At 42.8% G+C, this 144,179-nt stretch overlaps 2 protein-coding genes and 2 long non-coding RNA genes across 6 annotated transcripts; 1 reads left to right on the top strand and 3 right to left on the bottom strand.

Annotated features, from left to right (window-relative positions):
• Positions 1-70,229: 70,229 nt before the first annotated feature.
• Positions 70,230-74,726, bottom strand: LOC123374571. Its single transcript, XR_006581133.1, has 3 exons — positions 74,612-74,726; positions 73,850-73,944; positions 70,230-70,354 (listed from the first exon to the last, which is right to left on the bottom strand). It is a non-coding gene; the product is annotated as an uncharacterized LOC123374571 (long non-coding RNA).
• Positions 73,769-85,658, top strand: LOC123374570. The gene is made up of 3 exons (XR_006581132.1): positions 73,769-73,893; positions 75,745-75,845; positions 85,063-85,658. It is a non-coding gene; the product is annotated as an uncharacterized LOC123374570 (long non-coding RNA).
• On the bottom strand, positions 80,222-120,581 carry BMS1 (BMS1 ribosome biogenesis factor). Of its 3 annotated transcripts, none has more exons than XM_045024646.1 (23): positions 120,565-120,581; positions 117,044-117,287; positions 116,446-116,636; positions 113,354-113,433; positions 110,055-110,243; positions 109,050-109,192; positions 107,241-107,362; positions 106,398-106,594; positions 105,576-105,715; positions 100,902-101,713; positions 100,034-100,135; positions 98,487-98,641; positions 97,183-97,264; positions 96,005-96,081; positions 92,847-93,029; positions 89,261-89,449; positions 88,148-88,328; positions 87,493-87,551; positions 85,154-85,276; positions 83,838-83,985; positions 82,665-82,840; positions 81,618-81,779; positions 80,222-80,763 (listed from the first exon to the last, which is right to left on the bottom strand). In XM_045024646.1, exons 2-23 carry the CDS (start codon positions 117,217-117,219, stop codon positions 80,533-80,535), a joined length of 3,918 nt encoding a protein of 1,305 aa, XP_044880581.1. In that variant the 5' UTR covers positions 117,220-117,287; positions 120,565-120,581; the 3' UTR covers positions 80,222-80,532. The 3 variants fall into 3 exon arrangements, with proteins under 3 accessions (XP_044880581.1, XP_044880583.1, XP_044880582.1); XM_045024648.1 differs by having other exon boundaries at positions 100,902-101,710; positions 120,565-120,580; XM_045024647.1 differs by lacking the exon at positions 120,565-120,581 and adding an exon at positions 119,126-119,240.
• Positions 120,582-125,576: 4,995 nt separating this feature from the next.
• On the bottom strand, positions 125,577-131,605 carry LOC123373729. The gene is made up of 3 exons (XM_045022828.1): positions 131,449-131,605; positions 130,819-131,003; positions 125,577-128,132 (listed from the first exon to the last, which is right to left on the bottom strand). The coding sequence occupies exons 1-3, from the start codon at positions 131,480-131,482 to the stop codon at positions 127,134-127,136; spliced, it is 1,218 nt and encodes a 405-aa protein (XP_044878763.1). The 5' UTR covers positions 131,483-131,605; the 3' UTR covers positions 125,577-127,133.
• Positions 131,606-144,179: the final 12,574 nt, after the last annotated feature.

Genomic DNA, 144,179 nt, shown 5'->3' with positions numbered 1-144,179 from the left:
ATGGACAAAGAAGTGTAAGTGTGTCCTGCAAAAGATCAGTGGCCTGGATTTAATTTCACACACATACTTTCAGCTCCCATGCCCTCGCACTGATTTATACTATCTGATTTATACTATACTACCATCGAATTTATTCCTAAGGGCTTCATATTCAGTTCTGCAAGTTTAGACCCAGCTCTCCTGAACTCCTTCATCCTTTAGATTTGCTTCCCATAGGATCTTACCTCCCAGCATTCTGAGTTTGTTAAAGTCTGATTTTTTTAAATCCATTGTCCTTATACTGGTGCTTTTGCTTGTGTAGAGCTTAAAATCTGCATGTGCATATTGTTATCTCCATAATTAAAGAAACGGAGGGGCCAAAATCATTTTAAGATCAGGAGTTGTCTTTAATGTAGTTACTCCTAATTTACACTGGTATAAATGAGAGTAGAATCAGGCCTCATTGTCTATTGCGCCATTATCACTAAAGCCACGTAGAACGCCTCAACACCCAGGTTCCTGACTTTGCTGTGAGAATTAATGACACACATATCAAGTCATAAACTAACACCCATAGCATCTCTAACTGATATTCCATTAAGTGAAGTGTAACATAACTGCTAATTTTCACCTTCTCATTCGTCCAAACCGAAGCTCGTGGTGGGCAGAGGCCACTGGGAAAAGTTAATTTTAATGACCAACCCTTGTGAAAGAGCATTCTCCCTCACTCTCTTTGGTGATTTAGAGGAGAGCAGGGGGACTTAAATTCAGCAAAACATTGATTTTAACCATTATACCTTAATCCTGGTGCCAATTTAATGCACCTTACACACAGAGACTCTCTTAGGCACTGAATAAGTACAAACATTTGCCCTTTTCATGTTCCTCTCAGTAGCACATCAGACACTGAAAGAAAAAGAAAATCAATAACCACCTCTAAGTGACTTTTGAGACCCTCCTGACCACTCTTGCTGAATAAAAGTGACCTCTGAGTACATGCCTGGCTCGATTAAACTGAAGCTTTTCTTATGATCAAAGTATCAGGTCTAGTCTTTCATGTACACACACACTGACATATTCACCCACATGGGGCAGTTGGATCTTCCTAGCAGACACTATAGGGCATCACTATAGCTGGGCCAAAACCTCAGTCTCCCTGTACAAAGCCTCCATTTTATACCTATTCCTATGCCGGGTGAAACAAAGTAATGTATTTTGTGGTTAAGGCTGTGTCTTAATACAGCTTATTGAGGCTCCTTCAGCTTTTCTAGATTCCAATCCTCCCAGCCTTTTTAAAGAATTTCTCATGGCTGCTCTAATATGATTTCTGTGCTGTTGGATGCACCCAGTCATCAGCATCACTGAAAGTGAACTTCCCCAGCATCTGTATTTGGCCTCGCTATTCATCCAGCCATTTTTCCATTTGTAAAATGTACAAGAGCTCTTTCGAAATAACATATGGATTTGCTATAGAAATTCAGTTAAACACACTGTATGTGTCCGAAAGAGAGGGCTGCGATGTTGGCAGAGCAGGTTCCAGCTCATGCCAAGGCCTCACTGAACACTTACAAAGGCACAGCTGGACATCAGTCTTGCTTACCTGTGTGTTAGCATCATCAAAATAGACATTAGATGTTAAGTTGATAAAAGTGTATTTAGTGTTTAGACTTTATAAAAATGCTTGCGGGATGCTGAATGTACTGATCTTAGTTATCTCTGTAGCCCCGGAATAAAGTTATATTGAGTGTTTGAATTATAAACCTCTGTAATTGTGTAACTCACCAAACAGGAAAGGTAGTATTAATTGAGGTAAAGTGCTCCAGATGGCCCATTGAAGGCAAATAAGGTATTGTATAGCATCAAAGGAGAGAGGCCCTGTTGATTTCATTCCAAACTGCCTCCAGCAAGGAGAGACCTATGCATGAATTCATCCCATTAGTTTGGATTCTGGAGTGGAGAGGGATAAAAATCCCTGACAAGAAGAAACAACTCTTTCATGCTGTTTGGACTCTAAGGGCTAAGATTCCTAAACATAAGTAAAGAGATCCTCATGCTACTTGGCATGGTTCGGCCCTGAAAGACATTTTGAATTGGCAGATTCCTACATGTGTCACCTTTTGAATCACAAACATTTGTGTGTGTATACGTTGCTTGCTTTAACCTGTTAATAACTCTCTTATTCCTTTTTCCTAGTTAATATACCTTTAATTAGCTACCAGCATTGTCTTTGGTGAGACATCTAAGGTACAAATTGATCTGAGGTAAGTCTCTTGGGACTGGAAGCAACCTGACTATTTTATGATTTTTGGTATAAATGACCATTTATCACATAGTCCAGCTTGCCTGGGTGGCAAGACAGACCTGAGTGTCCAAGGGGACAGTCTATGACTCCATTATAAGACTACTGTAGTACTTTGGGAGTTCACATTTGTTACTGGGTTAGTGAAATCTAATTAAGAATACCATCAGTTTGGGGTGTCTGCCACTCCAGACAGCGTGACAAGGGCAATCACTGAACTCAAAAAAATCCTTCACAGGCCAAGTCCCACCAATGGAATGAGGATTACGCCTTCTACCAAGATGTGGCTATTTACATGGTTCAGGTATGCAACACACACCTTGGCTAAGAAGCATCTTATGGCACAAACAAGGCCGTAACATGTGTCGTAAGACTCCTGTTTGATAAATGGATTTGGCCACGTATGTGATTACGCTTTACCATCGTTGCTTCATTCGGGCTATGCAAGCACACAGCCACACTTTGCAAAGGAGTTTGTTTTGTTCTCAGCCAGCACATCTGGTCAATATCTAATTTACAGGAGCAGACAAAGCACAGTGGACTGATTACCAGCCGGGTGGTAATAGGCAAATTGCACAGAGGAGCATCGTACAAGAGCAGCAGGATAAAAAAATGTAACTCAAAGATCATCTATTTGAAAAACAGATTACTGTTATTTGCTGGTTTGGTTGGACTACTAACAAAATCCATTTACGTAAGACCAAAGACCAAACCATGACTTCTCACCAATACTCAACAGATACAATTCCATTCATATTGTGGTTTATACTGCAGCTCATTTAAAGTGATGGCCTCAAAGATATTGTCGTAATTTATGAAAATATTGTCTTAACTTTATTTAAGGCACCCAGAGACTGCTGTGGATTGGGGACCATATAGGTTATCATTTGTTTATAAAAATATCACAGGGCCTATTGACTGTGTAGATTAAGAGATGGATTCAAACTAAGGAAGTTCAGATCTGAGTTTTCGCAGAATTCAAGGTAGTTTCTGGACTGGTGTTCAGCATAGGTCTAAAGTCTAAGGTGAATGGTGCTCTGTTAGGTGCAAAGCAGAAAATACCAGTCAAAGTGATATTTTTAAGCATACATTCACCACAGGCCAAAATGGATTCAAGCTGGGCTTTGACATATGCCAGAAACGACCTTTGAAAAGATGGTTGAAACCAAGGTAATTTCTGCTTTTCCTATTCTCCTCCATACATGTTATCAATCTTTCATCTCTAATCTTCCTCTCTCCCCAACCACTTTTCACACCATCCATTTTGCATCCTTCTCTCCACTCATCTTCTCTGCCCCTCACCAGTCCCTGTCCTGAGGGACACAAAAGTCAGTCTATAATAAAATCTAATGCTGACCTGTGACTCCAGTTTCTGATCAATAGATTTCAGCCACTATAAAAAGCTTTTTAAGAGACCCAGCCAATTACTAAGAGAGAGAATGTACAGACTCACTATGAGGCTAGTCCTCTGAAAATTGTCCATATATTGTGGGACAACATAAAAATTAAAGCAATCCAAATTTTAAGGTATCTGCAATTTCCTAATGTCCATTGTTATACATTTTGCATACAAAATGTGTAGGGCTTTTTTTTATTCTTGCAAGACAATTTCAGTTGCCTGTGCACTTTGTCTCCCATTCATCAATACCTTCAGTGTGAACCTCATGGCATCAGTAAGACATTTCCATCCCCTGCATTCGCAATCTTGGAGTCTCTTGAGCCAACAAACTGTCAAATTAGTGCCAGCTTGTGACAGCTTTATGATATGTAATCTTGTTCACAAGCAAATGGTGTGAGACCCCCAGTTTGCTACTGCTGTCAAACTGGAAATGCTTTTTTGTGACTCCCTGATAAGCTTACATCTTGAAAGCAGATCCCAGCAGAAAAAGGAGCAAATCTGCCAACACAAAAAAAAAAACCCACACCCTAATGTAGTGACATTTAACTGTTTCCTCCTTTTACCTACGTAATAGTTCTATTCTAAATTTCTGTTTAGGGATGATTGAATTGGTTTAGATTAATCAAAAAAAAACAAAACAATCACCCATCACCTCTTTGCATCAAACAGAACCACACCAGAACCATATATTCAGCTAACCATTATTAAACCCTCAGGCCTTCCATCGTTAATCAGTTAGTGACACTGTGCTAAAAATTACTTGCCTTGGTCTATGCAAACCATAAAGATGTAGTTAGCATCATGTCATCCAACTTGATTCTTCACAACTGAGCAAAGTGGTGTAGTGAAGGTAAACCCAGTTTAGCCAAACTTGTTTGAACAGAAGAAAAGGTTAGTAGACAAAGAAACATTATTAATCTTCAGAGAGAACAAACAATGGAACACAAAACAAAAGGTGATTACATTAGGAAAAAATATTTCTTTAAACTCCAAGCTCTTAGGAACTGGGAATGGGTCTTTCCTATATGTCTGTACAGTGCCCTGTGCAACTACTTTGCTAGTGTCATATAAATAATAAAAAATACATTGACTGTTTATAAGTTATTAATGTCCTGAAATAATCACCTTTACATCCCCCTCCAAGTAAAATTATTTGATCTGCTATTAGCTGCTTTAGTTTACTTCCCAATAGGTGGTAGGATTAATATCAGGAAGCAACAACAAGGATTGGAAAACACGAGCGGGGGCAAATCCTTAAAAATAAGATTGCTATTTTCAATGCACTTCATTGATTATTCAACAAGATACAGATGAATTAAGGGCTCGATTTTGCAAGCTCCCCACAAAGTACTCCAGCTGAAGTCAATGGAAGTATGGCAAATAAGGACAGCAGTAAAAATTAGAGTCAACGACCACCGAAATAGATCGCTGCTGATGCATATGTTCCCTGCTCCTCTTCCTACAATCAAATCCCCAAACACTGGGGTATAGCATCATTATGAAAATTGTGTTTATGGTCACTATTTTTTTCCTATTGTGTGTTCGACTACTGTATAATATACTAAAAGTATTATTAGTGAGAGAAATTAAATTTCACTTTAGGAAAACTGTTGGAGTGAATTTACTGTTCACACATGGTGCCAGATTAAGCCTGTAGGTTTACATTCTCAAATTAGTCATGACAGAAAGCGAAGACAGAAGTCACAGACAAAAGCAGTGTAAGATTCCTGTCTGCCCCATCAATGTGCTTCCACCAGGCTCTGCAGAGACCATGTCTCCATGTAAAAAGGGAAGAAAGGAGTGGGTTAGTCTCCAAACCCACAGATCCTTAGCTTCGTAGCTAAGGATGCCAACAAGAGTAGCAGTTAATGGTAGCGGTGATTTTGGTGATTTGGCCCTGGTCCAGAGGAGATCATCTCACAACCACCACCCAGACCAGCAAAAAGCCATCCGCTGGTGGTAACATTCAATCACAATAGAGCTCAGTTGCATTGAAACTACCCTTCTAGAATACGATGGGTTGAAAGGTGCCAGCCTGACAGCCTTGGAGACTTAAATCTTTTGGTTTGTTTATAGGTATAACTCCACATGATCCCCCCTATATTAGGCTGACCTGCCCTTGCACAATTAAACTGTCATCTGGACCAGATTATGCTGGGAGTGCTGCAGAGTTGTTGGGTTTTGTTTTTTGGGGGAGGGGAGGGAAATGAGAGGGTTCAGATGTGTTGTTTCTTTGGGGGAAGCATCCCTACCTGTGAAAATTTCTGATCATATCCCTGAAAGAGCTTCCAGAAGCAATATTTTTTTTTACTGGAGATGAGCAAAAACTGGAACAGGTTATCTGAACCACACGCACTTTGAGTGCTTGAGATTTCATGAATTAAACCAGGGATGTTCTTGATTGTTATATAAAAGATAGGATCCAGCTCCTAACTATGGCTGGCATTAAAATACCAAGAACATCCCTAGTTTTGTCCATTTTTGGCAAAAGATAAGATACAAGTTCATTTCTTTGGCTAGTCCAACCTTTTGTTGAAATGCTTTAATTCATGAAACCTCAAGCACTCATTCACTGCAATCTCATTTTGAAAATCCATTTTTAAAATGATACACAAGATACACTAAGAAGCTAATTCAGAATCATGGGTATCTGGAATCCCCCAGCTATTGAATTTTGCCTCTGGTCAAAGTGACCTTGTTGGAAATCGAGCATAGTTTATTTCCCCTACCAAATCTCCACCCACCCATGCTGCTCTTTGTCTTAGTGGATTACTCATCACTAAGGAGAACCAAGCGAACATCAGGAGACAGGTGCTTTTCTCAGCTTTAAAATATTTTCTCATTTGACAAGTAGTATTGTTTACAGAGGTGTCTGGTGGCCCCTGCTGGTACACATATGCATTAGTAAGTCACATCAGTAGCTAAGCAGGAAAGGTGCTGCTCTGATATATGGGTTACCTACGGTACAATCTTATCGGACAACTCCAAGGAAGAGGGACTGAGTATATTAAATAATATACTTTCCAATTCTGAAGATTCCAGAGTTTTTAAAAAGAATCATTACTTTGGATCTGCTGTGATTATTTTAATCAAAAGATTGAAAAATATATTCTTGTTTCAAAAGTATTGTCTAACATAGCTGACATGAAAGGCCCAATAAACATGGAGGTGAAGCATCTGAGACTCATTTCATCTCAGGCCTAGCCTTCATGAAAAACTTGCTTAATATTTTCACCTTCCTCTACTAAGTGCTGTTGAAATGTGGTGGGCTTCGGAGCCCTAGAGAAAAAATTCTGTAGGTGTCCACAGAAATCTTACAACACGAGCAGCCAGAAGGACTGCACCTGCCGCACAATGCCTGCAGGAAGGGTACCAGGGTGGGAGGGAGTAGATCAAGCCACACTCTTGTTCAGTCCTTGCTCTTTCTGGTGATATTGCAAATAAAGGTGTCAATTAGTACAAATTGTGGTAGCTTTTGTAATTTGTCCACTAGAGTTAGACTGGGAGCTGTTTTCACATAGGTCACCAAAACAACTGCCAGACATTGGGAGTGATTTACAATGAGGGGCTAGATACAAAGGGCTACGGATGGCATTATCAATCTTGAGCTACTTAGCCCCTCTATTTAGTATTTTCTGTCTGCAATTATGAATCTAAACTGCGTGCAGAACAGCTTTAGTTTTTCTAGTGGTGCTCACTGAATTCTTACCCTTTGATTTTAAAGAATGAAAGTAAGCATGAATTCAAGTTCAAGGGTGAAATCTCTGCCCCACTGAAGTCAATGGACTTTTTGGCATTGACTTCAGGGGAGCTAGGATTTCATCCAAAATTACGTAAAGCTGCAGTTACTTGATGTGATATTTAAAGTTAAATCCAGACAATCTAGCAAACAGCCCTACGCATGCTTAACAGCCACAACATACCAACTGTTTCCCTTTTTCCTGTCATGGTCAGACAGTTGAGTTTTGCTGTTTATCCATTAGCAGGTCACAAGTACAGCTTCACTCAAAAGCTAACAAGTCAGGATTGTCTACTGATTTGAGTACCTGGGCTGTGGGGGAGACATTCATAATAAGACCTGAATAAACCACTTAACTTCTCTGTGTCTAACTTTAGACTTTTTAATTATTGTTCTTTGTATTACAATAGTGCCTATAGGACCCGGTCCTCATTGTGCTAGGCACTGTACAAACATGTAGGTAGAGACAGCCTCTTCCCCAAAAAGTTTACAATCTCAATAAACAAAGGGTAAGAGGAGGAACAGAGAGATTAAGTGACTTGCCTAAATCATACAGGAGTTTATTGACAGAGACAGGAAAAGAATCCAGGTCTTGAGTCCAAGTCCAGCATGTATTTACCAGACCACACTACTTCTCTAATCCAGATGTGAAATGAGGATAATCTTAATCTCATAGGGGTTTTATTGTCTTAGGCCTTGTCTACACTACAAGACTATTTCAAATCAACTTAGTTCGAATTTGTGGATTCGACCTTATGAAGTCGAATTTGTGTATCCATACTAAATACACTAATTCGAATTTCTGAGTCCACATTCACGGGGCCAGCGTCGACTTTGGAAGCGGTGCACTGTGGGAAGCTATCCCACAGTTCCCGCAGTCCCCGCTGCCCATTGGAATGCTGGGTAGAGCCCCCAATGCCTGTTGGGGGGAGAAATGTGTCGAGGGTGGTTTTGGGTAAGTGTCGTCATTGAACCGTCAATCACAACCTCCCTCCCTCCCTCCTTGAAAGCGCCTGCGGGCAATCTGTTCGTGCACTTTTCTGGTCAGTGACAGCGCGGACGCCACAGCACTGCAAGCAAGGAGCCCGCTGCGATCATCGCCGTTTTCTCCTCCTCACACTTTATCGTCCACCTCTTCCACAGTCAGCTGATGAGAAATTGGGCTACTTTTCAATGGTGCTGCAAGCACTGGGGGACCATAGGGGACGTTTTACAAACATCAACGTCGGGTGGCCGGGCAAGGTTCATGATGCATGTGTTTTCAGGAACTGTGGGCTGCTCAGACGCCTGCAGGAAGGTAGTTTCTTCCCGGACCACGAAATAACTGTTGTGGATGTGCAGATGCCTATAGTCATCCTCGGGGACCCAGCCTGCCCGCTAATGCACTTGCTCATGAAGCCCTATACAGGCGCCTGGGACAGCGACAAGGAACTCTTCAAATACCAGCGAGCAGCGTGACCTGTGACTGTTCAGTTTCTTTACAGAGAAGCTGAACCTGCCCCTGTTTCTTTACCCACTGACTGTTGACTCTCCTCTTCGGTTACATACCCCGTTCACCCCATTACCCCCACTTCCAGCACATGTGTAAAAATATGTCCCATTATTACTTAACAAAGGTTTCTTTATTCATGACTTTTCGTGAAAGGGTTGAAACTGGGACGCAGACTGTGCTGGGTAGGGTGTGCGGTGATGTAAAGACCGCCTCTAAACTCAAGGAATGACAGGCTCCTGCTCCTAGAGCGGTCCGCAGTGCCGGAATGCTTCTTTCAACGGAGCCTGCCATCCCTCTTTATGGAATTCTGTGTGCGGGCGGATATGTGACCTTGTGGTGGAGGAGGACGGATACAGATTCCTCAGCTGCGTGACTCAGCGGTCCAGGACAAGGACCGCTGTATAAGATCTGTAACCGCCCTCCCCCGCTGCAAAGTCACATCTCCCCCGCCCACACAGATCCTGGAAAACACCTCCCATACCGACCAGGGTGCCTACTGACTGCACCGTGTGTGTGACCCGCTGCTGATCCTGCCCCCGTGTCTGTACCCTGGGAAAGGTGACTGTCCTATGCAATTAACCACCCCCTTCCCCACGCCCCCCATTCAAACACAGTCTTCTTTGAAAAAACATAATGGAAACAGTAATTAACAGCAAAGCATTTTTATTAATTAAGTAGACAGTTAGGGGATGGGACTGGGATTGGGACTACTGTGAGTCTGGAAGTGAAGGACTTCGGCAAATGTACGGTATGAGAGCTTTTGGGTACTTGTAGCACTGTGCTGTGGTGCAGTGACAGTATTCACGTCCCCGGCCGCCCCTCCTCCTGATTATTTTCGGGGAGGGGGGTATGGGACTTTGTGGCGGGGGAGTGCGGTTGCATACACACTGCAGGGTGTCTCTGTCCTCCTGCGGTCCTGCAGAACATCCACAAGGCGCCTGAGCGTGTCCGTTTGCTCCCTCACTAGTCCAAGCAGCGTTTCAGTCGCCTGCTTCTCTTCCTCACGCCACCTCTCCTCCCGTTTGCTGTGTGAGCGCTGCCACAGAGAGACGGTCTCCCTCCACTGGCTCTGCTGGTCCGCCTCTGCTAGGTAGCAGCCCATACGTTCCTCGAACATCTTGTCCCTTGTCTTTTTCTTTCGCCGCCTAATCTTTGCCAGCCTCTGCGAGGGGGATGCTGTGTCAGGTCTGGAGACAGTGGAAGCTGTGAGATGGGAAACAGGGAGTGAATTCCTTGCAAAGATACATTTTTGCGAACAATTAAGTGAGTCTAGGCTGTCTCTGTGAATTCTGGGTTGAGACCCCTGTGCCTGCTGGGGCAGAAATCATTTTCGCGGTGGATTCTGGGTAAATGTCGCCAGTCATTCCTTCCTCCGGGAAAGCAACGGCAGACAATCATTTCAAGCCCGTTTTCCCAGAATTGCCCTGGCATACGCCATAGCGTGGCAACCATGGACACTGTTTTGCCTTTTGTGTATGTCACCGTATGTGTACTAGATGCCGCTGACAGAGGCGGGCCAGCAGCGCTACACAGCAGCATGCTTTTGCTTTTGCATGACAGCTGAGATGGTTACCAGCCATATTGTACCATCTACCATACCATAAATTGGTAATAAGATGGTAATAAGATGGGCATGGTTACCTGTCCTTTTGCACTGCACCATTTGGTGCTGTCATAAGTGCCCCTGGCCGAGCAGCCAGGGGCGCAAAAGCAAAACTTGGGAATGACTCCCTGAGTCAATCCCTCCTTTTTGGTATCTAAAAATAGAATCAGTCCTGCCTAGATTATGGGCAAGTGTACTAGAGAACCACTGTATCATAGAACCAGAGAGCACAGCTGCTCTGTGTCCGATCCTGCATAAATTTGGAGCTGTATGCTATTCACAAGGGGGTGCTCCTGCAACAACACCACCTGTTCATTCCCGCCTTCCCACAGCCTTCCTGAGCTACCATACCATTGTCCCCCCACTTGTGTGATGAAGTAATAAAGAATGCAGGAATAAGACACAGTGACTTGTTTGTGAGAAATGAGTGGAAGGAAGCCTCCAGCTGCAATGATAGTCCAGGCAGGACATTAATTACTGTGGATGAAGGAGCCCATCATCCTTCTGCTAGTCCAGGGGCAATTCAATCTTTTCTTTACACAGGAAGGGTGGGGGCTGATGGAGCTCAGCCCCCTGTTGCAATGATGAGGACGGTTAACAGCCATACTGCACCATCTACCATGAAAAATTAGCAACAGGCGCCCTTGATCAACCTCACAGATGCTAGTACGCATGGTTACCAGTCCTTTTGCACTGCCCATTGTGCCAATAGGCTGATGTTGAGGACGGATACCCATCTTTTTGTACCATCAGCCATCCATAGCATGGGGGGAGCAAGGATGTTGGTGTTGAGTGCTGCACCATCGCGTCTATCTGCAGCATTCAGTAAAGATAGGGTGACATGTAAAAGAGTCAACAGAGGATTGTTTTCACTTCTGGTGGTGGGTGGGGTGTGTGCACAAATTGCCGAACTATGCCCTGACCCACCGCAGACACTGTGTTTGACCCTAGAAGCATTTGGAGCTCATCCAAGAATGCAAATACTTTTCGGAGACAGCAGGAACTGTGGGATACCTTGCGTCCTCATTCCCCCCTCCCTCCATGAGCGTCCATTATATTCTTTGGCTTTCCGTTACGCTCGTCACGCAGCTGCGTGCTGAGTCTGTGCTATGCCGTCTGTCCGTAGATTTTTTAAAAATACTTTGGACCAGGCGTAAAATTACAGTAATTACCCTAATTAGATGCAGGAGTCTCCAAGCAAGATCACCCTGAGGAGGGTCACTGAAGGAGATAGAGAGCGCATGCTGCGTGAAAGCTAGCATGAACCAGGGCCCGATGCAGCCATGCTCGGGGAGGCAGTGCTCCCTGAGTACCCCATGAAAGCCTTGCACGGAAAACTGTGCTACCACGGAGCACCCAATAAGGCAGCTCTCCCCAGGAACCTCCTGCTGATGCTTTTCGATTAACGCAAGGAGAGCTTCGTGGAGATCTCCAAGGATGATTTCTGTTCTATCCCCATATCTAGACAGGCCTCCTTTTCACACAGTTAAGATTCCTGTTATATTAAGAATAAAAGTTAACATGGTTAAAGCACTTACCGACTGCTCCTTCCCCTGATTCAGGGTCCGGGTTAATGGCCGGGGAGGGTTGTTGGGGGATCTCCGTGACGGTGATGAATAGATCCTGGCTGTCGGGGAAACCAGCGTTGTAAGCGCTCTCGCCTGCCTCGTCCTCCACAAACCCTTCCTCATCTTCCCCGTCCGCGAACATCACCGAGGAACTGGCCGTCGACACTGTCCCATCGTCAGAGTCCACGGTCACTGGTGGGGCAGTGGTGGCAGGCTCCGTAGCGTCCGTTTGCCGCTTTGATTTTTTGGTAGCCCTGTCTGGGGTCCTTGATTTTCACGCGGCGCTGCGTTGCATCCTGCCTGTATCCTCTGTCTCTCATGGCTTTGGAGACCTTCTCGTAGGTCTTCGCATTCCGTGTTTTGGAGCGCAGCTCCAAAAGCACAGACTCCTCGCCCCACACACCGATCAGATCGAAGAGTTCCCAGTCAGTCTATGCTGGGTCCCTCTCTCTATTCACAGATAACATGAACTCCTCTGCTGGAGAGCTCTGCATCGTTGCAGGTGCTGCGGAGCTCGCCCCGATGTCCAGCCAGGACGTCAGATTCAAAGTGCCCAGACAGGAAAATGAATTCAAATTTTCCCGGGTCATTTCCTGTGTGGCTGGTCAGAGAATCCAAGCTCCGACTGCTGCCCAGAGCGTCAACAGAGTGGTGCACTGTGGGATAGCTCCCGGAGCTACTAAGTTCGATTTGCATCCACACCTAGCCTAATTCGAGCTAGCCATGTCGAATTTAGCATTACTCCACCTGTCGGGGTGGAGTACCGAATTCGAACTAAAGAGCCCTCTAGTTCGAATTAAATGGCTTCCTGGTGTGGACGGTCGAGAGGTTAGTTCGAATTACCGCTGCTAAATTTGAATTAAAGTCCTAGTGTAGACCAGGCCTTAATATTTGAAAAGTGTTTTGAGATCCTTTTATGAAAGTTGCTGTTATATTCATGAAAAGTGTTATCTTGACACAGTCTCTGGCTCAGCTCAAATTACTCGAACCCTGATCCAGGTCCCACTAAAGTCAGAGGAAAGACTTCCATTTACTTTAGTGGGAAACAAAGCAAGCCCTTGATGTTCGTCCCTTTTACAAAGAGTGCGGCAGGCAATCACATTTAATGTGTCAGCAACAGCACAGTTACTGTCAGCCTTCAAATGAGGTAATAATGGAAAAGCAGAAGGCTGCTATTGTAAACTTGGAAAGAGAGCAGTGAGCACTTTATAAATGCTTCAAACTCCAGTGCTCAAAGAGTTACCAAGAAATGTCAATAACAAAAGGGGAAAAAAAAACTAAGACTGGATTATTGGATCACTTGTAGTTTAGTACCAGCTGAGAAAAACTTTTGGAAACCACTTTCATTTATCATGGTTGCTAGGCTCAATGAAACTTAAGCGCACATACGCACACCCCCTTCAATTCCTGAGAGGAGGTGGATTTCTCTCCTGGATAACTTTGTTCTGTGTGGAAACTAGATCAGTAAATCCCTAGGAATGTGTCACAGTTGACTGCAGCAGCTCATGTTCCATAATAGAATGTTAACCTCACCTGCCTTTCCTCCACTGCCTCTTCACCTGGCAGAGTATGAAATGTATAGTCAAGACTCCTGAAGAGCTCATACATCACTCTATGTGTCACTGACAAGCTAGTCTCACTTTTGGAAGTTCAGCAATAAAAAAGTGTGATAGGGTGTACAAACCCACATGCATCAGGAAAAGGGTTAATGGGCTGCCAGGGGCCCCATCAGTGCCACCTCAATCAGGTGAAAGTCTTCAAGGAAGGAACTGTAAAGGGAGAGTGCAACTCAGTTGTGACCTAGACAGCGAGCTAAGTCACCTCAGCGCTGGAAGCTGGACGGAGCTGTGGAAGACCAAGAGGGAAACAGACAGCCCTGCTACACTATGCCACTCCGTACAGGGATGCCCAGAGAAGGTGCACAGCCATACCATGATTCTAAGTATCTGTTTACCAGCTAGGATTGGGGTTAAGTTTGGCAAAGCTCAGGTAGAACAAGACATGAAAACAGTACCTCTACATCAATGAAAAGAACAACATGAATCTCATTCATCCTCTCTTCATGGAAAGGCATTAAAATTCATTCTCGCATCCATATTAATGCTTCACATTCATTTTCAAAAAGCACTCTTCAGTATTAATAACAGATGCTCCTTACAACTAATCCCTCACACATCCTGTCATTTGTTTTGGCTTTCAAACTTGCTGCTTTTAATGGATTCTTTTTCCAAATAATGTGCATCATCTTAGATGCCGAATCACTGTAACAGATGGAGTGCCTCTCCACCCAAAAAAAAAAAAACTTACTTTCTGATGCACCTTTCCAAACCTGTTGTTTAACTAGGAAATAAAAACTACATTAGAGAATATGTACAATGTGGCAAAGAGCTGCTAGGAGAACGCTGAATTGTTTCAGAGAATAAGGAAGGAACATGGACTGGCACTAGAAGATTACAATGTTAGAATGAGACTCAGGAAACCTGGGCTCAATTCCTGAAGTCAGACTTCCTGTGTGATCTTGGGCAAGCCACCTAATCTCCGTATCTCATGTTCCTCACTCATAAAATTGGAATAATCATACTCCTGTCTGTTTAACCAATTCAATTTTAACCTCTAATAGGAGTACATCTGTAACCCTTCTGCCGGGCCGAAACGATAGCAGCAAGGACCGGGTTCAATACATAGGGGTCCCTTCCCCTCAACATAATGCAAAACCAGCTCGAGCCCCCACCCAGTGACCTGGGAAAATCTTACACACACCCCTGGGCGCCTCGAGGAGGCAATACTTCCCCTCTCGCAAGCACAGAGTCTTGGTGTAGCAGAAAAGGTTTAATTACATGATAAACAACAAGCATTAAATTGGGAAAATACCTCAGCTAGAGTTCAGAGGTCAAACCGTGAGCAAAGACCCACCCACGGCAAATTGGGCCGTGTCCTTCTCTCTGGGCCCTTGAGTCCAGCAACCCCCAAATCACCCACAGTCCCAAAAGTCCCACAAACCCAAGTCTCTGTCCCGGGTCAGTGCAGTCCCAGAGTTCAAGAGTCTCTCTGCAGAGGTCCCGGTCCCCCTTCCCAGCCTGGGTAGAAAGGGGCACCTTACGTGGTTTCAGGGCCAACTGCCCTGCCTCTTCGTGGGGTTCTGCTTCCACTAGTCATCCCTGCAAACAGCTCAGCTCCGCTTGCTCTGTGGGCTGCTCCACTCTGCCAGCTGCTCTGGTCCACCAGCTGTCCTGTGATCCACTCCAGCCATCCTCGCGAGCTGCTTGGCGCCACTCACCCAGTGGCTGCACCAACTGCTCCACTCCGCTCTGCCAGCTGCTCTGCTCCGTGGTACTCAGTGCTCAGTGCTCTCAGCTCAGCAAGTCCAGCTCTTCAGTGATTTCAGCTCTTAGTGATTCCAGCTCATAGTAGGGGAGCCCCAGTGCCAGTGAGTTCAGCTCAGTAACCTATATCTAGATTCTTAAGGGAATCAAAAATTAACTCTGACATTCCACAGTGGAGAGAGGCATAGGTGGAACTGGTGCTTCTGGCTCACACAAGGAGCCTGCACCACCAAGTACAGATATCTGTCCCCAGCCTCTCTCTCCTGACTGGGTTTTGGAACCCATGTCCCTTGTCTAGCAAGTGCTATTTAGTTGACAATGAAACCCTCTATCATAAGACAGTTTAGTAGTTCCTCATTTACTTAATTGGGGTGACAACATTTTATTGCTCCTGCCCCAATAACAACAAAATTGGGGCTCCCATAGCTGTGAAAATAACAATCCCAGGCTGCTGTGCAGTATGCTAAGTGGGGTGGGAGTGCCAATGCAAATAACTGAAATGCTAATACGAATACTTGAAACTTCTTTCTGCACTCCCCATAATCTACCACCAGATGTCAGGGTAGAGCTCATCCTGACTCTGCTTACACATCTATACTTGAGCAGGAAGTATGCTTCCCAGCACTGGTAGACTGGAGCTCGAAAACTAAATATAGCACTGTAGCTAGGGGTAGCATGGGCATAGGCTCGGGTTAACTGCTCAAATATTTACCCAGCAGGTCTGGGCAGGTTAGTACTAGGGCATCTCACCTGAGTACTGACCATGCTAGCCCTGGCTATACTGCTAGTTTTAGTGCACTAGCTCAAGTGGAGCTAGTGCACACGTGACTCAGTATGGGCATATGCTAGGTGTATGCATAGCATATTGGCACTGGGAACCCATCACAGTTGGAGCCTCTAGGTACTCCTGTAATAAAACTAAAGAAGGATCAGTACTTTCAAAAGCAGAAAACATAATCTGCAAGTTACTCTGTCTCTGTTTCATAATTTAGTTGTATTTATAAGTGTGACGGTGCGGGACTCACCCCTGCGGCGCCTCCTGATGGTCTCTCAGGGACTTAGCTCATCCAGCCTCTGCAGGCCGGTGTCCCGCCGCCACTGGCCCCCATGTCCCTCCCAGGACTCCGGTGGTCCTTGTCTTTGGGGTGCTACCCCTTGGCAATACCCCTGCAGTCTCAGGGCCTCCCCACCCTGGGGAACCCCAACCCTCTATCCCCACCTTGCCTCAGTCGTGGACTACTGCCAGTCACCATCTAGCCCCCGCTCACTGGGGCAGACTGCAGTGTAAAAGCCCCTCATCATAGGCAAGGGGGGGTTGGACCTGCTGCCCCCTGCAACCTCAGTACCTAATTGGCCTTCTACTAGGCCACAGCCTGGGCCGTTTCAAGGCCAGAGCTCCCCAGCTCCCTTGGCCTTCCCCCAGCCCCATTCTACTCCAGGTACCTTCTCTCAGCTCCTTGCAGCCAGGTCCCTCCCTCTCAAAGCTAAAGAGTCTGTCTATCCTTCTGGCCCACTGCCCTCTTATAAGGGCCAGCTGGGCTCGGATTGCACTGGCTACAGCTGTAGCTGCTTTCCCCATCAGCCCAGCTTTTCTCTGCCACAGCCCTCTCCAGGGCTGCTTTTAACTCCTTCAGGGCAGGAGCGGGGTAACCACCCTGCTACATTAGGTAACCAAACTGAGCTTTCACTCACTGAGACCTTATCATCGGGTACCTTACAGAAAACAAGCACCTCAACACAAATGGGTTTCCATGATCAAACACCCCAGGTTGGCTGGCACAGTTTCTACTGTGTAACTTAATGAATGGGGATCATTTCATCTGCTACCTCACACTGACAAGGGCTGGGTTACCTTCCACAACAAGACCATTTTACCCTAATCAGTTGCAAACTGGTCATCACAAAAACTACAGACATAGCAACAGCTTGGTACCATACATGGAGTCTATTTTTAAAGTGAAGGCATAGCCAGGGAACCAGAACACTGTGCTGGTGAACTGTTTGTGTGTGATTAAGATACTACTCTGTTTCCTGTGATAGGCAAAAATAGTGCATCAATAGAGAGCTCACTGCAAGAATCCTTTATAAAATCCAGGATAAAAGCCTTGTATAAAAGTCAAGAGCTGGAATGTCTATTCACTTGCTATTCTCTCTTGCTCCATCTGATCCTACATACTTATAAGAAATTAAATTAGAGCTGATGAAAATGCCAGATTGATAGCACTAGAAAAAGAAGTCCTCTATCTATCATCAGAACAGTTATAGAATATGCGGTGGAGTGCAAGCTTCCTCAAACACATTCCCTTTTTACCACAACACTTATCTATGTTTTGGAATTACATCCTCTGGGAAAGAAAGAGTATAATCTTTCAGTATTTAGCTTTCTCTATGGAAACTGCCAGTGAGGATGTCAATTTGATGATTTTATGGTGCACAGCCACCAGGAATTAGACTGACATCACTCTCCTCTCTGGCCTTGATTCAGCCAAACACTTAAGCATAAAGAAAGTTTAAAAAAAAGAAATGGAGACAAAAAGATAACTAAAAGTATGGGAACTTCAACAAAGCTTGATCTAATTACAAGTGAAGGTTCAGACCATGGGAAGCAATAAATGTGGTGACAAGCAGCATTTAAATGTATCCAAGTAGAATCACCCATCCTTAATGAAAACACCAGATATAATTTTGCAAAGAGAAAAAAGGGAGCAAATGGGAGCATTAGCAGATGTACAAATAGCATCATATGAATCATGGACTCTGTTTCATCAGTAATTAAGTTGCCTCAATGGTAGTACATGTACCTGGTGCATTTGAATTTCTGAATGATGCACTACATTGTTATCTTAGATGAGCTCTAGTACGATTGCTTAACCTACCAGTCTATTCTCTTTCTATTCCCAGTAAGAGTCAGTCGCTTCAAAGACAGACTCACTAGACAAGACATGAACATCAGCATCAGGCATGTGTCACGGTCTATGTGTTTTACAATGCCTGACTTTAATCACACCTGACAGAGTTAGGCCTTGCTGCTTTGATAACTAGCCAGCATCTGCTCCTTCCCACCTCTAGAGAAAGCAGCTTCATGTGATCTAGTGGGGAACTGTTTTTAAAAAGGAAAGAATGAGTGAAACCATTTTCACTCCTATAAAGCAATCACAGCTGAATGCAGGGTGATGGATTTCCACAGCACCCCAAGATCCTAGGTTCCAAGAATCTCTCTTCCCTTCCCTCCAGAACCCTTAGCTAGGTGAGAATAAAAGGTAAGAGGTGCAGTGCACTAATAAAGAAAGGCATCTGGGGCTGCCAAGTTTCCTGTTCGCCAGAGTGCTGGCATTGCTCCTGGAAAGAAGTGGAAGAACAGTCTGTGAAGGTGCTTTTGTCTCAAATGGCTGAAACAGCTGCTGGGGTAATGAGGGGCTTTATTTCTCTCCTTCTTGGCCATGCTCAACAAAGTGATAGGCTGTGCAGTGTCCACATGCATGTCATAGTGCAGTACTGTACTGCAGCTCTAAGGCATGAAGCTGGGCAGAAAGGCAGAAATACTTTAGGTTGGTTTGTTTATTTTTTATCCAAAATATGGCAATTTTCCTCAACTTTTGAAAGTGTCAGATCAAGGAAGTGTAAATGAACTGAGGATCCACAAAGGCTTATTTAAAATGACTGGCCATTTCTTGTTATTGAAATAAAAGCTCTGGAGTGGCCCACAGAATGTAAAATCCTGAATCATGTGTCCAAAAGGGTCCAGGATTAAGCTGAATATTTAAGTATCTCACAGTGATACTCATGTCTTGCTATGCATAACTGAGAATACCACCCAGGAAACTTGTTTGATAGTTGGTGTAACAATTATTTTACAAAGGAATTTTAAACAATTCTCATATATGTCTTCTTCCAGGAATGTTGGAGGATTTAACCTTTATTAATGACTATGTATTTTGGGTCCTAGACAAGTTAACAGTGTTCCTTTAAAATCAGTAGTTTAAATGGGCACAGGAAAAGGAAGTAGATTCTGAAACTGGAACAATTCCCTCATTTCCATAGTTTCAGGTTCCTGAATTGATGCATTACCATGAGATTTATGTCATAAGCCTAGTGGAAATTGCCTCAGACGTATCCTGGATGTTATGTTCTGAATGTGATGCATGTATAATAGAGTATGTTTAGTCTCGTCTGAATTTGCAAACATTTTGCATTTCTGGGCCATCATGAATACACTTCTGAGGTGTAACAAAGGTAATTAACAATTGGAACAGCTTACCACGTGATGCAGTAAAATATCCATAAATAAAGACTGGCCATCTTTCTAAGAGACAGGATTTCGTTGAACCACGGATTATTGGGTGAAATTATAATTAGTAATTAATCATAAAATAATAATAACTACTACTTCCAATTATTTATTTTAATTATTCTGTCCTCTAGACACTGCCAAAAGACAAATAATAAAATAATAAATAGTAGGCTCCATCATGAGACATGCTTAGCCTTGACAAGCCAGTCAGTTGATCCGTCAAATAGTAGCAATTGACTATTACTTGACCACGGTCAAACATTGTCAAATATTCCAGAAAGACTGCCCTGATATAGGTGGCTGCCTACCTTTTTGGTTGCATTCTAGTTTCCTTGTGTTAGCAAGCCTGCTCAAATGTCTTGTTCACTCACTTGACTACATGCTAATGGCACCTGTTAGAAAAAGCTGAATTAACTGAAGGTTAAGAACCTTGATTGGCCAGAATCTTCTAGAACAAACATTTTATGTATGTATGTATGTATATATTTGTCTACCAGGACATCAATGTATATGGCAGCTTTCAAAACACATTAAACAAGTTAAAAGAGACGGTCCCTGCCCTGAAGAGCTTACAACTGAAACAGACTAGACAAACATAGAGAAGCTAACTCAGAAGGGAGTTAGAGAGGGAGAGGCAGGGTTCACTTTCATTAAACCTCCTCTCCCAACATGAAGAGAAAAGATGCACAGCCATTAAACCTCAACAAACAGAAGTATCGCAGCTATTAACTCCTTCCTGACCCTCAAACAACCCATATTAAATGCCCATGTAAATAAATCCCCCACTCCTCCCTTCTCAATAAAAAACCCCTTCGTACCCATCACCACATATCCCCAGCCAAATCTTGCTGATAATATGAGAAATTCTACGCTATGAGGGTGTGATATATCATATGTCTGTACAGGCCCCTTCCTTAATGCTCTGTGTTCCTCCTGTTAAGATTATGAGTCCGTTTTGTTTACTAATGGGAAAAGGGACCGCTGGACCCGTCCATGTCATCTGGGAGTCTGTAAGGTTCCTGAGAGGCAGCATGCCCAGAAACATTTTAATTTGCTGGTATCTTCTGGAAGAGCAGCAATTTGAAACTGGTTGATTGAAATACAATAGATACCTCATAAACAAATACCCCAGAAGTAGTGAGGCTTTAACAACAGTGACATAATAAATTAGGCAGAGTTGGGGAAAGCCCAAATCATTTGTATAGAATTCTTTTACTAGACATGAACATGGAAATACCGTTAAAGCTAAGTGCAAGTTCTGTTTTTCTTTGTAGGTGACACATGTAGGTGGAAAGGAGAAACACTTGGTGAACTCTTGTGGTGTGTTTCCAGATACTGTCAAAGATAGATTATTGCAGTCAAACAGCAAGAGAGGAAAAACACATCTGCATCAAATTTTTCTTCTGTGCATTCTCCTTCTACTTCTCTTTGGCAGCAACTCATGAAGCACAGAGTCTTTTGATGAAGATAAAGATATGAGTGACAATGAAAGTGAAACTAATTCCATTTCTTCACCTTCTAATAAGAATTTTGCTTCATCATCTTCTTCGGCATCAAAAACTCCTATTCCTGGAAAGTCTTCAAATGTTCAACAAAGTGGTATTAAGAGGTTTTTGAAAAGAATGTCCCATGACCAGACAACAAACTTAACCACACACTTGATAGAGGTATTGATGCCAGCAATCTATCATTTTAGGTAGTAAAAAATCCTGATGCTAGAATTTTTCCATCAATTGTGTCCAGTTTACAAACTACCAAGAAGGAGACAGCTTGCAAGAAGTCTTCTGAATGCAGAAGCACATGAAGTGAGAGAGAGAGAGAGAGAGAGAGAGAGTTGGCATCCTTATTGCACATACTCCTCACGTGTCTCACCTGTCTGATGGATGAAGCAATATTCCCAAGAAGGGTGCGATCAACTTCATGATAATTCCACAACCAGTGCTTTACTCATTCCAATGCACAACTGAGCATCAACACACAGCTTAATATATTGCTGATCGATATAAAAACAATTAATTGGGCCCACAAACCATTATTTCGGTTGTGCTGGCTAATATGAAAGCTGCTTGGGTGTTGTTGATAAATAAATATCCATACCTTCTGTGTTATGGATGTGCTGCCCCTCGGATGCAGTTTTTTATAGGTGATGTTGAAAATCTGACAGTTTTCTCATCATGTGTCAGAAGAGAAAAGCATTATCAAGTTTTTCAAAAACAAACAAGTGCCAGCAGTCATTTTTCAGTGTCATTTAGTGCAGCACTAAATTTCATGGTGGAAAGTGTTGTGTCCTCCTTGCATTCTAACTACATGGGAAGAAATTCCTCTAACTATTCCTTATGCAGAACAAAACTGTTTGATTTGATGACTCATCCATTCAAAAACCAGAAATAGACTGAAAATCCACCTCTGGGAAGCGGGTGACCCTGTATCACAATTTAAGATTAGAGAAGAAAGTGGCATATGTACTGTTGACTCATCATTCATCGAGTGAAGAGAAAGGAGATATTGATAGATTTGATAATGGGAACAGATATATAGATGAAGCGATTATGGCTGATAAAGAAAAAGATAATGAAAAGCAAGATAGTTGAAGAATTGGCCTCCTGACTTCCTAGCATAAGTACACTTAAAAATGACTTATTTTCTTATAGTTGCTATGTGTTTGTTTTATTTCTGTTTAATGTCATTTTTCTTTTGCAACTTTCACATTTAAACACTGACCTCACATAGCAAAAAAGATAATTATTCTTTCATGTTTTAGAACTTCATTTCACTGTGTTTCACATTTTTCTGAGTTAAAATAGCTCAGTTAACAGAACTTGGTTTTGTAATTAGACTAAGTATGCAAGGCTAAAAGACCACAAAAAGTCTTACTCTTTTTTGTTGCTGTTCTAATAAATTTGCACTTTGAAACATCTGATTTTTTTTTACATTATCTGACAATATTTAACCAATGTTTGACCAATCAATTGACCGACGATTTTTGGACAGGTCAAATGACTAGCCCTGCATCTGCCTCAACTCTGACCATTAAAAAGGTACTCCACATCTCCCTCACCAAACACAAACAGATAAATTAAAAGTAACACAATATATCTAGCAGATAGTACTATGAAAATATATGGGAAAATGACATTATTAAACACAGACATGTGCCAAAAAAAGTAATCATAAGAAATCATATCTTTTGTCTTGACTCCGCAAGTCTGATTAACAGAGACCTACCAAAATATAACAAAGGATTTATTAGTCATAATATTGAATGTATTTGAGTTAAGAGGTTAAACACGGCAGATTCAATACAAACTGGTCACAAATTGCCTCCAGAAGAAACATGAGGTGTGTTAAGATTTTTTGGGGCATAATGGGAGTCCATCAATCACTTTACTCTAGTTATAAAATAGAACATAGATCCCCAAAGCCTCATAAACCATAGAAAGACAATCAGCATCCTCTTTCTTTCTGGTTTCTCATTCTTTCCCCAGCTGGTATTAACCCTGACAACCCGTCTCTTTGTGTTAGCCTCAAGCTGCCTCTCTATTCTCAGTTCACTCTGGGTAGAAGAGACTTCGGTTTGTGTGTCTTACATATTGCCAAGTAACATTGCTCGATAAATGTCAAGACTTTCTATAGGTCAGCTCAATACTGGATACATCTTGGCTTCATTCACAGGTGAAGTTAATAGTACAAGAAAAAAACTTTTTGCTTTATCAGTTTTAAAGCATTTGTTATGGGGAAATGTTTCTGTTGAGTACTCTTCATCAGACAGAGGGAGGCAGCATAATTCTAAGGTTCAGTGAGAATGAGTTTAGTTTTTCATGTTTACTTTCTTGCTCTTAAGATTGTCTCTAGTAGCGACGTTTCTCTGTTTAAAATACCGGTAAGTGCTGTGAGATGTCATTTCAGAACTCCCCTAAGTGCAACAAAAGGCGAAGCCAACTTCCAGCTTCCTCTTGAAGTTGCTGTGATTGGGGTGGGAGACATAGGGGCATGTGCAATGATGCCTGTCCCAGCAAGCTCCACGGAGTAAAGAGTTTGTTCCTTTTCTTTCCTTTTGCCATCTCTCGCTCCCCTCTAGATGTGTTTATATCACCAAAGAATTTCAAATTGGAGTCTAATAGAATAAAGCCCTCCCACAGGAGGGGTTATGCTAATTAAGTAAAACCAGGGTATATATAATCTCTGGTGTGTAATGTAATTCTAACATTTGAAACAGACAGGCAAAAATATTTAGGATAAGGGCTGGACAAAGGTAATAGAAGAAAAATATCTGGATAAGGCAGGGAAATGAACCAAGAGAGAAATAAACCTCAATTCAAGTTCATCCCCATGAAATCCTTATGAATCCACTTCTCTGCACATGGGGCCAACCTGAAGTATTGCATCAACCCAGGTGTCCACCACAGTTTTCTTATGCGTGGTATCAGATTTTCTTTCCCACACTGTAAAGCGCAAAAAAAAAAGGAACTTAATTACCCACCAGCTTGCTGAGAATGCAAGGGGAAACTGTATTGTTACATCAGGACAACATATAGGTATGCTGCATGTTTGAATTTTATGTGAAATGGCTTCAGACACAGAGACACAACAACTCATTAGCAGGATTTGAATCCAGGGTGGACAGCCTCAAGAGCACAGGCTACTGATAGTTAAGTGCAGAGGCAGACGACACTGCTTTCGGACTGCCAGTTCAGCAATGCACTTAAGTACATACTTAAATCCTATTGAAGTACATGGTCTGAAACATATGCTTAGGTGCTTTGCTGAATCAGGGCATTGGTGCTGACAGTCCTGGATTTAATGCCTGCTGACTATCTGTGGTGTCTGTATGCAGACAAGGTTCATTACATTTAGATCAGGGTAGGGGAGGAGGGGAGTGTTCAGGTCCATCTTTAACTTAAGGCTCCTAGCACACCTTTTCACAGTATAAATAAATAAATACTAATAATAAACCAGGAAAACTATATGCTATCTTATCTCTGCATCCTAAATTCAAAATGTACACAGTTATGTATGGAATAGTTCTGAAATATGATAAATCCCCTATGTACAAGCCAACATTTTGCTAGCAATTATTGCAATGACACATTCTAAGTATAGCTGAAAAACAGGGTGAAACAAAAACAAAAACCATAACTTAAAGGTTTAGTTATCCAACACAAATAAACCAACAAAGCAACCTTCAATTATTTATATCAGAAGCTTAGCCAGTCAAAGTAATATTTCTCAATAAGATGATATGAAGATGAGCTGGTGAACTGAAAGTCTAAAACCAAGCAAAATATATTATCTATAGGAAAGCACCAGTCTCCCAGGAATTGGTAAGTTCACTCCTTATAGCCAAATCCTAGTTTTGTCTTTAATAGGACAGCATACATTCTCATCAACATCCACCGATGCATATATGAACTCCTTTCAATACCAGAGGCATTATGGTCACCTGGGTAGGATGCAGGACAGTGAGTCAAGAAACTTTTGATCTTTTCAGAGGTCTACCATCACTTTCTGTGTGACCCTGATGAAGCCCCTTTACATATCTGTCCATCAATTTCTCCACCTCTATAATGAAGGTAATACCTTTATAATAAGCTTTGATGTCAACATTTGACAAGTGTTCTATAAACACTGCATATTTTTAGATCAGCTATTATCACCTAGACAAATTGAATCCATCAGAAACACACAAATATTCACTTATCAACAATGTTGTTCCTGGGTATATTTAAACCCAGTTAAACTATCTAACCACTGAGTTAATCAAAGTCTCACGTCTAGAGTCCAGTGTGAAATACATCATATATATCAAATACAAACATATACACCATCATTCTATTGCATCATAATATTTATATGGCTGCTAAAAAACAACTAGAGCTAAGGGAGTGGTTTTCTCCTCATTAAAATATGCACAGGAAATATATTCCCTTTTCTGGGAAGAAATAAAATGGTATTGGGGCTCTTAGAGTCTGAACAATTTCAATGATTTCTTGTGGGAACACTTTCAAAATGATTTGTGCCTTTCCTGGCATTCTGCCCATAAATTTTTCATCTCTGGTCCAACAAATGAACTTTGGCTTTTCTAACAAACTTGTAAATTTTCCCTGTTCTTCTCTCCAGAAATGATCCTGAGTAAAATATAAGCAGTGAGTGAATTAAAGGTGATGCAATTCCACCCCTCCATAATGACAGGCATTTGTGAAGATGAAAGGGCATATAGCCCAGGGGAATCTTAAATGCTACTTGCCTGCAGCAATAATAGTTATGGGAATATTCAAATATGGTTTCTCCAGTAAAGTTATAACACCTCAAACGGAGAAGATCAAATTTGAAGTTCCTTTCTGAAGTTTGAGAGTGCCATCAATCTGTGCATGGTACCAGGGCCGCCCGGGGTGGGGAGGGGGCAAGTGGGGCAATTTGCCCCAGGCCTTGGACCCCAAAGGGGCCCACACGAGAATATGGTATTCTATAGTATTGCAACTTTTTTTTATGGAAGGGGCCCCCGAAATTGCTTTGCCCCAGGCCCCCTGAATCCTCTGGGCGGCCCCGCATGGCACTACGATGAAACAAATGGGAATGAGGCGTGCAGGGCAATAGCAGGATTGAGCTGCTAAATGTTCTGAAGCTGAACCCTTCCTGCCCTATTGCACATTGCTTAGGATACAAAGAAGGCTCCGCCATCCCTATGTACCCTTGACCATTCTTTGCCTGCCCTCTGTTGTTCAGTCCCATAACTTTTCCCTCTCCCGTAGGGGTCCCAGGCCAGTATATTATGTTAACTGGAGGATGTTTCCTGTTTATGAGCTATTAACCATAAACAGGGCTGAATAAACTCCAAGTTAGGTGTTTATAACAAACTCAGAGGTCAACAGCCAAGGAGTTTACTAGTCCAAGGTTTTGGTAATAGTAAAGCTGGCTGGAAAATAGGAGGGGAAACAAATTCTATCATTTCCCTTTCTGTTTTTGTCCTTCACTCCATCTTATTCCCCTGCTCCAGCTTTTCTCTTCTGCCCAGAAGAGCTGCAATATACCTGTTCACATTTTGTTTCAAAGCCACACTCAGGCAGCAGGAGAATCCCAATATAAACAATGTATGTGCAAATCCAGAACAGTTATTACAAAGGCTAGAGACCCGCTGACTGGTAAGGATGGAAGATGAGTCTGAGAACTAGCCCAGCTGTTGCTACTGAAGTAATTTTTTTACTTGTATTGTGGTAGTGACTACAGACCCTTACCAGAGATACACTCTACTATGCACTGGGGACACACACACACACACACACACACACACAAAAAAAAGCCTCAAAGAGTTTATAAACTAAGTCATAGGCATAATATCCTTTGACTTCAAAGGGAGAAGGGAGTGGGCCTGAATGAAAAAAATGCATCCTTTTCCCTTGCCATGGTTTCCATCTATTTCTTTGTTTCCTCCTCTAGCATTTTTAGCTTGTTTTCAGACTGAGAAGCAGAGGCAAGGGGCTTTGCTGTTGGCAAGCAACTTGAATATTCTAAATAGAGAAACCAGCCAGAGTAGAGGGATTACAATATCCAAATCAGAGCACAGAGTCAGAGCTGATTCGTTGAAAAGTAACTGAACATTGATTATACATATCAAGTATCCACAAACTCAATGCTAAATGCACAACTCTATTACAGGAGGTAATACTGATGCCAAAAAAATTAAAAGCATATAATGTATTCCTATAACATTAGATTATTACAAACCTGCCTTACCCTTCACCAAGTTTTAGGAGATACTTACAATTGCTTTTCATACGCACATTTGAAGAATATAACTCACATATTTACATTTTTGTTACTTTTCTAACTGCATAAAATATTAAAGCAGCCTCTTGTGCCAGGATGATATGTTTCAGGGGTTCTTCTCCTCTAGTACCCCCTGTCATCTATTGTTTTGGTTCTGCAGCAATCTGCTGCTTCTGTGGCACGGCCTTTCAGTTCAGCCCCCTTCTGGGGTAGCAGAAGAAGTACAAACAGAATAAACCCAAATTCTAGTGGTCTTTATATGCCAGGCCTTCAGCCCCCAACTAGGACCCATCTGTCTTTGCTTGTAACTTCCCCTCTTGTTGGGGGAGCAGCAGGAGAACCCAGGCCCATCCTCTCCTCTAGGATCAAGCCCAGAGACCCATGGTAGGCAGCAAAGGACCACACCTTCCAATCCCTTGCTGCCTCCCTTGGCTGCTCCTATCTTTTCCCCGTCAGTCAGCATCCCTCACAAGCTGCAGTCTCCAATATTCCCGCTACAGAGTTCTATCTCCTTGTGTGGTTACTTCCCAACCAACTACTCAAGGCCAGCTTCCTCATGGCCACTGCCAGCCTCTCTGGCAGTGGCTAGGTCATATTTCAGAGACAAGCTCTCACTCTCCTTAAGACAGGAGCCTCCTCCTGGAGCTCAGGCTGTAATTCAGACCGTCATTCCATCCCTAACACAGGAGTCCTCCCAGCTCTCCTCCTTAGAGCTGGGGGCAGGGGCGGCTCTAGGATTTGCGGTGCCCCAAGCAGGGCGGCACGCCGTGGGGGGGCACTCTGGCAGTCGCAGGTCCCGCGTCTCTGGTGGACCTCCCACAGACGTGCCTGCTGGAGGTCCACCAGAGCCGCCTGCCGCCCTCCCGCGGGACGCCGCCCCAAGCGCGTGCTTGGCGCGCTGGGGTGTGGAGCCAGCCTTGGCTGGGGGTGTAATTTAGGCAAGCTGTAAGGCCTTAACCAGCTTCTCCTTCAGCTGGCCCCTTTTCCCCCAAATTAGTCCTCAGGTTGGAAGTTCAGCAGGTCTATCTTCTCTTGCTACTGTCTGCCCTGCTATGAGAGAGGAGAAGTATATATGCTGGTCCCCTTTTCCCAGCTCATCTGCAGTTGATTGGGAGAGAGAGGAGCCTGGCCCCCTACAAGGCTCCTGTCCCAGGCCCTTAAAGAGACAGTAATGGATTTTCTTCCCAAACACTATTTATCCCTGGGACCTCCTCTCTTCCAGTGCCTCCCATTTCCTAGGTCTTTGCACACCTCAGACCTTCACGACGACCACACAAGAGGTGAGCTGACTCCCAGGGCCCACCATCCTTAAAAGGACAGATAACTTGGTCACACACCCAAAGTGACAAGGAAGATAACAACAGATTTATTACTCCAAGTAGATTTACACAGACTCCAGAATGCAGCTTTATAATGTCTATTTTGCTTCAATATTCTATACTATTTTCTTCTACACTATGTTTTGAAAGGTGTATATAAATGTTATTGTGATTTGTGTTTTGTTTAGAATACGTGATAGAAGTCTTTAATTGCAACTTGTAAGATATCAAGTAAAAGAACATAAGGATGCTTCAAAGAGGAGTGCTGCCTAAGGCCTTGTCTACACTACAGGACTATTTCGAATCTACTTAATTCGAATTTGTGGATTCGACCTTATGAAGTCGAATTTGTGTATCCATACTAAATACACTAATTCGAACTTCTGAGTCCACATTAACGGGGCCGGCGTCGACTTTCGAAGCGGTGCACTGTGGGAAGCTATCCCACAGTTCCCGCAGTCCCCGCTGCCCATTGGAATGCTGGGTAGAGCCCCCAATGCCTGCTGGGGGAAAAAATGTGTCGAGGGTGGTTTTGGGTAACTGTCGTCATTGAACCGTCAATCACGCCCTCACTCCCTCCCTCCCTGAAAGCGCCTGCGGGCAATCTGTTCGTGCACTTTTCTGGTCAGTGACAGCGTGGACGCCACAGCACTGCAAGCATGGAGCCCGCTGCGATCCTCGCCGTTTTCTCCTCCTCGCACTTTATCGTCCACCTCTTCCACATTCAGCTGCTGAGAAATTGGGCTACTTTTCAATGGTTCTGCAAGCACTGGGGGACCATAGGGGACGTTTTACCAACATGAACGTCGTAAGGCCGGGCAAGGTTCCTGATGCGTGTGTTCTCAGGAACTGTGGGCTGCTCAGACGCCTGCTGGAAGGTAGTTTCTTCCCGTACCACGAAATAACTGTTGTGGATGTGCATTTGCCTATAGTGATCCTCGGTGACCCAGCCTGCCCGCTAATGCACTTGCTCATGAAGCCCTATACAGGCGCCTGGGACAGCGACAAGGAACTCTTTAAATACCAGCGAGCAGCGTGACCTGTGACTGTTCAGTTTCTTTACAGAGAAGCTGAACCTGCCCCTGTTTCTTTACCCAGTTACTGTTGACTCTCCTCTTCGGTTAAATACCCCGTTCTCCCCGTTTCCTCCACTTCCAAGACACGTGTAAAAATAAAATACATGTCACACTGTTACTGAGGAGAGGTTTCTTTATTCATGACTTTTCGTTAAAGGGTCGAAACTGGAACGCAGACTGCGGTGGGTAGGGTGTGCGCTGATGTAAAGACCGCCTCTAAACTCAAGGAATGACAGGCTCCTGCTCCTACAGCGGTCCGCATTGCCGGACTGCTTGTTTCAACGGAGCCTGCCATCCCTCCTTTTTGGGATTCTGTGTGCGGGGGGCTATGTGGCCTTGTGGCGGAGGAGGACGGATACAGATTCCTCTGCTGCGTGACTCAGCGGTCCACGACAAGGACCGCTGTATAAGATCTGTACCTGCCCTCCCCCGCTAAAAAGTCACATCCCCACCGCCCACACAGAACCTGGAAACCACCTCCCATACCGACCACGGTGCCTGCTGACTGCACTGTGTGTGTTACCCGCTGCTGATCCGGCCCCCGTGTCTGTACCCTGCGAAAGGTGCCTGTCCTATGCAATTAGCAACGCACTTCCCCACGCACCCCATTCAAACACAGTCTTCAGTGAAGAAACATGACGGAAACAGTACTTAACAGCAAAGTATTTTTATTACTTAAGTACACAGTTATGGGATGGGACTGGGATTGGGACTTGTTTGAGTCCGGAAGGGAAGGACTTATGCAAACGTAGGGTAGGAGAGCTTTTGGTTACTTGAGCACTCTGCTGGGGTGCAGTGACAGTATTCACGGCCCAGGGCGGGCATCCTCCTGGTTATTTGAGGTGAGGGGGGAATGTGACTTTGTGGCGGGGGAGGGCAGTTGCAGAGATACTGCCGGGGGCTCTGTCCTGCAGCGGTCCTGCAGAACATACACAAGTCGCCGGAGCGTGTCCGTTTGCTCCCTCAGTAGTACAAGCATTGCTTGAGTCGCCTGCTTGTGTTCCTCACGCCACCTCTCCTCCCATTCGCTGTGTGAGCGCTGGTACAGAGAGACTTTCTCCCTCCACTGCCTCTGCTGGTCCGCCTCGGCTAGGTAGCAGCCCACACATTCATCGAAAATCGTGTCCCTTGTCTTTTTCTTTCGCCGCCTAATCTTCGCCAGCCTCTGCGAGGTGGATGCTGTGGCAGGTCTGGAGACAGTGGAAGCTGTGAGATGGGAAACAGTTAGTTAATTCCTTGCAATGATACTTTTTTGCGAACAATTAACTGAGTCTAGGCTGTCTCTGTGAATTTTTTGTTGAGACCCCTGTGCCTGCTGTTGCACAAATCATTTGCGCGGTGGATTCTGGGTAAATGTCGCCAGTCATTCCTTCCTCCGGGAAAGCAATGGCAGACAATCATTTCGAGCACATTTTCCATGAAATGCCCTGGCACACGCCATAGCGTGGCAACAATGGACCCTATTTTGCCTTTTGTGTATGTCACCGTATGTGTACTGGATGCCGCTGACAGAGGCGGAGCAGCAGCGCTACACAGCAGCATGCTTATGCTTTTGCATGACAGCAGCGATGGTTACCAGGCATACTGCACCGTCTACCATACCATGAACTGGTAAGAAGACGGTAATAAGATGGTCATGGTTACCTGTCCTTTTGCACTGCGCCATTTGGTGCTGTCATAAGTGCCCCTGGTCGATCAGCCAGGGGCGCAAAAGCAAAATTTGGGAATGACTCCCCGAGTCAATCCCTCCTTTTTGGGTATCTAAAAATAGAATCAGTCCTGCCTAGATTATGGGCAAGTGTACTAGAGAACCACTGTATCATACAACCAGAGACCACAGCTGCTCTCTGTCCAATCCTGCATAAATTTTGAGCTGAACGCTATTCACAGGGTGTGCTCCTGAAACAACCCCACCTGTTCATTCCATTCTTCCCCCAGCCTTCCTGGGTTCCAATACCATTGTCCCCCCACTTGTGTGATGAAGTAATATAGAATGCATGAATAAGACACAGGTAGTCGTTTGTGAGAAATGAGTGGAAGGAAGCCTCCAGCTGCAATGATAGTCCAGAGATGACATTAAGGGGTGTGGAGGAGGGAGCCACTCATTCCTCTGCTAGTCCAGGGGCAATTGAATCTTTTCTTTACAATGAAGGGTGGGGGCTGATGGAGCTCAGCCCCCTGTTGCAATGATGAGGACGGTTACCAGCCATACTGCACCATCTACCATGAAAAATTAGCAACAGGCGGCCTTGACCGACCTGTTCCAAGCAAGTTGGTACGGTCGTTATGGTTACCAGTCCTTTTGCACTGCCCCATGTGCCAATAGGCTGATGATGAGGATGGATTTCCATCTTATTGTACCATCAGCCATCCATAGCGTGGGAGGAGCAAGGATGTTGTTGTTGAGTGCTGCACCATCGTGTCTATCTGCAGCATTCAGTACAGATACGGTGACATGTAAAAGAGTCAACAGAGGATTGTTTTCCCTTTAACTTCTGGGGGTCGGGGGGCTGCGTAAATTGCCGAGCTATGCCCCGACCCACCGCGGACACTGTGTTTGACCCTAGAAGCATTTGGAGATCAGCCAAGAATGCAAATGCTTTTCGGAGACAGCAGGAACTGTGGGATACCTTGCGTCCTCGTTCCCCCCTCCCTCCATGAGCGTCCATTTGATTCTTTGGCTTTCCGTTACGCTCGTCACGCAGCTGCGTGCTGAGTCTGTGCTATGCCGTCTGTCCGTTTATTTATTAAAAATACTTTGGACCAGGCGTAACGTAACATTTCTTCCCCTACTTAGATGCAGGAGTCTCCGAGCGAGATCACCGTGAGGACGGGCACTGAAGGAGATAGAGAGCGCATGCTGCGTGAAATCTAGCACGAACCACGGACCTATGCAGCCGTGCTCTGGGAGGCAGTGCTCCCTGAATACCGCATGAAAGCCTCGCGCGGAAAAGTGTGCTACCACGGAGCACCCAATAAGGCAGCTCTCCCCAGGAACCTCCTGCTGATGCTTATCGATTAACGGCAGGAGAGCTTCGTGGCATTCTCCCAGGAGGATTTCTGTTCTATCACCATATATACAGAGACCTCCTTTTCACACACTTCAGATTCCTGTTATATTAAGAATAAAAGTTAACATGGTTAAAGCACTTACCGACAGATCCTACCCCTGATTCAGGATCCGGGTTCCTGGCCGGGGAGGGTTGGTAGGGGATCTCCGTGACGGTGATGAATAGATCCTGGCTGTCGGGGAAACCAGCGTTGTAAGCGCTATCGCCTGCCTCGTCCTCCACAAACCCTTCCTCATCTTCCCCGTCCGTGAACATCGTCGAGGAACTGTCCGTCGACACTGTCCCATCATCAGAGTCCATGGTCACTGGTGGGGCAGTGGTGGCAGGCTCCGTAGCGTCCGTTGGCCGCTTTGATTTTTTGGTAGGCTTGTCTGGGGTCCTTGATTTTCACGCGGCGCTGCGTTGCATGACGGCTGTATCCTCTGTCTGGATCATGGCTTTGGAGACCTTCTCGTAGGTCTTTGCATTCCGTTCGTTGGAGCGCAGCTCCGAAAGCACAGACTCCTCGCCCCACACACCGATCAGATCGAAGAGTTCCCGGTCAGTCTATGCCGGGTCCCTCTTTCTATTCATAGATTACATGAACTCCTCTGCTGGAGAGCTCTGCATTGCTGCCGGTGCTGCGGAGCTCGCCCCGATGTGCAACCAGAACGTCAGATTCAAACCGCCCAGACAGGAAAATGAATTCAAATTTTCGCGGGTCATTTCCTGTGTGGCTGGGCAGAGAATCCAAGCTCGGGCTGCTGTCCAGAGCGTCAACAGAGTGGTGCAGTGTGGGATAGCTCCCGGAGCTACTAAGTTCGATTTCCATCCACACCTAGCCTAATTCGAACTAGCCATGTCGAATTTAGCGTTACTCCACCTGCCGGGGTGGAGTACCAAATTCGAACTAAAGAGCCCTCTAGTTCGAATTAAATGGCTTCCTGGTGTGGACGGTTGAGCGGTTAGTTCGAATTAACGCTGCTAAATTCGAATTAAAGTCCTAGTGTAGACCAGGCCTAAGAGATGGTGGCAGAGCCATAAACTAAATGATAAAAAGGACTTTTCTTTTACCTCCTTTTGCAAGAAAATTAAATCCTTCAGTTTCAAACCACACAAAGTCTACACATGTCCATATGAAAAATAATTTATTTTATAAACGCTTGAAAGTCTTCATTCTTAAAACTCTAAAGCAAAATATTTATTTTTGGGAAATGTTTTGTAGACAATTTGTGTTACTTGAAATTAATGTTTCCCAAAACTTTGACTATCTCTGAAACATTTAAGAGGACATATGCCTCTTTTGAGATGCTCGATTGCAGTGTAGCTGTAGCCATGGTGGTCCCAAGATATTAGGCAAACCAGGACCCACCAATCCAAAGCAGCACCAGACCCTGCCAGAACAACAGATGCAAAACTCGCAGACATCTCTCCACTGCTACAATGATCAATACCCACCACAGCACACCTTTCAAGATCCATGAGTCCTATACATGCTTAGCACAACATGTGGTGTACCTCATCCAGTGCACTAAATAATCCAACAACTACTTGAATGAAACCAAACAATCACTATGTTCTCAAATGAATCCAAGCAGGAAAAAGATACAAGACAAAAACATTATCATCACTTGTGGGTGAACACTTTTCACAAAACAATGACTCCAACAATCACCTCTCAGTCCTCGTCCTGAAAGTAAACCTGCACACCTTGAAAAGATGAGCCTGGGGTCTTAAATTCATAACTTTGCTAGATACTAAAAATCATGGTTTTAATAAAGATTCTGGATCTATGGCTTATCACAACAATCTATAACCCACTAACCCTTTTTGTTCTATGCTTGCAGGGTGTCAATGGGCCACTTCACCTTGAACGGTCCCTTAGAATATATGTTAAACTATTGTGGAAGCAGGGAAAGCTTCAATAAGGATTTGAAGCGGATTTTAATGCGTGTCAGTCAGTTAGCAAGAGTCAGGCCATACTGTAACCCTAATGACATGAGACTTGTAGGAGCAAAGATGGTGCGAGGCGACAGGACAAGAACTGTGTACAAAGTTATTACGACCTTGCAATCACTAACCAAAATGCAGGGCTGCTTTTCTTAAGAGAGAGACAAATAAGATAAGCCTTTCTGCTATGTATAAACAAAATGTATTTGTTGCTTTTTACTGTCTCCATGATTGCTAGAAATTGTCTGTAACAAAGGTATAAAGGCTTGATGTAATTGTTTACCAGTTGAGAGACCTGTCCAGGACTGGGGCGACCCTGTGTCCTATGGCACTCTCTCCCTCCATTGTAATTACTGGAGAAATAATAAAGTATTTGATTTTGCTGCACCCAAACAAAAAGCGAGAACTGAGTTTTTCTTCGACAATTTGGGGGCTCGTCCGGGATGGCAACGCCCACGGACCCACAGACGGCTACTACGGATCATTCCCCTTCGAACCCCATGGCACCACATGAGAGGTATGAGACCTTTTGAAATCTCTATTGGGGTATCGGAGGAGGACTTTCCGTGAGGACGTCTGTCTCTGTTGGGCTCACGCCATCTGAACTTATTGACTGTGCAGCAGGATCAGATGCAAAGTGGTATTGGGGAGAGGCCCCAATAAGGTTAGTTTATAGCAGTACTGGGAACTGCTGAGTTGGCCAAGGAAATGCATAAGGTAATGCATAGGTAAATGCATTAGAATGCACCGGTGCTGAGGGGTTTTTACCGCCTCAAGAGGGGTTGTCATACCGCCTCATGGTATTGGTCCGGACCAGGTAAAGATGCATCGTGGTTAAAAAAAAAAAAATTAAAAAGAGATAAAAAGGTTAAAAAAGGGTTAAAAAGGAAGAAAAGAGGCCTTGGTGTGTGTGTGTGTGTACACCAGTGTGAGTGATCGTTATCGGAAGACGCCCAGAGTACCCTGTGAAGCGGAAGCTAATGATCAGGACTGCTCTAACGCAAGCCCGGTAACTAGTGGATCTTTAGGAGATCCGACCCACGGTGGGCTGACTCAGCCTGGCATAGTCCGGCGAGGAAGCTGCCTGGGTCTAGGAGTGTGTGAACCCATCTTCCCTCCCCTTTCCCTTCTGTGTGGGCTACTGACAATCTGTTTGTCTCACTGGATGCAATTAGAGTACGCGGCGCCGTCTCCCAGAGACTAGCAGACGCTCTTTGCTGAAGGGAGGTGTAGGAGAGTCGTAGTCTTCCTTGTGAGTCTCTCCTGTGTGAGTGCCCTGTAGGGAAAGATCCTTAGTTTCTGAGCCGCTAGCGCGGACAGGGCACCCTCTCTCTGTGTGTAAGGGGAAAATGGGTAAGGGACTGTCTAAACATTCCACCTTACCCCCTAAGGGTACCCCAGCATATTACATGTACGTACATTATGGTCCTAAAACCTGCAGGTATTTAGCGAATTGGAATCTTCACACGCGTGAAAATTCATTTAAACAATGCCCATTAGAAGGTACCTTCAATCTAGATAAGATCATATATCTCAGAGGAGCTTTTAATCACCAGAGAAAAGCCTCTGACACAGTGTGAGCAATTTGTCTAGGAACGGGTTAATTTGAAATTCGGCTTCGCCCAGAGATAGGAGAAGTTGTTTTGTGTTCAAGGTCAAGAATCAGTGCGGACTATGCTAAATGCAAAGAAAAACTGCTTTCAGCCCCAGCTGCTTGTGGAAAATAGAGACAGAGGCAAACCAAAGGCAGTACAAGTTACAGAATTGGAATTATATTTGTAAAGCTTAACTTTCCAGTGGGACATGTGTGAGTATTAAAGTGGCTTAAGGCTTGGGGCATTCATATTTTTCCTGTGTGAGGTGGGAGCATTCCCAACACTCTCCATTGTTGTTTTATTATTTTTAATGAAGCTTTAAAATTTGATTATATGCAGTGTCAGTCTGATCACCTGACATGAGGGATAAATTAGTAACAGGAATTTGTCACAGTTTGGTGAGCAATTATGTCTGGGGGAGCCCTGCAGAATTTACACCATCTATCTCTTTTACCCTTGTTATTTTATGTTTGTTTTGTTTGGTGCTGTTGGTGTTATTTGTTAAGAATAGCATGATTAAAGGTGAGCCCTAATAAAATAAGGAAACACTATCTGGTTTTGTTCTGTTTTGTTTTACCGGTTACTGTTGTTTTTCTGCTCTGTTCATTTGGGCGTTGGGTGTGTGGGCGGAACTGAACTTCTCGTTCGTAATTCCTCAGGGTGGAAGCCATGTGTGCGATGAAGCTCTGAGGTTGTATTGAGATCTTTCTGTCCCGCCCCCTGTAACGGACAATGTAATAGGAGTAGAAAAATCTGGCTTAGACTGTAATTCTCTCTGCTTTCTGTGTAATTTTCTTTTCTGTTTAAGTGTCAGCAGACAAATGGGTGGGTCTCTGGGTAGACCCCCTAAAGGGGTTTGGATTGTGTGTTGAGTAAATGGCCTTTACGCAATGGCCATGTATTTTTGCCCAGGTGGCAAGCCTTACTAGGGAGGACTCAGGTAGTCTTGTAAGTAAAAATGTTTTGGGGAAAAGACCAGTAGGGTGGGGCTAGTTGAGAAGCTCACCATCCTAGCTAAGCTGGTAGTGGAGCAAATTGGTGCCAAATGGAAGGGACGGCTCAGCGAGAAAAAAGGATCGGGCCCAGGCGGGCAGGCAACAGACAAAGAGAACAGTTTTTGGTGTCTTTGAAATGTTTGTAAATAAATTCAGGCAAAGAAATTATTAGATTGCAATCATTTGGCTATGAACAATTTTGTTAAATCAGTTGAAGAATGTATACAGTGCTATGTAATGAAAATTTTATTAGGCTCTACAGGCACTATAAGTGGTGATGTTTTCTTTCAGTGTTTAAAAGCAGGAGTTAAAAGTAAAAAAAGCAAGCCAGAAAGCATCTGTGTTAATGCAAGTTAACTAACTGATAAGGTAGAGGCCGCTGAACCAGGGCTGTCTAAGAAACACATACAAGAAAATATGGGGTAATTCCTCTGTTTTGCCTAGAATCAACAAGAGTATTTGTATATTTTAAGTGTTTAACTGCCCAGAAGGGGTGGACCTCTGTTTTTGTCTTTCAGATAATCAAAGAAAACTAATGCCAGCTGCACAACATTCAACGTACCTTGATTTACTGGCACAGTAAAAAATTATGTTGTGTGTTCTATGTTCTGTCTTGTGGTGTTTGTCTCGTGGCCAGAATTGTTGTTTAATATTTTCATGGGATGGTCTGATTTGAACTCAAGCGGAAGTATTGGCTTGAAATGCAGATACTTGTTTTGTTCAACTTAGAATACAAAGTGTTTGGTTACATCAGAAAAATGTGATATACTAAAGTCTAATACATTTTCTTCAGTAAGAGAAAGAAACTACATTGGCCGAATCTTTTAATTAAGAATTGTTGTTAAAATTTGCATACCAACAGTCTTTGGAAGCAAGGACATGAAAAGTTAACCCACTCCCCATATTGTACAAGGGATCCTTCTGGCTACCTCAGACTTTTAGCCAGAGGGCTGGGGCTGGTGGAAAGCTATTGGACTAGAGGTTATATTGAGTGAATTTCTCACAGTGGGTGTGCTTGTCCTGGCTTGTTGTTCCAAAGTTCTGTAATAAGGTTATTTTAGTGAAAGGGTATATGTGGCATACATTGAATAATAAGACTAATGTACTGTATAACAGTAATGTTTATGTGTTCATGGTATAAAAGAAGGTGTATAAGTAAAGAGTAAAAGTTTCCTTTGTATGTTAACGGAAAAAAAAAAGCCAAGAAGGGAGGAAAAAGAGAATAGCTAACATGCTCAGTCTAGGAAAGGGGGGATGGTTGCTGCAGTTAAACGAGGTTGGTGTGCAGCGGGCAGCCCACCCTCCTCCTTGGGGACCTTTTGTAAATATTCAGATTGATTTTATTTCAATGTCTAAATGTTGTGGTTATGGATATGTATTAGTTTTAGTTGATGTATTTACCAATTGGGTTGAAGCTTTTCCCTGCAGGAAAGCAGATGTCAGGACTGTTGTGAAATTTTGCTTAAAGATTTTGTGCCACGTTTTGGCATCCCTGTGAGTATCAACAGTGATCGTGGAACTCATTTTACTGGACAGATTGTAAAGGAGTTATGTGCAGCTCACTGCCCTCACCACCCACAGTCTGCTGGGACAGTGGAACGCCAGAACGGGATTTTAAAAAATAAACTGGCCAAGATTTGTGCTGAAACAAACTTAAAGTGGCCAGATGCCCTTCCTTTGGCACTGATGAGTATGAGAGCCATTCCCAATCGAAAGACTGGACTCAGCCCTCATGCAATTTTGACAGGACGCCCAATGTGACTATCAGCTGCACCCCCACTAACCCCAGCTCAGATGGACATTCATTTGATGGATAACATAATGCTTAAGTATTGTCAGGCACTAATGAAATGTGTTAAGTCTTTTTATACACAGGTGAAGGAAGCACTACTGAAGGATCCTGTGCAACCTTGCCACCCCTTGAAACCAGGAGACTGGCTCTACATAAAGATCCATCAACGAAAGACTGCCTTGGCTCCACGCTGGAATGGCCCTTTCCAAGTCCTGCTGTCTACCAACACCGCTGTGAAGTGCCAAGGACTGACTGCCTGGACCCAGGATTCTCACTGCAAAAAGACCCCTCCACATCAGAAGAATTTTCCTACTGATGATTAGCCTATTCTTCTTCTAGCTCTACTGTGCTTCTGGACAGCAGGGAAAAAGGACAAGGTGACATACTGGCAACCTCTCCCTTGTCCACTGACAGACCAACTGTGCCTTTAGACTTTTCAAGAAGAAGCAAAGCCATTACAGGGTGATATGTGCTGGCAACCTCTCCCCTGTAGGATGCTAAACCACAATTGTTTTGGGAAAGAAGAAGAAACACTCACTCCACTGACATTGCCAAAGTCCAGGAATTCCTGACTAAAAAGGACATTGAGAACTGACCCTGGTGAAGAAACAAAGAATTGTACACTGGCAGGAAGAAATTTATGGGACCCATGCTTGGGGATGTGGTATTAATTGGATTTTGGGGTTTGATCTACAGGCTGCGCCCTGTGTTTTGGATAAATCCTTCAGGATGTATTGCCCTCCCTAATTGGATTTTAAATGACATTGCCCTTATCAGGTTTTCAAATCACTTCTACATACCCAGATTGCTCACAAGGGGCTGCCATTAGATTAGCACGACAGAGGGCCTGGGTTATTTCCTCTGGAAAGAAAGAGAATTGAGCAGCTCCCTGTGGGCTAGGGCCAATATCTTAAAAGCCAAGAACATGATAAGAAATTGGGCCAACTGGAAAAGGCTACTAGCCTTATTCTTGAAACTCAGCTATCTTAAGTACAGGCTGGAGTTGGTGAGTTACATGTCATTTCCACCCTTAGTTCTATGACCCGGAAGTTACTGACAGAGATGGTATTGAATATCACTGAGGCTGGGAAGGCATTGCAGTGGGATCTAGACCGGACTTGGCCCACTGCCCTTACAGACGCTTCAGGAGTACCATCTGATCTGTGGTCATGGAGACATACTTGGACACTTTCTGAATGGAAGTGTGGACATTCACAGTGCTCCTTCCAAGCATATGGACCGGTTAGGGTGGGTGTGGGCTCCCACATACCGTATCCTGCTGGGTCCATGGGGAGGATGCCTGTGGGACTGTAATTGTTTACCGAGACATCTGGGAAATTAGACCACCTGGTATATCCAACTGATTTCTAGACAGTACCCCTAGAATAACACCTGACATTTTGGATAAGAATAGAGAGTCAATGGACATTTTGGCCGTTAGAACCACCACAGCTCAGTGTATCTATAAACTGAAGCCAGGGGAAGTTGTCACTGTTTATGACAATATTTGTTGAGAGGGTGGAGGTCAAGGAACTACCCTGACGGGACACCCACTTTTTCAAGCTAATGATAGCTGTGTGTACGTTAATGCCACCACTTTACAAGATATACATATTAATCTTACCACTGCCGCAGGCAATCATATCATTTCCTGGCCTGCAGATAGAATGTTGCAAGTAGCTCTCAGATTTCAGGTATATTTTAATTGGACTAGAGTAGTGCCTGATCGGTTTCAAAATTTGCTTTCATTATTACCAGAGGTTCGAAGAATCTCTGAATTGCAAGGGCAAATTCATATGCTTCGGAATATATATATCATGCTGAACAGAATGCCTTTTATACAGCTTATAGAGTGTCTACTTTATGTATTAAGTATGATGTATTGTGCTTTGTGACCAAAACTGTACAACAACCCCATTATTTTATTCCTATGGGAATGTTATTGTTTGTAGTGTTGTTAGTTAGTTTAGGATTATGTTGTTGTTGTAAAAGACGTAATGATAGTAATAATACCTTTCATGTTCATGCTAATCATGCATTGTCATTACATCCCATGAAAACCCCTAAGGTTGACATATCTGCTGTAGAATCTGAAATCCATGGATTAATGCAAATGGAGATTTGAAAATATTTGTTGTACTAGAAGTACAAAAGGGGGGAGTGTGGAAGCAGGGAAAGCTTCAATAAGGATTTGAAGCGGATTTTAATGCGTGTCAGTCAGTTAGCAAGAGTCAGGCCATACTGTAACCCTAATGACGTGAGACTTGTAGGAGCAAAGATAGTGCGAGGCGACAGGACAAGAACTGTGTACAAAGTTATTACGACCTTGCAATCACTAACCAAAATGCAGGGTTGCTTTTCTTAAGAGAGAGACAAATAAGATAAGCCTTTCTGCTATGTATAAACAAAATGTATTTGTTGCTTTTTACTGTCTCCATGATTGCTAGAAATTGTCTGTAACAAAGGTATAAAGGCTTGATGTAATTGTTTACCAGTTGAGAGACCTGTCCAGGACTGGGGCGACCCTGTGTCCTATGGCACTCTCTCCCTCCATTGTAATTACTGGAGAAATAATAAAGTATTTGATTTTGCTGCACCCAAACAAAAAGCGAGAACTGAGTTTTTCTTCGACACTATTTATGCTTAACAATCTGTTCCACATTGTATTTAGCAATGATGCTCGGAGTACCTTTCCCAGACCTGAAGAAAAGCTCTGTGTAGCTTGAACACTTGTCTTTTTCACCAACAGAAGTTGGTGCAATAAAACTTAAAGATATTACCTTACCCATTTTGTCTTTTGAGATGTAGATTTGCCAATATTTTGAAACTAAATTCAAACCTTCATCTAATAACTGCCCAATGCCATCGCCATATAAATAGTAAGATGCTTTATGTACAAATATAGCAAGATAATTTGATGCTAATGTAAGAAGTCATCTGAGTATAAAATTATCAATATTAAGTGGACATTAGTTATTTTACAATGCTTAAGCAATTTCTTGCCAAACTGAGAACGACAAGAATCATCTCTCAAAGACTGGTAAGCAGAACAGTGACTATTTATGTGTAAAGACAAATATTAAATATGTTAAAGACAAAGTGGAGAGCTAAAAGACCTTTCTTTATATAGGCAAAAACAAAATTCCAATTCCTATTAAGCCTTGGTGGAACTAAAGTGATATCTCAGAAAATGAATGGAAAAGAAGAAAAAGTTAACATTCTATACTTTAATGGTCCACTGAGAAATTTCCCACAACAAGGATAAAGGCAATTCATGCCCTGCTACGTATACATTATCAGCTTACATAGTCAGGAGCTGAAAATACCAACAAGACAATCCCATGAAGGTGATGAGCCAATGAATGGATGACAGCAGCTGATATTTAAATCTAGCCAATCCCCTGAAAGAGGTGTGCTTTCCTCCTGCAGTGAAATTATGAAAAGAGCTACATATAAATCTCTGTGCGATTTAATTTTAATGACAATTAGGAATCTTAAATTCATTTGTCTGTCTCAGGACCACTCCTGGAATACCTTCTTTTAAGTAACTCCTGAACTGTGTAGTTAAGCTGACCTAACCTCTAATGTAGACAGTGCTAGGTCAAAAGAAGAACTCCTCCCATTGGCATAGGTAGTGTCTTCACTGAAGTGCTACAGCAGTGCAGCTGTGCCATTGTAGCACTTCAAGTGTAGACAAACCCTCAAATACCTTAAGACAGGACTCACTGCTGAGATGAGGAACAACATACTTCGGTTGTAGCAAAGGGCAGGCCTACACTTAAAACGCTGTACCGCTGTAGCGCTCAAGTGAAGATGCTTAAACCACCTTCCTGAGAAGTGGTAGCTATGGCAACAGGACAAACTCTCCTGTCAACAGTGCTGTCTACACAGGGGGTTAGGTCAGTATTATTATGTCACTAGGAGGTGTGGATTTTTCACACCCTTGTGCAGCTTAGTTATACCAATATAGGTCTGTAGTGTAGACCTGGCCTAAGAAAACAGCATTCCCTCCAAGGATAGACCCATTCTCAAAGGCACGATCTCTGCTGAAAACTCTTCTCAGACAAACAGAAGAGGACGTAACTGAAGTAATCATTGCTTATGGCTCGTTTGGGTTTTATTTTTATTTTCTTACTTCTCTTTAATAATAAAATAGTAATGATTATTGTGATAATTTTTAGTGATTATTTTTCTTGTTTTTCATTGTGGTGTCCTCTAAGGCATAGAAACAATCCCAACAACCTCCTCATCTTCCCCCTTGTATTCTAATTTGGGAAATAATCAAGGGATTCAGACTGCTGCACTGAAAAGTCACCAAGACTGTTGTAGCAGCTGTGAAGTGCTGTAAAGTGTCTACCTCTCAATAGCTGTCTCTCTCTTTTCTTGTATTGTAAGAATTCAGCAAGGAAGAGATGCACAAGCTACCGCTTGTTCCACAATATCCAAGAATTGCTCAGGGTGGCATTTCAGCACTGATACAGTGTTCCTCTTGCAGAGGTCTCTTGACAGATTAGTACCCAAGCGATACTGATAAGAATGACTGTAACAGAGGTGACCTAGCGTGTCCTGCTACTACCACCACATTTGGCTGATGAACCAGAAGAGCCAGCAGAGCCTGAGAGAAAGGGACCCTCTTAAGGAGTTGTCGTTTTCTGCCCAGAGTTATTTCTCTTTTTCATTCAGTTTGACATTCATGAGGCTGAGCTTTGTTACAGCCTATCAGCCTGTGGGGCAGAGGGCTGAGGAAATGAAGCTGTGGCGATAATATGCACACAAATAAAACAGCAGAAACAAATGAAAAACGTGTAAAGTTGCAATGACAAGATGGTTGAGAGTGTGAAGTGAAATGAACACTCAGACACTTAGCCAAACACACAACATACTGTATTATATATGCCCAGAGGAATTTCACACACAAGCCATATTAAAAGAAATTGAAATCCATTTGTTCACATAGTAACATTGACCTGTATCAGCACAAGCCTTCCGTTTAAATTAAACTACCAACATAATGTCAACAACTTACGGATGTGACTGTTCACAGGGGCTTTGTCCACAATGACAGTACAGGAGACCCCAGTAATATTCTGTTCAGCAGGGACAGATTGACCAAATATCAAATACCATCCATGATCTCTATATAATTTCCTTCATCTAAGTGAATATATAAAACAATATAATCAGATACCATGAACCTGGGTGCAGTAATAAGGACACACAAGTATTAGAAAAAGCTATATGTTTTAGCAAAGAATTAAATCTTTGCCAACGCCTTCCCCATTCCTCTCACTCCCACGAATGAGTTTATACAAGTATTGTTCAGGCAAACATTGCAAACCATTCCACAAGAAGCTGACACATTCAATACTCTAATGAAGGACAAAGGTTGAGTTCAATATCCTCCATTCTTGTCCTGCTGATGAGCGAAGGCTTGGCTACACTGGAGAGTTGCAGCGCTGGTGGAGGCTTTACAGTGCTGCAACTTAGTAACTGTCCACACCTGCAAGGCACATCCAGCGCTGCAACTCCCTGGCTGCAGCGCTGGCTGTACACCTGGTCTGCTTGAGGTATAATGAGTGCAGCGCTGGTGATGCAGCGCTGCTCGTCAAGTGTGGCCACACACCAGCGCTGTTATTGGCCTCCAGGGTATTAGGAGATATCCCAGAATGCTTTTAACTAAATTACTCTCTTTGTTTTGTTATGATGCCTCTCTTTGTTTTGTTGTGAACTCGGGGCTCCGGGAGCTGTTTATCTAAAAAACAAACACAGCTCGTTTGCTGTGATCAATCTGTAACTGACTGTGAACAATCAATTGAGATAACCCACTACCTTGCTGTGAATGAGGCAGGCTAGGGGGATGAGTGTTTGCTTGAGGAGAGAAACAGCGGGGGGGAGGGAGAGAAAGGGAGTCCATTGGAGTAGCTGCTTATCTGGTCTGCAGGCTGTTTGCAGTTAAGAGTAAATGAGGGGTCGGGGAAATTTTCAGATTTTGCAAGGCAGGGAGTTGATACACAGTGTCAGCTCCAAAAATCCACTCACTCTCTCTCCCCCGCTCCCTGTCACACTCCACCCCACCCCCCTCTTTTGAAAAGCACGTTGCTGCCACTTGAACGCTGGGATAGGTGCCCATAATGCACCTCTCCCAACAGTGCTGCAAATGCGGCCACACTGCAGCGCTGGTAGCTGTGAGTGTGGCCACACACCAGCGCTTTCCCTACACAGCTGTACGAAGACAGCTGTAACTCCCAGCGCTGCATACCTGCAAGTGTAGCCATACCCCGAGACACATTTTTGCAATTAGAGGTATCAAATTGGGAAGGGAGGAGTTGGATGAATTTAACTGGCAACAATTTTAACAAATAAATTATTCAGTGAACATTATCAGCAGGGTAATACTTAGCTCTAATAGCCCTCAAACTGCATTATAGTCATTAATTAGTCCTCAAAACACCCCTTGGAAGCATTTTCTCTGTTTTACTGAGGGGGAACAGAAGCAGAGAGATCATGTGAAATTGCCTCAAAGGAACTCTGCCATAACTGGGATTAGGGACTCAGGAGCACCTGACTAGCCATATTGTGGCCAGGCCGTAAAGCTCATACCTGTTCAGCCTGAGGATTCAGAAAAAAGGACATTTTATATATATCCTGCATATCAGATGAATATTCATTACCTTTGTTAAATAAGTAGTGATAAATGTGCTGATTATCCAAACTTAACACTGACCCAGGCTGTGACATTATCTGATTATAATATGACCATGCAAATCATTGTTGCTACCACTGTTATATAATTGCAACAAATCTTATACAAAGTGTGTCAAGTAAGTTGTCAATAGAAAGGGTATGATTTGCTAGTTATGATTATGCTATGTGTATGCATGTATGATTTTGGTATTTTAAGTTATGACTGTTGGCTCTATACCTGTATTTCAAAATGTTTGCTCCTGGGTAGCGCCCACAAGGTAGTTAGCCAGCACATCTCAGAGGGACTATTCAAATTGTGGGCCCATCAAAAGAACATTTAACTCACAATGGAAGATGCCCTGACTGGACTTTCCTGGGAACGTGCTGTTTGAGGTATAGGTAATGGCTTCTACTGTGACTGAGTGGAATCATGCATGGAAATATGACTTTCACATGTGACTCCAAACCCCATCTTGTCACCTGTGAATTTCCACTACCTGTGCCAAGGGCTTTGTTTGAAACAATGGGTTTCTCTCCATATGGCAGAAGCTATAAAAGGTGCTGGAAACCTCTCTATTTTGCCTCTTTCCTGCTCAAACCTCTGAACTATGGACTTATACTAATGGGAGCATTCGAACCAAGGGACTGAGGACCTTCCAGTGATTTGGAAGCAACCAGGAATTTAGAGAGCCAGCAGTTTATTCCGTCACTGCTACAAGCCTGAACCAGGAACTTTGAAATTGTTGTATGTATTTGATTCCTTTAACCAATTTTAACTCTCACCTTTCTTTCTTTTTATAAATAAACCATTAGATTTTAGATACTAAAGGATTGGCACAGCAATGATTATTGGGTAAGATCCGAGTGATATATTGACCTGGCTGTGTGGCTGGTGCTTTGGGATCAGAAGAACCCTTTGTTTGATTAAACTAGTTTTAAGGAACCATTCATCCATAAGTCTAGATTTTTGGTGCTGATACAAGGACTGGAATACCTAAGGAAACTGCTTTTCTGACTTCTTGTTAGCCAGCGTGGTGAAACAGAAATTTACTTTTGTTGCTGGTTTTGTATATCTTACGGGGGATTAACCACCAGTTTTGGTGTGTATCTGCCCTATTTCTCAGCAGTTTGTCCTGAATTTGGCACTCTCAGTTGTGACCCACGGAGGCACAGTGACACAGGCTCCAGCATGGAATGAGCTTTGGGAACATAAGAACTGCTATGCTCCCAGCTGGCTCTGGAATTGCTCTGGTCTGGTCGGCCTCCAGACAGAAGTGGCTTCCTGAGCCTCTGGGTTTTGTTGCTCCTTCTCGTGGACCAGGAGGAGGGCTGGGGCTAGGTTGCTAGATCCTGGTACTGGCCGCTGCTTACCCTGGGGTGGGACTGGAATCAAGCTGCTAACTATCATCAACCGAGGATTCTCTGACCAGGCTTCTGGACCCTAGCTCAGGAGTCTGGCTCTTGCTGCTAATTTTCACTTGTTTGGCTAGGAGGGCCTGGCTCTTGCCCTGGCCTTACTGATCCCTGGCTAGGGGGCACTCTATCTGTGGTCCTGCCTGCCACTGTGGCCAGAGAGCTATGGTTGAAGCATTGCCAGCATGGCTCTAGGCTACATATCTATGGTTAAAGTCCTCAGGCTGAAAGACTCCAGCCTACTAAGGCCCTAATACCAAGAAATAGTTTAGAGCGTCTCCTCAGATCTCCAAATCTGGAGGTTTAAGATCCAAGGCAGGGGCTGCACAGAATGCAGCTGGAAGTGGGATACTCCCAGCCACAAAAGGAGACCTTGCAGGTTTGTACCCTTCTCTCAGTTGCACAGCTGCATTCATCAGAATCATGGGTGAAGAGCATTCACTGATAAACTACCCCTCTAGGGAATGGGCTCTCTACGTGCATGTGTTAAATGCCTTACAGCAGTGAGTCTCACAGGTAAATCCCAATTCTAGGTTCTCTTTTCACCCTGCCCAGATTCTATCTGTACAAGAGGAGCTGGTGACAGAGCTTGCAAGGTTTGGGGGCGGGGGGTTATCAAAACAACAAGCTCTTTAAAATTAATAATAGAACAACAGAAATCAAATTACTTCACATGCTTCTTTACAGAACGTGTAGCACCAGATGCAATCAGGAGACTGCCCTGTGATCTCCCAGCCTTTTGCCACTTATAGCCAAACTAAACAAGCACCCAGGACTTCACTATTTATTGTTCCCAGAGCTTTGCTCAAAGGGTGAACAACTGAACACCAGATTTCTGAAGACAGGGGTCGGCACATGCGCATACGCGCACAAACACAGACACACACACACACACACACAAACAGTTCCCTACATCTTAATCAGAAAGTTGAAGGGAAAACATTTAAGGGCTGCAGGGATTCACACATTTGGTGCTAAAAATGAAAGCTTTCAAGTAAAGTACTAGATTAAAAAGTACATTAGCATCACCATATTGTCAAGGTGAAGACAACAAAAGTCACTTTGCAGGGATGATGCAAACTCAGACATATAAATATAAAGCAGAATGGGCTAAATACCTCACTCAAGATATGCTTACACTACAGCAGCACAGCCATGCTGCAGCTGTGCTACTGAGGCATAGACACTTCCTAAATTGATGGAAATTTTTTCCATCTACATAGTTAATCCACTTCTCAGAGAGATGATAGCTAAGTTGACAGAAGGGTCCTCCCTCGACCTAGCTGCGTCACACCCAGGGTTAGGTCAACCTAACTACAGTGCAGAGTGAAATTTTTCACAGCCCTGAGCGCAGGGCGGATGCAAGGATGTTTCATGCCCTAGGCGAAACTTCCACCTTGCGCCCCCCCCACAAGCCCTGTGGCAGCTCTCTGCACCCCCCTCTGCCATGAGGCGCCCCCCTGTGGCAGCTCCCCCCCTCCACTCTGAGGTGCCCTCCCGCCCCACCTCCCATGGCAGTTCCCCCGGCCCAGAGAGCCATACGGCAGCTCCCCATCCCAGCTCACCTCTGCTCCGCCTCCTCCCTGAGCACGCCGTCGCCGCTCCATTTCTCCCGCCTCCCAGGCTTGCAACGCCAATCAGCTGTTTGGCGCCGCAAGCCTGGGAGGGAAAGAAGCAGAGTGGGGCGGTGTGCTCAGGGGAGGAGGCGGAGCAGAGGTGAGCTGGGACAGGGAGCAGTTCCCCTGCGTGCTGCCCCCCCCTTACTTGCTTCAGGCAGCCCTCCCCATGCCCGCCTGCCCCAGGTCCCTCCGCCTAAATGCCGACAACCAGGGCCACCGAAGGACCCCAAATGCTGCCCCCCAAATGCTAGCGTCCTAGGCGACCGCCTAGGTCACCTAATGGGTTGCACTGGCCCTGCCTGAGCGACAGCTAAATCAACATACATTTTAGGTTTAGACCAGGCCTTACACTATTTTATAGCTCTCCCCACTAGGACCGAAGACCACAGAGCCACCTTGATCTGAAACAACTGCCATGCACATTTGTCAGGCCAAGTACTGAACATCAAACCATCACAAGTAAAAAGAATAGCCTTTTCAACGCTAGATATGCAGGCTGATGGTATGAATCTCTAGGGCCAGATATCTCTTTGAAAAGTCTATTTCCCCAGTGACAGCATATAATGACATATATTGACCTGTCCTCCACCTCAGATTTATTACACTCTGGAGGACATAAATCTTAATATATGAGCAAAATCGATGCAAGCTTATTACAACACATACATATTGACTTTGTTTTCAGTAGTTGGCCAAAGTTTCTTCAGAACAGTCCCATGATCTAGTTAACAGAAAAATTACGAGGCAGATGGTTATCCCTAGCTTAACCAAATTAATTGAAAAAAAGTGTTTCTCTCACCCCTGCCCTAAGGATGTTAGACAACAATACACAGTGTAGGGTAAGCACACATACTGCTACTACATATGGAGACAAACAAATGGCAAGCATAGATTAACTGGGTCTTAAGTTACAGTACTTCTGTGCAGATTCACATGTGTGTGCCGTTAGCTGTAAGTACAGTTTGGGTTATTGACGGCCAGATCATCAGCTGGTGCAAATCAGCACAGGCCTTGTGAAATTAATGCAACTACGTCAATTTCCACCAGCTAAATATCTGGCCCTGAGAGTTCCCCCGACTCAGAGACTGAGCATTAAATTATTTATATACGTATAACAGAACCTAGTGGTGAATCTAAGCCTATTGTCTTTACACCACCAAATACTGGGGAATTTTATGCCATGCATTAGCCTGTTCCATGGAGCATTCTGCCTGCAAAGACAGCCTCCCACTCTGCTCTGTACTGTATCCTTACATGGTCGACGACAGTAAGCTCTTTAAGGCTGGGATTCCTAATTGTCAAGGCTAATTTTACGCAGTGGACAGCATTATTTAAACCCATGTCATTTTTGTGTTTTCATGCAAACACAATCATACAAAAAGTTACATTAATTACATTACAGTAATCTGCCCTAATGAAGGACAAATTTAAAGGTAAAATGCAGAACTCCTGCTCTTTATTTCACTATTTTGTTGTAGCAAAATATTCTGTAAATTGACCCTAATTGCCAGGACATTGTGCATACACATTAAGTATGAAGAAGGAAATATGCTTCTTATAAGCTGATGGTGCACTTTTATTCATATTTTCCTGGTACAACTCAGTATATTGCAATACGATTGTTCTGTTCATTCAGGTAGCAATCTCAGACACTTTCTGTAGCTGATTTTACATCAGTTAATTCCCACAGCATATGAAACGCAGATTGTGCCACATGGACAAAATATTCACCTTGTATTGCAAAAGTAATGAGTTCAAATCCTGAAGGAGATGCAATTTTATTAAAAATGCATCCCATCTTTCTTTGCCTCTCAAAATAAAGCACATCAACTAGGCTATAACATTGAACGTATCTATACGATCGAAAAGTGCTCTGTATTTAGGGCCACATTTTACCCACAAAACTACATCGTTAAGAGCATCTTAGAAACAGAAATGAGAGTTTTAAAATACATATAATTGCATGTGCAAAATTCCAGTTACAGTTTGATTGAATACTTCTGACAACCTGACTCTTAGCATTTACAAATGCTAGACTCTGTTGCTCCGTGACTTTAAAAAAACCCCAAAAAAACCAATGGATTTTCAATGACAAATCTGCGGATGCAAAACCCTGACAAAAATATGTTAATGGACTAAAGTTACAGGACAGCAGTAGCCAAATTCCTCCAAAGCAAAACTGCCATCAGTTGAAAAACTAAAACAAATTAACAAGGAGGAGGTAACCACAGATTCCAAACCGAACAGAAAATCAGTGAAAATCCTTTCCAGCACAAAAGTGAATGTAAAAACAAACAGATCAAACAAAATCAGCTGCATGTAAACTTGATAACTGAAGGCAAACATGAGGATTAGAATCATATACATACTTATCTGGCACAGAGATAGTTAAGTGGATAAGGAGATAATTTGGATGGACATGAAAAATTGAAAGACAGACAAATTCGGAACTGATGTCAGGAAACACATTTTAATTGCGGAACTGTCTGCCAGATGTTAACACAGCACTGCGGTCATTCAGAGACCGAACAAAGGGCATCCTGGGGGCATAGGGTATTAGGATGGCAACAAGTTTCCATAGGGCGAGTTACCAGTTTCCACCACTGCTGTCCTGTTCTAAAACAGCCTGTGTAAACTGTGTTATGCCAGAAATAAAAGACAAGTCCTATCGCTTGGGGTTTCCGACATAAGCAGGATAAACTAGAGGCATTCAAAGTAAACTGTATCTGTAGAGCCCAAGGTCACCTTGTCAGTATCAATCTTCTCATTCTGATGCACATTAGGAGCTACTGCACTGCCCTCTTTATATCCTATGACTGGGAACTGACCTCTGACATTAGTGAATACAATATGGTCATTTAAGGATGTGGTAATTATTGGTAACTGCACTAACCAAGTTAGTAGCCAGCATATAGGGCTCTGATGCTCTAGTTTGCATTGCCAACTGGTCTTTATTCTGAAAGACTAATTCTTATTTCTTAACCGTGTCCCTTGTTCAAGATTATGTTCATATCTGTTCCTTATTTTTCACTATACTGGACATCTTCTATACAATTCTTTTCAATAAAGCCCTGTAAATACTCATGTATTACAGGTGGACACACACTTCTTCAGCTCAGTTTCCTCACAAGATCACAAAAGCAAGTCTCCTTCCCAGTCCCTAAATCATAGACATTCTATCCATCAACATTGTTCAAATGCTAAGGGAAAAGACGCCCTAACAGCTTTCTCCTCTTCCAAGTGGAAGGTAGTGCTGGTAGGGAGAGAAGGTATAAACATGTAACCAAGTGTTAAGTGTATGTTATATATGCTCCTTTGTGCCAGCTGCAAGCTAGGGTATCTAGGGCCAGATTTTCAAAGGCATTAGTCACCTAAAGATGCAAACAGGTGCCTAGTAGTATTTTCAAAAGCAAATTTAAAATCCATTGGCTTTAGGCACATACATGCTTTGAAAATCCCACTTGACCCCCATTGGCATCTTTAAGCACCTAAATACCTTTGAAAATCTAACTCATAGTCCTTTAGCTTAAGCTGAAGAAGCTCATATACTAGGTCTGGAGATCCCAGGTTGAACCCCCCCTAGAAACATCCAAGATGCTGGTCTTTATATACCAGGGGTTCTCAAACTGGGGGTCGCAAGGTTATTACATGAGGGGTCCCAAGCTGTCAACCTCCACCCCAAACCCCACTTGCCTCCAGCATTTAAAATGGTGCTAAATATATTTTAAAAGTGTGTCTAATTTATTGGGGGGGGTCGCACTCAGAGGCTTGCGATGTGAAAGGGTTTGCCAGTAAAAAAAGTTTGAGACCCACTGTTATATACATACACCCTGCTTAACATAAGAGACGTGGGGCTTGTCTACAGGGGAGCTTGCATTAGTTTAATTAAACTGGTTTCGTTAAATCAGTGCAAACCCCTGTATGGAGGACTCACTTATATTGGTTTAAAACTAGTAATTTATGGGCCGGCCTGTTAGGATTTGTTTTTTTACTGGTAAAGGTCAGTAAATGTAAATTTCCCAGTACACACACAAACCCATGGAAAAAAATATTTCCATCGATAACAGAAATTTGCAGATAGGCAAAATGAGAAAAATGCTGCTTGAGAACAGAGACTGATGTGAGGGTATTTACTTTGTATATTTTGACATTCAACGTTGATAATTTATGTTTTAACAGTTATAAAGCTTTAACTTTTTGAATCTCAATGTCTGCTGTCATTGTCATAATTATTGTCTGACCGCCCCCTCCACACACTTTGCTTAAATTTTTATGAGGCTGTCACACAAACAAATAAAAATGCATAAAACTCAATTTTGTGCAACCATGAACATTTAAATTGATAAAAATAGAAAAATGCTGAAAAATAAACACTCATATTATCCATCAAAATTATTCAAACATAAAAATTGAATTCTGCCTAGCCTATTTATAGGAGAATGCTAAATTTATAATCCAGATTTAAATCAATTTAAAAGCATCCACACACAGTTACACTGATGTAACTAAATTGGTTTAAATTACCCCTTTAGTAAAAGCAGTGCAACTTTGTATGTAGATCTAAGTTCATTTCTTGCTTCAGGAATGTCAAAAAAAGATATGCTGTGTTGTTCTAGCCATGTTGGTCCCAGGATATTAAAGAGACAAGATGGGTGAGCTAATATATTTTATTGGACCGATTTCTGGCACCAGACCTTGCCAGAACAATGGATGCAAAATCTGTGGAAGTATCTCCACTGGTACAATGATCAACACTCCCACACAGCACACCTTCCAAGACCCCTGGGTCGTACACATGCCTGTCACAACATGTGGTATACCTCATACAGTGCACTTAAATGCCTAACAACAACTACAAAACAAGACAGTCACTACACTCTTGAATGAATTCACACAGAAAAATGATAAAACACAAAAACACCATATTACCTGTGGCTGAACACTCTTCAACAAGCGATCACTCTATATCTGATCTCTCAATCCTCATCCTCCAAGGAAGCCTGCACAACATCTTCAAAAGACGAGCCTGGGAGCTGAAATTCATAACTTTGCTGGACACTCAAAAAATCATAGACTAAACAGAGAAACAGGATTTATGGTTTATTACAACAATCTATCACCCACTAACCCTACACACTAGTTTTCCCTCTCCCCTGACTGAAAGGTGCTAACGGGCCACTTCACCTTGAGACATCACTTGAAATGTGTGTTTACTTGTGCTAAACAATCTGTTCCACTTTGTATGTAGCTGTGATACTTTGAATACATTTGCCAGACCTGAAGAAGATCTCTGTGTAAGCTTGAGAGCTTGTCTCTCTCACCAATAAAAGTTGGTTCACTGAAAGATATTACCTGCACCCACCTTGTCTCTCTAAGGATTTGTCTACACTGGCACTTTGTCAGCAAAACTTTTGTCGTTCAGGGGGTGTTAACCCCCTCCCACCCAATGACAAAAGTTTTACCAACGAAAAGCACCGGTGGGAACAGCGCTTTGTCGGCAGGAGCGCTCTCCTGCCAACAAAGCCACTGCCACTCGTGGGGGATGGAAGTTTTTTGCTAGCAGAAGAGGTCTCTCCTGCAGACAAACAGCCGCCGTGTCACTAAAAGCCTTGCAGTGTAGCCATAAAACAAAAGACAGTGAAGTGAGCAGAAAGAAAAAGGATGTCCCATCCTCTGGTAGTTCTTTACAAGCGGCTCCTTACCACCACACCTCCACCCACCCACACACACCCCTTAAATATAACAGTACAAAATGTGAAAACACAAACAATACCAGCAAGATGTTGTGTTTTTCAATATTCACCTAGAAACAGTCATTTTCTGACACTTTATGTGGCAAGTAAACAGGGCTCACGTTAAAACCAAGAGACCTTATAGTAAAGCACATTCTTCTCTGGTCAAAAAAGCAACCAAGCCACTGAAATGGAAAAACAATTCAGAATAACATAAGAATGGCCCTACGGGGTCAGAACAATGGTCATCTAGCCCAGTATTCTGCCTTCCAACAGTGGCCAGTGCCAGATGCTTGTGCGGGAATGAACAGAACAGAGCAATTTATCAAGTGATCCGTCCTCTGTTGTCCAGTCCCGGCTTCTGGTAGTCAGGGGTTTAGGGACACCCAGAGCATGGGGTTGTGTCCTTGACCATCTTGGCTAATAGCCATTATGGATCTATCATCCATGAATATATCTAATTCTTTTTTTGAACCCCATTATACTTTTAGCCATTACTATATCACCTAGCAACAAGTTCCACAGGTTGACTGTGCACTATGTGAAAAAGCACTTCCTTATGTTTGTTTTCAACTATTAATTTCATTGGGTGACCCCTGGTTCTTGTATTTTGTGAAGGGCTAAATAATACTTCCTTATTCACTTTCTCCACATCATTCATGATTTTATAGACCTGGATCATATACCCACCCTTACAGTGAATTCACTATTACTGTACTCTGGATTATATGGTCCTATTGACTGTGAATGGCCTTCCCAGGAAAGAGTGCTCAGAATGTATTATATCCTTCAGTAAGACACCAGAATACATTGTGTCATGCCACATTTGCTCCTGACATCAGTGCACATACAAATGAATGAATACATGAATCTGAAAGACCTGTCACTGATAGGACTAGAAAGAGAACTGCTGATGCACTTATTTCCTATCCTTGTCACTATGCAAGATGTCATGTCAGTCCAATCAAGTATGCTGTCAGCTTTCCCAGTGAATGGGTTCTCAGGAAATGCACTCGATACCTGCTTATGTGCTGTAAATAAGGCCCTACATAGGGCTTCACATGCCCAGGCTGATATTGCATGCTCTGTGTGTTCTCTGTTAAAAACATATGCCACCTCACTCCCTTCAAGTATGTCCAGCTGTTCACAAGAAAAAGCATTTAATTCATAGCACATTTTCTTTAACTCCTCAAAATGTTTCACTGATGAGGTGTATAGTATCGATCAGGCCTTCTGACAGCAAGGAACACTAGAAGATTAGAATATGAATATGCATTCCGGTTGTACACCCATTATAAGGAATACAAAAAACTTTGTAAGAACAGAAACAGCGTTAGCTGACTGAGTCTTAGCCCTGAAATGCCACCTGCTGATCCGTTTTGGAACTGCCAGATGTCTTCACCAGTCACAGAAAAGCCAGGGTGCTCATACTTCCTGGTACAGTAGTTTCTCCTGATCTGAATTCAGCCCTGTTGATTTACTAGGCAAGATATATAACACAATCAGTTTAGAGACGAGTTTTTGTAAAAAGAAAAAAAATCAATAGCAGCTTGGGCTATAAAGGGATCTTGGAATTGATTTGAAGATATGTTGGGCCTAAGCCCAAAGCAAAGAGCCCAGTCAAGTGAAATCTAATGCTTTTAGAGTTCATTTAAAGATGACCCTGAATGAAATTTTCAATCATGAAGGTCTAATCCACTCCATATTATTTATAAATACTCCTAGGGAAAGAACCTCGAAACAAAAATCCTCCTGGGGTTTTGGAGATCAGCCTCAAATTTTTAATCGGTCCTTGTATTTTTCTCCATGCTCAGTTTTTTTTTGTTGTTTTTTTTTTTTTAAAACACCTTAGCTTGTCATTTTCTATTAACTCAGAGAGAATCAATAAGTGATGAAAGGTTCCTTGGCACCTCACAAATGCTTTCCTTTTCTTGACACTGTCTAATTCATTGAGATTTCGGCCCCAACACCCCAATATTTCCAGTATAATTCCTGATCCATTTTTTTAAACGACTTTTGACCTTCACCCAATGCAGATGTGAAATAGTGTTGCAAGTTCAAGGGCACAAACTCCCGCCTTTAGATTAGACTCCTAAGACATAGCGCTGTGTTTCCAAGGTGTACTGAACAAAGGGAAAACACTCTGTGTAGGTTAGATAATGCTATATGTGAATTCACAGTTCATAAGCATTGAGCTGCAGCTTTCTAAAACCAGATTCTATTCCTTCTGCCCATAATGTGAGAGAAGCACACAGGTGAAAGATGAGGGATAGGAGAAGAATAGTGGCCCTCAGTGCAGGACTGGCCATAAGTATATAGATTCTCAGAGCAAAGACAAAAAAAGGTGCATCCTGCATCCTTCTTCCCATCTTGCTCTGCAGCCCACTCAGTAACCTTCTAGAGCAGGCCTGCACAACATGCAGGGGCCGCATGCTGCCCGCGTGGGCTCACTGTGCAGCCCGCGGTGGGTGAGTAGGCGAGCTGGGGTGTGGGGGGCTGAGGAGGAGAGTGGGTGGGCAGTGGCGCAGGAGGCGGCTGAGGCAAGCGGGCAGGCAGTGGCGGGGGGATGAGTAGGTGAGTGGGCGGGCAGTGGCGGGAGGGGGGGGCAGGTGAGCCGAGGAGGCAAGCTGCGAGTTGGTGGCTGACCTGTTCTACTGATCTGGTCTGGCTCCCATCCCCTCTCCAAGGGTTGCAGCTGTCTGGAGGTGCCTGCCTTCCACGCCTTCCTCAGTCACACCTGATTTGTTCAACAGGGCAATTGATTACAAAGTGCGGGGAAGATCTTATTCTACTTCTAGCAAAAAGACATTTTTCTTTTACCTTAATTATACTACCTTAGGGGCCCGCTATAACATATTAGCGAGGTTCAACACCACTGTTTCGGTGGGGCGGCACTGGGGAAGGAGGATTTCCGTGGGGCAGGCGGCGCTGGAGGGGGTTGTTTGGGGGGCTGGGAGGGTATTTCAGCGGCGCTGGGGGGATTGTTTCCGTGGGGCCGGAACTGTTGTGTTTTGGAGGGAGCTGGGCGGCGCGGGGGGGGGGGGGGGGGGGGGGGGGGGGGGGGGGGGGGGGGGGGGGGGGGGGGGGGGGGGGGGGGGGGGGGGGGGGGGGGGGGGGGGGGAGGCCTGTTCTAAAGGATGCCTCAGTTTCTGTTCAGTTTGCAGGAGCTCCACAGTGGAGAACAGCAGTTCAGGACTGGTTTATTGATGACAGATCACAATGGATCAAGTGCTAACTGAGGTGCCACCTGTTATGTAAAGGCCTAAGCAGCAAACCATTTAGCCTATGCTATGCCTAAGAGCAGGACGGCTGGATGAAAGTCTTTTCCTGCTGACTGGCTAAATTCAAAATCTTGTCCAGGATGAGCAATTTATTTGTTAAAATAGTCTGAGCCCATCTGAAAACCCATGTTGGAGCTGGGTCGGGCTGTGCAGACTTGGTATTACAACAGCCATGTAACTAGGACATTTACATGGGGGGAAGGGGTTGAATGCATGACAAGAGTGGCAGTTGTCCTGGCCTGACACTTAGTGAAAAATGCAATCTCAGTCAGCAGCTTTTTTTTTAAACTTTGTTTTTATGCAATAAGAAAAAATGATATTTATGTGATTGTTCAATATAACATTGAAAGTACTCAAGCATTCCAAAAATTCAAAGATTCAAAAACAGAAAAAGTAGGGATTTTAACACAAGTGCTATGTAACAAAGACTGTCATGAAACCAAAGTTGTAGTCTTCTTAGATAATGGTATGTGAATTCCTCCACAAAGACATCCAGGTTCAGTTCTCATGACATGAAAATTAGGTTTCTCTTCCTTTCCTGGATCATTCTCATCCAGTGGTGTGATAAAATTCTTTTCAAAACAAGAAAAGGAATTCTCACAAGCTGCAGTTGATGCTCCAAACAAGCCCACTATAGACATTTCAAAAATACCATAGGAAAGCCTCCTTTAATTCCTTAGCAGTACCTAGAACTTCTTTAAATTCTTTGCAATTTCTCTCATCTATCAGTGATTTAAATACAGCCTTTTCAACTTTCACTTTCTCAATATCTAATCCAAGCAATTCAATCAAAGCGCACAGTGATTCCAATTTCATGAAGTCTGGAAAGGTGGTGGAATAGATTATTGACAAGTATTTGTATAACTTGGAGTTCTTCTCAGAAAATCTCCTTTGCGATTCATCACTGGTTTCATTAATCAATTGCTGACAAGTCTGTTTACCACTGATGCTCATTTGGAATCCTGCTAAATCCTCAGTGACTATGGTATCTTGAAATTTTGGGGGAATATCTTGGTTCTTTTGGTGGCACATGTTAATGTGAGGCTTCATCACATTCATCTTGCAAAACAGAGCGCTTGGATGAAATCTCTGAGAAAATATCTTCAAACGTCTCTTTCTTTTGTTGCAATTCTTCACAGGAGACAGTAATCAATTCAACTCCTTTACCAAGGTGCATTAGTTCCTTTTGAAGGTAACTGTTCACAGGAGCAAAAACTCTTACTCTCATAAACTCAGCAAAAAACAAAAATGTGGATGATTCTGTAACTTCCAACAGCCCTCTTGCTTCTACAGTCACAGCATCCCTAATTTAATAAACCATCACACCCCTAACCTAAATAGTTATAGTGGTACAAAAACAGTGCACAGACCAGGCCTGAGATTTCCTTACAAAAACTTCTCCCAGCTTTTTTCACTGCAAGCAGCTTTCACAACGGTACCGCATGTGCTGCTGCCGCCTAGTTGATCCAGTATGGAAAAAACAGGACCTAGGCAAACAATAGCAGCAGCAAAAGATGTCCAATTCACCTCCCTGAGGTGATTTCACAATTTAGGCAATAGTTATACTTTAAATGCTGTAGCAGCACTTATTACAATGACAGAAGAGTTTCTCCCATCTCTGGAGGTAATCCACCTCCCCGAGAGACAGCAGCTAGATCAATGGAAGAATTCTTCAGGTGTAAGGGCTGTCTACACCAGGGGTTAGGTCAGCTTAACTATATCTCTCAGGGGTGTGGATTTTTCACAATGTAACTTTTCAGTGTAGACCAACCCTTAATTAGAGCTATTTAAGTACCAAGTCTGTGTCTACACTACAGAGACTATGCCACTACGGAATCCCAAAGGGATTTTTCTGTCCGTGTAGGAACACCACCTCCCTGAGCGACGGTAGCTACACCACCAGAGGCATTCTTCTGTCCACATAACTACGTCTACATTGGGGGTTAGGACTCAGCATTGCTATGGTAGTCAGGGGTATGTTTTTTTCACACCCCTGACACAGCTCGGTCAGCTAAACCTAACACTATTAACCAAGGCCAGTCTAACTACATGAAATCTTATCATCGGCATCGAAGATGGGCTCTTTTTGTAAGCCTGGTCCTGATGTTCACTTGTTCATCTACACTGGAAAGAAATCAGGCATTTTCTTTTGCCTTTCCCCCTTGTAATATTGCCTTATGCCAGTATAGCTTATTCCCCTGCCCCTACGAGAATGAGCCATACTGATATAACTACATCCACAGTGGGAGAGGCTATACCACTTTAACTACACTGGTATAGTTAGAGCTGTACAACTTTTGTGTGTAGACAAGGTCTTAGTGCACGTCTACACATGCCATTTAAAGCGGAAAAAGTCCCTATTTTGTGCAAAAACCATGGGAGCGTCTATACTTGCCAATTACTTTTTACGGCTAAACTCAGAAATTTCCCCTCAAAAAGAAAACCACCTCCACAAGAGGCGTACAGCTCTTACCAGTGATGTGCAAGTGAAGAAACATTCTTCCTGGTTACAGAGCTTTTAGTCTCTGCAAGATATCCCACAGTGCCTAGGTGACCACTCTGGTAAGCAGCTCTGATGCTCTGATGCCAGGTAAAGAGATATCCACCCCTCCCTCCATAAAGCCCAGGGAACTTTGAAACTCCCCTTCCTGTTTTCTTGGCAAGTGCTCACTTATCTGGCCAGGTGACAATGCCTGCTCCAAGGAACGAATCCCCTGCCTGAATCAATGCTGAGCTACTGGAGCTTATCAGTGTTTGGGGAGAGGAGGCTGTGCAGGGACCCAGGATGCTCTGCGATCACACACCCCCTTCCACAAGACCCATCGTCAAAGTCAAAATGGAGAGAGCTGCACTGTGGGATAGCTGGCGTAGAGCACTGCTCTCATCAGGGATGGAAGTGCTGCTAATGTAAACACACACTGATGCCTGATGAATTAAGTGAGTACACAAACCAGGGCTTTACTTTCACCGGTGAAATTTACAGTGCAAAAACCCTGCAAGTGTAGACATACCCTCAGTCCATGTTCTAAGCAGCAATCTGTTTCAAAGAGCCTGTCAAGGTTTCCTCCTCCACTCTGAACTTTAGGGTACAGATGTGGGGACCTGCATGGACCCTTCTAAGCTTAATTCCTAGCTTAGATCTGGTAACACTGCCACCAGCCAGAGATCAGTGTCTGGAACACTTTCTGTTTCCCCAAAACCTTCCCTGGGGAACACAGATCCAAACTCCTTGGATCTTAAAACAAGGAGAAATTAACCATCCCTTCTCCTTTCCCCCCAGACGTTCCCCTCCCTGGGTTGCCTTGAGAGGCTTCACACAGATCCAAACTCCTTGGATCTTAAAACAAAGAGGAATTAACCATCCCCTCTCCTTTTTTCCCCCACCAATCCCTGGTGAGTTCAGACCCAATCCCCTTGGGTCTTAACACAAGGAAAAATCAATCAGGTTCTTAAAAAGAAAGCTTTTAATTAAAGAAAGAAAAGGTAAAAATTCTCTCTGTAAAATCAGGATGGAAAATGCTTTACAGGGTACTTAGATTTATATAACCCAGAGAAAACCCCCTCTAGCCTCAGGTTCAAAGTTACAGCAAACAGAGGTAAAAATCCTTCCAGCAAAAAGGAACATTTACAGGTTGAGAAAACAAACATAAGACTAACAAGCCTTGCCTGGCTACTTACAAGTTTGAAACATGAAAGACTGATTCAAAAAGATTTGGAGAGCCTGGATTGACATCTGGTCCCTCTCAGTCCCGAGAACGAACAACAACAAAACAAAGAACTCCCTCCACCAAGATTTGAAAGTATCTTGTCCCCCTATTGGCCCTCTGGTCAGGTGTCAGCCAGGTGTACTGAGCTTCTTAACCCTTTACAGGTAAGAGAGACATTAACCCTTAACTATCTGTTTATGACAGAGCCCTAGCCTGCCCCTAGAGTCTGCCCATGGAACTCTAGTATGTGTCTACACTACAAGCGAAGATACAGACATACACTAGCTTTAATCTACCTAACATGGATAAATATAACAGGAAACACAATATGGGCCTGTCAGGGAACCAGGATACGCACTCGCATTGATGTCCCACACTGAAGCCCATGTGCCATGTCTTCACTACTATTTGTACATGTGCTAGACTAACATGGGTATGCCTACCTGAGTTGCAAGCACACCTTCAATTGCAGCATAGACGCAGTGCAAAAATGTAAAAAGTTACTTGCAAATCGGTGCAAAAATTGGTTCAAAATCACAAGTGTAGTCAAGCCCTAGGTCTGTTGTAGTCTCAAACACACTTTCTAACCAAGGGATTACAAATTGGCCCCTGGGATTAACATAGTCTACAACTGCATTTGAACCATTTTCCAACATATTTTAAAAACATGATTTCCGGAGCAAAGAAATAATGGCCTCACAGTGCACTAGATTAGATGACTTAATACTATGAATCCATTGTGGTGGTCTTCCCCCCACCACTCTGTCTTAAGATCTTAATTACAACTGGCACTTCTGAGCCCACTGCCTCTGCATGAAATGCTACGTTCCCCTTTCAGCAATGCCTTGCCCACACTGGGGGTTTGTCCCGTTTTCAGGAATGACGGGTGTGTCCAGTCTCACCAGCCTTGTTTTTCCTGCAGAGTTGATTTTTAATTCAGTAAGAATCTACAAACTGAGACTGAAAGTCTTTGGGACAAGGGCCGTCATCTACAGCACTTAGTACAATGTAGCTCCAAGAGGCCCTAGCCCCCACAATGCAAATGGAACACTGTGTCCAGTCCCGGTCACCCCGTCTCAAAAAGAATATAGTGGCATGGGAAAAGGTTCAGAGAAGGGCAACAAAGTTGATCAAGGGAACAGAATGGGTTCCATAAGAGGAGAGACTGAGCTGTTCAGCTAAGAAAAGAGATGACAAGGGGGTGATATGATAGAGGGCTGTAAAATCATGACTGGCGTGGGAGAAGTGCTATTTACCCTTTCATACAATATAAAAACTGCAGGGGGTCACCCAATGAAAGTAATAGGCAGACAGACAAAAGGAAATACTTTTCCACCCAATGCACAACTAACCCGTGGAACTCATTGCTGTGGGATGTTGTGATACCCGAAGTATAAATGGGTTACAAAAAAACCTGCATACGTTCATGGAAGGTCCATCACTGGCTATTAGCCATGATAGACAGGGACACAAACTCATGCTCAAAGCAACTCTAAACCTATAACTACCAGAAGCTGGAAGTGGAAGATGGGGTGGATCACTCCATAATTTCCCTGTTCAATATACCCCTGAAGCTCCGGTATGGGCTCTATCACAGACAGGATACAGGGCAAGATGGACCATGGTCTGACCTAGTATGGCAGCTCTTACATAAACAGACATAATAAACCATTCTTTATTCCCCATTTAGCCAGTCTAATCTTTGAGGAGGCAGGGATGGAAAGTGAAAACAAAAATCAAAGCTAAAAAGAGCTGGCCAGTAACTTTGAAGCTTTTAATTTATTATTTATATTACAGCAGTTTTGAGATCCCCCAATCTGAGATCAAGATCCCCTTTACTTAGGGTATGTAATTTCCAGCTCAGACACGTGCTAGCTTTGATCGAGCTAGCGTGCTACAAATTCCAGTGTGGCAGTGTGGGTGGCAGGACAGGCAAGCCGCCCTGAGTACAATCCTGCTGGGGATCCTAGGTTATGGCATCAGGTGGCTAACCCATCCTGCTGCCCGCTCTGCCATGGTTGCAGTGCTACTTTTAGCATGCTAGCTCGACCAGCGCTAACGCATGCACATCCACCCGAGCTAGAAATTACACCTCTAGCTTAAGTGTAGACGCACCCATAGTGACACACAATCCTTGCCTGTCTAAATAGGCAAGACAGACAAAGGATGCAAACACAAATAGAGGCCTAGAGGGTTGAAATGATTTGCTCAAGATCATGCAGCAGGCCAGAGCCAGGATTACAACTCAGATCTCCTGACTCCTAATCCAGTGTCCCATTCCCAAAACCACACTGCCTCCCTAGTCTCAATCGCAGCACTAACAATAACCCCCTCCCTGTAACGTGCCCACCAAGTTTGTTTTAGTGCAATGCACTGTTACCGCAAGCAGGCCTAGTGGCGTTTGTTTCAGCAACTATGTCAAACAAAGGAAGTTTTTCCCCCTCATACTCTCCATATACATGTGTAGTGATAACAATGCTCAGGAGAACACACAGAGTGACCAGAAAGGGGAGCAGCATTGCAGAATGGCTCTTTGAAAGAAGCCCTCCCCCTACCCATCAAAATGGTTACATCCAGAAGCTGTGCTGTTTCTTGGCCATCCCTCTGCACTGCCCCACAACAGCAGCTCTGATGCTTGATAACAATGTAGGCATACATGCAAAGATAAGGTTAACCAGGGGGTTTCTGCACTTTCGCCAGCTCTGCCACTGAGTAGCTTGGGTTACGTTATGCAGGTCATTTAACTTTTCTATGCTTGTTTCCCCTTCTGTAAACACGGCTCATAACCACCTATCAAGGTTGCTGTGAGGTATAGGTTATGGATGAAAGGTGCTATTCAAATGCAAAATATCTGTTCTCTGTCACATCAGACATAGGCCACTTCTGAAGGCAGGATTACTGACTCTAAGGACCAACTGTCTTACTCAATCTGGCAAATCACCTGTTCCTGTAGGCTGCTAGTGGCATGAAATTAATAAATGTGCTTAAAGTGCATTAGTATAGGAAGTGCTGATTATGATTAATATCACCAGCCAGCCTTCTGTACATTTCATAGGAGTGTTATGTTAAATTAACCCTTTTCTTATAACAGTGTCATTGCTTCATTCATTGGAAATTATCTGCATAGATTCTGTTACAAAAAAAAAAAAGACCCACAATTTTGGTGTCTTTGCCCTACATTTGCTGCTTTGCACAGTATTTAACACTTCTGTGTTTCAAAAGAGCCTTCAACAATGCAACTGACTCACTGCTACCCTTGCGTCTAGCCCTGCAGAAAACCGTCTCCCATACAGACAATAGTAGCCTCAAAGATGATAACTCTATTGCCCCCTGCCACCCCAATACACACACACACACAATGCCTCAATGAGGTGTCAATTAAAAAGGAGCCAGGGCCATTTCACCTGCCCAACTGACTTGAACAGGGAGTCTGCAGTGTCACAATCTTGACCTCGATGCTCAATTCAATTAGATTTTATTAATATGACAAGCTATACAATTGTGGGCCAGCTATGTCTCTGCTTAAAACTTGGAGAATGGAACACCGATTCATTCAACCTTTACTGTCTGTTAACAGATATGCTGAAGCCCATGTTTTTCCATGTGGATGGAAGTATCCAGCCTGCAGAGATCAGCTCATCAGATTATGTTCTATGGCAGCATATTAAGGAGATGGAGGGAGGTAAGATAATGCAGACACAGAGAAATGACCTCTTTGTTATCTTGTATGCAGCTGATTTCTGTCCCACCTTAAAAAGGACTGTAATTTACAGTGACTTGAAAATAGCTGAAAGAAGAGTACATGAGTGACTGCTACAGTTCATGGTTATGAACATGAAATTTAATATTTTAAGAATCTCTTATTCAAAATATTTGACAGTCTGGAATTGTTCCAACTGAGCTAACTGACAAGGCTAAAATGAGAGCTGTGGTAGGCAGCAGACAGAACATTTGCAGAACAGCAGCAGCGTGTAGGTTCTTGGAACACTACCAGCTCCAAACTTGAAGCCCATGTTGTTCCAGGTGGGTGGAAGGATCCAGCCTGCACTGACCAACTTATAGGACTTGGACTTTTGGTAGCATCTTAAGGGGAAGGAGGGAGGTAGAGAATATAGACACAAACATACAAAGAAATAATCGGTTATCTTTTTACAAATTAGTTAAACTGCAGGCACATTTCCCTAATTAGCCCTTACGTTTCCTCATCATGATGAATTAGAGGTTTAAAATCCACCCTAGCCCACCACTTGAGAAGATTAAATGGTATGTTTTAGATTTCCAGCAGTAAAAGGTTGGATCACTATCTTACTCCTTCGCAAAGACTTCTGGGACTAATGGGCATCAGTCAATCAGGAGACAAATATCCCCTTCTAACTGAGACCATAACCCTAGAGTATTGATCAAATGTCCACATCCCTTGCACATAATAGAATTTCTCGGTGAACTAATTGTTTTCTCTCCTTTCATCTCTGTAAATGAGGTCAACAGCAAGGGCAAAGAAGAGAGAATTAGCTCTAAGTGTTCTTGGCATCAAAGCTGGCTTGCAAGGGGAGAGAGTGAGTTTTCAGATTTCAGAGAGTATCAGATATGGTTTATAAAGCACTGTGAAGCTTTCAAAAAACTCTAAATCTGGAGTTGCCGCAATTAATGGGGTTTGCTTTAACTACTTGAGGATTTATGCTTTCTAAATCTCCTTTTATGAACCTTGGCTATACACGGGCAAGAAGACAGCACTAATTCAAGCCATACGTACAATACCACCTGCCTTTCACCTAAGAATCTCAAAGCACTTTACAGATGTTAATGAAACCTCACAACCCACATATAACAGGCAAGTATTAGGGCTCATAACTGTTCCTAGAACCTTAATTTTAACCAGTTGCCTCTTGCCTGTGCAGATAGAACCAAACTGTGTTTTACCTGCGGGCTTAAGCTTGCCCATAAACCATGTTCAAATAAGGCCAACCATGTTCAAATGTGTTACAACACATTTCCCACCACACACACAATAGATTAAACTGGGCAGGTAGGCTCCTAAACCAAGTAAAGGGAGGCACCAAGAGATGGGCAAGTACAAGAATACAGTACAGTTCCTCAAAAAGTTCCTTCCCTAAAATGGTGATTGTTCTCCTAGGTCTGAACTTTCAGCCCTTTCATTTTCACCTAGCACTGCTTATTGGATAAAGGTTATGCCTTGTCTGGCAAGGCTTAACCAAATTGCCCCATATATTCACATATACTCAGATGTCTGCTCAGGCCAGCTGGCAGCACACTAATAGGATGGTTACATGTCCTTGATGAGTAAAATAATCTCTGTGTATTTGGACCCCAGCTTGCAAAGATTTATACATGTGCAATAGTCCCACTGAAGACAATGGGACTGCATACACTCCAAGTTAAACATATGCCTGCATCTTTGCAGGATTGGGCATTACTTTGTTATAGGTCACCATAGTCAATTTTTCTTTGTTATAATAATAATAATAATATGGTTAGAATATAGGTTAGAACTTTGGGATATTAGATAGTTAATCATCACCAATATCTCACCTACAAACTGAATATCAGAGATGCTTAGGGGAAAACACAAAACATCTGGTCATCTCTAATCAATTCTAATTTTTGTAACATCATATTTGATTATTAAATGTATCCCTGTTGCTCCTACTTACCTTGCTGTACTAGTTATTTAATTTTTAAAACATTTCTTCTATTTTTGTAGCATTAACATGCCTTATAGTGGTTTCTATTCCCAACAGGGAGATGCCTAATATTCTCATATCCCACAGAGGTAGCTCAAACAGAAGATTTTCCTGTAATTTCATTTATTTATTTCCTTCCCTTCCTTTCTTTTCTTACTTGAGAAAGAGAATAAGAGTAGCCTGTAAAGACAAGTACATTCTGCCCAAACTTGATCATTCCTCCTTTTACCTTTTCTTTCTTCGCCTGCCCCTTTCTCTTTCAACTGTACCTTCTTTTCTATACCAGGAGCAGCATTTGATAGAAAAACAGTAGCCCAAAGCAAACCTGCATTGGGCAGCCCCTTTATAGAATAAGCCCCTCCCACAGGAAGGAGGTAAGATAATTGCAATTAGAGCACAGAGCTGAACTATGGGATATCAGCACCCAGTGCTGAGTAATTTTGGAAGAGACAGCAGCTGTTTATCATTAACTAGTACAAACTTTCTTTTCCCCCTCCCTCTCTTCAATTGGTCTCCCTGCTGCCCAATACCAACTTTATGTAATGAAACCCCCCCAATAATTGGCTGTTGAACCACAGCTGTGCTTGGTCTGCTGGTTTAATGCACCAGCCTCCACTGCTCATCTCATCTGATGAAAGCACTCTGAATCCTTACTTTGTTTTGGTGTAGTACATTCACAAATAGTATGCGGGTAATAGAGCACAGTGAAAAATCCCAGCCTTCTAAGCATTTCGTTCCAACATGTTTTCCACAGGTCTCAGAATAAGCTGGAATTGACTCAAAGTCACAATGTACTTCATTACAGCCCCAATCAGTTTCTGTGGAATTGAGGCTTTTGTTAAAAGCCTAGCTGCATCTGCACTGGCAAAATTAGTACCTGTATTTCAAGAACTACTGTCCCCAGACCAAGTGCAAGGGTGCCAAGTGACTAGCACAGACTGCAGCCACCGAAACCTGCTCTGAAATATTGTGGCACAGTGGTAAAAACACCAGGGGTCTGTCTGCATCTGATGGCAAATACAGATCCAAATTTTGAGGTCTCTGTGTGGGGGAGGGACCCCTTCTGAAAGTGGCCCAGTGCAGTGACTGGCTGAATCAGAAACCAATCAGCCTGAAACTGTCTTGTTAGAAAAGTGTGATCTTTCCATTCCATGCCTATGGTAAGTGTAAATTTTATCTGCTAAGCTTGCACTGCTGACTTTGTTGTCTATGCCTTAATGACATTGACATTTAAATTGGCATTATTCTATTCCAAAAATTGATGCCTTGTTGAGATGAATGGGGCATTTCACACCTTTCAGAGCTATTGTTTCCTGCCCTGTGTCTGCTGAGTCAGGCAGATAAGGTTACATTGGTTACACTGGATTCACATTTTTAATGAAAAGCTTAGATTCTGAAGTATACTTCAGCAGCAAAGGGGGCATCCTCTGGCAAATTCTATCTCCCCTTCTTTGCTGAAAGAAGAGAGCTCTGTGCTGGGTGGGGTAGAGGGAAAGTGTCTTCAGGTTAACATTAGTTGCAGTAGCAAAGCCATGAACATCCCTTCCATTTCCTTCAATGGGGAGATCTGATCAAAGCCCAAATTAAAGCCAGTTAAACCTATTAGGATTACACTCAAAGGTGCTCTCCAGGCTCCTGTCATCTCCAGCATGGGCACTGTTTTTTGTTTCTTTTGGGTGTGATAGGGAAGGCAGCAAGGGAAGACTGAGGATTTCTAACAAACAACACAACCCAGCACTTTATGGCCTCCACAGCCAGGGCTGGCTCCAGCTTTTTTGTCTCCCCCCAAGTGGCGAAGAGGAAAAAATTAAAATTAAAAAAAGCCCTGATCAGCGGCAATTTGGCAGCCAGTTCTTCCCTCCAAGAGGGACTGAGGGACCTGCTGCTGAATTAACGCCGAAGATGCGGACTTGCCACCCCTTTCCATTGGCCGCCCCAAGCACCTGCTTCCTGTGCTGGTGCCTGCAGCCGGCCCTGTCCACAGCCATTTCTTCAGGTAACTCCTGGCCCATAGCACCTGCAGAACAGCTTGGCCAACCTCAAGACATGATGTTTTAACATCATGAGCCAAACATACACAGGTCATAAGATTCTAGACCCCATAAGATTCATGTTCCCTTGCCGAACATGCCCCTGACCACCCCCAAGGCATAGCGGTGTTGCCAACGCTCACACATTTACAGGGAGTGAAGAAATAAGAAAATTCCTGGACCAGAAAGTTTATAGTCTAGAGCAAAACACAGTCATCTCATACTGGGGGCTATCAAATATCCATTAAATTGGGACTATTTTTAATCTCTGTTTAGCTGCATGGGATTCTAACTGGTGATCTATCTATTAGTAATGCCTGAGCCACCCAATCCCCCATAAGTGCTAATGATGCCCCTTCCAGAATAAGACTTGCTTTCTCACTTTCTGGAGCTTACACACATAAAGGCAGCCACATATTGCTCTCAGTCTCTAACACACGCTGTCTAGCACACCCTATTCTTCAATGGACAGCTGCCATTAACCAAATACAAATAATAATGCAACAGTAAGTCTCATTTTAGTACAATATCCAAATTCATAGAATCATAGATTGTTAGGGTTTGAAGGGACCTCAAGAGATCATCTAGTCCAACCCCCTGCTCAAAGCAGGACCAATCCCCAAATGGCCCCCTCAAGGATTGAACTCACAACCCTGGGTTTAGCAGGCCAATGCTCAAACCACTGAGCTATCTCTCCCCCCATCTAACCATCTAAAGACGTTCCAGGGTCCTTGCACTAATATATTTACATAGATGCATTTTTTTTCCACCCCCACATCATCACTGACAGGGAATGACCTGGCAGTCTTCAGATCCATAACTCAGACCTCTTCCAATTCAGCTGCATTACACCTGACGCCCTCAAGGGCAGGGCAGGATTTCCCTCTTGGGGCCTTGTCTTCCCTGGGAAAAGCATGCATTCTTCAGGGCCGGCTCCAGGGTTTTTGCCACCCTAAGTGGCGGGAAAAAAATAAAATTAAATTAAATTAAAAAAAAAAAAAGCTGCGATCATGATCCGTTGCAGCTCCACCGCGCCGCTTTCTTCTTCAGCGGCAATTTGGCATCAGGTCCTTCCCTCCGAGAGGGACCGAGGGACCTGCCACCCAATTGCCGCCAAAGAGCCCGACGTGCCGCCCCTTCCCCTTGACCACCCCAAGCACCTGCTTGCTGAGCTGGTGCCTGGAGCCAGCTGTGCATTCTTAATGCATATTAACTTGAGGTAAAATCCTCACAAAAACAAGAAAGTTCTGTATTGCCAACTTTAAATAGTCTTTAACTCCACCTGCTAATTCGTGGGCAGACTACAGACAGCCTTCTTGCTTGTGAATGACCTACAGAACAGGAATAATTCACAGAAAGTATTCCATGAATAGTTTTAATTAAATTATGATAAAATTGCAAATTATGATTAAATGTCAATTGTTTGTGGACAATTGGTGCACAACAATAACAAAGAGGGAGATTTATCAAATAAATTATATAATGTAGATTAATCCACCAGTTCTTGTCTTTTCCATCTCTAATATCTACTAGGCACATGCCTGCCAAAAAGCTTATCAACTTCTTGCACAACCTTCCTCCATACTGAATGTGCAAGGAATTTAGAACAATCTCTGTTAACTGAGTATGGCTCTGTTTCCTACCAATGGTTAGACCATGCACAGAGGTTTATGAGTCCACTACTGCCTTGGGTGCTAATGAACCTGCTTGTTTAGCAGTAGAAACCCCTGCTTTTAAATCCAGCAGTCCTGGATACACTGAACTGGGGTCATTGATACATGAATCTGTTGCCATATCAATTTACTATACACAGGGGCAGCTCTAGCCATTTCACCGCCCCAAGCACGGCGGCACGCCACGGGGGGGTGCTCTGCTGGTCGCCGGTCCCGCGGCTCCAGGGGACCTCCCGCAGACGTGCCTGCGGAGGGTCCGCTGGTCCTGCGGCGTGCCTGCGGATGCTCCACCGAAGCCGCGGCACCAGCGGACCCTCCGCAGGCACGCCTGCGGGAGGTCCACCGGAGCCGCCTGCCGCCCTACCGGTGACCGGGAGAGCGCCCCCCGCGGCATGCTGCCCCAAGCATGCACTTGGCGTGCTGGGGCCTGGAGCTGCCCCTGACTATACAAAAGTCTTCCAGTCAGGAGATAGGGAAAAGCCGAAATAAGAGGGTGTAGCCCAATGTAGTAAGAGCCAAGGCAAAGCCAAAGGGAAAGCACTGTGAGTGCTATCTTGGAGAAGGATTTTGGCTTGTCCAAAAGTTGTGGGTATATTTTTGTTATCTGACTTTTCTAGCCATTTACACACTGAACCACTGTTTCTTCTGCTCTGCAATTTAAGTGACACCACATTTTTGCACCATCCTGTAGCAAGCTACTCCTGTGTACAAGGTTAATTTCAAGCTATTGCCTCATTTTAAGCAACTATTTAACACATTCATCTTCTATGCATTTCAATTTCTGCCACCAATGCATTTCTTATAATTGGAATGAGGTGCTCCATTAAGTTTCCTAATAGATTCTGTTTTCAAAACCCAATAATTTAGGGCACAATACATTAAAACAGACAACATGATTAAGCCTGGTGTTTGTGAATATAAGGCTCCATCAACAGTGACCTTTAAAACTAGAGCAAGGCTGGTGGTTAAGATTGGTTCCAGAGAAAGCAATATGCCTAATTGCAATAGGTGCTGTCAACACTATCACCTTCAAAGAATCTTAAAACACAGTACAGTGTAGATGGGAACAAACCATAGCCCTGATTTTTAGAGGTGTAGAACACCTGCAGCTCCCTCAGACTTCATTTGGAGTTGTGAGTGCTCAGCCTTTATGAAAACCAGGCCCATGTTTTTAATTGTATCCCCAAACTATACCAGAATCTTGTCCTACTTTGGAGACACAGCTAAGACATGTTCAAGTCTACACTATTAGCTGCTGTAAGATTGCTTGCATAGCCAGCCCCTCTATGCTGACAGGAGAGAGCTCTGCCATTGACATAAAACCACCTCCATGAGCAGCAGGAGCAATGTTGGTGAGAGAAGCTCTCCCGCCAACATAGCGCTGTGAACACTATCACTTATGCTCAGGGCTGCCAAGAGGTGTGGGACGCCAGTACAAATTACCGGGGCCTGGCGGTCTGGAAGGGGGCCCAGGGCCTGGCTTCCCCAGCCCTGTTTAGCTGGTCCACCCCTGCTGAGGGGGCCAGAAAAAAATTTTTCACTTGGGCTCGAACCTGCTCTCAGCGGTCCTGCTTATGCTGGCAAAACCTGTGTCATTCAGGAGGTGTTTCTTTCACACTCCTACACAAAAAAGGTCAACCCATGCTTTAATTACATCAGGAGGGTACTGTGTTTTAACAGTCTTCTAACAAGGTAGTTTCTTCAGGAAACCCCTGAACTGTGCTTAAATACTGCATCCATAAACTAGGTTTGCCCTGCCATGTGGATGGACCTTTTATTTAATAATTTCTTGTCACTACAGAGTAGCTCTCCCATTTTAAAAACATAATGGATATAAAATTAAAATCTCCCAAATGCTGGTTGGGACTGGAATGACTCCTCTTGGCTCCAAACTGACATAGCTGGAGGCATCAATACAAATGGATTGCACAGCACATATTTTATTCCATCTCCCAGAGAGTAGTTTTTCCTCAGTGTGAATACGTCATGGTGGTGAGCTGCAGCTACTTGACATTTTTACACTAAGGAAAACAAGGTGGGAGAGATTCTCAAAAAACTCAAATGGCAATTAGCTGCACTAGAAAATCAGCCTTGTAGAAGAGAACTTTCATCAGCTGACCTTCTGCTTCCCAGGACATTTAAAAAATGCTACCTCCTCTTATTGTCCTCTCATCTAGCACAGGCCTCTACTGTCCTTTCACCTTCCCATCACTGCTGAGTCAAGAACCTCTCCGCCGTACTGCAACATTCCTCATCTAGCTCCCTCATTTACTCTCTCATTCAAAATGATGAATTGCCCTATCCTCTTCATTTTCAGGCTCTCCATGCTATTATGTTTATTGTAACTTTGTGAGCTGAATCAGCCCTGCTGTAACTCCACTGAAATCCATGGCTGAAGGTGGCAAATATCTTGTGATCATTAGCTCTGTGAAATACTTTGGGTACAGTTTATTATGTATAGCCTCCTTCAGGGAGAGCTGGATTGTGTACTGACTTGGAAGATTTGTATGTGGAAAATGTGTAAAGGGAGTGTTGTTGTTTTTAAGTTTGCCTGGGGATTAGGCATGAGCAAAATTGCTTGTTATTTGTATCTCCTGTGGCATTCACTATGTTTACTCAAGAGAAGAACAGCTGCAGACCCTTGTTCTGCCACCTGTAGGAACATTGCTAATGATTCTCTCAGATAACTCTGGCTTTGTTGTAGTATTCTCCCCACTATATATGGTATTACTGAGACATTATTCTTGTGACGGGCATAGTTCTACTCTGCTTACCTTGTAACAATCTTCGGAGACATGGAGGAGACAGATTGTTTCAGGTAGGTGAGTGTGAAACGTGTTCAGAGCCTGGTCAAACTTCTGTTCATTACCTAGCGTAGTGCAAAGAGGGGATGTTCACCAAGACAGATCCTACTACACATCCTCCTGGAAACATCTGCAAATACCCTGCCCTATCAGGTATAGTCCATATTTGATAACATGCTAGATAAAGATAGCCAGTTTGTCAAACAGTCCCATAAAAAGGCTATTTTTTGCTGACTAATTTTGGGCCAAATGTTCTCACCTCTCCTCAAGGGAGCTAAGAGAAGCCTAGACCTGTGGATTCTGGCCCATAGGGCATAGAATGGGTTGGGGAGAAACTGTTCCATGATATGCCCCCACCAGCCCACGTGGCAGGTGTTTCACAGCGTTCAGGCTCTGTATTTGGGAAAGGCCAGGCTGGAGCAGGGGGCTGGCTGGGCTTTGCCACCTTCTCCCCTCTCAAGTCCAAGGGCAAACCAATGAGAGTGAATGCTGAGTGAGGAGTAACATGTCTGTGCACCTCCCTCCAGGCTATGACAGCACAGCAGAGGTCAGGGGAGCTAGGCAGTATGCTAGTGGAAAGTAAAGTAGCTAAGGGCGAGTGCAGAGGCACAAAGTCTCCACAGGATCATCTGTGTTCAAACGTCAAACTCTGTGCCCCTTCTGAATAGGAACAAAACCAACCCTTCCCCCCCACCCCCTGGAGAATTTGGAATAAACTCCCCAAGTACAAACCTTGGGCATTCCCCTTCCACTTTGGGGGTTACTCCAATGTAGCACAAAGCCCTTCATTTCTCCATGCCCAGAGAATGACCAGCAGTTTTGCTCATCTCAGAAAGCTTCCCAGGTGTTCTCACAGAACTGGGCGGAATCACTCTCAGCTGCAAATCCACCAGCATCAATGGTGTCACACCAGGGACCCATTTAGAATTTAGCCCCACTCTAGCATTACAGGATGTTTGAGAACAAGCCATTTCCCCTTCCTATTCCATGGAGAGAAAACAAAACATTTGAATGTGAAAAACAGGCCAAAAAAGTGTATTTGAGGCTATTATTGTTATTAAAAACAAATATTTTCCAGTCTTTCTGAATGAAAACCATATAGCTGCATGTGACCAAGACTGTTCACTTTTGGTACATAAAGTATTAATGTGATCTCCCTGCTGTGCAAAGTCTGTATTATAGCCATTATTTTCCATGGTCATTTTAATCTATACATTGTGTGTCACATTTCCCTCAGGTTATAGGCAGGGATTTATAGAGACCTACCTTAGAGCATCCTAAATCAAAGCACAGGAACAATTAGCAAATGTATTGGAACCTGGCCAGACTCTCTATCATCATAAAAGTGGGGGATACTGGGCCCCCTGAAGTCCAAAACAATGAAAAAAAAATCTGCTTTGATGGTTACTTATGTTTCCCCTCATAAATTTCCAAAATAAAAAGGCTCTACTGGTGATTTCAAAATAGTTTTTTCCCTATTATGGAGGAAGTTACACTTTCATAGTTAAGGTGGAGCTGAGTTTTCCACTTAAAGCAGTTCAACCTTTTTGTTTCACATGGATATAATTTAGTCTCCCCAAAAACACATTTAACACACACATGTTAATCAGTTTAACTTAAAGTTATTTTTAAACATAGGTCAGTTTAAGAACGATTTATCGCAGGGTAGTTTAAACTAATTTAAGCTAAATTGATTATAAACCAGGGTTTTGTATTGATGTAGAGAGAGACTATACAGCCTTTTGCACCAGTTAAATAAAAAATGATACCTAGTTTTTATGTATTGCTTTTCATCCATAGATCTCAATATGCTTTATAAAAGGTGGAACGGGGGATAGGTCTGTATCATTATGCCTGTTTTACAGATGGGGAAACTGAGGCACAGAGCAGTGACTTGCAGCAGGTCACTCAGCAGGCCAGTGGCAGAGCCAGAAATAAAGCCGGAGTTTCCTGTGTCCCAGTTCAGGTAAATCATACCTTTAGTTAAAGCAGTGCAACTCTGGGAAAAGATGAGCTCTTAGTTGAAATGAATTTTTGAAAATTTACAAGTAATTTAAGAATTAAAAATTAATAAAAAATGGGTCCTTTCAAAAATTTAGCATGCTGTGTCAGACCTTTATATATAATTGAGGTGTGTTTGAATCATAGAATATTAGGGTTGGAAGGGACCTCAGGAGATTATCTAGTCCAACCCCCTGCTCAAAGCAGGACCAATCCCCAAATGGCCCCCTCAAGGATTGAACGCATAACCCTGGGTTTAACAGGCCAATGCTCAAACCACTGAGCTATCTCTTCTCCCCAAAATAAGTGGCCCCCTCAAGGACTGAACTCACAACCCTGGGTTTAGCAGGCCAGTGCTCAAACCATAGTTATCCCTCCAGTTTGTTCATATGGAAGCATCTGTTTAAATTAATGGATTTGCTCGTCTTTTGAATTAGACAATATTTATAGAGGCTGCATAGGAAAAAAAAAATAGTATAAGCCTAATGAGAACACACATTTTGAATTGGCCTGTCACAGAACACGTTTTTCTTACCTGGACCAGTGAGTGCTGAGTGGATCTGACCACAAGGGAAACCACAACTGCAGTCCCTCTCTTCTCCTTTTTCTTCTTTGGCAAAGGTGCTATCAGCAAACCTCTGCACACTTCAGTGTGTGGTGATCAGAGTTCAGAAACAATTCACAACTTTGTTTTCTTTATTAAAGATAAACAGGGGAACCTACACTCCATGCAGTCAAGGGCTGCACTGGTAACCTGACAGGACCCAAGGGCTACATCTAATTGGCATAAATAAAAAAATGCAGAGGAGTGGCTTGTGGAAGCTACAGATGGCAGCATGCAAACTTGCAGATCAAGATGCATGCACCAAACCTGAAGTCTCAATGGGGACTGTTATATGTTGTACAGTGCCTAGAACAATGAGGCTGGGGCCACTAGTGGACACTAATAACAAAATAACAATGTGTCACTCCTCCATGCTACAGATGAATACAGTCATGGGCTGCATGGTAAAAATCTAAAGAGTGGCCACTCAACTACTCAGCAGAGAGGGTCTGCTTTTATTTGGAAGAGAACCTCATCTTCTCATATCCAGGCACTTTTCATTTCATGTGAAAGAAAGTTACATTTTCAGAGGCCCGGTTTCCACCTCTCGTGAACAATAGATGCATTAGAACTGCAATACTAAAAGGCCACTTTCCCCAACATGGTGAGATTAACTAAAAGAATCCTGGAATGTTAAATGCTCACATGAAAATCCACAACCACCCCATTCAATACAATGCCTTTATGGACAATGTGAGCATGAGGGAGCCCTGCTCCTGACTGGGATCTCTGCAGTAATAAAATAAAAATAATAATAATAATGAGGAAATTCAGCTTGAGGAAACAAGATCTCATCTCTGAATGAGCTCCCAAAAGATTATAATCCCAAAATGTTATCTGACCACTGCCATCTGGGGGAGGAAGAAGTATCATCATTAGTTTTGTGCCAGTAATGTGTTTGGTGCTCTATATGACAAAATGAAAATAGTCCCCTCCCATCTTCCCAAGAGCTTGCAATTTAATGCTTTGTCCACATAGCCCAAAAGGTGTTTTTTTCCCCTCAACTGAGTTATTTTAATATAACTGAAAACCCCCTTTCACTTCCCCCCACCACAATGTAGGCAGTTTAATATCATTACAATCAATTGAGCTGGAGTTGCAGCTAGCCAGAGATGTTAGGAGTAACAAGAAGGGTTTCTTCAGGCATGTTAGCAACAAGAAGAAAGTCAAGGGAAGTGTGGGCCCCTTGCTGAATGAGGGAGGGAACCTAGTGACAGAGGATGTGGAGAAAGCTAGTGTGCTCAATGCTTTTTTTGCCTCTGTCTTCACAGACAAGGTCAGCTCCCAGACAGCTGCACTCTGCAGCACGGTATGGGGAGGAGGTGACCAGCTCTCTGTGGAGAAAGTAGTAGTTCGAGACTATTTAGAAAAGCTGGACAAGCACAAGTCCATGGGGCCGGATGCACTGCATCCGAGGGTGCTAAAGGAGTTGGCCGATGAGATTGCAGAGCCATTGGCCATTATCTTTGAAAAATCATGGCAATCAGGGGAGGTCCCGGATGACTGGAAAAAAGCTAATGTAGTGCCCATCTTTAAAAAAGGGAAGAAGGAAGATCCAGGGAACTACAGGCCAGTCAGTCTCACCTAAGTCCCTGGAAAAATCATGGAACAGGTCCTCAAGGAATCAATTCTGAACCACTTAAAGGAGGGGAAAGTGATCAGGAACAGTCAGCATGGATTCACCAAGGGCAAGTCATGCCTGACTAACCTAATTGCCTTCTATGATGAGATAACTGGCTCTCTGGATGAGGGGAAAGCAGTGGATGTGCTATTTCTGGACTTTAGCAAAGCTTTTGATACAGTCTCCCACAGTATTCTTGCCAGCAAGTTAAAGAAGTCTGGGCTGGATGAATGGACGGTAAACTGGCTAGATGGTCGGGCTCAACGGGTAGTGATCAATGGTTCCATGTCTAGTTGGCAGCCGGTATCAAGTAGAGTGCCCCAAGGGTCGGTGCTGGGGCCGGTTTTGTTTATCTTCATTAACGATCTGGAGGATGGTGTGGACTGCACCCTTAGCAAGTTTGCAGATGACACTAAACTGGGAGGAGTGGTTGATACGCTGGAGGGTAGGGATAGGATACAGAGGGACCTAGACAAATTAGAGGATTGGGCCAAAAGAAATATGATGAGGTTCAACAAGGACAAGTGCAGAGTCCTGCACTTAGGACGGAAGAATCCCATGCACTGCTACAGACTAGGGACCGAATGGCTGGGCAGCAGTTCTGCAGAAAAGGACCTAGGGGTTACGGTGGACGAAAAGCTGAATATGAGTGAACAGTGTGCCCTTGTTGCCAAGAAGGCTAATGGCATTTTGGGTTGTATAAGTAGGGGCATTTCCAGCAGATCGAGGGATGTGATCATTCCCCTCTATTCAGCACTGGTGAGGCCTCATTTGGAGTACTGTGTCCAGTTTTGGGCCCCACACTACAAGAAGGATGTGGATAAATTGGAGAGAGTCCAGTGGAGGGCAACAAAAATGATTAGGGGGCTGGAGCACATGACTTACGAGGAGAGGCTGAGGGAACTGAGATTGTTTAGCCTGCAGAAGAGAAGAATGAGGGGGGATTTGATAGCTGCTTTCAACTACCTGAAAGGGGGTTCCAAAGAGGATGGATCTAGACTGTTCTCAGTGGTAGATGACAGAACAAGGAGTAATGGTCTCAAGTTGCAGAGGGGGAGGTTTAGGTTGGACATTAGGAAAAACTTTTTCACTAGTAGGGTGGTGAAGCACTGGAATGGGTTACCTAGGGAGGTGGTGGAATCTCCTTCCTTAGAGGTTTTTAAGGTCAGGCTTGACAAAGCCCTGGCTGGGATGATTTAGTTGGGTTTGATCCTGCTTTGAGCAGGGGGTTGGACTAGATGACCTCCTGAGGTCCCTTCCAACCCTGAGATTCTATGATTAGACATGATCGTTAAGGGTATTTTCAACAGAATTATGCTAACTTGGGGTGGGGGTGGGGGAGGAAATCACACATTTTTGCTCCCAGGCAGGCAGAGTCCCAAAGTACTTGCACAAGTTGTGGAGTATGCATTCACGGATCTAGCCACAGTCCAAGTGAACAATGAAGAAAAGCCCAAATACTGACCAGGGACGAGATGCAGATGAATCATTTTTTCTTTTTAACACTTGGCTTTGAACTACAGAGGAAGGCATATCGGAAGTACTTCTACGGTGCTCGAGTTCAGGAATGCAAGACCCAGATATATGGAAGTGACTACTTCCATGGCATTTACTATAACACCAAAGCCAAATAATGCACCTGCCCTCTCCAGGATGTGGCTGTTGTAGAGTAGCGAGCTTCCTGCCTTTTCACAGTAGCTCTGCTGCAGGGCAGAATTAGGAAAAGACTGAAGGCTTGTTTACACTCAGAACGCTACAGAGGCACGGCTGCACCGTTGCAGCGCTTCAAAGTAGACAATACTTATGCCAATGGGAAGACCTCTCCTGTCCACCTCCCTGAGAGGCGATAGCTAGGTTGACGGACGAATTCTTCTGTCGACCTAGTGCTCTCTATGCAGGTACTTGTACTGTCTTAACAATGCCACTCAAGGGTGTGGTTTTTTCACACCTGTGCCCTGTAGTTATGCTGACTTAATTTTCTAGTGTAGACCAGGCCTGAGCATTACCAACCCAGAGACAGATTCTGACACCCTTATTCACATTAAGTAGCACCTTACTCCGTGAGCAGTCCATTGAAATCAAGGTGATCCATTCATAAATGAATGACATTCAGTAATTAACATTAAAATAGTTTAATGGTTGCTGGCAGAGGATGCAGTATGGATGTAACTGCACGGAAATACAAAGGGGACAGTTCTCCAGTAGATTTAACCCCGCCCCCTCCAAAAAAAATTACATCTTTTATTTATATGCATTTCCAAATGATAAGAGGTCATATTAGTATTTTTCCCCCTTGTCTTTTCAATAGCAAGTTCGATTTATTCCAAGGCATGGTTTCAGATAGTGTCTTTTGATTTGATGTTTGTAGGTACTGAATAGATAACTATCCTCCAGTTCCATTTGAGATCTGATGAGACCTCCAGAAACTCACTTCTCTCTCTCTCTAGATCCCTTCAAGCTTGACTTCTGCCTCTTTTTCTCCTTCTGTCCCATAATTCGAAAGAGTTTTTTCTTGGCTTCCTTTTGCCTCTTAAATTTCTCTTCCTCCTCCTTGTGCTTCCTTTTGAGGTAATCTTTAAGGTGCTGACGATGGTTTAATTTGGCCTTCTTTATTTTGTAACTATGCACGGTACCCAAAGCAGTAAGTAGGGCTGATATCTGATTGAAACAGAAAACAAAGAGTTAAATATACAAATAGTTACATTTTGGGTGAGCCACAGAACAGCTCTCAAAAGTAAGAACAAATTTAACCCCTGGGAAACCATAAGTTAAAGATATTTAATGAACAGTGTCAGGATCAGAGACATTGGGCAACTCACTTACTCTGTTTCACCTTTGTAAAATGGGGATAATTACCATGCCTAATCATAGGAATATTAAAAGGCTTAATTATCATTTATGAAGCTATTTTGAGATCCTTCATTGAAGGTATTATTGAAAAGTGTTGTGCATCATCATTAATATAAGATTATTTAACTTTACAGGAAGGCTAAATTGAGGTTTACATCCTCCCGTTCTTACAAACCCTCTATCTTTCCCCAAATCCTGCCTCAATTTCTTTGTGTGTTCAAAGCCTCTCTTTACTATTAATGGATGGCAAACGTAAGAGCAAAGAGAAGCAGGCAATTATATACCTAAAACTCCCATATGGTGTGATAACTGTACACCATTGACCTAAACATCTTGAGAACACTATGACTAGGACATATGAACACTAGGACTGGGACATACTAGGAGAATTGGGGAGACACATTTTTGCCATACATGATCTACTACAACAATTCCTAGCAACTATCTGCTCTGTAGTCTGCTCAGGACCAATTAAGCACAGAGCTCTGGTATGTACCATATACAGAGATGGAGTGATGGCTGGAGGCAAGATATAATCCCAGGAACAATTTTTTGGCAATAGCTGCACATTTCAGTGATCCTAAAATTAAACTAAGAGTCACATGATCCAAGCAACACCATCTTAAACAGGAAGTGTTAATTTCACAACAAAACATATTTACCTTCTTTTCATGAGGCTCCCTGATAACCGCTGGTCTCCACTGGTCCTTCGTAGGCTTAGCTTTCTTCTCATGATTCTTAGGCTTATTCTTAAATGGCAGTGCCTTCTGGAGTGCTTTAGGAATGTGGAGCTTATTGAAATGCTTCTTCTCCCTCACTATTGGCTGAAAAAACAAATTTCACACACGCATAGAGTCATATTTCTATAACACTTTTCCTGTGCACAGTATTTTACATTTCAAATAAAATTAGTTCTCTGTCTTTCTTGCCCTTGGCTAGGGATGATAGACATAATCTAACACAGGTGAACCTAAGGCTAAGATTTTGTCATGGATATTTTTAGTAAAAGTCATGGACAGGTCATGGGCAATAAAGAAAAATTCATAGAAACCCATGACCTGTCCCTGACTTTTACTAAAAATATCCATGATAAAATGGGAAGGGGCTGGGCAGCTGAGGGGGGGCTGGGAGCTCCATAGTCCCCGCCACCCACGGGGGCTCAGAGCTCCAGGGTCCCCCTGCCATGGTGGTTGGGGAGCAGCTGGGATCTCTCTGCCCCCACTGTAGGGGCCAGGGAGTTGCGAGATACCCACTGCCCATGATGGCCCACTGCCTCAGGCGGTGGGGATACCTCACAACTCCCTTATCACTTATGGGTCTTCAAAAAATCCCATGATGTGGTTTTACGAGATTATGGATATTAGCTTTGCCATCCAGGACAAATGTCTTTGTGGTAATTAAGAAGTCTCCCTATATCAACCTCAATGCCATTTTATCTGGATGTCCCACTGGTTCTCCAACTTTTCATGGGTCACTTTGTAAATTCTCATTGATCCACCATCCAACTCAACACCTCGATCTCCCACAACTTGGTTCTTGCTCTGCAGACCACCCAAAAAGGGCCATGACAACTACTCTGTGAGTGAAGAGATGTACACATACATACACACACGTATATACATTGCACTTAATTTTACACTGATTTTAGGAACAGCGGAGGCCACACACACACATTTTAACTCGCAGATTGCAAGAATATAAAAAGATACCTTATAGAGGGAATCTTTCTTTTGCTTCAGTCTGATGCCCAGTTCGTGCCTCAGTTGGCCAGTTGTCTTCATTCCTGTCCAAGTATCTTTCTCACCTGCTGGCTTCAGCAAGGATGTTACTGGGTTATAGAAGGCTGGGATGGAAACAGGATACCAAGTCCGCATAAAGACAATATCTGAAAGGAAAGAACATGATCACATAGCTTTTGACAATGCGGTTTACTGTATCCACACTACAGCTAAACATCATTTGAATAAGGTAGTCAACTGAATTGCAAACCACACACTAAATTAACTTCTATTTTACAAGAGGAGAACTCCTCTTATTCTCAGTCTCTAGAACATCAGGCAGAGCAATGCATGTATTAATACCAACTCCTCAAAACCTGCATACAAGTTACACAAAGAGAAGCATATTCCTGAAGAGTCCCAAGTTGAGTATCACTGTACTAGATATTCCTACCCAATTAAAAAACATATAATGACCTATAGCAAAGGAGGTCACATATAGTCTGTGCCTATCAACAGCAGCATATCCAAATAATTAGTCTTCCCTCTACATGTTTTTCAAAGCCAAACTATATGCTGCTATGATTTTCCACTAGCACAAATTCAATATGGTGTAACTACAATCATATGAGAACAGAGCATAGGGCACAGTGACCTGATGCACATATCATCCGACTGCAGTCAAGTAGGGAATCCCAGCAGATCTGCTTTGTAATCACACATCAGATGACAGAAAAGCTTCTGATTAAGGGCTATCAACTCTCCTCTGATTCACAATAAAAGTCCCTTTCTAGCACTCACATCGCTATATACAGCATATGCTTGAGTTCTCTAGGCAAACCGAGTTCTAAGTTCTCCAGAATATAGTTTACAAAACAAACTAACACTGAGGGCAGAAATAGGTCACCTAATAGACCTTCTTCATCTGTATTTCCTATTATTCTCAGTAATGGCATCATCGAAAAGAACCAAACATAAGTGATTTTTTTCCAACTCTTTGTCACACACATTCATCACCACATCTGATAAATACTCAAAAGATTCTGTTCTCTCTGAATTCACATTTAGGTTATTAGAGATTCAATACAAATGGTGCTTACATATTCGAGGAAGGAGGAGGAAAGGCATGGGATGATGATCTCTTATTTGGGGAGTGCTACTCACCACTCATCAGCAGCTTGTCTTCGAATGTTGCCCTGAACGCTCCTTCGGGTTTTCTAAGAGCCTTTTTGATCTGTCCTCGAATACCACTCACAGTGCGTATGGCCGCCCCTTCAAATTTAGCCACTTCCAATGGAGAATTGAACATTCCCTGTGAAACACAAAGATTATAGACCATTTATTAAAGATGGTATGTTTATTATGAATAAATTACAATCCTACCACTCTCTATACAGACTTGTGTAGGCCACAAAAACACAATCATCCCCAAGCAGTTTATCATAAACAGGGAACTGGGATCATAAAATGTTGTTCTTAAATTTATAATGACACTGATCACATTAAGAATCTATGATAGTGATTATTTTTTTCTTCTAAGATAGTCATCATCTAATTTACACCATATAAATAGGAGGTAAAATTTCAGGTTTCCATCTTTGCACCCACCCATCTCAACCATGAACATGTTAGAACGATTCTTCCCATTTCTCCTTTGAAGATTTGTTTGCCATAACATAACATTTGGCAGGTGTCTTGTAAGGCGTAACTGCCTTAAATTACTTTAGAGGTAGGATGGGGAGGGGGGGGAGTACCTAATATAATGCAGCATTCTAGGACACGAGTTTCTGCATTTATAAAATACAAATCAATGGGATTACTCATGGGCTTAAAGGTAAGTGAGTAATTGAGTGCTTTGCTGGACTGGGTGCAGAGCACTCAGCAACTTGCAGGCTCAAGCCCCAAGTCCCCTAACCTGAAGCTCTGTTTCCCTGATTTAGGGTAGCCTGCAGGCTACACTAAAGCTGTTTGGCTCCTTGGAAACTCAGTCTTACACCACCTCCTCCCCTCCAGCCAACTCCACAACCGTACAGGAAGTCTTAATTTCTGCAGGAGCTCAGCTTCCGTCCTGCAGTTTGTAAATGCTATAGGACCAAACCCTGCTGGAGAAGGAACAGACTAGATTAACATTCTGCTGAGATGGCAGGCACTGGGGAAGCCGGCCAACTGATTATCCACACCCCACTTTTACGAAACCCTCTTGAAGACAGTACTGTATTTGGCACAAAGAGTTTAGAAGAGTGAGGTCTGGCTAGTGGACGTAGTGATAATAATTTACATTCCCTGTAAGATACTTTAACAAAATGTATTGAATATGCTTTAAATAAAAATTACAAGGCCAAAAACCCATTCAACATCCCTAACTCAGCAAAATTCCCATTACTTTCAGATTTCTGCCTGAAAAAAGACTGATGAACAGAGCCCGAAGTTGCATCTCCTTCTGACCTTCATTCTAGCAGGATTACAGTACACACACATACCTTAATAAATGATGTGTTTTTGTAAATTTTAAACGGGAAACCAGTCAGCTTTAATTTCTTCACGACTGTTATGGATTTATCTAAATCAAGCACAACTCCTGTGGCAGCTATCCGGAAATCAGGCTGAAATATACAACAGTATGGATGACTGATAGATCATTAAATGTGTATAACAACAATCCTACTGCAGCAACTGAAGAACTCACTTGACAGGTACTATTTCATGACATGTCATAACCAGAGTTCACAGACTTTACAACTTTAGCTGTAGCACTGCAGCATGGCAAACGAAAATCAACTTCATGAAAACTGGTTGAGTTACTGCCAATGTCACATCCCTAGCACCCATTTATGAGCTATTCAGAATGGCTATTCAAATGAATTTTAAAGTCATCTTTAAGATTTTTTCCCCATTTTCTACTGTACTCTGCACTCTGTTTCTTCATGAAAAAGAATTTTACACGCACACACATGCAGAACGGCTTAGAGCCAAGGGACCTTGTTATTGTAATAACCACCATACCTCTCTTGTTGAGATATTATGAAGATATCCTTTAAATATTTAAAAACCAAAACAGTAAGGCCATATAAAAGAAGACAGACTTCTCTCAGAGCTGGGTTAACAAAACAACCCCTCAAGAGTTACTACCTGGCTCGCCAGGGAGCAATCTGAATTCCTTAATATGTGGTGCAAGTGCACACAAGTGTACGTCCAATAAAGGCATACCTACACTTGGAGCGAGGGTTGTGATTCCCACCTCTCACAGACTTACTTGCACAAGCTCTCATGGAGCTAGCGTGCTAAAAATAGCAACATAGGCCAGCCGTGCCTAGAACAAACTCGCCTGAATCCCCTGCTAAGTTCCTGTGCTGTCACTCACTGCAGCTACACTACTAATTTTTAGCATGCTAGCTCAAAAAGAGCTAGCACATGTACATCTGTATGTGCTGGAAATCACAACTCTAGCTCTAAGTCAGCGGTTCTTGACTAAAACACTGCCAGAAACTGGGAATAAGTGACAGGGGATGGATCGCTTGATGATTACCTGCTCTGTTCATTCCCTTGGGGCACCTGGCACTGGGCACTGTCGGAAGACAGGATACTGGGCTAGATGGACCTTTGGTCTGACACAATAGGTCTTATTTTCTGATGAAGCCATAATTAAAGAAAGCCTCATCATTTATGAGCACATTTCTTGTTTTTTGTTCATGACTGCATCACTAGACTCTCTACTGGCGGTTGAAGCAGATACTATGCATAAAAATGAGTTCATTGTGCCTCTTATCACAAAGCAGAAAGAGCAATTCACTGTTAAGCACATGAGGTCAGGACTTGGGAAAGCCACGTGTGGTTAAACTAGGGCAGCACAGAGACAGTGACTTACAATGATTCTTTACCCTTGAGTGCCAACAGGGTGCTCAGAGTGGCATAAAAGAAGATAAACTCCCTAAGGTAGGGCCCATACAAGCCACTGCCAATTTCCATTTCAGAAAAGGCTGGCGCAGGCTCCTACCAGCTTAAGTAGAAAGGATGCTCTGTTGATGAGGCTGCTGCCCACAGATAAGGATCGTCTACATTCAAGTCCCTCCGCTGGATGTTTGCACAGGTGGATGTGTAAATGCCCAAATTGGCATCTGCACAGCCACCTCCACATAGGCAATGTGTCCGGACCTGCTCCACAAATGCCATACCAGGAGGCATCTGGTCTACAAAACGGCAGTCCTCTACTGAAGTGTCTGTGAAACAGGTCCGGACATGTTCGGGGGAAGATGACATCATCTTGCAGGCTGAAACTGATCCCCTGGACCTGCAAATCCATCTGCTGATGGTGCGACCCACAGTTGGGAATCTGTGCTCTAAGTGTTACACATAGCCTAAACGTATACACAACCAAAAGCATACTTTAATATAGTATGCACACTACCACTGATCAACAATGTTGAAGAGACACCTGTAATATTTCTGGCAAACAGGGTTTCAGATCAATCACAGTGCAGGAAAAAAAACTCTTGTGTCAGGTATGTCACTACCCTTCAGTTAATCTGATCTCACTATAATGAGGTTATCCTATACACTTGGAACATCAGACCAGCAGGGGTAGGAGTATATCCCTCCATACAAACCTTTACCAAATGAAGTATCTATCTAGCTTCTTCCCTATGTCTTCCTCCCATGCTCATCATCACCACAATATCTGAGTGCCTTACAAATGTTAAAAGATCCTCTAAGATCCTGTCATATCCTTGTTTTAGCATAAGTACGCTTTCCAATAACATTCACTGTTTGATACAATGATCTACAGAAAGAGCCAAGTAACATTTTGTGATAATAAACCTACCGTTGTGCCACTGACTGACTGAATTGCCAAAAATCCTGTCCCTTGGGGAGTGATGGGGCCTAAAACCAAAATTGAATAAAACAAATTATGATGTGTTTGGCTAACCAAAAACTGGCTACTGTTTAAAGGTAGTCTCAGAATGATGAAATAATATTAGTGTGTTTAGAATGATGTATTCTATATCCCCGACCAAAAAATATAAGACAGGTTAAACTAGCCATTCAGCACATTACTCACATAAGTAGTCCCACTTTGAAGTGAATGGAATTACTTGTGAGAGTGAAGTAATTCCCATGAGCAAGTGTTTGCAGGACTGGGCCCATAACATGCTCTCTCTTTCTGGACATATAGTCACCAGCTCCTCCTTGATGCAATATCCCAGCAGGCTGATCAGAATTTGACAGGAGCCCTGCATGAAGGAGTTAGATAGTTCTCTCTTGACCTCCCTTCTCTCTCTTAACCATACTGCACATTTGCTAATTCTTAGTATTATTTTATATCCTGTGGGGAATAAACATTTGTTTTAAGTGATTCTTCCTTTCCCCAAAGTTATCATCTGGTTATTTGTATAGGAAATTCTTAATGCCTCCTCTATGGTTAGGGAGTTTTGCAGTTTACCAAATGGTTGTAGATTGTAAATCTAAGTAATCCTTACCCCAAAACGTTGCTCCACAATGCATATGTTGTGGTGAATACTTAAGAAGCCTATGACGCCCGTTATGATCTTCAATGTAGTACATAGGGATAGTCTGAAATCGCCTCCACCCCAAGGAGAAGATTATAGGGTCCCGTGTTTTAAGTATCTTCTTATACCAACGATGTTTTTTCAGACGTAACTAGTTAAAAGAAAAGAGTAACAATATTAAAAGCACAGCATTAGCCCTAATATCAGTGATTATTGAAGCAATTTCCATCCTTCCTAAATGCTTGTTTAACCACCAAAGAACTTTATTTTTTTAAAACATGTCTATTCATGATGGTCAGAGTGACTTAAACCAAGATAGCTGGCATTTCATCTATTTAAAAATACAATACACACACAGATTACATATATACACACACATCTATCTATCCCTTTTCCCAAACCTTTGATTATAATTTGCCTTATTTAGATTTTGTCTACACTAGCACTTTTGTCGGTAAAACTTTTGTTGGTCAAGGGGGTGAAAAAACACCCCACCGAGCGACAAAAATTTCACTGACAAAAGCACTGGTGTGTACAGCGCTCCATCAACGGGAGATGCTCTCCCACCTACCTGGCTACCGCTGCCCATCAGGGGTGGTTTAATTATGTCAGCAGAAGAGTTCTCTCCCTCTGGTATAGAGCAGCTACACGGGAGACCTTACAGCTGCCACTGTAAGGTCTGTAGCGTAGACAAAACCTTAGATTATAGACCCTAGGGAACAGCAAATGTGTTTGCATGAGCTTGTTCAGCAACTAGGGCAATGGGGGGAGGGGGCTCTTTGTGCTAATGTAATACAAATACCAAAATAACAGTAATACTGGTTTTCCTTCTGACCATCAAACCAGTATTAAAACAGGATACCAGCCAAGTTACAATCTCAAACATTGGACTTTTAAATTAACCATGCCGAAAGCTCTTTCTTTTTTCAGCATAAGGACCTTCAGATGAAGGATCTATCTCAAATTTTTTTTTTAAGCTATGAATTACATTTGCCAAATAGGAAATAAAAACAAACAGAAATACCATGCCTACTGAAACACAGCTGTACCACTATCACAGCACACAAAGCTTTGGCTCCATACCTGTACATATCCCACATTTCCTTCGCTGTTACCTAAACCACCCAAGATGATTGGATAGTGAGGGTCAAAATTAAGCACAAATTCACATGGGATATTCTCAATCTCTATTCGAACATACATCCCAGGGCGGAAGCCCTCGTACTGAACTCTGGATTCATCATCCTGGTCTTCAAATTCAGCCCGATTAAGCTATGTGAGAAAGATGGAGAGGAAAAGTTTTAATGGGTAGAAAATGGAACATGAAAAATCACGTATGAACAAGGCTTGTGCAGAAGGTTTCAGTTTTACTTGAAAAGCAAATTAACACTAATTTATATGGTATCTGTCTGGATGGCCCTAATAGTTCTAGTAATGGACTTCAGAGTAACAGATGTCTGTCACCACAGATCCTTTCCTTTGCAGCTCCCTCTAGGGAACAGGGGATCCAGCTTTACATAGGAAAGTCAAACACATCTGGACAAGCTGCTCTACCCTGAGTACAGTGCCCAGAAGAAACAAGTGACTTTCTGGACAGATCCTTAGAATACTGAATTTAGGGTAAAATTTCAAAAAGTGCCTAAATAACAAAAAGCACTTGGAGGAGAGGAAGGTGATCAGGAACAGTCAACATGGATTCACTAAGGGAAAGTCATGCCTGACCAACCTGACTGACTTCTATGATGAGATAACTGGCTCTATGGATATGGGGAAAGTAGTGGACGTAATATATCTTGACATTAGTGAAGCTTTTGATACGGGTTCACACAGTATTCTTGCCAGCAAGTTAAAAAAGTATGGATTGGATGAATGAACTATAAGGTCGATAGAAAGCTGGCTAGATTGTCGGGCTCAACAGGTTGCAATCAACGGGTCAATGTCTAGTTGGCAGCCAGTATCAAGCGGAGTGCCCCAGGGATCGGCCCTGGGGCTGGTTTTGTTCAACATCTTTATGAATGATCTGGATGATGGGTTGGATTGCACCCTCAGCAAATTCACAGATTACACTAAGCTGGGGGGAGTAGTAGATATGCTGGAGGGTAGGGATAGGGTCCAGAGTGACCTAGACAAATTGGAGGATTGGGCCAAAATAAATCTGATGAGATTCAACAAGGACAAGTGCCGAGTCCTGCACTTAGTAAGGAAGAATCCCATGCATTGCTACAGGCTGGGGACTGACTGGCTAAGCAGCAGTTCTGCAGAAAAGGACCTGGCGATTACAGTGGATAAGAAGCTGGATATGAGTCAGCAGTGTGCCCTTGTTGCCAAGAAGGCTAATGGCATATTGGTCTGCATTAGTAGGAGCACTGCCAGCAGATCGAGGGAAGTGACTATTTCCCTCTGTTGGCACTGGTGAGGCCACATCTGGAGTACTGCATCCAGTTTTGGGCCCCCCACTACAGAAAGGATGTGGACAAATTGGAGAGAGCCCAGTGGAGGGCAATTAAAATAATCAAGGGGCTGGGGCACATGACTTATGAGGAGAGGCTGAGGGAACTGGGCTTGTTTAGTCTGCAGAAGAGAAGAGAGGATCTGATAGCAGCCTTCAACTACCTGAAGGGGGGTTCCAAAGAGGATGGAGCTCAGCTGTTCTCAGTGGTGGCAGATGACAGAACAAGAAGCAATGGTCTCAAGTTGCAGGGGGGGAGATCTAGGTTAGATGTTAGGAAACACTATTTTACTAGGAAGGCGGTGAAGCACTGGAATGGGTTACCTAGGGAGGTGGTGGAATCTCCTTCCTTAGAGGTTTTTAAGGCCCGGCTTGACACAGCCCTGGCTGGGATGATTTAGTTGGTGCTGGTCCTGCTTTGAGCAGGGGGTTGGACTAGAAGACCTCCTGAGGTCTCTTCCAACCCTAATCTTCTATAATTCTAAATGATCTGGCCACCATAATCAGTTTTGAAAATGGGATGTGAGCTCCTAAATCATCTAGGCACTTGTGCCCTAGAGGAGGGCCTGTCTCTATCTGTGAGATGCTATGTGTACCTAAGATTCTATATAATTAACAGAAGATCCTTGAAACTAATAGGAGGGTTCTTTCCCTCTGTTTTTGTACTGCTAGGAATTTCTATATTTTGCTATGCCATATTTTGCTATGCCGATTGTTCTGGATGCTGTTTGTGCAGATGTTGGAGTCTAACATATAGAATAAATCCGGTGGTTCAAGTACATTTCTGAAGTCTTTGGATTTCTCCAATATACTTGTCTCTCTCTCTCTCTCTCTCTCTCTGGCCTGTGTTGGCAATACACTGCTTGACGATCACTATAATAAATGTTTCCCTAACAGGCCTTAAGTGCAGGAGCTCTAAATTGGCTCATTCTTTTACTAGAGGAGGCTTGTTTACATTTTAAGTGTTCTTATGCAAGCACATTAGAACACAAGGTCTAGTTGTTTGGTACTTATGTCAGAGACTAATGCAAACTGGTATAGCTGAGTTAATGGCTAATCTGAGCAAGATTTTGTTAGATAAGAAGATGGTGTACACTGTAGGTCTCTTTTTTTTTTTTTTTAAATAACCTTACACTATGATATAAATCAGCAAGGTTCTTCAAAAAGATGTCAGTGCAATACAAAAAGCTACTGTATGAATCTACATTCAGGGTTTCATTTAACAACTAAACACTGCAGCAGAGTTACCAGTTCAAATTGTGTCTCAAATGTCTTTGAAAATTCTCATCACACATCTGGAACAGGGGTTCTCACATTTTTCAAGTGTGGAATACATTCTGATGTACATTTTGCCTTGTGGACACCTACTTGCTTGTGATGCCTTAATATCCATATGGCAACCACAGCAATTGCTTAAAAGAATAAGTAATTATTAGCAAAGAATTTTTGTATTTTTAGCTGTAGTCAGTGCAATAAAGATTTGATCTCTTTAAAGGTAAATCACGGACTACACTTGCTTTTAATTTAATATCCCCTTCCCAGATGATATTTCTTTCCATTGAACACACCTACCAGGTGACCAGCTAGCGCTCTGCAAACCGTCATTAAGTGCTCCACAGACCACAACTTGGGAACCCCTACACAGCTAACATTTACATGGTAGCTTTAGGTGAGTGCCATGTTTTAGTAGCAATAATGACTCAATAAGTCAATTAAAAGGAAGAGCTTCAAAAGACTTAGTATTTTGTTTTTTTAAAAATGGTAATGGAATCACACTATTCACCCATTAAAAACATCCCTTTAATGTATGGGGTTTTGCACATAAATGCTCAAAATCTATCAGTGGTTGCTGAATCTAAGGACTTGTCTATACTGGCACTTTACAGCGCTGCAACTTTCTCGCTCAGGGTGTGAAAAAACACCCTCCTGAGCGTTGCAAGTTTCAGCACTGTAAAGTGCCAGTGTCGACAATGCACCAGCACTGGGAGCTGAGCTTAAAGTCACTCAAGTAAAGTCACCAGTGCTGGGAGCTAGTCCCCTGCTGGAGGTAATTTTTTTAGAGCACTGGGAGAGCTCTCTCCCAGTGCCAAGTTAAAGCACTGTCATGACAGTGCTTTAACGTTGCCAGTGAAGACGTGCCCTAAGAGTCCCCCAGAGAAAGAGTGTGTGGTACTTAAGAAGCTTCATAGTCAGACAAATAACCAAGCTGACAGCTTGTACCTGAGCTTGTTTCTGCATTTCCCCTTTGAGATCATCGAAGTATGTGGCATCCCCTTCATCATATTCAGCATCAAACATCTCCTTCAATTTGCGTTTCTTGTCCATGCGCTTGTTCTTCTCCTCTTCCTCTTCTGCTTTGGGTTCTTTTCCTTCTTTATCCTCTTCCTCTCCTTCACTTCCAGCCTAGCAAGAAAGAGAAGTTTGTCAAACAGCTTTTGAAAAGTTAGTTCACAAAATTCCTAGTCTGGCCAACATTTTATATATTACACCTACAGAACATGACCAAGGAACAACATAGGGCATGTTCTATACAACAGGCAGCACAGCTGCAGTGCTGCAGCTATACTACTGTAGCACCATAGTGTAGATGTTTCCTACACTGACGGAAGACAGTTTTCCATCAATGTAGGTCATCCACCTCCCTAAGCGGTGGCAGCTAAATCGAAAGAAGAGTTCTTGTATTGACCTTAACTGAATCTACAACAGTGGCTAGGTCACACACACCCGTGCGCCAAAGGTAGGTCAATCTAAATTTCAAGTGTAGACCACGGTCTATTTAATAATGCAAACGGTCAAACACAGCTTTTCATCCTAAAAAGAAACTATTTAATAATAAATCCACCATATGGAGAAGAACGTCTTCAAGAAGAAGTGGAAATGTGTTTCATGGTCTCTCATTCCTTTTGTCCTCATCAGAAAGCTTTTCAAACCAATATTAAAATAAATGGTATTTTTATTGCTATGGATTGCATTTCTAATATATGCCAAGAGTGCTTAAAGCTTGGAATTAATATAATTTTATCATGCTTAAATTAAAATAAACATATTAATAAAAAAGAATGTGTATGAGTGGCCCAGGACTTGAATAATACACGAGTGTTGCCCATCAGGAGTGAGGTACTGCGCCAGAGATGATGGACCGGGGGAAGTTTGGACATGAATAACATCTAGTTCAAGATGCTACCATTAGCAATAATTTCACAAGTAAGCAAAAAAATCTTAAAGTCACTCAAGTAAAAAAAAAAAAATAAAAATCTAAAATTTGCAATATTTTCTATATCTTCATCATCTGACCTAAATAAATTTGGTCTCTATTACTACAGATTAGCTCATGATTCCATTGTCAACTGAATTCATGTACTCTTCCAGAACACTGAATGCGCCTATACTTGAACTTCCTAACTTTTTATTTCCTGGTTTTCAGAGGTCTAGGGATAGGTACATTTAATGCTCTGGAAGGGTACAAGGCACTGCCAGTGAACCTTAATTCTCCACTAACAACGTTTTGGGGCAGTGAATTTTCCTTGTGTTTTTTTTTTTTAAGTAGGTGGTGATAAGGAAAGGACCATGATTGTGGGGGTGGGAAGGGCACAAGAAGGCTTCCTTGGAACCTTACTCCCACTCAGATACCAGCTGTGCCTGTCTCCTGTCCCTTCCAGTAGGACTGGAGAAGCCACGGGAAAAAGAGAGAAAATGGTGACTGATGGGCTATGAAGAGCACGTCTACCAGCAGGAGGCAGCAAAACAGAGTGCAGGGGCTCTGCACAATCCTCAGCAGCATTAGAGGGTGGCAGAGGTATGAAATGGTTCAGTCATCTCAGTGGGATGTTCTCAAATGAATAAGAACACCCCATGAAGATGAACAGAGGCTGATATGATAGTTCTTAGTGCTCCTGTCATAGACTGACCCATTCATCTTACAGTACCTTCTCCGCCCCCCTCTCTCAAAGTCTGTCTCAGTTCCTATTGTGGAATACCAATTTCCTAGACAATTTTACTTCAGAAGTAAATTTTAGAAAAATGTCATTACTGCAGTCAGCTCTTTATCTGAAATCAATCCTGAGCAGATGATACCAGTTTGGGAAGGATCAGAGCCATAGTTTGAGGCCCAAGTGTGTACAGAAAAAATTATAAGAACCGTAATAGTTTCATGTCATGCATTTTTTAAGGGAGCTGTATCTCGGAAACCCCTTGTTCAAACAACCTCAAATTAGAACCACTAATCCTACCCTGGACACAGCATGAGGCACAGTAATTTGCAAATAAGTATGTAGAATTCAGAGTATTTAGAAAAATCACATTTTAAACAATAAACTAATCTGATTGTTACCCATCGTGGAGCTATTGCCTCACTATAATAGCAAGGTGCATTTCCCAGTATCTCTCTCTATATTGCTCAACAAAGACCTACTTAGGCAGTTTTAAACAGAAGGATAAAATTAAGCAAAGAACAAATTAGACTGAATATCAGAAAAATATATATTATAACGGTGAGATATATGAGACAGTGGAATAGTCCCTCCAGAGAAATGGTGGAAGCCCATTGTTTGAAGTCACCAGAGAATATACTGCAGGGAACAATCCTGTACCAGTCAGGGTTAGGTGGGCAAAATAGAAATTGGAATGGGAAAAAAAACAAACAAACAAACAAACAAACAAAGCCACACACACTATGATTCCATGAAAGATCAAACACTGGGTGAAATTCATCCACCTGGGGCTAGCACAAGGCCTCATCGCCAATTAGGTGCTAAATTAGCCCTCAAAAAAGGGCTGGCTTTCTGTAAAAAGGGAGCATTTCAAGTGTAGACAAGCCCATAGACTAGGGTATATTACATAGCAGCATTTAACACTACAGCATAAATTCACTTTGACATCTTTTGTCTGTGATCACGCTGATCTTCCATTTGTTTTCCGCTATTTTATGAAACTACTTAGGAAAAGATTACATGAAAATACAAGGTATTAGCAGTCAGGATTATGTTTGATTTGTACCATCCATCACCCACAAACTTGATTTTTCAGACCCGGCAAGTTGATTAAGCCTGCCCTCTACTGTTAACTATGGTAAATTGATTTCTGTTCACCCACAATTATGAGCTCCATGTAAGGAATAATATAGTTTATTTGATCCCCTGAAATTAAAGGCACATCTGATCCTAATGAAAATAAAAGAAAGGAGACTGTATCTATTTCATTCCAGTCCCTCAGATACCAAAATGTTCTCTTCATTACAACAGCCTTGTTTCTACTTATTTATGAGCGACTTTCCAGTTGGGCTACGAAGCTGAAGGATGTTCTAAACTGACCAACCCACCATGCAGTGAAACACACATTAAATGTGAGCAGTTGATGAACAATCAAGCTAGAGATCATACCTCATCTCCTTCTGCTGCTGATTTTCCTTTGTGCACAGCCCCTGTTTCAAGGTCTTCAAAATCACCATACAGTTCTTCTGTAAATAAGGCAGCCAAGAAATCCGTAAGTTAGCAACATCTTTGCACTGCTCTGTAACACTTCTAAGCCCTTTGTTATTTTGTGCATATTTATTTCTCACTAATACTTCACATTTTGGCTGCTGTACAGATTTATCACATTTTCTTCCCACCACTTTTCCACATTCTGTAGAAAGTGAGCGGCAGCCCAGCTTTTCAGTAGCTCTTCCTTTTTCCTTTCGGAAATGCACCATCAGCAACCTTCTTCACACATCTCCAGCTCCTCAAAATTCAAGTGAAGTTCTGGTAAAACCCACAGGCCTTGCCTCCCTACATCTCTCAAAGTGAAAGCCACACAATTGGAAAGAGTGAAACAATTCTTAATTCTGACAGCACCCTATTGACAAAGTGTTTAATATCTGCTTAAACACTGCCCGCTAAGTTATCAGCAGAGCAACCTGAGCCTCCAGCTTCCATCAAGATGTGGAGGCAGAGACTGCAGGGAGAGTAAAAATCTAAAACGGATCCAGTAATTTCAAAAAGGTTTTAAAAAATGGAAGTTTGCTCTACAAAAGTTATCAATAGTCAAACAGTTTGCTTTGGAGATAATATAATCATATTGGATAATTTATGGAGAGACTGTTTTTAATTTCAAACACTGAAATCCCAACTTTTCAGCAAGGCAAAGAGAGAAGACTTACTTTCTGTAAATAGGATTTCTGTTCATTTCAATCCCATCTGTTCAAAAGGAACAGCTACGCTCACCTACAAAACTGAAAGCCAATTATCTCTAAGTGTAAGCCAACCAGCCTTGAGTGGGAATTCTATTTTCTATTCTATATGATAGACAGATTCTATATGCAAAGAGTGTAAATTGTTCCCTATCTCAGTCTGCTATTTCTCTCCTATTTGTGCACAGACTGATACCAGCTACAGTAATAAAATCAGTTAATGATTGCATAGTGCTTCAAATATGTAAAACAGGTAAGAGAACTTGGCAAGGGTGTTACTAATGTAAAATGTTTTTAAATACATAACAGAGTTTTGGGTTAAATATTAAGTTACAGCATTCACTAGAAGTTCTTCCTCCGTTACTCATATTCTAAGAGCATCAAACCTACCATCTTCCTTCAGCAGTTTTGCTGCATCTTTATCTGCTTCCCACTTTCCTGTTACAAAGCAGTCTCGAATACTGTTCATAACCTGTAAAATGAAAGTGTTACTTGTACACTTCTCATGACTACAAAGCACTTCAACAGCTGACACACTTCATCTGTAATACTTGTTCTGGCTTAGAGAGATGGCTTGCTCTCTGCCCATTTGCTATCTCAGGGGTGGGCAAACTATGGCCCGGGGGCCGCATCCGGCCCTTCAGACATTTTAATCTGGCCCTTGAGTTCCCACCGGGTAGGGGGGTCCGGGCCTTGCCCTGCTCTGGCAGGGGACTTGCCCTGCTCTGTGGCTCTGTGTGGCTCCTGGAAGCAGCGGCATGTCCCCCAACCAGATCCTACACTTAGGAGCAGCCAGGGGGCTCCGCACACTGCCTCTGCCACAAGCACCGCACCTAGCCCGCCGCCGCCGCATAGGAGCCGGAAGGGGGACATGCCGCTGCTTCCCGGAACTGCTTGTGGTTAGTGCCACCTGGAGCCTGCACCCCGGACCCCCTCCCATGCCCCAACTCTGATCCCCCTCCCACCCTCTGAACCCCTCGGTCTCAGCCCAGACCACCCTCCTGTACCCCCAACCCCTCATACCCAGCCCCACCCCAGAGCCCGCACCCCCAGTTAGAGCCCTCATCCCCTCCTGCACTCCAACCCTGCAATTTCGTGAGCATTCCTGGCCCGCCATACCATTTCCATATCCAGCTGTGGCCCTCGGGCGAAAAAGTTTTCCCACCCCTGTACTATCCACATCATAACACAACTATCAAAACTGTCTTCCTTGCTGGCAACCTCCACACAGAGGTGGAGGAGACTGAATTAACCTCTCCCTACCCCCAGAAATCATCCTGCCAGAAAAATGCAAAAGCTCATTAGCGTGAGTCAGCACAGAAGTTTACAGTGATAACGCCACTGGGGTAACCATTTAGTGAATAAATAAGATGACATCAGTCATCACAGCAATCCATCCAGCATCTTTCACTAGTAAGTAAACTTAAAGCTTTAACTTCCCCTTCCTATTTAAAAGCAAAAAACCTAAGATGCTGTTTGTGTGTAAAAGTCTCTGGTGAGGATAAAGAGGAGATGAGAATTTCTGAAGAAGACACAAAGGCAGAACTGTCTGTAATTCATATGGGTTAGCTTCATGTCTCCATGTCATATCAGCAGTTCTTTATTAGGGAAATTCAAGACTGGTGTAAGTGGATACATACTGGACGTGCTCCTAACAGTACAGGATGTAAGAGCTGTCTCTCCAAAAGCAGTACCTCATCTAAATCCCAATCCTGGGGGGTTTCCACTGGAAATTTGGAGCAGTCAAGGGCATTAGCCTTTTGTTTGGATTCTTTGTCAGGACGGCTGACGTGGAACAGCCCTCCGAGCTCTTCATCAGCATCATCATCTTCATCGGCATCCTCAGCCACTAAATAAAATGCCATAGTTAAAAGCATCATCTACAAATTATATGTATTTATTAGATTAATCAAAAACTTCTCTTGCTCCATACATCTTTGAATGTCTGATGTAGTTTGAGGAAAGAGGAATTAAATCATAGAAGGGGTGCATTATTAAGGAGACCAGTGTTCCAGCTTGTATTAAGAAAGCAGAAAAACGAATACATTGTTTGATTCCCTTATAGAGAAAGCAGCAGCAGGTGAATTATTCTATATTGAGATCAGAACCCAAAGGCAGGTCTTTATTTGGAGAGCTAATTAGATGGGACATAACTGTGGAAAAAATATATTCCACATGTAAAATTTCACATACTTTAACAGAAAAATCAGGTGCCTTGTGAATGACTGGATTTATCTGAAAAAACTGTTCTTCAGTTAAGCAATTGTGATGTCTTTGTTCAACACCATATGTAACACAAAATTAACAAAACAAACCAAAACCCAACCTATTAGAAAAATGCTGTTTATTTCTCCAAAACCAAATCCCATTTGTTTTGTACCAGTCTGCAAACTGCTAATACTGGGTTTGTGAATTTATTGGCAATTTCTTAGGGCACTATACTGCAAATCTTAGTATGCAGAACTCCCAGTAACATCAACAGGAGTTGTACATGTTGAGGGGCCAGTCTCTTGCTTGGAAATGTATCAGTTTATGAATTAAACAGGGTGAATACATCATGTAAATGACAGCTTTATCTTCACTTTAAACTAACTGCCAATTCTTGACAAATTATCATCATTATCTTCAAAAATACACTTTATAACAGACATCATAAATTTAACTTCATTCATATTCTGAATGAACACTTTCCTCACCTTTCAAGGAAGGCTTGGTTAATTTTAGACAAAATTCATTGAGGACAACAAAAATCTCACCTGACTAGACAGATCACAAATAATCAGTTACCAAACTAGGTGGTACATGCACAACATCTACTACTAGATTTTTTTTTTGTTTTTAAAAAGCTGAGCTTAAATGTTTTGGGAAAATACTATATACCAAAGGGAACTTAACGCTCTTTCTATCCACCTGGAAAAATATTGCTGTATCTTAAAAAGGAAGGACCCAACAAATATATGTTTAGCAAGCCTCTGGATGAATACTAGGTTAAACTAGCCTAAGATATGTTTAATTAGGAGAATAAAATTCTCTTTCTTGGGGGTATATAGGAAAACTAAATGTGAATTGTTACCAATAAGGAGAGTTAAATCCATTATTTCCTCGTGCACCCATGGAAGAGTAGACTCCAAAGGCTATGGCTAACTAATATGGCTATGATTAAAAGGCTATACAGGGATCAGAGCAATAGCATCATGATGCTAGGAGAGAAACTTACACTTATACACATGGGATTTTTTACCTGTTCCATAAACCAGTTTGCGAAGGTTGGGAGCCGACTGTTGTTGTCTCAGAAAAGCCTCGGCTGCCTTTTGGGTAAGGTCTTCCTTCCACTTAAGTGCACCTGAAAGCAGGGGGGGAGGAGAACACTGTAAATTCCTTCCTCTGCTGGCAATGTATTAGACTAAGGGACCATCTGCACTAGGGAGAAAACTTAAATAGGGAGTCATTTACAATACACTTAAAATTGGTAGATAACGAGGCTAAAGTCCTAATCCTATGTGACACAGATATACATGGTTGGCTCGAATTGTTCATCCTGTATTGTAACATGCTTCTGTGATTTGGTTTGTGATTAGGAACCATCTATACTGCAAAACCAACCAAATCTAACACGCTCCTGTGATTTGGTTTGTTTTGGAGTGCAGATGATTCCTAACTTTTGAAGGAATAAAAGGGTAAAAGAAAGATTAAGACCAGAACCTGCAGACTAAACTAGACTATTTTCATCATCATAAATTCACCACTGACACGGATTACATCTGTTAATAAAATCACTGAAAGGTGGTTTACCTTTTCCAAATACAATACAGAAGTTTCACTTTTTTGAAAACTTACCACAGTAAAGATAACAATTGTGCATGTCTTTAGGGCCTTTGATCAGAGAACTCTATAAAAGCTAGGTATTATCAATTTTACTGTCTGGGAAACTAAGGCTTAAGCAGACAATCAATGGCTTACAAAGGAATATAACCCAGGTCTCCTGAGATGCTGTTTCCTGCTCTAGCTACTGGACAACACTGCTTCCCAAGGGGAAAAAAAAAGAGACTGCCTCCAGCAATGAACATGTCAAATGCACAATAAAGGAAAATGAGAAATTGAAAATGTACCTGCTGTGTCTGCAGAAAAGTCATTTTCTTCTCCATACTCCTCTTCCTCTTTCAGTAGATTTTCAATATCATCATCACCATCCTTATCTTCTACAGCCTTCAATTCAGCCCATTCAACACCATCTACATTCTTCTCTGGAGCACTCTGAATCCCTTTCCTATCTGACTCTTCAGCTTCTGAGTCATCATTTAATCCTTCCTCTTCCTCCTCTTCCAGGGAGGATCCTTCAGCCTCAGATTCAGATGCCTCTTCAGCTGTGCAGTTTCCAGAATCTGTAGTGGGAACCACTTTTTTACCCAAGCGGTGATCTAGGTTATGATTCTCTCTTCGTTCTTTATCTTCCCTGCTTAATTCACAGGGTGTGAATTTACTTATTTGTCTGCTCGAAGATTCAGAATCACTGTCTGAACTTTCCTTTTCGTCACTCTCTTGTTCATCTCCATGGTCTTCTGCCTCTTCCTTGCTTTCATCAAGGTCAGCTTCCCCTTCTTCCCCTGAACTCATCTCAAGATCATCATCACTATCAGCAAATGCTGGCAGTTCCACTGCAGCTTCTTCTGTAGTCTCCTCTCTTTTCATACGCTTGGCACTCCTGAGACCTAGCTCTTGCCCTGGTACCTCTTTGTCACTTTCTCCCTCATCATCACCACCATCTTCACTTCCATCCATCTCGTCCTCAGACATTTCTTCATCTTGACCCTCCTCTTCATCACTTGCTCCGTTATCATTTTCTTCTTCAAACACTGCCTTCCGACGTACTCTCCCAGTCTTCAAATCAATTTGCTTCTCTTCTTTTGGCATCACAAATCTGCTTTCCCAATGGAGAACAAGATAAAAAAAAATGCAGTTGGCTTTAATTAAACATCTGATGTCACAAACAAATACTGAAGAACATTTTGGTGGTGTGACCTCAACAGCAGAAGCATGGTTACCTGTGCCATTGAAACAAGTAGCAACACTGTCTGACTTAAAGAAAGCTCTTAGTTCAAGAAGCCTCATTGTGGTAATATCACAACTAAATTAGCGATTCTTCACTGTTATCCACTAGTTTAGACTGAATGCCTGCACTAAAGTTGTTTGGGTTTTTTTTTTACTGAAGATTACGATTGCCATGCTCCCAGGACCCTCACAAAAACCAAAAATGTATCACATGTTGCTATGCCAGTGAATTTTTTTTTTTTTAAAGGAAGGAAAAATGTACTGTGTTCAATGGTGATGGAGTTTCAATCCTTTCTAACTTGGGGATAAATACTGTTTTAAACGGAGAAATAAATGACCAAAAAAACCTATTGTTGTATGCAATGCTGTTGTAGCCATGTCCGTCCCAGGATATTAGACAGAAAAGGTGGGTGAGGTAATAGCTTTGATTGGACTAACTTCTGTTGGTGAGAGATGCTTTAAAGCTTAGGCAGTCTACCCTACACACTTTACTCTTGGGGGAAATCTGCATCAAAAAATTAAAAATTCTGTGCACAATATTTTAAAATTCTGCATATTTTATTTGTCAAAATACCACAATATAATCACACCAGTTTCAATTATTTTGGCAATTTATTTCAAAATATCTGTCAGCAACTATATCTGTAACAGACAACAAAAAAGACTGAGGAAATGTTGCACTGCTGAGGCTCCTGCATTCAGCTCCAGAAAAAGTAAGCATTTTGATGATAATCACAACGGAAAAAAAATTAGTTCTGCAGGGAACATTAATTCTGTGCAAATTCTGCATTGGGGAGTGGCAAAGAATTCCAGCAGGGGTAACACTTACTTTGGTGTAATGTCACCACTCGGGAGTGTGAAAAATCCACAACCATGAGTGACCTAGTTATACTAACCTTACACACACACACACACACACACACACACACAGAGAAAGAGAATCTCTCACTGACATAACTTCCATCTCTTGCAGCTCTCAGACAGCACTCCACTGTCGGCTTAGAGTGTCTTCATCAAAGCACTGCATCGGTGCAGCTGCCCCGATGCAGCATTTATAGTGTAGACCTGCCCTTATACAGAGTTGGTCTAACTAAGTCACTCAAGGGTGTGGATTATTAGACGTAAGTTTTACAAAAGTAATTTTGTAGTGTAGACCAGGGCTCAGAGTGTCACAGCTAAAGACAAGATGGAACAGATTATTTAGCATAAGTACACCTCTACCCTGATAGAACGCTGTCCTCGGGAGCCAAAAAATCTTACCATGTTATAGGTGAAACTGTGTTATATTAAACTTGCTTTGATCTGCCAGAGCACGCAGTCCCACCCCCCCGTAGCGCTGCTTTACCGTGTTATATCTGAATTCGTATTATATTAGGTCGTGTTATATCGGGGTAGAGGTGTAGTTAACTCATATTTCAAGGGACTATTCAAGGTGAACACTCCTCCAGTTATAAGAAGAAACGGGGAAGGATCTACCGGGGGGGGGGTGGGGAGGGCAGAATACAGGGTAGCAGGTTATAGATTGTTGTAAGAAGCCTTAAAATCCAGTGTGTCTATTCAGTCCATGAGTTTTAGAGTCTAGCAAGACACTAAAAATCCAAGTTCATCATCAGAAGCAAGCTCCCCTTAGACCAGGATACAACTCAAAGCAGCACCAGACCCTGCCAGAACAATAGATGCAAAACCTGCAAACATATTTCCATTGCTACAATGATCAACACCAAGCACAACACACTTTTCAAGATCCCTGGGCCTACACATGCCTATCACAATATGTGATGTACCTCATCCAGTGAATTAAATGCCACAATAGGAACCGTGTCAGGGTGAAACCAGACAATTACTATGCTTTCAAATGAACTCACACAGGAAAATGGTGGAAGACAAAAACACTACATCACCTGTGAACACTCTTTATCTGACCTATCAGTCACAACACTTTCAAAAGGCGAGTCTGGGAGCATAACTTTGCTAGACACTAAACATCACGGACTGAAGAGAGAGACTGGATGTATGGCTTTTTACAATAATCTCCAACCCACTAGCAACCCCCTATATTGCTGCTTTCCCACCTTCCTTTCCTCCCTACCAGAAGGGTGTTAACAGGCCACTTCTTCTTGAACAGTCCCTTGAAATGTGTGTTAACTACTTACCCTACACAATCTGTTCTACCTTGTATTTAGCTGTGACACTCTGAGCCCTGGGCCTAAACTCTACCCCTGAGCAGTGTAGTTACACTGACCTAAGTGCCGGTATGGATAGCGCTATCTCGGTGGGAGAGCTTCGCCCATCGGCACAGTGCGTCTTCACCAGACACAATGCAGCTGTACATGTGACATGCCCTAAGCCAACAGGAGAAGCTCTCTCGTCAGCTTAGAATGTCTTCATTAAAGCACTAGAGTGGCGCAGCTGCATCAAAGCAGCATTTTAAGTGTAGACCTGCCCTGAATACGTTTCCCAGACCTTGTTTGCAAGTTTGTCTCTCCCACCAACAGAGGTTGGTTAAATAACAGATATCATCTCTCCCACCTTGTCTCTAAACACAAAACAAAAAAAACTGATCACACACATCACAGACAGGTATCAGGCATCTGCAGCTATGTAGAAATTACATCCTAAAAACTTCATTAAAAGAAAACAGAGGTACTAAAGGATCTCTTTATGAAATGTTAAGACTTTTTTTTTTTAAAACAGGATCAAGACGTTTTTCCCCTTAATCTTCTCAGAAACTGCTTAGCTGTTTAAGCAAAAGTTTAAAATAAAATAATAAATAATAATAATAATAATAATGTCGAAGATGGACATCCAGCATGGAAAATTTCAGCCTGAACAGTTAAATAGAGTTATAAGCAACAGAAAACAGTCTTATAATGGGAAGTGGTAAGCAATCTATCTGTAGGGTGGTATTACTGACTTCTATAATTATACTCCTGCAGCAGATTCTGAACACCACTTTGAAGTCCGCAATCCCAGAGTTGCTCACACAAAGACCAATGATATTTACAACGATGATTACTTATCTTCCAGGAGAAACAACACTAACCAGAGAAAGTGCAAATAAAGCTTGGATTTATTTTCCTCTTAAGACCTGACAAAAGAAGAACCTTGTACTGATTATTCCATTCTGAAAAGTTAATACCTAATGGATAATCATAATTTAGTGTGCCCAAAAATAGAAATGTCCAAGAAAAAAGGAAAACTAGATGTCTAAAGGTGAAAGCAAATATACCCCTGTCCTACAATTATTTCTCCTACAAACATCCATGTCCACATCCTAAGCATCCTTACTCCCATAACCACCTATTTTTTAGTTGAGGTTGAATTATGTTTTCCATGTTTAGGGGAGGACTGCTACAGAAAAGAGTAGGAAACTCTGCAACCGTGCTTTTTAACTCCGAAGACTAGTTCAAACCCTGATAAAATCACTACTGAAAGTAAGTGTGATTATCTCATCTTAATCCGGTTCTAATGGAAGTGTGGGAACAGAGTCATGAAGTTTAAACAGGTCTGCTTTAAGTTTCAGAGCTCCGTATTCCTGTTTCTCTTCTACAATAAACCTCTCCCAAACTCTTTCTGTGCATCTGCCATGCAAGCAAGCCACAAACCTTTAATATCAGCCCACTGAAACAGCTATTAACTAAGCTATACAAGTGGCCAAAGCTGTTGCCTGTATTATGCCTCTTCTAGTCAAGTCGTTCAGTCTCCCACTGCTTGGTAAAATTCAAAAAACTTACTCTTGGTTTTCCACATCTTCTGAACCTAATGGTTTGGAGTCCATGAAAAGAGAGACTTTGCTTGAAGCCATCTTAACATCGATGGTGGAATGTGTGGAGATGAGGCTCTGGACTAGTTCATGATTTGGTCTCACTTCTTCCTGACAAACCAAAATATTTTTTTTTCTGTTTAACAGATCAATCATGCAAATGTCTATTGAACAATCAACAAATTGTTAAAACTGCCTAAAAATGAGCAACAGGAACAGACTCAATATTAAACCATGCAAATTACAGAGATGGGCTCCTTACCAGTGTGTAACAAACATATTGTGCATTTAGTATTATTTTAACTCATGCACCATAATATTTGAAATGGTCTGAGTACAAGACACAGAAAAAGTTCACGCTCTGCCTCAGAAATACAACCACTCTCCCTCAATTTCCCCACCTGCAAAACGAGACTAAATACATGGGCCCTGCTCTCAGGGATGGCATGACACTTAGCTCATTACTCTTCAGATACTTTCCAAGCATTAACTATGTAAGTATTTATTATTAATTACTTCCTTAGTTGTTTTCCACAGCTTTTGAGAGAGGGAAATTGGGAAAAAAACAAACAAAAACTATTTTGTTTCTCAATCACTGTAGAAAGAAAGGTTGTTAAATAAGATATTTAAGGATAAGGATATGTTTACATATCATTTGGGTCGATGATGTTTCTTTAAAAAAAAAAATTTACCAAAACTAAACAGTTTCCAAGCACCATTGCTTTGCCTCTTTAGGCAGAAACTATATTCTACTGGAGAACAGAGAACTGAAACAAACAGACTTTCTCCTTACCTCTTCATCTTGATGAGCATGACTTCCACCAAGGTCAATATAAACAGCATCTTTGTCATACACTACACCTCCAACTCCTGACAGTGGGGCATAAATAAGTTTATCCTTTTCATTTAAGGAACGCTTCTTCTGCTGTTCAGGAAGCGCACAGGGGTCTGGCAGGAAACTCACATCACTCACAGGAAAGTCCCCTACACCTGGGGTGAGGGACAAGGAAGAAAAGGATTTTGACAAAGCTCTGATTTAAAAAAAAACAAAAACAAAAACCGTGTACAATTCACCATAAAGAGGTAAAGGGGCTCTATTGCGGCATTCAGTGATTTAACATCAATGGTACACTGCATAGATAAACCACATGCAATACTTTTAAGACCTACCACTAAGTCTGGAAAACATTCTACAAGTTAATCAGCTAGTGGATTATAAATCATTGGCAACACACTCCTTTAAATATACACTTGCCTTCATTACTAACATCATCTCAGCATTGGTAAAAAGAAAATAACTTAAATCACTACGTTATTAATTAGTATTCATTTATTACACTACGTGATACTTTTCATTTTAAATAAGCCTAACTTACTTTTCACTATTGACACTACCTTTTTTACATTTCAATCATCCTAGAGATCTATACTGATCAATTTCATTTTCTGGTTTTCGATGCTAGTACATTGTTATTGTGTTTAGATTTAACACTGCAAGAAGATTTCTCAATTAAAAATTTTACAAAATATTAATATTAAAATATTAAACTACAGCATGGTGGTCTTTTACAGATGTAAACTATCCCTTTGACAGCAATAGCATTACAAGCTATTAATCAGCAAAATTATATTTTACCTGGCATGTGAATTTGGCTTTTGTTTTTTAGATATGCCCCTCTTAAGTAGCCATAAAGTGACACCTTTCTGTCACACTTTGGATTGACTCGAACATCTTCTGGGTTTGTCAAGTCTTCCATTCTAGTGAATATCAGAAGAGATATTAGAAATATATTATCTCAACTATCATCTTCCATAAAGAAAGTACTGAAGCAAATTGTTGCACTTGCTACATTAAACTATTATTGCAGCTTTATTTAAAAAAAAAATCAAACAGTGTATAATCTAATTATTTGAAATTTTCAGTGTTTGATAATAGGAACAGAATAAGTCATGTTAAAGTCATTTTTTTAAAATAAGATTCTTCTGTGTTGAATATTTTAGACGATAATTTTATTTTTAAATGTATAACATTTAATCTAATATTACACCTCTGAAAGATTAAATGTGTGTTCAGTTGGGGCATATCTCCTTTCTCTGGGGGCATAAAGGGAAAACAGCTGAGTCCGTTTCATTTTTGTTTATAGTCACTTTCTAGCCAATTTCACTTTTAGGCTTTCATGTACAATAATCGTAAGCAAACACCTAAAACTGGAACTGAAGATTTAGAGAATTTTTTTTTCTTTTCCCCAAATGTGCTCTGTGCATTTCAGAGAACTTTGTGTATCATCTTTCTAAGTGCTCCTCTGACCACATCACTTGAGCATTGCCCCTGTATTTAAAAGCAAAAAACAGAATGTCTGGTTTTTTACGTCTCTCCCAAATTGCAAGAAAAATAATCTGATCAGTTCATAGGTTTTTTCCCCATTCATTTATGCATGAATGGGACTTTGAAAGAAGAAAGGTTGTTTTGTTTTGTTTTTTTTATTGATTTTGGTTAATCTCTTCCAAGAGCAAGCAAGGTCCAGATCCTCTGAAAGTTGAGTCTTCAGAACTCACAAGCTTCCCCTCCCCATTTTGGTAGACAGATTCATTGTTCCAATGGAACCTAGCTGCTGTGTGAGATCATGGCCACAGAATGAGAGACAATCTCTCAGGTGGCTAGTGCCAATCACATGGAGACCTTTGAAATTCAGGATAGAGACCTTGAAGTAGACTCCGTATTCAATGGGGAGCCATTCCAGTGATTAGAGAGATCAGAGTGATATGTTCACTGTCTGCTGCTAAGCTATTGGGATGCCGTGCTTTCAGAGAAGTTCAATATAATCAAGCAGCAATTTTGTTTAAATGTTTTATGGACAGTGTTCAAGTATCCTGAAACATTCTAAATACACATTTGGTACCTCATCCTACAAGTCTTTTAACAAATCAAACTTACACGGAAGTCAATAGATAAGTTTACCACTGACTTAAGTGGCCTCAGCTCCACGAAAGTCAGATTGCAAATTATTATAACTGATTTTTTAAATCAGTGGGGTCGCATTCATTTTGGTCAACAAATACTATGCACCAGCTGCCACAGTAATTGATAATTCCATAAAATTCTAGCTAGACAATAAATTGGTCATTTGCATGCCCAGTTACATAACTGTGCTATTAAAATCAGAAGTGTACAGGGACAGAATTACACCATTCCCTCATACTGACATGAGTGGAGCTGCGTGGCTAAACTTACATGCACAGGATTGAAAATACACCTCTTACACCACTGATTTCCCCTCATTTATGTCAGTAATAAAAAAAAAAAGAGATTAAACTTTAACTTAGCCATTATCAAATCTCTGGCACACTCTCAACGGACTGGCTGTTACAGTCTTATAAAAACAGAACATGGGGGTGGGAGTGCAGAAGACAAACAGAGAATTGAGGAAAAAAGAAACCCACGTACCTGTCTGCTAGAACATATGGGTGAGACGTCTGCCATGTAAGTGGACGGAACTTCATAACAGAGATAAAGCGTCCCAGATTATGAATTTCCTGCTTTTGGTACTCTCCGTGTACCATCCCAGAGAGATAAAACAGTTTGGCACCCTAAATCAAATTTATATTAAAAGTTTAACAAAAAAAAACTTACCCCAATTAAATTCCTACCTCATTAAAACTAAAAAAAGAGACTCCATTCAACAAGTTACAATTGCCTCCAACAAATTTGAGTTAACTTCTGTTAATTATCTCCCCTTCATCAAGGCAAAAAATTATCCCCAACAATTTGGCACCAGGTGTGCAAGGCTCACAACAGCAGCAAAGACTTCCTTTTGCATCCGTTAAAAGGCAGATGTATGTTTCACAGAAACCATGCCCTTTTTCTTCTTTTAGCAGCAGGCACAACACAAATACAGAAGCTACACAACATTAGCATTGCTCGACACCACATTAAAGTCTGCAAAGCAACACCATCTGCCTTTTATGAATCTAGGATTTGATCCTGCAACCCCTTACCCACATCATTACTTGTGTGAATGACTATTGGTCTCTAGTGCTGTAACAGATCTATTGTTTGGTGGTAGAGCTCAATTACACAAGTTAATTTTCAAGAAAGAGAAAGAAAGATTGTATAAGCTGAGTCTCAATACTAAATGCTACACTAGCAAAGTCTTCTCTTTCAGTAATATTTGTGAACAAACAAATGCAAATCACAGAATATCAGGATTGAAAGGGACCTCAGCTAGTCCAACCCCCAGCTCAAAGCAGGACCAAGCCCCTGACAGATTTTTGCCCCAGATCCCTAAATGGCCCCCTCAGGGACTGAACTCACAACCCTGGGTTTAGCAGGCCAATGCTCAAACCACTGAGCTATTCCTCTTCTGTATTTAAATACTTGAATATTTTTCCTACCCCTAAATCAATTTCCACAGTTCAAACATTTATGAAAAATAACTGTTTGGTATTATACCGGATACACTTCTGTCCAGAATCTGTGTTTTAATCTCTTTTTGGTCTTCTTTAACTGCTTGTTGTTCTTGAAAGTATCCAGGTGGGTAAGGACACCCATGATTTTGGGAAAGCCATGTACTTGGCAGATGTTCAAGAACTCAAACGTTTCCATCTCAAATCCAAAGCTGGCATCAATGAGCATAAGAACCTGAAAATGAATGAAAACAATTTACTCTGGTGCTATTGAAATGCCCTCATCAGCATCTTCGACTAATTTAATAGTCATGCTTTTAAACAGGATCCAACTTTTCATCCAATCTGTGTTGACTGAGTCAGGCAGTCTTCCCAAGGATTTTTACACAACCTAGAGAGACAACTGGGGCCTTTTAAATTAAAAGTTGTGTCTTAAGCCCTTCTTATTTTAGAAAAGGCTAAGAAATCAAATCCCCTCTCCTAAATCTATATACATTTATACATTTTTCTTCATTTTGCTTCCCTCTCTCCAGGAAAATTACAGGACCAAAAAAACCACCCGCAGACAAGAGTCAGAACAAAAGTATCCCTCTGCACAATCACCACCTCCCTCCCTCCCCTGCCCGCTCCTCAAAAAAAGTGTTAGTCCCAGCAATGAGGGACAGATCCTTATTTAGTTAAGAGCCTCTTACTGCTCAAACAGTAATGAGGCTCTTTGAGGAGTAAGATAATACTGAACAGGAGTAAGAGTATCGGAATCTGGCCCTCCTCAACTAACAAACTTTGTCCCCTCTTAAAACATGCAAGATTGAGCTTTTATCAATATTTGCAGGAATGTCTGATTAAATTAGTAAAGATAAAGGCCCTGATTGTTTTGGGTATCTGAAAAATGCAACCAAAGATTAGGTTACCTCAAGAGACTACTGCTTTAATGCCTTAAGGGACTAGAGCATCTAAGATCATAAACAGATCTTTGGTACAAGTGAGATAAACAAACTTCCTTCATATGTTGCAATTACTGTAATGTGTCACTGAGAGATGATAACCAAGCAGAACATTGACATAGGATAACCGTCTCCTGTAGTCACATGAACATGAGGCAAAGCCAATTAGCACCTCAACAACAAGGAGCCTATGGCCTTGTCTACACTAAAGTGAAAAGTCGATCTAAGCTACGCAATTTGAGTTACGTGAATAGCGTAACTCAAATTGACGTAGGTTACATCTACTTACCATGGGGTCCACACTATGGGACATCGACCGTCGACTCCCCTTACTCTTCTTGATCAGGTCAAGTACAGGAGTCGAGGGGAGAGAGATCGGCGGACAATTTAGCGGGTCTTCAGTAGACCCGCTAAATCATAAGTGTAGACAAGCCCTAAGATGCAAAGGGATTAATGATTTATGGCTCCGTCAGTAATTAAATCCTCCTAACCTTGTGACAATCAAACCAATATAGTGCTTCACACCATCACACACATTCATAACTAAAGGCATATACCATATCTATTATTTATGTTTTAAAGGCATCTCATTGTCTCATAGAACATGTGTACAGTAGAAGACTACTGAGATTAGCTGGTCAATTTCAGCAATGGCCAAAAATAACCCCACAATCAACTATCAGCAAAAATATATTCCATATCCACTAGCTCAGCCAAAAAATCTGAGTAGACAAGTCAGCTTTGCACTCTGTCCTGAAGATCAAACTCAGATATGCTAAGACCAAAGATGGAGGTAAATTCCAGAACTGAGGCTCTCATCTGAAAACACTCTGACTGCAGCACTCAGACCTTCAACTCCAAGGTTCACCAGCTACAATGCATCAGATGAACCCAAATGATGTAGCAGTATGTTTCCATTTCCACACATTAGTGAACAATCTGATCATTCAAGAATTTTTTCTTCTATTACAGCTCTTTGAGGGGGTCAACAAACACATGGACATGGGTGATCCAGTAGATATAGTGTATTTAGCCTTTCAGAAACCTTTGACAAGGTCCCTTACCAAAGGCTCTTAAGCAAATTAAGCGGACATGGGATAAGAGACATGGATCAATAACTGGTTAAAAGACAGGAAACCAAGGATAGGACTAAATGTTCAGTTTTCAGAAGGGAGAGAGAGATAAATAGTGGTATCTCCAGGGATCTGTACTGGGACAAGTGCTGTTCAACATATTCATAAATGATATGGGAAAAGGGGGCAAACACTGAGGTAGCAAAATTTGACAGCGAGGTGACGATACACAATTACTCAAGGTAGTTAAGTCCAAAATAGACTGCGAAGAGTTACAAAGGGATCTCCAAAACTGGGTGACTTGGCAACAAAATGGCAGATGAAATTCAAAGCAGATAAATGCAAAGAAATGCACATTGGAAAACAATCAACTATATATACAAAATGATGGACTCAAGAAAGTGATCTTGGAGTTAGTGTGGATAGTTTACTGAAAACATCCATTCAATATGCAGCAGCAGTCAAAAAAAGCTAACAGAATGTTAGGAACCATTAGGAAAGGACTAGTTAAGACAGAAAATAATATAATGCCTTTATATAAATCCATGGTACACCCATATCTTGAGTACCGCATACAGATCTGGTTGCCCCATCTCAAAAAGAGATGGGAATTGGAAAATGTACAAAGAAGGGCAACAAAAATTATTGGGATATGGAACAGCTTCCATATAAGGAAAGATTAAAAAGTACTTCACACAACACAGTCAACCTGAGTAACTCTTTGCAACGGGATGTTGTGAAGGCCAAAACTATAATAGAGTTCAAAAAAGAACTAGATAAGCTTATGGTGGATAGGTCTATCAATGTAACACCATCCTCCGAGTGTCCTTGGCCTCTGTTTACCAGAAGCTGGAAGTAGATGATGGGATGGATCACTTGATGTTCGTTTGGTCTGTTGATTCCCTCTGAAGCACATGGCATTGGTCACTGTCAGAAGACAGGATACTGGGCTACATGGACTATGGTCTGGCCCACTACAGCCACTCTTATGTTTTAACAAACCATTTCAAATATCAACAGAGATGAATTGAAATTTATTTAGCATAGAATTGCTGTTCCATTTTGGTTTATTAAGAGATTTTTCATTAAGGTTCAGAAGTACAATGGGCAACATAGGGTCACGTAGACATTCAAAAGCAGTTTCCCTCCTGTTACATCTGGTCTAGTTCCAGTGACTGATCCAGAAAATTAGGCCTTTTAGCGACCCATCCTGCTCCCACTGAAGTCAAAGGGAGTTTTACCAGTGACTGCAATGGGAGTAAATATCAGGCCAATGATCTGTAGGTGTGATCTAGGCAAAGGTATTATTTCCACAATTGCTGACTTACCAAATCTGCAACTTTAGCCAGATCAATCATTGTGTTTATGTCACATCCACATTCAATAATGGTTAGCCTACGCCTTTTACCTGTGAAGAAAATGCAAATTTAAGGAAAAACCAAAGTGAACCAACTAAAGATATTTTATCTTAACCTCAATGGTCTCAGCTGTTTCATCAATCCTGCTACAATACTGTGTTGATACAGTTGACTTCCCTAATTAGCTATGCTTACATATTGGAATGCTACTCAGATGTATTTATTGTTAGTGATCAAACCAAGTAATGCCACCTTTCATAGATAAATTTATTTCCCTATAAAAAATATCCAACAGAAGAGCAGCCAGGAAGATTAAACGCACAGAGACAGCAGAATTTTAAATTCCTGTTGGCTTTGTGTTGATTTATTGTTCAGCTGTTCTCCTGGATTACAGGTTGCTCTCCAATAATAGAGGCGATGGACTAGATTAGCCAACGTTTTCTTCCCCGTTCAAACTTCTTAAACTTCTAATGATGGGGGTGGGGGCGCTGGGAGCACTCCCTGGTTCTTCTGGTTGGCTGATATTACTCATTCTATAATAAGCATTTTTCAGTTGCTTGTAACTTTGCCAAACTTTAACCACTTGGGCTGAAATTTTCCATGATTATTCAATGTCATCCACAGTGGTAAATCACAGTAATTCATAATGACAATCAGCAGTCATTTGGCCAGGAAAAAAAATGAGAATGGCTCTCTAGTCTAGTGGCACTCCTCTGGGATGTGGGAGATCCAAGTTCTAGTCCATGATCCAATGACTAATTATTTATAAAAAAGTAAAACAGGAGAGGTCAGGGACACCTTCCCCAGAATATCCCACAACCCAGTAGTCAGGGCATTGTCCTGCAATATAGGAGACCCAAGTTCAAATGTTCAGGAAAGTCATATCTGACCAGGCCCGAGGCAGGCACTTGTAATCTGGTTCTGACAAATTCAGATTCGGTTGCAAGGTTCTATTATGACAGTCTGTTACATGATCATATACTATTTTTTCCACAGGCCTTCTGCCTCACGTGGTCCACAGGCTAGTCCTGTTCTAAAGATGGAGCAGGACTGAGTAATGAAGATGAGAGTTATCTATAGGTAAGGCTACATTTTAATCATGGGTATTTTTAGTAAAAGTCATGGGCAGGTCATGGGCCGTAAACAAAAATTCATGGGCCTGTGACCTGTACATGACTTTTGTTAAAAATACCACCCTGACTAAAACTTGGGTTGGAAGCCCCGGGTTCTTTCGGCGGGGGGGGGGGGGGGGGGGGGGGGGGGGAAGATGGAGAGGGAATCCAGAGCGCCATGGGTGCTGGGGGATGTGACCTGAGACCCCCGCTGGTGATGAGGGTGGGGGAGGGGGCGTAGGCAGGGCCTTCCTACCCAGCTCTGTGTCCCTGCAGCTCCTACAAGGTAGAGGCAGGGGCCAGGACAGGAGCTCCACTGCTTCCGCCACAAGCACTGGCTGCCACAATTCCTTCTGGCTGGGAAATGCAGCCAGTGAGACCTGCAGGGGCAGGGCCTCTGGGTGCAGGCAGCGTGTGGGGCAGAGGGCCCCCCTTGGCCCCTCCGCCACCTAGAAGCTGCAAGGGAGCCCCACCCCCGCACTCCCAAAACCCCTAGCCCCCTCCCACACACCCAAACTGCTACTGCTGGCCCAGGGGCTGCCGGGCTCACGCAGCCCCTGAGCCAGCACCAGCCACTGCAAAAGTCACAAAATCCGTGACAGACTCAGAACCTTATCTATAGGAACCCTGTTTCATTTTTAAAGAAAGCGGGTGTGTATTGACTTTGACGGAGATTACAAAGAAAGGATAAAGTTTAAGGCAGCTGAATGCTGCCCCAGAAAACTGGGTTCTATCCCCACTTCTATCAGAGTTCCTATGCAACGCTAATCAAGCCACTTAAACCAAATTATTCACAAGTAGTCATTAATTGTGTGTTCCTCACTTTAGGGGGCCTGACTGGAGACTAGGGGTTCCGCACTTGCAGAAGTGTGGAGAACTCAGCTGCAACTGAAGACAATGGGTTTAGGATTTTATATGTTTAAAGTACAAAGTACTTCAAAAAATTAGACCACCCAAATTTCAAATTGGGCACCCAAAATCAATAGACACTTTTGACCTTAATCTGTGCCGTAGACAATACCATCTTGTTCCCCTCACCTCACAGGGGTGTTGTGAAAATAAACTCAGTAATATTTGTGAAGGCTTCAGATACCATAGTGATGAGTGCCACAGAAATGTCCATGAAGAAATTAAATATTGTGTCTTCAGAACAGGGTTTGAATAGCATGTAGTAAATAAGGCATGGTACCACACATTGAACGAGAAGAAAACAAAACACTGATTAACTGAGCACTGTGTGCTGAAATGGGCTCCTGTGAAAAAATTAGTATATTATCATATAATTAAAAGACTGTATCATAATTAATATGCACAAAGGTTGGATAACTTTAATTATGGCATATCCTAACTTTTGGATGCTTGATTTTCAACTTTAATTATATTATCATAAGTTTTTGTATGGGTAATGAATAGATGAAATTTGTTAAAAATTTATGACAAGGAAAGTATCTTATTTTTTAAGGCACAAGATAGCCAGGCATCTGTTAGAAAATATTTACCTGCTGTTTTTACAAACATTTAAAATTACTGCAATTGAAAAATAAGAGAAAAATATTTGCTTACTTCGTGTATATATCACATCACTTTGTGAATAGTTTGTCAATTTCTCACATTTGCTTGTGTTTTTCCACATAGCAACAGAGAGACAAAAAGAAATCGGAAAGTGTGATTATAAACTACAAAAATGAGTAAGGGGAGTGGTGCCTTAAATGACTTTTAACTAATTATTTTTTAAAAGATGTTTTCAAATTGAGTTTCCTTAGATTATTGTATCAATATATACTGCCTGTTTGCAATACCTTAAATATGTGAGGTCACAACAAAATGTATTGTGTGTGTGAGAACATGCACATGTGCTAAGATCAAGTCACCCTTCTGTTTATCACTATTTATCCAAATCCTACATGTTGTGTATCAAACAGCAGTTTGTTTCTTTTTTTTTCTTCTCACCTGATACAATCGTTACAGGACCTCGTATTTCAATCAGTTTTTGCCTCGTGAAGTTCCTAATCAGACATTTTATTAAAGTGCTCTTCCCAACTTTTGGAGGGCCAACTACGACCACCACCACAGGAGGAGGCTCTAAGGGAGTTCGGTCAACTACCGGAATATGATGTTTTTTCGTCTTCAAATCCTGAGTCCTATTTATGAAGAAATTCATAAAAAAAGTTTAGTGTGAAGTTATAAAAAAGCAAGAACACTTGTTTTAAGGTGCTAAGTGTTTCAGAGACTCATTCACAGAGGTGTAATCATTAAGGACAGCTATTCACATAGAGATGCACAACTCCCATAGACTAAGGAGCTAAACAGATTTTCCTATAATGCAGACAAACACAGTAGTGCAGCATGATAGACAAAGTTAGGCCCACACTATTGCCCCATTTATAACAGAGAATAAATATATTGCTGTGTGGATGTGGTAAACCATGTTAGCTGTATGAGCATGTCAGAGCCTAATTCACAAAACACAGTTCTATCAGCACCTAAAAATGAGTTTACTGGGGAAAACAAACCAAAAAATCCATCATGCTCTAAAGAGACTCCATACCTGTGGAAGGTTCTGGCCATCCGCACAGCAGACTGGACTGCAAAGGCCTTTGGGTTTCTCTTCCGAGCATCCTCATCATCTCCGAGTCCTAGATCATTCAGATGACGTTTCCTTTTTTTGTCAGCCTTTGGCCCACTGTGCTTCTTACGGTGCTTCTTCCTGTCCTTTTCCTCCATCTCTTTTCTCAGAGATCACCTGTCACCAGTGTCAAATGGATTGCTTTTGCCAATGATACAGAGCATAACTGGCATATGGAAAAAACACTTATTACACAGCATACACAAAAAAGAGAAGCAGCATTATTTATATACCCGTTTTTCACCTAAGACATAAAAGGCTGAATTTTCCTCTAGGAGGGGCATGCCTATCTAAGAGAAAGGAAACTCAAGTGAGTTCTGACACATGAAGTTGCCACTTGAATATTTATTTGATTATTGTGGAAGAGGGCCTTGTTCATGGAAGGCTCATCATCTCCGCAGAGATCTATGGGTGAGGATGGTATAAACTGATTTTGGGAGAAGTGGGGTTGCCCAGCATTAATTTATCTTTGGATGGACTGCAGTAGCAGTTTTATTTAGGAGTGACTCAAGATTCATTAATTTATATGGAGCAAAATTATTCAAGTAACTGTGTGTGAAGAGGGGGGGTGGGGCCCTACAGTAATTGAGGGCTAAATTCAATAAGTGGGAGACCAGGCAGGAAGTGGTGAGACTCAAGGTATTGGGCACTGACAGGCACAATTCAGTCTGGAAAGTAGGCTTAGTTCTTGGACTAAGTGTGTTGGATAAATGTTTCAGATCTTCCACATGTGGTTCAAGGGACAAAGAATTTTCAGCAGGAAGACTTCAGCTATGGAACTCTTTTCATTAAGCTGACACTACCCCTAACAGTGTTCAGATCTAAATGCAAGCCCTACATTGTCAATAAGTCATCCCCTGAGAAACAGCATCCTACTAAGACAACTGAGGAACAGAAAGGAAATGATCAAAACACACAAAGCAAGAAGAATTGTCTATTAAGGCCAGTGCTTAGCTACCATGAAAATACATGCCTCTGAAAAAAAAATCCACAGGCAGATTTCATTAGATAACCAGACTCCTAGTCCTGTATTTTAACCAGAAGATCATCAGTGCCTTATAATCAGCATGAATTGTGAAGTGTATCAGGAATAAAGATTTCTTTAGGCAGCTTCAACTCCCTGGATAACATAAAAAGTTACAATCACTGGGCTCCATTAAAACCAGTTAACTAAACATCAGGGCTTTGGAGCCGTGCTCCAGCTCTGCTAGAGCTCCAGGCAAAAACCTGCAGCTCCACTCCAAAGCCCTGCTAAACAGCAGTAGTAGCACTCTCTCATCCAGACATACAGCAAATGTTTAACTTTATTTCTACTAGTCCATATGTTGCAAAATACTGCTGCCAATCTTACAGTTGGTATTGCAATAGTCACTGATAAAATGCACGTTTAACATTTAGGCCCCAATCCTACAACGGGATCTGCAGGGACTCGAGTCTGCTGGGGTGGCCTCCGATACAAGCCCGATGCCTCTCTGCCAGTGGGGAGTCCCAACCCAGACAACAAGGCCCCACGTGGGCACAAAGGTTCACTGAGGAGCGGGGCTGTCTGGGAGACCAGCCCACCCACGCAGAATCAGCGCGGAGCTGGAAGAGACCCCAGCTGGGGCTGGGGAGCCCGGCGCAGGACGGGGCCGGCCAAGGCTGACAGCGGCGGAGCTGGAGCCTGAGGGGCGCGACAGGGGCCCCGCTCTCAGCGCCCTGTGGGGCTATGGCCACGCGACCAACAGCTCCCCCGAGTTTGAGGCAGGTTTCTTCACACACAGGGGGAAATGAGCTGGGGGGAGGGGCTGGGGTCAGACCCAAATCCCCGCCCGGGGGGGGGTCAGATCCTCACCCCCCCTCCCCCACAGCCGGGCGATTAGCCCGATTTCCCTCGGAGCAGGATCCGGCCGCGGACACGCCGAGGCAGCCCGCCCCAGCCACCCGCCCGCCGGAGCAGGGAGACGCGCAGCCCGGCCACCCCCGCGCGCGCGGAGGGGCTCAGCGAGTGGCGATCCCACCTACCCCCGCCGCCGCTCCGCTGCCTCCAGCAACTCCGCATGGGCGCCGCGGCCGGAAGTGCGTCCTACCCAACTGCTCCCGCCCGGAAACAGCGCGGGGGGGCGGGTATTGCGGTGACACCAGGCAGGGAGCGGAGCGAGGCGAGGAGCTGACCCCGCCCCGGGGGCGTTGCCACAGACTGCGCCGGGAGCCGGGACGGCGCCCCGCTGCTGGTGTTTCCCCATCGGCTCCCGGGCGCCGCCTCTGGCAGCTGGGCCGCGGGCTGGTCACGCCGGGATCCGTCAGTGCCGCAGCCAGGGCGTTTGGGATGCGGCCCCTGAGCCTGCTCAGCTGCCTGGTGGCTGGGTGCACGGCCCCGAGAAACCAGAGGTGAAGCCGCCTAGGCGGGGGTGCTGAGCGCCCGCGGTTCACACACCGGCAAAATATAGACTTGGTTGTGGGGTTGTTTCCTAGTTTCTTTCCCTTTTAGCACGTCTGCTCCTGTAACGGGACTAGCGCTGTAACAACACAGCAGGAGCTGGACATTTTCAGACAAAACGTGACTTGCAAGTTGACTCGTCAAAAGGGCACGTGGCAAATCTTGTATGTTCTGAGATTCAACAGTTAAGGCCCTCGTGCTGTAAATAATTATGCATCTGCTTAACTTTATGCAATGTGAATAGTCCCACTGAGGTAATCAGGGCTATTCAGGGGGCGGGGAGAGGGAAGGGTAAGCAGGTGTTTAAGTCTTCAGGAATGGGACTTAAATTTTAAGGGACCTGTAAACAAAATGTATTTTCATTTAAATATGGGCCGAAGATTCCCAGAGGGAATGTTTATTACTTTCACAATAGCTGTTAAAAGTGAGACACAGCAGTCAGAAAAGTGATTCTGTAAAAATGGTATGATTTTCCATATTTATTCTCTTAATCTATATCAGAGTTCCTTGGCCAAAAGTCAAAAGATTTTTTTTCGAGCTAAAAGTCCTGCAAACTCCGCTTCAGATTTGGTGATAAAGCTGTAATTTTGGTGTCAAATGTGAAGATTGTGCGATCAGTTAAGTTGACAGTTTTGTTAATGATACTTTAAGCACCACTGAACCCAGCTTTCTTCTGTATTAAATCTGCAGGACTAGCAGGGAAGACTCAGAGAAAAAGTATTGCATAGGATAGTAGTGTTTCTCTGTAGTCTGATTATAGCACCATTTTAATCACACTGTGAAGTGCCACATTTTCTATCATAGTAGACCAAGGAAAAGTTTAAAGCCTCATTTCTCTCCAGCTACATACTGTTTTTCTGATTTGCCCAGTAATTCCCTTCCTCCTTTTGTCTGCTCTGTCTATTTAGGCCCCAATCCTGCAGACATTTGCATGCGTGCTTAATTTTTACAATTCTGAGTAGTCCTATTGAAATCAATGGAAATAAAGTTAAGTACATGCTTGTTTGTGGAATCAAGGCCTTACCTGTAAGCTCTTCAGATACAGCACCCAGCACAATGGGTTCCTTGATCTCAGTTGGGGACGCTAGATACTAGTGAAATACAAATAAATTAAATAATAATTGGAAACTGCCAATTTATATCTAGATCCTGCAGACATTTGTGTTTGCATGAGTCAGCCCCTGAGGAATCTTTTCTGTGTTTCTGCAAATAAATATGAAAGATCTGCCTGATCTCCCCCCCCCGACCTTATTTTTAAATAATCCTTGCTACAAACATAACTATATATTGTTTTCATTTCCAAGGAGTATAGAAATTTTTTTTTTTATTAATGAAAACCAGCAGGGTTTTTTTAAAACTATACACTGAAATAATTGTGTCATATAGGGGCAAAATCCAACATACCTTAAGTACATGATAGCAAGATGTGGCATCTGATTTTTTAAATATCTTGGGAGTAGTAAGAAAGAGTTGTTTATCAGAGATCTGAATGTTCACACCATACTTAAGCAAATTTTCTATAGAAGTTAATAAGGAATTTGCAAGAGTAACGGGTGCAGGCTGGGGCCCTGATTTATTAAATGGAGACAGCTGTTCTTTGAAGTAATTTGCAACAAAAAAAAATGCAGGAATGGCCTTATGCAAAACAATACAGGAAGCAAAGCTGCTAAAAAGGGGTTCAGGCCATGTATTTATTTTCCCTGTGATGCTGCTACCAGAAAGCAAGAGGTTGGTTGTGTCCCTCTGGTCCTGCTACTGAAGATTAGGGTGGGTGGCTTGTGTTAGAGATTGCATGGGATAAGGGTCCTCAAGCTTCCAGTTGGTTTCACTATGGTTTCTGAGAAGACAAGAATGTATGTTAAAGGTGGAAAATGAGGGAGTGAATGGCTCAGAGATTTGACAACAGATTACAGAATCTTTACCTTTAAATTACCAGTTTGAATCCATGCCAAGTTAGTAAGTGAAAAACTTTTGTTACCATTTAATTCTTTTTCAGTGACCTATGTGAACTTAAGAAGAGATCTATGTGTCTCAAAAGCTTGTCTCTGTCACCAATGGAAGTTGGTCCAATAAAAGATATTACCCATCTCTCTGTGTGAAATAAGTCAGTCTCAATCAAGCTTCCAGTAGACAAGACATTCACTACACCAAAACCACTACCACAAATGGCATTAACTGGCATCTTTCTTGGCAGTCTCAGAATCTACCCACTCTTATTTTGAGCTAGTCCCTGAAGAGCAGAGCTCTGACACTTTGGACATACAAACCTGGGGGAAGCTTGTAATGTCAGTGCCTATGCTGCACCTGCTCTGTCAATAACCATAAGACTTTGGTCTCCAAAGGTCTGAGTTCTGCAAGCAGTAAATGTAATTCAATAAAATCTTCTAAAAAGAGATTGTGGAAAGTCTTTAAAATAGCATTATAAGAAAGGAGAGAGTTGGTATTGAACAAGTCTGGGCAGATTTCCTTATCATGAAATTCATGCTAGACATGACAGTTTAAGATAAATGCAATTTGCAACAAAAGGAGAGGACAAATAATTCACACTAGATTGTCAGATCATTTGGATAGAGCACTGAAGTGTGCCATGGATATTTTCTACTAAATGTTCTGTGTGTGGAAAAACATGTATTCTGTTTGGCCTTGAGATAATGCATGCCTGTGAGAAGTAACCATAATAAACTCTGCTTTCATATTTAAACTACAGGACTGATCAATGAGAAGAAAGCAATTCCCCGTATACACTATATATGCAGAACACAAGCCCTGCAGCCCCATATTACTGCACTAATCACTAAGGGATACTAAATGGGAGCAGCATGTGTTTCTTCAAGAGAAAGAAGGCTAGTGTAGCTACCTCACATTGGCCATTGAGCAGTTCTGCAGGCTGTACACCTGTCTGAGGGGTAGAGGCAGCTGGAAGATCACAAAGTAAATAACCACCTGCCACAAGAAACCGGAGTGCTCTGTGTACTGTCACACAGACTCAGTGTTAGCCTATGTGTTCTTTTGTAGCACAGGAGAAAATACCCTGTGCAGTACTTCTCTTCCTTCCCCCTGCCCCCAACTATACCATCTCCATATAGAGCAGGGCTACTGCACATTGAGAGGTGCACAATGCTGCTTAGGCTTCTATCCACCCATCTCCTACTCAGTCAGTAGCCATTTTCAGCTGGTACTTTTTGTGCTAAATTCGACCTAAATGCGTAGTGTAGACCAGGCCTAAGGTTCCTCTCTTGAAGTCCTTACTAAGCAAAAAACTGAAACTAATAGGAGCTCAGCCCCAGGAGCCCTGGCCCACAGCTGTAATGAACCTGATGAGTTGTGGAAACACTACACACAACATGTGCTACTTCTCTCAAATTAGAAAATTTAGAGTGTAGTGGTGGATGCTGTTGCGTTTTCTTTAATCATTATTGTTTTTGAAAATGATTTGAAAGATCTAGAAAACATGACCTCTGAAGGAAGACTAAACAAATCCAATTTTTTCAGTCTGGAAAAGAGAAGACAGAGGGGACATAACTGTCTATGTACTTGAAACTGTTACAGGGGGAGGGGGGAGAATGTTCTTCTTAACTTCTGAGGATAAGACAAGCAGCAAGGGAGGTTTAGGTTGGACATTAAGAAAAACTTCCTAATTGTCAGGGTGGATAAGCACTGGAATAAAATTGCCTAGGGAGGTTGTGGAATCTCCATCATTGGAGATTTTTAATAGCAGGTTAGACAGACACCTGTCAGGGATGGTCTAGATCAGGGGTCGGTAACCTACGGCACGCAAGCCGATTTTGAGTGGCACGCTGCTGCCTGCCACAGTCCCGGCTCCCCCAGCCCCACTCAGTGCCCCTGCCCACCACTCTCCCCTGCAGGGGCAGGAAGCAGAAGCTTGGTCCTGCGGCAGCCAAGCTTCCCCACTCCCCTACTTCTTGCCCCAGCATGCTGCTTTCCTGCCCCTCCTCCTCTCCCTATGCTGATCAGCTGATGGCCCTTGCGAGGGGGAGGGGCAAGAGTGGCAGCGTGCTTGGTACTCCGTAGAGGAGACAGAGAAGAGGTGGGAATGGGGCATTGAGGAAGGGGGTGGAACAGGGTATATCCCTTCCAGACCCCTGCCATGAGCCGCTCGGGGGAGGCTGGAAGGGATATGCCCACACCCACACACCCTTCTGCCCTGCACCCCCCACCCCTCTGCCCTGACCCCTGAACCCCTAGCCTTCTGTCCTACACCCCCACTGCCCTGACTCCTGAACCCCCCCAGACCCCATCCCTCTGCCCTGCACCCCCACAGCCCCCATCCTTCTGCCCTGAAATCCCACACACACAGCCCACTGCGCTGACCCCTGAACCCCCCCACTGTCCCCCAGGTCTGGGATCCCAGCTGCTGGCCTCTTGCCAGCCCACTGCTGGCCTAGGTGAACAGAACCCCAGGCTGGCAGCGAGCTGAGCAGGCTGGCGGTGTAAGATCAGCATTTTCATTTAATTTTAAATGAAAATTCTTAAACATTTTGAAAACCTTGTTTACTTTATATACAAAAGTTTAGTTATATAATACATTTTCAGAAGGTCTCTTTCTATAAGTATATTACTGGCATGCGAAACCTTTAATTAGAGTGAATAAATGAAGACTTAGTACACCACTTCTGAAATGTTGCTGACCCCTGGTCTAGATAATACTTAGTCCCCCCCCCCCCCCCCCCAAGAGGGTAGGGGACTGGACTAGATGACCTCTTGGGGTCCCTTCCACTCCTATGATTCTATTAACTAAGGTGGCCATAAGGGGATGCAGCCTCAGTCTCTCAATCCCACATGGAGCCAGTCCCAAGAGTCTGTTAATAGCCATTCAGAAGGTGTTAAAGTTATTGGGGACATAGGGTCAGATTCAGTAAGTTGCCCCACTTAACCCCCATAACAGTTACAAATGGAAGGGACATGGCTCCGGCCACAATTACTCTTATCTGCAGTATTGTAGCCCTGTTGGGAGAGGCACAGCACAGAAGCTGGTCTAATAAAATATATTACCTCATCCATCTTGTCTCTCTAAATGTACTCTTATAATTATGTTCTAGTGGAACCTTTAGCTTTTTTTTTTTTTAAATAAAGACAAAAAGATACCTTTAAGAACAGAAGTACAATTTCCCCTTGACATTTGTGTCATTGAACAAAACTGAAAACTTTGAGAAAATTCCTGCATCTGAAGATTTAAATCTGGTCATTCACACTGCTGCATAGAAGTGTCTTTAAGACACATTCCCCCCACCCCCCAAGAGCCACTTTTTAAAAGAAAAACAGGCCCAATTTTCAGAAAGGCCAAGTACCCCACAGCTGCTCTGACTTCATCTGGAGTTATGGGTGCTCACTCTAAAAGTCACGGCAAAGATATCTAGAGTGGTTTTTATGAGTAAAGACTACCCACTTCTCTAGAATCAGCAGGGGGTGAGGGGAGGTGGGATTCCAGGTGTTGTGGAACTACTGAAGTTCTGCAGTACAGGGATGAAGTAGAGGCTGGTTCAGGGAGTCCACACGGAAAGCACAAGTGTTATATCCTGGCCCTGTTCAAGTCAATGGCAAAAAACTTCCATTGACTTCAAAGGAGCCATGATTTCAAGAGCTCAGCTCCAGTGCTATGTTAATTCAGTAACATCGTCCTTCAGATCAGCCTCAGGCCTACTATAAAAGTGGCTCTGAATCTGTTCAGACAGATTTGAGAGGATTCTTTTCCACTTCTAATCTGACAGAAGCCACCTTGTGCCACACCAGGCTACTTAAATAATTAGGGGATAAAAGTTTAGCCTTTAGACCTCAATTAACCTTTCATCACATATTTAAGTGTGAGTAGTCTATTGCAACCAGTAGGACTGAAAGTGGTTTTAACCCTTTAGCATCAAAACATGTGTCCCAATCCAGCAAAATTTTTAGAAGATGCTTGAGGGAGGCTTTTCCCCCAGAAGATCAGGCGATTAAAGTGACAAACAATAAATAAGCATTACTGAATACATTTTAGAAACCAAGTTTACTGAGGCAATTCAGTCATAAAAATCAGTACAGATTATTTCATAATAAATATACTTAGCACTCACATGGTGCCTTTTGTGTGCAAAACGCTTAGATATTAGCCTACTGTTCTTTGTAAAACCCCTATGAGGTAGTTAAGTATTATTTCCATTTTAACTATAGGGATGATGAAGGCAGAGAGGCTAAGTGATTTGTCCAACCCACAGATGGAATCATTGTAAAAGCCAGGACTACAACTCTGGACTTGTTAGTTCTCAATCCATATGCAAGCCACTGGACTACCTCTCTGTAGCTACATCAATGTAAAAAAGAAACACACAGCTTATATTTGTCTTATTTATAGAATGAACAATTAAATTGATTTTTAAAAAAACTAACATCTTAAAGTTTGAAGTCAACATTTAAAAAGAATCCACAGCCATTTTTTGAGCATTATACAAATATTTATGAAAAAGACATTAAGATGTCCTGGCCACACTCCTGCAACTGCATGAGCTTCAGCAGAACCCCACTGAGTTCATTGACTTCAGTCAAACCTCATGCAAAAACAGGGGGATGCCCATTCAGTAGCCTCTAGGCACTTTGAGCTGTAGGCACAGTTTCTTAAAGGTCTTTTGGTGCCTAACACTCATTGATGTCCAAGATCAATGGGAATTAAGCACCTAAATACCTTTGAGGAGCTGGATCCCAGTCTCTTCAGGATCAAGCCCTACAGTATAGTATTAGAAGTGCAACTCAAAAGGATGCTTTCCTTCAAGTCCTGTTACAGCCCACTTAAATCTTTTTTTAAGAGGATGAGGACTGAGAAAGAAATGGTAAAGATTTTGAAAAAAACCCTTTCTTATGGTAGAATTCACACAATTCAATTAGAAAACCACTAATTTGCATAAAACATTGCCTTTTAAGGACTACACATTTTGTTCATTAAAAAAGTACATTAAGTACTTCTGAAAGAGGGGATACTAGCAACTTTAACTAAAGGCACATATCAAGTAGGAAAAATAGCACCCCACCTCCCTGCAATTTCGACTTCAGTTTTCATTTTAAAAAAGCTATTTGCTTTTTTTGTGCATGTGTGTTTGTGCCTCCTGTGTTAGCTTTCACTGAAAGAAATTGAGTATACTGAATAGAAAGTGAATTTTAAACATGAGTAGTCACACCAGATATGTAGTACATTCTTCCCATGAGGAAACAAACATAATCCCCTGAAACTTTTCCCATAACCCCATACCTCCAGTCAAAGCTAACCAACACAGTTTGACTACCAGAGAGTAAAATACTCAGTGAACTGTCTGACCAGTAAAGTTATCTGGTAGCTAATTATAAACTAATACAAGATCACTCCAAGCAACTTGTTGACAATGCTCAAAGAGAAAACACTCAGTGATGAAGTTATTCACTCATTTCTAGCAGCCACCTTCCAACTTCTACAGGCCTGCATCCCCCTCCCTCCCCGTACTGACTCTCACAGAGCTCTCATAACAAACCCTAAACACACTGGCCAGCAACACTTCTCGGCCTCTTCCCTCTTTCACCCTGACAATCATGCAAATTTATAAGGTGTGAACATATCCACCAAGTTCATTTTCAGGTATGACCTAAGTGGCAGCTTGAACTCTGGTCACCAGAGGTGAAGGGGTAACTTCTACTACTTTGCTCTACATTTTGTTCACTTTCAAATAGCAAATCTAGACCAGTACCCATGACTTCATTTCTCATGTATGACCAACGAGGATCAAATTCATCTATCATTTCTTTCAGTTGTTGCCCAAACAAAGGAACCAGAGGAGTCAACATCCTCTGAGATGTTACCTGACAGTTGGAAAATGTTGAAGGGAGAAGAGTAATGCTAGAAGAAACAGGTGAATCAATGTTACACTGAGCCTGAGCAGGCTCCATTTTTACTTGTGAGTCTCCATCAGGACCTAAAACTGGACTCTTACTAAAATGAGAAGTGCTTGCCTTGACATACGAACACTCCTCATTGATCACTCCTTGGCTAGAGTTTAAATAGTTGATAGTGACAGGCATCCTGTATATGTTTTCTTTGACTGCTTGATATTGAGGACCTTGACCACACTGCTGCCCCCCGAGTTTTAAGGGGGAAGTGGCCTGGAATAGATTTGTATCTGAGTAGTAGTTTTCAGGAAAAGATCTCTGATAGTATGGATGTTGCTGTAGTGGCTGCATAGGGTGCTGAATCTGGGAAGGACTCCCCATGGCTCCTAAACTGTACTGGTTTTCTCTTGACACATACGCTGAGTTTAAATGAGTTGACGGGATCTGGATTTGGGTCCCTGTTCTAAAAGTGCTGTCCAAGCTCTTGAAATGACCATCTAACATAGGAAGTTGTTGCTCTGAATACTGCATGGGCTGACTAGGAATATTTTGATTCCCTCCCGGCAGACATGGCTGTAGATTCAGTTGACTCTGACCAGATGCAAGACTCTGTGTGATTCTTGGCCTGTCTGGAAGATTGACACTGAAGTGGGTCAGCTTCTTGTTGCCATAATCAAGTTTGGGAAAGGTGGGGGCTTCAGTCTTCTTTTGGTTCAGCTGCCTGGCTCTTCTGTTTTGAAACCAAACCTGGGAGGAAATTAACAGAAAGTAAGAAGCCATGATCCTGCTTGTGAGAGGGGCCTTTGCAGGTGAATTTATTGATATAAGCCTCCTCCCCCACACACAAATCTACAAGGTCAAATTCTCCTCAGTTATACCAGTGTAAGTCTGGAGTCAATGCACTGCTTCAGTGGAGTTCAAAGTATGCAAGAGTGTGGAATTTGGCCCCAGTTCCCCCCCCCCCCCCGCTTTCCAGTTTAGAGTTGGTTTCTTTAACTATTTGAATTGCCAGGTATTTATGTCCCTCTCACTCTGAAATATTTTGCTAAGGAAAACTATAGCACCATTTAGAGGGCAGAAGCCCCGTTCAGTTCCCATAAAAGTCAATGGAAAGGCTCCCATTCATTTTAGTAAGAGTTTCATCAGGTTCTTGCCAGCTGTTTGAAAAATTTGCAACTAAGTCAGTACTGGGGCTGGTTGAAATGAGCGAATCTTGGGGAAGGATTCAGTTGAAACTGACAAGTTAAGTTACAAGAGTTAAAAACCATTCTTGTTGACTACCAGCTTTAAACAACAAAATTCAAACCTTACTTTGTTTCCTTTTTCCACCCAGTTGGAATATAGGGGTTTGGCCTTGTTACTTGGCAAATAATAGGCCCCACCCATGATCCAATTGAACCCCTCTGCCCTCAATGGGAATAGCAGAGATCAATCAGGCCTCAATGTTTCTATTTCCCCTGTCCTTGTAAGGAACTAAACTCAGAGGGTTTTTTGTTTTAATTTATTTACAGTCCAGATTCAAGTTATAGCTCCCCAGTAAGGGCCAGATTGTGCTCCCCTTTATGTTGGCGAGTAGTCTAACTCAGTAGTCCTCAACCTTTCCAGACTACTGTACCCCTTTCAGGAATAGAATTTGTGTTGTTTACCCCCACGTTTCACCTAACTTAAAAACTACTTGCTTACAAAAAGTGTGTCACAGCACACTAGTGCTGTAAAATTGCTTACTTTCTCTTTAACATACAATTATAAAATAAATTCAAATATAAATATTGTACTTACAGTTAAATGTATAGTTTATAGAGAAGTCATTGTATGAAATTTTAGTTTGTACTGACTTGGCTGGTGCTTTTTACATAGCATGTTGTAAAACTAGGCAAATACCTAGCTGAGTTGATGTACCCGATAGAAGATGTTTATGTATCCCTGGTTGAGAACCACTGGTCTAACGTGGTCTAACAGGGCCTCATCCACCCTGATTGATCTAACCTCGTTATCTCTAGCTTGCTTCTTGCTTGCTTATATATACCTGCCCCAGGAAATTTCCACCACTTGCATCTGAAGAAGTGGGTATTCACCCACGAAAGCTCATGCTGCAAAACGTCTGTTAGTCTATAAGGTGCCACAGGATTCTTTGCTGCTTCTACAGAACCAGACTAACACGGCTACCCCTCTGATACTGGTCTAACGGATGTCTGTGGAATTATTTGCCTGAGTGAGGGCTCAGTTTGAACAGCGACTCAAGTGGACTCTAAATCAAAGCTTTGTTATTAATTTTGCTGCATCTCTGATGGCCCCACAGCTATGGGAATAAGATTTGGGAGCAAAAGGCTGCTTGGGGTTGTGTACAACAACGGGTTTTGGAGGCACTACAGTAATTTTTTTAACCATACAAACATTTCCAGTGAGTGGCGGCAGGTATTCCTCCTCCCGCTAAGTACTGGAATCTGGAGATCAGTTCTCGGCAGATTGTAATAATTTCAGGGAAGGTCACGCTGGAGCCCCGTGCCCTCTCTCGGGTTTCAAATCCCATGGAGATGAATGCAGATTCGGGCCACAACGAGAGTGGGACCTTTTTGACAGCGGTTACAGTCGCGGGAAGGGAACAGATCTCCGAATTCCCCCAACAGCTAGTTGCAGGCTCGGGCCCCAAGAGTGCACCAAAGCCATTAACTCAGGAGAGGCGAGAAGAAACGGGACATGAGAAGAAGGGCTGGGGGGGCCTCTCTAGACCGCTCAAGCCTCAGCTCATCTGGGAGGACAGCAGCGCCTTGATCTTGCTGGAAACACTTCTCGATCCAGATTCCCCAGTATCCCTTTATACGGCACAACCGAACGCGTGTTGTTGCCACCGGCCAGCTGAAGAGTTCTAGTCCCTGACCAGTCACCAAAAAGGGGAAGCAAGGAGAGGGCAAAGCACCATTTCACGGGGCGCCTCCCTAAACGCCAAGCCAGCAAAAGGGAAAACGTGTATTCCAGGTATTCCCCTTGGGAAAACATGCCCCAGTCTTTAACCACCCCCCCCCCATACCAGTTTCCTTGGAGCCGGTATAGCGGGATTCGGATCCCGACGTTACAAGAGCCATGTCATCATGTCACTGTTGCAGTGGCGTTCACAACAAGCCGGCACTCCGGGAGCCGTACGCCCCGTGGCAGAAGAACCCTACTATGGACCGACGGGATAGCCTTAGCCGTCCGAGGCCAGGAGATTTGCTCTGAGCTCCGCCACATATCGGGGCCTTGCTTGTTGTGAACGTTCCCCGGAAAGAGTGCCAGGGCCCGTCCTTGGGGCAGAGGCAATCAAGGGGCACCTGAGAGTTAGCTCTTGGGGGGGGGGTTGTTTACAGAGTGGCATGACACCGGCGATCCGAAAAGCCTCGTTAACCAGCAAACAGGGTGTCGAACAGACGTTCTAACAAATGCCCGAAGCTCTTACCTGAATCCTAGACTCGGGTATCTCCGTCAGGCTGGACAGCCTCTCCCGCACGGTGATGCCAGGGTAGGGATCCTTTTCAAACGTCTTAACCAAGAGGTCCAGCTGGGCTTTGCTAAACGTGGTCCGTTTCCTCCTGCCTCCTTCTTTCGGCGTATTGGAAATAACGGGGCATTGCGTGACTTGTTCTGTATTTAAAAAAAGAAAAAGAAAAAATACAGGTAAGACAAGAACAGGAGGTATCTGAGAAATAAAGTATTAAAACCTGTCACAAAGCACAATAGCGGCTATAAAGAACCATTGAACTTTTCCCGCTAGTAGAAGAAGAGAAAAATCTAATGGCATTGGCCCCAATGTGCCACACGTTTCTTGATTTGAGCCAGCTCTTGAAGTAGCAAAAACACCCAACTGATTTTACTCAGCCAAAACTAAATTTAAAGTAAGATTTGTCAGAAGGACTTAAGAAGGAGCACTGCATGATCTTCAATTATAAACTTACTTCGTTATAGAAATAAAGCGTTTGAAGTTAACAAGAGATAAGATCCACACAGCTGCAAACCAATAACATCCACACTTGGGCCACCATTTAATTTTAATCAAACTTTGGGGAAAATTTCTGAATATCATAATTACCTGTAAGGCTGTTTTTCACTTTGGCAGGTTCCATCTTTGGGCTAGGAGCTTGCTAATTTGCAAAAATTGTCAGCGTTGTTTTTAAATCTTCCCTCCGGGAGGCTGATAAAGCCCCACCCGTTTTAATTTAGCTGCAGGCTTCTCGTTTGAGTAACACTGGATCCTTTAGTTTTATAGTCCCCTTCACCCCAGCAGTTAGCAACCCTCCCCCTGACTCTGCTGCATCCAATGGGGACAAAGTGCTTTTATCATGTCCTATTTTGTTACCGATTTAAAAAGAAAACTGAGCTGTAGGGCTGCCCTTTTTTTTAAGTTAAAGTCTGACTCAGAAAGGTGTCCCACACCTCTATTGTAATCAAATCACCAAAATACACACAATTAGCTCTTGTACCCTTAGAAGTAGCCAAAGTGTCTCTGACTGGGGCCTTTATAAAGCCAGTGCTGGCAACGGGGAAAAGTTTTCCCAAACGTTCAAGGGTACAATTTCCCCCTCTTATATAACATTTTATGGGGGCAGAGGAGAGGGGCAGAGAAAAGAAGGCCTTGTAGCTTCTCCAAACAAAATTCCCCTTGCTTCCAGATTCTAGGTGAGCAGAGCAGGTCTCCTGCTCCAACCAAACCGGCATTGTTTGTTTCTGCAAATCCAGGTCTCCCTTAAACATTTGTACAGCTCTAATTATGATGATGGGCTTCCGGGCTGTGGATTTATTCCTTTAGGACAAAAACAGCCTATAGCCCTTACTCTAGCAAAACTCACAGAGTGTTGTCTTCTGATTAAGCACTGCCCTATGAGCCCAAAAATGGGATATCTTTTCATGTTTATGGCCAAATCCTGTTCATACTCCTCATTCAACCAAGTAACCTGTGGAACATGGGGCCTGTGTCTGAAACTCAGGAGTAGTTTAAAGAAAGTCAAGGGATGGTTCCTATTAGTAAGGGTTACAGAACTGGGCCTAAGGTGGGATATAACAATCATGACTGAAGTATTAACTCACAAGAGAGATCAGAATTATTTAAAGTGGTTAATGATAATATATATATGAATTAACAAGGAGCACTAATATGAAATTCAACATTGGGTTATATAGTGGGAAATAATTATTACTACAGCAGTGGGTCAATTAGTTTGTGTAATAATTTGTCAATAGAGGCCACTGAAGGCTATCACAGGGGAGGTTTCAAGAGTAACAACATAATTATTGTATATGGCTTTTGTTACAAACTGTCGCCAAACATTTTGCAAAGTCTGGGGTCTGTTTCTGCTTACATTGAAGCCAACGGGTACAGATTTGAGGTCCTTAAGCTGTATACACAGAGCTCACATCACCCACCACTGAAGTGCAACCACCTCTGGGTCACAACACAACTTAAACACACAGCAATACCATAGCAGTTTAGAAAAGAAGGCAAATACACTATCCAATAGAATCTGCATATATGACAGTGTAGAAAAAAACGTGTGGATTTTGCATAGACAACAATTCTGTACTAATGGAATGGACCAATCCCTCCATGATCCTCTCCTTACCCCAATCCCTGTCCTGCGTGATTTTTGTTTTGTTATGTTTGTTTTCTTTTAACTTATCACTTCCATAACTTGGGTGGTTATGGCACACATCAATTCCATGCAATCGTCTTCATGAAAGCCATCTTCAATCACCAACTCTCTGGACTGTTTGGAAGACTTACCTTTCCATTCAAATGATAAATACATACATTTTAGGTAGGGCTCAGATTGGTGAAACACAGCAATAATCTCCCAAACTTTGCCCACAAGCCACACTCTCCCCATGTGAGACTGTACTCGTGAAATCTTGTGCAGATGTTTAAAATATGATCATCTGTGTTCTTGCTTTGGCTCCCCCTTACTCGGGTGTAGATATGCCATGGGGCAGGTCTGGATTAAGGCATAGGCACAATAAGCTTGTGCATAGAGCTTCAGCTCCCAGTCACATGAGGATGTCTGAATAGAAACTTTCACTTTTAAGTTATGTTTCTAGCCCTCACAGCTGCCAAGAAATGCTTGACAATGTGATCTCAGCATAGCTGGCCTGATCTATATGGGGATTTACTTTGGCTTAACTATGCTGCTCAGGGGTGTGGATTTTTCACACCCCTGAGTGACGTAGTCATGCTAACCTAATTTATTTAGTATAGACCAGACCTACACATCTGCTGCTTTGGAAGAGGGGAAGGAGATTCCTTGTCTACAGTTGGGCTTAGCAACAAAACTGGTGCAGTGACTAGCCATTAACTGAGGATGACTCAGAGCAAGAGAAGGCCTTGGTTAGCACACCATCCAGATGAATAGGGTGGTTCACACTTCCTAGAGCTATTGTTTTAGACACATTGTCAAGCAGACGCTTTACACTTCCATGTTTCCAAGATTTTCTTTGCAATGCTAATGGCCAGAGATTTAAGTTTTATTTAAAAAACAAAAAAGTGAGATCCCACAAAGCAAGATGGTAGTTTCAAAGGTCCCTCTCCTCCCTCTTCCACCCCTGCAAAAACACCACAACGGGTCACCACTGATCCAATGTGACCTGGCCTAAAATGAGCCCTGATTTCAGGTATCTGGGACTAAATCAGGGTCCCACTGAAAACTATGGTAGTTTTGCCATTGATTTCAGGGAGGCCAGTCTGCTGGTATAAAGGGGCCTAAGAGAGGGCAGAAACAGACAGGAAATACCCAGAAAATATTTACAGCACAGGGGCAGCACAGGCCTAGCGACATGCTGGGATGCAGCAACAGCCAACAAGGAACAGATTAAAAATGTTTATTAAAGCGAGTGTTAAAAAAATATCTAATACATAGATTGAGAAAAGACTGTCTGTACATCTGGATATAGTGCTTCGGTTATCCACAAATACAAAGTTTGCCTTTTAAAGTCATAAGATACATATAGTGCATAATCAGCAATAACCCAAATTTAAGTGAATGAATTTAAGAATAGAGTTTAGATATTTAGCATCCATCGGGTACATTACTCATGAAAAAAGTTATACAGAGAGTTGATGGCGGAAAGCAAAATATATCATAGTACTGTACAGAACAGTCCATTGGCAGCTGTGGGGAAACTGAGGGGAGAAGGCTCTGCATCTGCTCTAATTTATGCCATGGGCTGCATCAGCCATCAGAAGAGCTCAGATTCTGGGAGGTGCAAAGGGGAGTCCTGAGTTGTAGAGCACAGAATGTCTCTGAGCACCACACTCTGTATACATAACAATATGTAAAAAACCCACTAAAACAAGATATTCCACTGCCCACACTTCTCTCCCTGGGGGGGAGGACAAGCGAACAAATAACAAACAACATGTGTCTGATGTTAGTAAGCAGAACTTTCCATTGCATCCAGTAGGGAGTTGTGTTCAAAAATCAGTGGTACAACTTTGCCCTCAGACATTTACACATCATAAAAGAGAGGCTCATCTCATGCTTGCTTATCTGAAATACCTTGTTATCTTGTTGGTGTAAATTTTTGCAGCCCATTATTTACTAATCAACACCACTTTGATTTTGGGCTTGACACCAATGCAGACAGCAATAGAAGGGAGAGCTTATGCCACTGAAATAAAAATGTCAAAGGACGTCTGAAGTGTTCCAAAAGATTTCACATTCAAATGTATTATAATAATGTAGTCTAATATAATGTGTTTGTAATGGGTCCATTCTATTCTATATAGGTTCTTATGCCACACATTACCATAGTATCTCAGTGCCTTCAAGAAATACATTAAGCAGCTTTACTAACATCTGACATGTTGTTTGTTTGCTTGTCCTCCCTCCAGGGAGAAAAGTGTGGGCAGGGGAATGTCTTATTTTAATAGTTCCCCCCCTTTTTTTGTTATGTATATATGTCAGAGAAGTGCATGACATGTTGGAGAAGTTCACTTTGCTCTTGGAATGAAAGGTAGTGAGCTTTGTTATGATCCTTAGGTTTTTGTTTTTTTTTGCATTCAGACTTTCTTTAATCATGTCACACAAACTTCTTTACAGTGTCATGGCAATCTACATTTCCACCATCTGCTTGATTTTATTCTGCCGCCACTTCTCAAATACAGAATAAAAAGTTACATTTTAAAAACAGAGCACATGGCCATTTTTACAAGCCTTTGGTGCTGCAAGTGAATGCTTTAGACTTAGTTCCTGGGTGAGTTCATTCCAGAGTCTTGGCCCAACCCCTGTGGAAGATCTGCCTCGTGCACACATGAGTTTTACCTTTAGTGTAGTATAGAGAGTGCCATTGTATCCAAGGAGTGTTCTGTTCCTGCTTCTGAAGTGAATTTTCCAACATCAGATAATTTACAGGCAGCCCAGACTTCCCCCGCATCCATGTCAATAAGAACAGGATCACATAAAAAATGTACAGCCCTAAAATTTCAGAGGTGTTCAATGTTGTGCAAATTCTGCTCCCCCTGAGAGAGTTGTACAATTGATTTAAATGCACACAGAATTCAGGCAAAATCTCACCCTTAATTGTTATATTTACTGAACCCTTAAAATCCCCCTTTCTATTGCTCGTAAGTCCCTGAAACAGGCTCTGGTCAGCCCTGAAATTAGTTATCTAAGACTGCTGTTTGAAAAACAGCTGGCCTTTTTCTCTTCCCTGCCTGCTGCTGAGTACCTAGGCTCCCAAAGTCATGTGCTGATGCCCAAAGCACAGTTTTCTTAAAAATCTAGATTTCTTGGTGAAAGAAAGAAAGAAAACCATGACCTGGAACTGATGCAGTGCCTGAGTCTGCAGGCAGCCTGAAACAATAGCTCTGAGAGGTGTAGGCTACACCATTCATTTCTATGGGTCAGTGACTCTGAAACTCTCTGCTTTGATGAGAAAGGATGCTGCCACCATCTCAGCAGAGGACTGGCTGCCACTGGACAATTATGGCTCTCCTGGGGCAGGCGTCCCAATACACATCCCTCTTTTGGGACAGATCCCACCTGAAGACACGGAGCAATGGCCTGGGGATTGGAGATGTTCAGCCTTCCCAACGAGGGGAGGGTGGCCACTCACCAGTCCAGCAGATGGCTCCAGGTGGGGTAGGGCGCCAGCACAAGAGAGCACCTCAGTGCAGGGGTGGGGCAGGGCCAGGAAAGGGGCTCCAACTCGGGTGTACCTGCAGTTCAGGATTGTCAAATCCAGCACTGCCTTCATGTTGTCTTCCATGCAACACCTTTTACCTGAAAGTGAAACCCTCTCTTGGGAACCAACCAACCTCCCTTCCCAAGAAACACTTTGTCTATCAAGCTTTCCCCCGAAATATCCTCCCCACGTGCAGATTGGTCCTCCCCCTATATATATCTGGTCCATATTGCATGTGTTTCATTGGCAGCTAAGGCCTACACACACACAAGCAGTTCCACTGAAGCCAGTGGGTCTGGTACAGCCGCACTGTATCTGGGGATAACTTCTGATATCCCCAGTATGGGCAAGTGCTTAATTTGCATTGCTTTATTGTAATCTTTTCCCCACATCTCCCCTCTCCTTATCACAGATTTTCTGTTGCCATAGATCTTACAACATGATCAATCAACACTTTCAACTCAGACTTACTTCAATGGCACGAGGGCCCACAGCAGCACCTTACAATAGCAGGCTGCAAGTGTTGTAGGACTTTCTTTGATTTCTTAAAATACCACACCCTCACATAATGCTATAGAAATACTAAGGAAGACAACAGTATAGTCTCTCAAACCTGATTACAAACCTTTAGGCCCATGAAGAGAAGTAAACTTGGCCTCAAGGCTTTTTCCACAGGAACTGGAGACAAATCGTCTGGAGTATCCTCTCCTCCCTGTCCCCAGAGCAGAAGCCCTATCTGTATTTTCACTGTTGTTTTCACCCTTCTTAAAAGCAATATGCTCTACGACTGCTGGAACATGCTACCCATCCATCTTACTCCACCAATGGCCTCTGTTGCCAGGCCCATGTTGCCTTCTCTCCATGATTCATGTAACACCCTCTGGGAAAATGCATTATATTAGAAAAACGTGTTAGTGAACATGATTTTGCCCTTCATGGGCAGTCATGCTTAAAATGTGCTAGCTGGTTGCAGTAAACTCTAGCATCCATCTCTCAGTGGTCAGAAACCTTTCCTCTTTCGCAAAACTAGTGGTTTGAGCATTGGCCTGCTAAACTCAGGGTTGTGAGTTCAATCCTTGAGGGGGCCACTTAGGGATCTGGGGCAAAAATTGGTCCTGCTAGTGAAGGCAGGGGGCTGGACTCGATGACCTTTCAAGGTCCCTTCCAGTTCTAGGAGATTGGTATATCTCCAATTATTACGTTTATTATAACTATACTCTCCAGTGTCCAACACCATGCTTTTAAAATCTGGACAGTCTCTAACGCATTAAACATCTTGCCTTAAGGGTTAAGGGCCAGCAAAAAGGAGGGGAGCTAGGTAGCAAGCCAGCATTTAGAAAATGAAAAAAAAAATGTTACCAGGACCAGGAAGTCATTTATTGGGGATACCAATGGTACAGGTAATCAGGCTACTGATTAGAGCAAGAAACTGACAGTCAGGAAGCTCACCAGTAGTTTTATCACCCACTCATTCCTTTACCTTTTGATTGTTTCATGACTCACTCATTGCACAACGCTGGGCAAGCAACTTCATCTTGCATCCGAGGAAGTAGGTATTCACCCACGAAAGCTCCAATACGTCTGTTAGTCTATAAGGTGCCACAGGACTCTTTGCAACTTCATCTTGATGTGCCATATATCTGGGTGTAATTTATCTTTGTAAAGAGCTTGGAGAGTATCAGATGAAAGTTGTATTGTATATAAAGTTATGTGTGTATATAAAACTGCTTGTTACTATTTTGCTTTTTTAAAAAAAAAACTATGCAATGCATTAAAAAACAATAACAAGATAGACTCATGCTGAAATAAATCTGTTAGTCTCTAAGGTGCCACAAGTACTCCTGTTCTTTTTTCAGGGTATGTGTACACTTCAAGCTGGCAGTGAAATTTCCAGCTCAGGTAGATGTGCGTGAGCTAGGCTGGATTAAGCTTGTGCACTAAAAATAGAAGTGTAGTGCGGTAGGGGCTACCCTGCTATTTTTAGCATGCTAGCTCCATCAAAGCTAGGGTGTGTAGGTCTACCCAGGATGGAAATTACAGCTCCAGCTTGAAGCGTAATCAAACCCTAAATCTATTCTTAGAGAGAGAAACACAAAATGTATTCACTAGAAGTGCATTGGCAGCACTAATCAGGTTTCCATCATACATCAGTAAATCCCAATTACAAACCATTTTTTAAATCCTGTCTACACTGCAAACTGGAACTATGTTGTAGCCAGTTCTCCTAAGTCATTCTACTGTAAGCAAGGGCTTAATAATTAATAGAACATGCAAATATCAGAGGCAATGAATTGTGACTGGGATTCTTTGTGTTTATTTTTCTTTTCCTTTCCCTTTTCCTTTTCAAATAAAAAGCCCATGATGATAATTGCATGTCTAGTCAGTGAGATGGTATACAGCATATATTAAGCATATGGGACTTTGGGACAAATTAAAAGCCAAATGCTGCTCTCCTATGTACATACTCAATTTCTTTTGAAATCAATGGGATTTCTACACATATATTTAAGGGAAGAATTTTATCCTAAATGTTTGTAAAGATGACATATGACTGAGGCTGATATAGCTAAGGAGATCCAAGCCATGAATTGTGCCCCTACAATAATTGCTCAAAATATGATCCCAAACAACTAGTTTAATTTTCCAGCACATTTTAATACATTAATAATTTATGTATGAGAAGTATATAGCTATCATTTTCATTGTACAAAGAACTTCCATACACTGCAAAAAAAGATGTGTTCTTAACTTGGATTAGTTATCTTGGGTTAAAATAGAAGTGAACACGTGGCAATTACCCATAGATCACAGTCCGGTTAGACAGCTGGAGTTCAACCCTCAAGATCTCCTGTAGACTTTAGCTCGACTTGCTAACCTGAGTTCAAAACTGAATTGCCATGTAGTCATTGCTATTTTAACCCGAGTTTGCTAACTCAAATTAGTTAGCTAACCTGAGTTAAGAACACACCTTTTTTGCAGTGTAGACATACCCACAAATTGAGGGGAGAAAACACCCTTTAATTTTTCTATTTATTTCTGTCTAATGTATTTCTCAATACATTTGAAAATTTGACCACTTGTTTAATTGCTTAAATATAGATTTAGGAAGGTAACATTGGGCTTCTATTGTTCAAAATCTTGGCCATTATATATAGCATTTTAAATCTTTGTGAAGATAAAAAGGATAGTGTTTTTGCTTAGTTTGTGTCTCAACTTAGAACTTAAAAGCAACAGTGATCATTTTAAACCAACCATTAATTAAAAGAAAAAAATATTTTTGTAAGAGGAATGAGATTGTGAGGGAGGTTATTTTAAAAAAAAATGCATAGTAAATTAGTTTAATAGTAAGGAAATACTTGCAGCACTCTCATTACAGCCTTGTTTGTTATTTAACTCTGAGTAGTAGAAATATTTTGTTAAGTCCATCTCCTTACAGAACTTACACTGAATAAATACATATTCTGTCTCATCTACACTAACCTTTCAACTCAGTTCAAAGTTGGTTGCAGCTAAATAATTTCCTAGCATGGGTCCCAAACCTGCAACCCCAGATTAGCCCAAACGATGTTTCAAAATTCTTTAGATGGAATCAAACGCCTAAAACCTAAATTTCTTCTTCCTTTCCCCCCTAACCATTCCCCCCCACCAAAAGAAAAAAAAAGGACACAAAAGAAGAAACCCTGTCTCTTGCTATCTAGTCTCTGGCATCTATCAAGAGCACAAAATACAAGTGACAGACTGCCTGACAAATAGCTTTTGTTCCCAGATAGTCCTAAACCCATGTCTCTAACTTGGAGGAAGAACAAATTTTCCACTGTACTAGAAACAACACACATGGCTTTAGCATTTAAAATCTGAAAGACTAATTTAATGTTGTAAACAATGTGTGAAATGAGCAGAAATGTAGAAGCAGCATTGCTCCATCTACTTTAACTGCCTTTTAGCAGGACAAACCCATCAATCAGCTTTTAAACTTGGGCCTGGTCTAAACTTAAAATTTAGGTCAACCAAGCTATGTTGCTCGGGGTGTGAAAAATCCACACCACTGAGCAACATAGTTATGTCAGCCTAACCCCAGTGTGGATGCACCTAGGTGTATGGAAGAATGCTTTGTTCTGGGTCCACCTAGCTACCGTCACTAGGGGAAGTGGCAGAAAAAAAAATCCTTCTCCTGGTGTAAACCTGTCTACAGTATGGGGTTATGCTGACATACCTACAGTACCCTAGCTATGCCAGTATAGTCACCATAGTGTAGAATGACCTCAGTCGCTGTGAAAACTGGTACCTGTCACTGATATCTGTGAGACCTGCAACTCCAGAGGCCTCTCAATGGAAGCAGGTTTTAGAGTGGGTGTTCTGTCTTTGCAGTCTTGTTCAGGGTGAGATATACTCTGTATTGATCTTGCCAAATGATCCATTCCAGCCTTAAATTTTATCTACTTCTGTAAATATGAACTGCAGATTAAATGTTATTGAAAAACAGAAAGATAAAACAGTTACTGTGCATTATATAGCAATGGAGATACATTTCCCCCCATCTCCAGTCTCTAAAGATTGCTTTCTCCTTTAATTTTCTAAGGCCAACACACATTCAGACTATGTCTTCACTGCCAAAAAAGGTGATTTTGTTAACGAGATGACTAACATGCGTTAGCTATCTTCCTGTAAAAACCTAGTGGAGACAAGGCACATGTCGTTTTTGTGGTAGTTCAGTTCAGTTTTATATCCAGGCAAGGTCAACACTATATCCATAACTGACATCACATAGCTGCACTGCCGTAAGAACTACTGAGACTGATCTCTGCTAGAATTCACAGTGGGATAGCTAACTCACTTTAATTATCCCACTCTAAAAACACATCTTTCTGGCCAGCAAAGACAGTCTTAGAACAATCTTTTGGAGAGAATCCAAGGATCCTCCACCTCCTAACTGTAGAAGAGAACTTCAGCAAAGGGCAGCCTGCCACAGGGCACACTCCATTCCCTAGTTGATATTTGGAAGTGGAAGGGCTCCCCAGCTGGAGAAGACATTTCCCATTTTTGTCAGATATCATTCTTACTGCTGATTTTCTTCCATGGACTGTGTTAGATAATAGCAACAGCTAATACAAGCTGTTTTCCTACATGTACAACTGTGTCAGTTTGCAGCAAGAGCACACAGTATTTCACACACTTCATCTAATATTAAGCCAATTACAGTGGTGAGGGGGGAAGTAAATCAAACGATTATTCAGTAAACTGATCAAATACAGTGATGAGCTGCCAAAATCTTAACAACCGGTTCCCTACCAGGTCTTTGGCTGCATTCGGTGGTGGGTCCTTCAGTGCCGCCGAAGACCTGGAGTGAGTGAAGGACCTGCCGCCAAAGACTTGGAGCACCACCCAGTGAGTACAAGCCCCACATGTTTTTTTAAGTGTTTTTTTTAAGTCATCCCTGCCGGGGCCCCGTCGAAATCGGGCCCCACACTTCCTAAAGCTGGCCCTGCACATCGGGGTTGCAAAATTGTATCAGGGGCCGGGTAGGGAAGGCTGTCTCCCCCAAAACAGCCTGTCCCCCCCATCTGACCCCCAGCCACGTCCTGCCCGATTGCCCCCCTCAGAACCCACAACCCATCAACCCCCCCACTCCTTGTCCCCTGACCACCCTCTCCTGAGACCCCCCCCACCCTAACTGTCCCCCCCCGGACCCCACCCCCTACCCACCTCGCCCCGCTCCCTGTCCCCTGACTGCCCCGACCCCATCCACCACCAACCCGATAGAGCCCCGGAACTCCCACGCCTACCCAACCCCCTTCCCTGTCCCCATACCACCCCCCCAGAACCTACACCCCACTCCCTGCCCCTTATCCAACCCCTCTTCCCAGCCCGGCCCGGCCTGGCCCCCTTACCATGCTGCTCAGGGCAGCGTGTAAGGATGCCGCGCGGCGGCCTGCTGGAACTCGCAGCCCCACCTTTACCTTGCCGCTCGGCACGCTGCAGCTCTGCGGGGGGGGGAGGGGAAGCAGGGTAGGGGCAGGGAGAGCCTCCCCAGCTAGGAGCTCAGGACGGTCTGGCCTGCTGATCGGAGTTGTTTGCCCACCCACTCGCTCCTTTAACAGGCGGTTCTACACGGGCTTCTAAATTTAACAACCGGTTCTTGCGAACCAGTGGGAACCGGCTCCAGCTCACCACTAAATCCTCTGAATTTCAGAGTCACTTCTAAAGTGAGCTGAATGCAGTTCCAGGTTTCTTCCAGACAGCCACCAGCAGAAAGATTTAGATAAACTGGAGGAAATAAAGAGAAGGGAAGCAAAAATAATTAAAGGACTGGGTGAATTGATTTGTGAGGCAATTAAAGGAGTTAATGATGACTCCAGTTTTGCAAAGGTCTTTAAGGACTATCTTAGAATATTTAAAAACACAGCGCTTCAGGTAAACCACTGCCATTTCTATATTGTTTTTAAAACTTGGATTAGAAAGGAGTAGCTAAGTGGCTTCTTATAAGATTGTGGTTAGCTGTATAAGGGATGGCTAAAGTGGTAATCCTGTACCAGGTATTTGAAGGATATAAATCACAAGAATGGGCCCATCTCATTCCCCTCTTGTGGAGAAACCTGTGATAGGAGGCTATGTGGGAGAAAACCTCAATGAGGATTCCCTGACATCTGCTGGTGCTGTGGATTTGCATCTCTCCTCCATCATTGAACAGGCTTTGGGACTCACCCCTGCAAACCTGGTAATCCCCAGGAGGCCTGGCTAAACCCCAGCAGTCCCACCCCACTTCTCTGGTAAAACAGCCCCTTTGGAGTCACACTACCAGGGACTTCCCCAGCTGTGGCTGCCCTACAGAAAAGATATAGCTTGCTGCATTAGCTTGTTTTCAGAATGTCTGCAGTGCCGGGGGTGGAATGATGTGTTTGCCTATCTCTGCTTCCTCCTCTTGCATGGACCCAAGACGAGTGAAGCACCCGGGGTGGGGGGAGGGGGGGTTGCAAGTGTGTCCATGATGGGGGTGACTAAGGAGAAGAACCCTCTGAGAGTGGATCAGAGAGTGGAGAGGAGGCCATGAAGAGGAACTCTGTAGGATGGAACAAAGGGCATAACTAAGAATAATGGGGTAAAATTAAGAAAGGGAAAAATACTGAATAATGGGGAAAGCTCCAGGTAGTGAGATCTATTAGGCTGTAGAATAATCTAATACTAGATTTCTCGCATCCCTAATCCCATGATATAATCAAATGCAAATTCTCTCTGTAAGGAAAGGTAGTACTACGAAGTCAATGGAAACTATAGTCTCTACACCTGTTGCAAAGACAACATGGGGCCTGAACTCCTACCTCAAACTCACAGACCTGCACAAATACAGATCTGAGGTCAGAATCTGGGACATGGTCCTAGCCCTATTAGAAGATTATTAATTGTAATGTCCTCACTAATCATTATTATTTACATGTTCAGAGAACTGTACCAAGTTTAGCTAATTAACACACAGAGTACTCCTTTGACTGTCCCCATTTCACAAAGGGGGAAACTGAGGTGTGGAAATTAAGTCTCAGATCCAGAAAGGTATTTAGGTTTCTAACTTTCATGGAAATCAATGGAAGTTAGAAGCCTAAGTATATCTATGGATCCACGCCTAGGTGACTTGCCCAGAGTGAAAGCCAGACTATC

Source organism: Mauremys mutica, chromosome 7 (assembly GCF_020497125.1).
Source record: "Mauremys mutica isolate MM-2020 ecotype Southern chromosome 7, ASM2049712v1, whole genome shotgun sequence".
NCBI lineage: Eukaryota > Metazoa > Chordata > Testudines > Geoemydidae > Mauremys > Mauremys mutica.
This window is presented reverse-complemented; position numbering and strand designations above follow the sequence as displayed.

What these genes read in the sequence shown, in the direction of transcription:
- BMS1 (XM_045024646.1), bottom strand. Translation starts at nt 117,219, where the DNA reads ATGGAGGAAAAGGACAGGAAGAAGCACCGTAAGAAGCACAGTGGGCCA. An exon ending in TCTGGACAGAAGTGTATCCG is followed by an intron (nt 109,193 to 110,054) that starts GTATAATACCAA and finishes AATTTGATTTAG; the next exon opens with GGTGCCAAACTGTTTTATCT. An exon ending in AGACAAGCTGCTGATGAGTG is followed by an intron (nt 82,841 to 83,837) that starts GTGAGTAGCACT and finishes CTTTCCTTTCAG; the next exon opens with ATATTGTCTTTATGCGGACT.
- LOC123373729 (XM_045022828.1), bottom strand. Translation starts at nt 131,482, where the DNA reads ATGGAACCTGCCAAAGTGAAAAACAGCCTTACAG. An exon ending in AGTGAAAAACAGCCTTACAG is followed by an intron (nt 131,004 to 131,448) that starts GTAATTATGATA and finishes TTTTAAATACAG; the next exon opens with AACAAGTCACGCAATGCCCC. An exon ending in TACCCGAGTCTAGGATTCAG is followed by an intron (nt 128,133 to 130,818) that starts GTAAGAGCTTCG and finishes ATTTCCTCCCAG; the next exon opens with GTTTGGTTTCAAAACAGAAG.